This window comes from Pyrus communis, chromosome 17 (genome assembly GCF_041283825.1).
Source record: "Pyrus communis isolate YQ-2024b chromosome 17, ASM4128382v1, whole genome shotgun sequence".
Lineage (NCBI taxonomy): Eukaryota > Viridiplantae > Streptophyta > Magnoliopsida > Rosales > Rosaceae > Pyrus > Pyrus communis.
In genome coordinates this window covers 630,001-748,204 of record NC_142581.1, presented here as the reverse complement: position 1 = coordinate 748,204, position 118,204 = coordinate 630,001, and the positions used below count along the sequence as shown (strand labels likewise).

The following is a 118,204-nucleotide window of genomic DNA, read 5'->3' as shown; positions in this document are numbered from 1 at the left end:
AACTTTCTATGGATTCTTTGTCATCTCATGTTTTTTACATAATATTTTTTTAATGTTAACACAAAAATTAAAATTAAACTGTGAATAGCAGACAATCCATGAAAAGTCTAGACAGACTCCTTAAAATTTCTCTTTTGGAGAAATGATAGATAACTTATTGAGATTGTGGTCCCTCTGCATTCCCTTCATTTCAAAGGGATGAATATCGATGAAATTATTGACTAGGACCAGTTTTAGCGTGAAGTATCTTGTGAATCTCTAAGCGATGGATGGACCGTGTGTGGGAATGTGTAGTGTTTAGAGACCAACTAGCGTCTGGTATAGTGGTAGGTGAAATGTCCGCACACTTCTCCTTTTTACTACATGCTCATGTTTATTGGCGACCCTTGTTTCTTCCTTCATTTATTTAATTTAAAGGGGGTAAATAATAATGGTGTGTCGACGATGTAAATGGGTATGCGGATCACTTCCCCGATGGTAGTTGACTCTACTTGGTTGGAGCATATCTCTAATTTGACTCATGCGGAAATGAAGATGATGTATATTTGTGATGAGTTTGAATTGTTTAATACCTAGACGTCGCTAGTGCATTGAGATGGTGTAACTTTGCGTCTTTCGTATCTCATTGAGTCATCCATGGTTTTGAATCGACTCATGTTGTTACTAAAAGTCGTGAACGTCGCATGGTGTACCTAATTGCTTCTGTTCCAACTTAGTTGTATCTAATTAACTTGTGTTTGGTTTTCTATTTGTTTGCTGGTGTTGGTCAGATGGATGTTTTAGGCAAAGCATTTGGAAGATTTTTATTAAATGGCTATAGCAGTACCCTAATTTTGTTTCAGCCTAGAATTTTGAAGTTCCCTTTGTTCTTGAGCAGGTAGTAGAGAGGATTCCTATTTTGATACCCGACCGTGGTTGGACTCGGATTGTGAAGATGATTTTTACAGTGTGAATGGGGGTAAGAATTTAGTCGAATGCTTCGAGCCATTTTTTCTTGCAACATTACGATTTTCTTTACGTTTTTTCGCTTTGATGAGCTGAAAGTAAAAGTTCATGAGAAAATGGATTGTTGGTTTTGCTTGTGCCACAAGAAACATAAAATGCAGGATTGTTGTTCGCTTTCGTTTTGAACTTTTTGCGACTTTGATGGCCTCCCGTGCAGATTTTACTCCATCTCGCGGCAACACTCCTGTCCATCAGAACTTACCCGCTGGTTCCTCTCTAATCGACAAAACTCCTTTCGAGAACAGAATTCCTGTTTCCATCCCTGGTCCAACTCCAACACCAACAGAAAAGAAGAAGAAACTACATGAACTTTTTTTTCAGGAGAGCTTCAAAGATGATGAAGACGCGGACAATGAAGTAAAACCGCCAACTGCAGTCAAGCTCCCTCCAAAGTTTGTCAAAGGAACGGATTCCGTGTGTAGTAGCGAGAGGACAATAAGTGGAGACGTTCTAACTGAGATTGAGACGAAGAAGCCATTTAGGACCTCGCAGTGCTGCCTTCCGAGCTTAATTTCTTGCCGCAGCTCGAGTCAGAAGAAGAAGACGAGCCTTACCATTGCTGTAGGTGATAAAGCTTGATACTTTTTCCTGAAATCGTAATAGTGTAAATTTGAGAAGTTAAGAACCCGCTCGAGTTGCTAAACTACGAACCTCAATATCTTGTAAAGTACTAGAGATCCTTGCTGCTGCTGTTGAAATTAAGAATTTTGAGGATGGAGGGCATGTAAAGAGTAAGGATGAAAATGTCCTATGCTGTGAGTATTTAACAACACCACTGAAATCTTAGCAGGAAGGTTGTTACTGCATATTTAATTAAAGAGAAAGAGAAAGCCACGTTTATTTTGTCCGTTCATTTTATTTTGAATTTTCAATCTACAATAAAAAAATAATTAAGGTTTTCGAAAATCACTTTCCTGTAGTAAACTAGCCAGAGAAGCGTACATAAGGACGATTTTTCCAAACGTTTAATTTCGGGCCTTGGGGCTTTGCTTGAAAATCAAGGGAGATGACTGAGTACTCATTCTGGACTGAGTACATTTTAGGTTGAATTGTTTCGTTAAGCCTTCCGGTATCTGTTTTGGTTCATTTCATTTTTCTAGATGCAACAAACAAGAAAAACTTACACGGAGCAACTTCATTACATGCAAGCCCTTTCGCTCGTAGATGTCAAGTGGTGAGGGAAATCGAGAAAAAGATTACATGAACATGTGATAGACAAAGCTTTTCTAGATGCAATGAACGAGAAAAACTTACACGAACCAATTATATTTTATGTAAGCCTTTTATTTTTGTAAATATCAATTAAGATCGAGAGATGGATTACGTGAACGTGTGATAGACAAGTTTTTTTTGTTAGCGGAGGAGATGGGCAGGAATCCTTTTTCAAGCCAGTGTGAAAAGTTATATTCTGATTCCTTGGTAGGAGTCTTGAAGATATTTTTGCCACTCGACAAAAAGAAGGTGGAACCTGAAGAAAGTGGTTTAATTACCGGCGTTGATTCTTCTTCACCAATATTGTCAATGTGGAAGCAAGAATTGTGTACCAAAAAAAGCCAACACTCCACAATGATGAAGGCACTAGCTCATTCCTTTTTGCTCATAATTCGCAACTGTTTGCAATTATTCAATTCTTTTTTCAGATGATAGGTTTGTGTTGCTGTTGGAGTTTTGCTGAGGCAATGAGGCATGGGCTCATCGAGGGTGGGGTGTTGGAATGCTCACTGCTCAACATGGTACATTCAACGATGAAAAACATTTATTGACACGTTACACGAATATACTGTTATTATTACTTGACGTCTTATTGGGCAATGTAAGTTACTATTTTCAATTAAAGAGAAAGTCTTGGATTAGACTGCCTCATGCAGCAACTCACTCACAAAGATGTGGGATCTATGGGGTAGCTACTAGTATCAAAATTTGTTATTAAGATGCATGAGATTTATATTCATTAGCAACTACTAGATCTTCAACAATAGAAATGAGTTCACAAACGATATAATTGTGAGTTAAACAAGATAATATTTGAGCTTGAGATATTAGTCCGCAGTCAAGTTGGGTGCTACTCTCTCTCTCTCTTGCCCAAAGCAAAAAAAAATAAATAAATAAATAAATAAAATAAAAAAACCTAACACCCCGTTGTCGCGGACTCCTACTTTTGAGTGGGGTCGGTGGCAACTCCTCTTACTTGCCAAACCTAGCTACTTCTTTCTCATCTCCTTTGCCTCCCTGCATTTCTATTTCATTTTGGCCCTTAATTTCTAGTATTCTTTGAGCTTTTGTCTCCACCTTCCTGAGTTTGTCTCAAATCTAACTTTTATGCCTCTCTCTTCCTTAGATGTTTCTTCCCGTTGGCAGTCTCCACCACCAACCTCTGCTACTTGGTCCATCAGGTGTCTCTCTTCGGTCGTGTACTTTGGTGTTGGGTGGTTGTTAAATGCTATTAGCTTTATTTGGTAGAATTATGGCAACACTTTTGCATTGGTGGATTGCTCACCCTCATTTTATTAATCTAGTTTGTTCATGGGTTCTTCTTTTTGGTGGTGGTGGTGGCGGACTTGGAATGGTGGCACATTTGATGTGATAGAGCATGGAGGCAATAGTCTTCTAAATCTAGTGTTTTATTGTTGTGGGTTTACTCTTATTTTTTTTTAGCTATGCTTGTATTCAAATTGTTTTTGAGTTAATCTTATACTAATTTTTTTAATTAATAAAAGTTATCTAGTTTTAAAAAAAAAAAATAGAACGAAGATAATATTTGATTGCAATTATTGTGATCAAATTATCTTGTTCTATTTTTTTTTTTTCAAAGAAATCCATGCTAATAAGATATAGTATCGAGAATGTATAGCCAACAGCCTTACCCCATGGAATGTGCTGAAAACATATAAAATGTTACACAACCTAGACAGCAACAAACAGCTTGGTGCTTCGGGGAATCTCCCATTTCTTTGACATACGATAACCTAATTAACCTAAGTTGGTCAACTCCAATGCGAACTCGTACTTGTTCTTGGATTGCAGTCGATTCTAAAGTTGCCCAAGCCACATGCACTCACATGAATTCCACGATGAGAACTTTGGTTTGAGTTGCATAACGACAACTCAAATGTATAAATTAGACAATACGTTGGTACTTATCATGTTTCAAGACGCACGATTTGATTGGACCTCCTTGAGATTACAGACAAATTAATCTTCCGGACAATTGCTTGCAGTGTCGGCTTCGTCTTGGGAAAATTTTAATAGGATAGGCTGGCCTCGTATGACAACTCTCACAAATAAATAAGACTATTTACATGGTGAGAGATTTTTTATACAAATAGAATAATAACTCCATTTGATCTAACGTTTGTCCTATACTTTTGAGAGATGGCGGTTATATATGATGTAGTTATTAGACTTCACTTGATTTTAACCAAAAGACCGAGAAACATAAATGTAATTCTTAGACTTCCCTAACATGATCAACCGACATATTGTGAAATTGTGAAGGTAAGTATAATCAGTATTACCTCTTTTATCCATTTATGTTGGAGAAAATTATAAGTAGAGCAGCCTAATCATGTCATATGTACGTCAGCCTTACTTAACTCTATAGTTTCATGCAACTCTATTTCATCTTGCATTTTACGACTTAAGAAAACGACGATACAGATGATGTGATCAAGTTGTCCCACCAAAGACTTTTCTTTAGTCTTAAAATTTGCAGTTTTGGATGGGTCTAGTTAGGTACTCACATGGTCGTAAAGTGGAGCCCCATACTCTGTTTCCCAAAGAAAAAAAAAAAAGGAAACTAATGAAAATGACTTGAAAACTTTGAGTTTTAACGATAATGACAAAATAAATAGTATCAAGATTGATTTTTTAGTGTAAAAATGTGATTTTTCGTTAAAATGAACAATATTAAGATCTTTTCGTTAAAGTTCTCAAGAAAAAAAAATCCTCCATCCTAATCTCCAGTTCAGAGCTCTCAGGTCTTGAAATAGCAACTGCAACATTCCAGCTAAAAATTCTTTATTTGCTTGCAGGGGTGGCTAATCTCAAATGCTATCTCTAAAGCTCAAGAATCAAGTTATCTGAGCCTTTGAAATTTAATTCAACGGCTAAAAACAGAGAAATTAGTAAAAATTTTAAAAAATTATAATAATATTTTACCGTTAGATTAAATTTCAAAGGTCTGAATCACTTGATCTACAGGTTTTGGAGAGAGATTCTGGGAGAGGATCTCTTTTCCGAAAAAGTCAGGTCCAGAAGGGATCCACAATGCCACATCACTGAAAAGATCGTGAAAAGCCCCTCACTTCAAGCCAACAAAATATCTCACTCGTTTTCCCACTCGGTTCTGCATCCCTTTTTCTTCAGCTATACAATGCCCTGAAAGCAGGCAACCAGGTTAAACGAAAGCGGTTTATTTGAATTATGGCAGCAGTCTGGGCGAGCTTTTGCCTCCCAATATTGCTTGCAGCACTTGCACTTTCACTTCATCGAGCGTACGGCTCCGCTTGGGATTCACTATTTGGCCGCAAACAAGATGCTGCGGCCGCCCCGACCGTTGGTATATGCGCGTCGTCGGTGGTTGTGTACGGCTACCCATGCCAGGAGTTTAAAGTAAGACTTGAACTAATTAATTAAGCCAATATTGCAGATAATTAGTGACTTAACTTTAGTTAAATAAAATGGCTGCATTTTTGTTCAGGTGACAACTCAAGATGGCTACATACTGAGTCTGCAAAGGATTCCGGAAGGTCGTGGGAATGGCAGCGGCGGCGGCGGCGGCGGGATTAAGAAGCCACCGGTCTTAATTCAGCATGGTGTCCTTGTGGTAAGTTTTCTCAATACATCCTCATTAATTACACATGATTTTGTCCGGTTTACGGGGATTTTATTTGCTTTAGTTTATGTCAAGAAAGTTTTATTTCAGCATCAAACGTTTTATTATTTTTATTCTACTTATTTCAAGTTAAGCCAGCCTAGTTTAATAAACTAGTCAAGTCAAAAATAATTTAATACAACAAACACATTCTTACGGTACAATCTCTGGCTAATATCTTTTGTCATCACGTATTTACGATCCAAATTTTGCTCCTGTTTACGTTTGACTATGCTGTCTACGTCTTTGATAAAGAATCATTATGGCTTAAAGTTCGCCTTTTCGTTCCACCTTCACAACTTCACATTATGAGAAATGGAATTGGATTCCATCCGGATCTTAGGATCCTCACTTCTTAATCATTTATTATGTATCGTGTAGTTAGAAATTATTTGATTTTTTTTATTTAAAATTAAACATAAATAGTATCTAATAACAATTAACCGTACGATATACGATGAAAGATTATGATATGAGATCTCTAAGCTTCCTACAAAATGGATGCGGAAAGGACTCCTTACCATGCGAAATGTACCAAAAGTTACTTTAGATCGCTTACGGCCAAAAGTCAAAAAGGGCAATTAAGGGAAAATGTAAGACTGGTTAAGGTGTCATGTTATACAGGTAGACTAAGGGAAATTTTTTTATTGTGATGAAAACTCAGATGGTACATCACGTGTTTTAATGTAAGTGATAAAAAAATTTACCTTTTAAGTTGTTAACGTTTTTAACACATAAATTTCATCATTTATATAATGATATGTGGTGTACCACCTCGTATGATGATCACAATGAAATATTTTTCGTAGACTTGACTTAAGTCAGATGGTTAGAAATTTCTGCCAGTCCTTTACTTGCGTTTCGGATAGTTCTTTTTGTCAAACATTTTTGATAATATAAAGTCGTTTAAAATATTGCTTTATCATAAGAAAAAAACTTGTGCGATGTATTGGCACGGTCTGTGCATGTCGCTTATTAACTAGGACGTTTTGGTTGAATGAAGCCCTAAGTTATGCTAAATCTCAGGCCAAAAAAAAAGCCAACAAGGCAATCTCACAAAGGTAGATAGTAGCAGAATGCTAGATTTACGCTCCTGGAAATGGCTCTATCGGAACCAGTCTTAATTACTATCTTTAAGTACGTTTTTAATTAAAAAATAACAATTAACAATAATATAAATATATTAATCTTTCAACCGACACTAAGATAATTAATCACTTGCTAATACGTTCTTTAAAAGAGTAGATGAGATTATTTTCAGTTCTCTGCTTCCGAAGCAGATGAACCTGAAAATTCGGACCATTTAATTCAAAATTTTCTATTCTAGTTAACTTATTTCACTGGTCGCTTTAAACGCAAACTCACGCCTTTTCTCTTTCAGTTGAATGGTCTAGATAACCGGATCGCTCTGCTCTGAAAGCAGAGATCTATCTCATTCCAAAACAGTGAAAGCATAGCAGACTAGAGTGGGTTGAAAGGAAAAGGATCCTTGCCGGATCCTTTTACTGAGGATCCTAGGGATCTTGTGATTGTGACCGTTTGTCGTACATCGTGCGATCAGTTTTCGTTAAGTATTATTTATATTTAATTTTATTTTATTATACATCGTGCGGTTAGTTTTCGTTGAAACTATACATCATGAATTTATTGAGATATTTGCACAAAACTTCCATGTAAGTAATAAGAGAACATGCCACGTAATAAGATTAATGTTTGGCGATACACTCATCGTCAATGGAGTGAGTCAATGACCATAAAATCAAATTTAAACTTAAGAAGGCTCTGAATTCTGATTATCAGATTCTTAACGAGAGAAGAGGATCCTCTCTGGATTCATTTTGTGGAGGTTTTAAGGATTTCCACATCTTAGTCATTTATCATACATCATGCAGTCAATCTCCACATTTTAGTCGTTTATTATACATCATGCAGTCAGTTTTCATTAGATATTATTTGTGTTTAATTTTAAATAAAAAAATTAAATTATTTTTAGCCATACAATACACGATGAATGATTAAGATATAAAATTTTTTAAAATCCCCACAAAATAAATCTAGATGGGATCCTATTCCCGTATCAAGAGGCACAAGGGACCATCATCAGAAGAGAAGCTGTACAAAAAATCATGCACCGCCTCACGCATAATTCCAATGGTGTATATTTCAAGATTTCAATCATTGTTTCTCTCAATATTGACCCTCAACGTCGAGGTTAGGGTGTATCGTATGCACACTTAAAGTTAGACCGATTTTTATTGAACAGTTGACTAAGAAAAATTATGCGAGTTTTAGTACTATAAAAATGTTGTTCTTTTAATGGACACGAGTTGTAAAAACAGCTTATTTGCAAAATAAAGATAAAATCGTGTACAATGTTCTTTTTTTTTTTTTTTTTTTCCGACACTCGCAAAACGGAAAACCTTATTGATTTAGAGTCATCTGTTTGAATTAACTCAAAAACTGTTTGGTATTATACTAAGATCTTTTGAGATAAAATATCAATATTTATTGTCCTAAGTTGGTAAGAATTTGTCGTCTGTTTGAAGTCTTAGCACTCTCGAGTTCGAATCTCTCAACCTAAAACCTAAGATAGTTTACAATAGAATATCCTCTTTATAAAATATAGATTTCTTATTGGTAGGTTTCTATATTGTGTATGTGAATGTAGGATGGAGTCACCTGGCTCCTGAATTCTCCGGACAGGAATCTGCCATTGATTCTGGCAGACAACGGTTTCGACGTGTGGATTGCTAACACAAGAGGGACCAGGTTCAGCCAGCGACATACTTCCATGGATCCCGGCGATCCGGTTCGATTTTATATGCACTTTCTTTTTGAATTCAGGATGAAATATCAAGTTTTTTCTGGATTTTAATGAATTTGTGATTTGTGACAATGGCAGAAATTTTGGAATTGGTCTTGGGATGAATTGGTGGCTTTTGACCTACCAGCAGTGTTTGATTTCGTGTATGGCAAGGCAGGACAGAAGATCAATTATGTTGGCCATTCCCAGGTGAGAATCAATATATTTGTTCTGTATATTAGATTTGGGATTCGTGTCGTGTTGCCCGTGTTCGTGTCGTTTTCGTGTCATACCCGATATCTTAACGGGTCGTGTCGTGTAACACCCGTTAAAATAAACGGGTAAAATGACCCGACCCGAAATCAACCCGATAATATTAACGGGTAATATGACCCGACCCGTTACCTGTTAAGAAAAATATATTTTAAACTAATAAATAATTAAATAAAAAAACATAATACTTTTTTGCGTGAAAAAAAGGTTGCACGCCCAAACTAATAGTTATTATTAACTTTATTAATTTTTTCCTCAAATAAAAAACATTATTTATGAGGATTTGGGTCACTAGAGAAAGGGATTAGATTTATTATTTAGGGCTGCTGGGCATTTGTATTTGGGCAGTGGGCTGGCAGCCTGGGCCCTGGGCTCTCAAAGTCAGTGGGCTGGCTTTGTTAGTGGCTTTTATTTATTTATTTATTATTTTGTTTGAAGTCTTTAATAGTTTTTTAATTAATGTAGAAGTATAAAAAATATAGAAAAAATATATAAACGCTCGTAATAACAAGCTTTACAACTTTCGTGAAGAGCTTAACTTTGAAATTCGCCACTATAATCATATAAATCATAGATTAAAATTTAACCGTTGATTGTTGTTTACATTTACACTTCATTTTTCTCATCAAATTTTGTTTTTTCAGATTTTTTTTTTTTTTTTTAAAACATGATCTATTAGAGGATGCCAAAAGATGAACGGTTTGGATCGTTGATATTATGTTCAGAGTTTTATGGTTAGTGAAAATATTGCTTGATGTTTATAAAGTTTCTACAAACTATATGACATCGACTCATATTTCAATTAACCGTAAATATCGAAACATGATATTAAAGATCTAAACCGCTCATCTTCTTACATCTGCCAGATGATCATGTTTTCAAAAAAGAAAATTTTAAAAATGAAATTCAGTAACAAGAATAAGGCGTAAATGACAATCAACGGTTAAATATAAATTTAAGGTTTATGGATTATAGTGTTGGATTTCGAAGCTGACCCCTTCATGAAAGTTGTAAAGCTTGTCATTATGAGTGATTGTATATTTTTTTTACATTTTTTACACTTCTACAATAATTATTATTAACTTTATTAATTTTTCCCTCAAATAAAAAACATTATTTATGAGGATTTGGGTCACTAGAGAAAGGGATTAGATTTATTATTTAGGGCTGCTGGGCATTTGCATTTGGGCAGTGGGCTGGCAGCCTGGGCCTTGGGCTCTCAAAGTCAGTGGGCTGGCTTTGTTAGTGGCTTTTATTTATTTATTTATTTTTTTTGTTTGAAGTCTTTAATAGTTTTTTAATTAATGTAGAAGTATAAAAAATATAGAAAAAATATATAAATGCTCGTAATAACAAGCTTTACAACTTTCGTGAAGAGCTTAACTTTGAAATTCGCCACTCTAATCATATAAATCATAGATTAAAATTTAACCGTTGATTGTTGTTTACATTTACGCTTCATTTTTCTCATCAAATTTTGTTTTTTCAGATTTTTTTTTTTTGAAAACATGATCTATTAGAGGATGCCAAAAGATGAACGGTTTGGATCGTTGATATTATGTTCAGAGTGTTATGGTTAGTGAAAATATTGCTTGATGTTTATAAAGTTTCTACAAACTATATGACATCGACTCATATTTCAATTAACCGTAAATATCGAAACATGATATTAAAGATCTAAACCGCTCATCTTCTTACATCCGCCAGATGATCATGTTTTCAAAAAAGAAAATTTTAAAAATGAAATTCAGTAACAAGAATAAGGCGTAAATGACAATCAACGGTTAAATATAAATTTAAGGTTTATGGATTATAGTGTTGGATTTCGAAGCTGACCCCTTCATGAAAGTTGTAAAGCTTGTCATTATGAGTGATTGTATATTTTTTTTACATTTTTTACACTTCTACAATAATTATTATTAACTTTATTAATTTTTCCCTCAAATAAAAAACATTATTTATGAGGATTTGGAGGATTTTAAAAATCTAAACGATAATGTAAGTGTAACCATTATATACTGGTAGAGGAATAATGATGAATCACAAGTGTTTATATATTCTTTGACATTTTTCATACTTGTATGTATGTCTTCTTAGTTTATTTTAATTTTGGACAACAACATATTAAATAAAATTTATTATCCTAAACTTTTCAAGGGTATTGACTATTGAGGTGGGCCTGGCTCACGGTTTCCTTCTGGTAGCATGGTTTAAGGCTTTAAGCCTTTTAGGGAAGCATATTTGATTTTATAAGTTGGACTCTCTCTCTCTCTCTCTCCCTAAAATCAAATGTGCATGGTTTTATAAAATCAAATGAAGCAGCATGACTCCTAAGTCCTAACCCTTTGGCCTTTGCTTGACAACCTATGGGTCAGAATTTCCTCCTTCAAGGAAGGAGAGCTCCCATATGATATCCTAGTATTGATAATAAGGAACTCTCATAATAAAAATAAATAATGACAAAATTTTTGTTTTTTTTAACTTATATAGAATAATAATACAAAACTATATATTTAATATAGAATATATTGTACATATAATATATTAATAGGGCTATTGTATTTTATAATAAATCTTTTAGTAATTGAACTTTAAAATTATCAAAATCATTTTTTTCTTAACGGGTCGAAACAGGTTACCCACGTGTTACCCGCGTGTATACCCGTTAACAACCCGTTATTAACGGGTTCTTAACGGGTCACCCGATAATGACCCGATAAGTTATCGTGTTGACCCGAAACCCGTTATTTTCGTGTCGTGTCATCGTGTCGTGTCAGAAACTGCCGGGTCTACTGTATATGCACTTTTGGAGGGCGAACCTTAAAACAGCAAAAATGTTGCTCTTTTATGATCGAAAGATCATGAGTTCGAGTTCTAAAAATAACCTCTTCATTATGTAGATCATCTCCCAACCCTCACAAAATGAGAAGTCTTGTTAGCTTAAGGTCGCCCATATATATGCACCTTTGAGCCAAAAAAAAAATTAAACTCTTGTAAAGACTACTATAACAGTATTTCAAGTTGATCACTCATTATCCATGAGTATGTTGGACCTCATGATAATGTGTGATTGAATGATATTTTCGTCCCAATGGCATCCTAATAAGTTTGAATTGATTTTCGCAAACTCATCTTATACCGGTGCACATTTCTGCTTATTTTTTGATATTGAATAGTTTAATACAAAATTGAATGTGCAGAAATCACTTTCTTTCCATAAATTTACTCATCTTTTTATTTTCAAGACATTCCAACATTTTTTTATAAGAAGAAAAGCTTATGCTCATTTATTTGGCAGGGAACTTTAATTGTATTGGCATCGCTATCAGAAGGGAAACTGGTGGACCAGATGAAATCAGCAGCCTTGCTAAGCCCCATTGCTTATTTGAGCCACATGAACACTGCACTTGGTGTGGCTGCTGCCAAATCCTTTGTTGGTGAGGTACTTCAGTCGTTAATAATTGAGTCAATGATTTCCCATATTAATTCGCTAATACAATGTTTATGTCTAAATACATGTCACTAATTACTTAACTCTTGATTTCCCCAACAGATCACTACGCTTTTCGGTCTTGCGGAGTTCAATCCGAAAGGGTAAGAATGAGAAATTAACTATTCATTTGCGTGTTACATTATGGGCGTATGTATTATACTATACCTTAAGTGCATGGCCGTCATTCATTTATATTAAGCTTTTTAGCCTAAAAGATTCATGAGATTATCATAACTTCTCACTTTAGTCTCTGACATTAAAAATTGATAAAAATTCACGTTCAATTGTCACGTGAATGACTATTTGACCAACTTTTAAGAGTAATTTTTGTTAAACCAACCCCTTCACTTAACGAGGATATTGACATGGTTTTTACGGAATGACCAAAGTGATTTATGGTGGACAAATTCAATGATCACTTCTATCGATTTTCATTATTAGAGAACAAAGTGAGAAATAAGGCTAATCTTAAGAATCATTTTAGCTAAAAGACCGTTATATTATACTCATTAACTGATTGTATCAGGTGACGGTATTCGAGTACTATTGATTTGATATAATTTGAGGTTTGTCCTAATTGCAGGGACCCAGTGGCTCAATTTCTGCAAGTTCTGTGTGCTGATCCAGGGGTTGACTGCTATGACTTATTGCAAGCAGTTACTGGTATAATTAGTCTTTTCCCATTATCTCTATAATTATTATTATTCCAACCTAGCAGCTAGCAGAACTATAACACAATTATGCTAATCACCATCCTAAATTGATCTGATTGAAGGCAAAAACTGCTGTCTCAATTCTTCCACCGTCGATCTCTTCTTGGAGAATGAGCCTCAGTCAACATCCACCAAGAACATGGTGCACTTGGCTCAAAGTAAGTTGTTTTATCCATCAAAAACTGCTTTCTCAATTCTTGAGCGTCACAAGTTGTGTAGATACATGATTGTATACAATCGACGATAAGACATTCTAAATAGTTAAGATTTGTGACATAAATTAAGCGAGATTCTCGAACGTCATAAGTTGTGTAGATATGTAATTGTATCCAATTGACACTAAGATATTTTAATTAGTTATGACTTGTGACGTAAATTAACTTGCAGCTGTACGAGATGGGAAGTTGGCGAAGTACAACTACGGGATACCAGCCTACAACTTGATGCATTATGGCGAATTTAATCCTCCAGTTTACAACCTCTCCAACATCCCCCATGACCTTCCTCTATTCCTCAGCTACGGCGGCCAAGACGCGCTCTCTGATCCTCGCGACGTGGCGCGCTTGCTGGATAGTCTGAAACTTCATGATGTGGGGAAGCTCACTGTACAGTACATAGAGAATTATGCACATGCAGATTTCATCATGGGGTTGAATGCCAAGGACATTGTGTATAATCAAGTCACTGCGTTTTTCAATCAGCAACATTGATATTTCCACTAAGATTGAGGCCCAAGGGTTACCCAATGTACGTGGGTCATGAGCTTAAGTATAACGTATCCAGAAATTTTGAATTAATTTAGTGCATATTTAGCGGAATTTCCCTTAACAACTGTTAATCAAACTAAAGAACAACTCCTCGCAAAACAATTGTCAATGCCAAAGGCAAAAATAATTAGGTGAGATAGCAGTTGAGTTCATGAGTTTTGTTTCTTCTGAAAGGTGCCGCAAGTGAGTTTGAATATTTGTCCGATATTGCTTCTAGAGAGGTTAAAATTGTTTTCTGATAAATGCGTTTGGTGTCATAGAAACGTTCTACAGTTAGATCCTGTCAATTAACTCGATCCAGCAACTATTCAGGTCCAGCACCGACATCAGTAGCATTACCATGAGTTGACTAAGCAAACGTTGTACCAGTAAACCAGATTGCCGCTCCTTAAAGAAAAAAAAGGTGAATTAATTACGGTTGGCAAGGAATCCAGGATGAGAGATTAAAAGCGGCTAGACGGTATAGAAATCACATGTTATTTGGTCTTCTTGAAGCACTTCCAAATATTTTCTCAAGAAACGATTGGATTTTTTTAATAAAAAATTTGACGCATTTCTAATAAAAATGCTTATAAACGAAAGTGGTTTTAATAGAAACCATTTCAAACGAGCCAGGTCATTACTCATGATGACCGTCACAAGCTAGGGAATAGACTTTCTTTCATTTTGTATCTGTCAGCTTCTGACATTTGCGTATAAAAATTTGAGTTCTGACGGTCATGCCTTCTAGTGAATATGATCACCAACATATCTTTGTTTCAATTCCAAGCTTCCTTTATATCCACCGACTAGTTTTGCTTTGCGGACAAACCAAACCCTCTGAACTCTCAACATAATCTCACTTCACAAACCCAGCCCTGTTATGTCTGCAGAATTACACGAATACCTTATCTAGATTGCAGCACTACCTCCTGATTCCTGAGGCAATTTGGTAAATTGGTCTGCCCTCGATCAAATGTCCATCTTATGAAACTCATTAAACGTTACAAATAAACCACCATAGAGAGGTCAAGTGGTTAGGGATGAATTCCAGACTCATATTCTACACGACACGTCTTGGGTTTGATTTATGGCGTTTGTGAATCACACGATAGTGGTCAGGGAAGGCTAAAATGCCTTTGTGAGTCGTTCAGAATTCCAAAGGGGTGGACGTGGCGAAACCACCAGGTGATCCTCTTTTTTAAGAGAAAAAAAAAAATCAAATGTTACAAATAAATGTTGGTTTATAACATATATTAAATAATTAATAATAAACAAATTTTTTCATTGAGTGTATATAAAGTTCCTTAGGCATCGGAAAGCTCAGATGTGGAAGGAGCTAAGAGCAAATTAAGACTACAAAACATTGGATGAGGATGAGGCGTACGAACACGGTTTTTTTGGTGTTGGTTTTTGCAGCTTTGCTCACAAAGGAAACCTTGGCATCACAACATGTTGTTGGGGGCAGCCAAGGCTGGGAGCAATCCACAGATTTGAACTCATGGGCGTCCGGCCAGATATTCAAGGTCAGTGACCAACTTGGTAAGTTACTTGTTACTTCGTCTCTAGACAAGACATCTGTTATATGGTAATAATGGATTCTCAATAAAGTATGGTCAATTCATCGATATCATTTGTCGATTAATAATATTGTCAACCGTACGTATCGACGTGTTATCGATACAAAATCTGTTCTTTAACAATGAACAAACGTCATGCACAAAGTGTTAATATGTTTCTTATAGTACCTCTTCGTCTAAAACTGCTTCTATTACAAATACTTTTGCTCATAAACACTTTATTATAGAAGTACTTTTTTTATAAAAAAAATCACGTTGAAATATCATGAGAAATCCAAGTGCTTTTTTAACAAGAAGTATTTGGAAGTGCTAACGCATATATGGAAAGTGTTCTCGAAAAAAACACTTATATAACCCAAAAGCACTTTCACCTAAGCATAGACAAACTCTTTTGGTCGTTAGAAAATGCTTTTTTAATCCTTCCAACATGAAATTCTAATTACATTAAGCTCAGTGTTATACTGTGATAACCAATATAATTGATCTTTCTTGGCAGTTCTTAAGTGCACCTCGGGGCTGCACAGTGTGGTGGAGCTACCAAACGAGAGCGCCTACAAGAGCTGCGACGCCGGCAGTGCCCTGGACACCAAGTCTAGCGGCAATGATGTGGTGAAACTGACCAAGGCCGGCACACGATATTTTGCTTGCGGCACTTCAGGCCACTGCGACCAAGGCATGAAGATGAAGATAACTACTGTCGACGGAAATGCACCTTCTTCACCGTCATCACCATCGTCATCGACGCTTCTCCTCCTGCTTCGACTTCTGCAGCAGCTTCTTCTTCTTTCCTGCATTCTGCCCCTTCATTGTTTGTGATTGCTGCATTATCTGCCACCCTACGGCTTTCCGTGTTTTAAAACTTTGTTTCGGAGTATCTTGGGCCTATTGGGCCTGCTTATAACTACGATGGACGTATGATTTCATCTTGGATTTTGGAGATAAATTACGGTCAGTGACGGATTTGTTTGTAATTACAGCAAATATTTTATGGTTTTATTTTTCGGTTGATTGAAATTTTAAAGAAGAGCATAATAAAGTGGCTGCGATGGGTTTTATTTTTGGAATCCATATGTACGTAGACATATTTAACCTTCAACTCTACTACAATTTACAACAAGGTTAGTCACAATTAGATATTGAACTTGTCGTTCATGCAAGTTAAATTCAAGTCAATCTCTAATAAATAAAAACAAATACCACTAAACAAAAGACTAATTGCTAGTTTTAAGTTTTCACTTTCAAGTTTTCGTCATGTTTTAATTTTTAAAAATGATACGCATTCAATTATATCTAACAAAATAAACTAAAAAAAAAAAAAAAATTTTATAACAGATTTCAAACGTGCCCTTAATCTATAGTTTTTGACAAAAAATACAAAAAGAAATGAAAAACCAATACCTCCCTTCGCCTATATTGGTTATATAAAGAATGTAGCTCTTACCAATATTAGTTAAAGAAATCCTAGCAACCTTTGCATTTAAATTTTCATGATACGTGTCATTTTAATATATAAAAAATAAGACCTTTTAAGTCCTTTTAAATTATCAACGTCTAATAGGTCTTCAGGTTAATTTAAAAATGCTTGGAGTGTAAGTAAGGTTAGAGTTCAATAATTGCTTTTGTCGAACCCTAAGTCTAATATTCGGGTACTTAGGGAGTAAGGGCTCTTTATATATATATATATATATATATTTTTTTTTTTTTGTTTGCCAAACGATAGATTTTATTAAATTAGCCATCAATATAATTTAAATATATACAATCATACGCGAGTTTAACTATTTTTCACTACTGTAGTGAAATGTCACTTGCAACTCTTTATATTTTTCTTAGGTGTGAGATTTGGTGGATCAAAATTAATGGCTGACAAAAACTCTAACGACGTCACGGTGGAAAGATTCACTAGGGTCAAGACTATATAAATAAACGGCCAGGATCCCTGCTCACACAACGCAAAACTTCAGATGAACGCTTCAAACGAGGGGCCAGTGCGCATAAGACTTTTGACTACTTAAGAGATGTCTACAAAAGCTTGATAATTTAAACTTGATACCTAATTTGTCGGAGAAAAGGAATTTTATCCCCAATAAAAGGGCAACCACGTGCCTATCCAAGACCAGAAAAATAAAAATAATAATTTTCGCAAAATCAGAAAAATTAAATAATATTTTCATTTAATTACAGCAATTGATTCAATATAAATTCAGATTACGGCTACCCAATAAACAAAAATATGAAAGATCTCGTGAGCTAGTGCGGCTCTCTAATAAACAAAAAATGTGAGAGAGATCTCGTGAGTTGGTGAGTTTTCTTAACTGTGGCCATAGATATGATGAAATTTCTCCATAGATTTTTCAGGCTTGAAAGAGGTTCATAATGTGGCTTGCCATCGGTTGTTTGTTTGTTTTTTTTTTTTTTTTTTTAAATATAAAAAAATATTTTCATTTATAAAAAATAATCATAAAAATGAAAATGAAAGCGCGAATCTTGTGCGCCCGGACAAATCGTGACGAAACGGCAGAGTCTCCTCTATCCAGCTGAAACTCTAAACATAATTTTTCACTTAAACTGCAGTGTCGTGTCGTGTCGTTCTTTACCAAAATTCACTGCGAAACCCGAAACCAGAGATCGAGAGCGAGAGAGGGAGTGGAAAACCATGCCGGAGGACGCGACGGCGATTGACTATGTGATGGAGAAAGCCTCTGGTCCCCACTTCTCGGGGCTCCGGCTCGACGGCATCCTCTCCTCTCCGTCGCCTTCCTCGTCTCCGGCCGCCGCCTCCAACCTCGCAGCCGACCCCAACGCCCCCAAGCAGCCATTCGTCATCGGTACTCTCACCCCTTCGCTCTTCGTTTTAATTTCGATTTGCATTTCGTTGATCCGCTGCGATTCAGTCTCCGCTGCAACTGCATTTCAATTTCGTCAATTTCAATTTCAATTTCGTTGGCGTTACGGTGATTGATTAGGTGTTTCGGGAGGTACGGCTTCCGGTAAGACGACGGTGTGCGACATGATCATCCAGCAGCTTCACGATCATCGTGTCGTACTTGTCAATCAGGTTAGGGCTTGGTGAAGCTCCTTCTCGTTGCTTACTTTCTCTGCATGCACGATTTTCTGTTGTTAGTTGATTAAGCTATATAATTAGTATAATTCTTTGATTAGTTTGATTTGGACATTTTGTAGGATTCATTTTATCGAGGTTTGACACCCGAGGAATCGGAACGAGTGCATGAGTATAATTTTGATCACCCTGGTAATCAATTTACTGCTGAAATTCAAATTCACTTTCGCGTTGTTGATTTTAGCTAAGGAATTAGGTTGTGTGCTATGCTATACTGTGCATATCTGACAGTTATGTAGTGACAGATCATGTTTTGTTTGGCTTCTTTTCTATATCTATAGGAACATTATCCATATAGTTTACTAATTATCTATTGGTATGTTTTTTAAGATGCTTTTGACACCGAACAACTCTTGGATTGCGTTCAAAAGCTAAAGAACGGGCAATCTGTCCAAGTTCCGATATATGATTTTAAGATACATAGACGAAGTTCTGATAGTTTCCGGCAGGTACTCAAATCATTTAGGTGTTTTCCTCCCTTTTCTTCGTTACGAGTATATAGCTATTTTTGCATGTAATAGCTTACTTGATTACGCTATACTATTTATTGTTTATTATTAATATTCTTGTTCTTATGTTACTTCTATTAGTGTTTTTATTGCTACCGTTGTTGCTCTTCTCAAGGATAATTTTGATTCGTAATTGTTGTTTCTCTTCCCTTTTTGGGCATTTGGTTTACTGTTTTGTCAGGTGAATGCTTCTGATGTAATAATCCTGGAAGGAATTCTGGTTTTCCATGACCAACGTGTCCGCAATCTAATGAACATTAAGATTTTTGTCGATACAGGTCTTATCTCTTTTGTGTAATTCTTGTCGTTTTCATCTTATTTATTGTCCAATAACGGTTCTTTATGGTCATCACATCTTTTAGATTTCCATAGTTTTGTTCTGCATGGCATGTTAGTTTGAGCGTTACTTGTGGATTTGATATGGAAATTTGAGCGTTTCTTGCGGTCTTGATATGGAGTTTTCCTCTTATTGGCCAGTCTCTGTATGTGTGTGAGGAGGAGGTCTTAACATTTTTTTGGTTATGCTGTCTCTCTCTCTCACTCTCTCTCTCTCTCTTTCAATATTTATCTTACTTTTTACCATATGTTAATAGATGCTGATGTGAGGCTTGCTCGTAGAATAAGACGAGACACAGTTGAGAGGGGCAGAGACATTAACTCTGTTCTTGAAATGGTAAGACCCAATTTGAGCTTGGCTTATTTTTCTTTACAGGAGTTGGGATAATTTTTTTGTAGAGCTGGGTAAGACGAGAGTGGCTTTCTTATAGTTTCCTTAGTAACTCTGCTGAGATTGTATCATTTCCATTCCTAAAATCACACTGAGGCATTTTGTATTGTGCAGTATGCTAAGTTCGTCAAACCTGCTTTTGATGATTTTATTCACCCATCAAAGAAGTATGCTGATGTGATCATTCCCCGTGGGGGTGATAATCATGTTGCCATTGATTTGATTGTGCAACATATTCGCACAAAGCTTGGTCAACATGATCTCTGCAAAATATATCCTAATGTGTACGTTATTCAGTCAACATTTCAGGTATGCAATATGTGTTCGTGTGATTTGTTTTCATATAGACATATTGTTCACCTTCTGTATTTTGCGGGAATTTGGAATTTGGCATTTGGCTTTGATTGTTGATTCCACAACTCATTAGTACAAATGATTTGCCAAATTCAGTTACATGACTCTTGTTTTTAGTTTAGTTGAGTATGGGTCTTGTTTTTATAACTCAGAAGCTTTCTAAACCGCATTTTCTGAGCACGTTTTGTGTTCTTCTCAAGTATTTTAATTTTCAGCTCTGAAAAGCATTACAAATCAGATTTCTTGGTTGACTGAACCAAGTAGTTTGAGCATATAATTTGCATTATGATGGACTTGTAACCTTAAAGCTTTTCCCAACAGTCAGCACTTAGATGACTATTTGCTCACTTTCTTCTCTTTAGTCTTTAATCTAGTTGTTCTCATTTTTTCAGATTAGAGGTATGCATACACTGATTCGAGACCGAGAAATATCGAAGCATGATTTTGTGTTTTATTCAGATCGGCTAATACGTCTGGTAATTTATATTCCATGCCTAATTTAAATTTCATACAGCTACAAGAGTTGTGCTTATATTTTCTTATACTCTGATGTGGCCTCCAGGTTGTGGAGCACGGCCTTGGCCATTTGCCATTCACAGAGAAGCAAGTAGTAACTCCAACAGGTGTGCTGATTACATGTCTACAATTTCATCTTTCCTTACCCATACTAGTTTCATAACTTGATTGTGACATGTTCGGTTCGGCATGGGATAATATTGGATTTCCTTTAGGGGCTAGGGTGTATTTTGAATTTTTTATATATGCTATTTTGAGTAAATGGATAAATCTTGCACAAACATGGATTCATATTTAATTTGCATCATCGGAACTATAGCCTGAAAATGAGGAATATTTTGCATGTCTTTGAAAATTTGCTTCTATTATATACCAGCATCAGTATATACCGGGGTGGATTTCTGCAAGAAACTGTGTGGGGTTTCAATTGTTCGAAGGTGAGCTTTAAATCAGGTAGAAGTTTTCTTTATCCGGCAGTCCTTTGTCTATGCCGACAACCTTTCCTTGTTTATTATGTCAGTGGTGAGAGCATGGAAAATGCATTACGTGCATGCTGCAAAGGAATAAAGATTGGAAAGATTCTGATTCACCGTGATGGAGACAATGGAAAGCAGGTACCTTGTTTTTAAAGGAGAAAATTTGACCAATAGCTATCTCCTTCCTCTCAAACCTTATAAAAATTGTGTATAACCGAGCTATTCCAACTTAAACAGCTTATTTACGAGAAACTTCCAACGGATATTTCAGAACGTCATGTCCTGCTTCTAGATCCAGTCCTTGCTACAGGTAATCCCATTTATCTCTCATAAGCTTGGTTGTACTTCTTTGGTACCTGCATATACGCAGGAAATGCAGTTGGTAGTGTTGCAAGAAAAATTTCGTCTCTAGTTTTTTATTCTCATTGTTATACACAGCAGTGGTAGAAAGATATCATTTGTGTATGTCTAATGCCATTCCCATTGAAAGAGCATGTTGTGAGACAGTGTTCTGTCTGAATATTCAGTTGGTGTGGCATGTTAGCTTCTGCTAGCTTAAAACTGTAGTCGGGTTTTTGTTTATTGTTTAATTTTTGGGGCATGGGAGTCATATAGCCGACCCCACTTAGTGGGAAAAGGCTTTGTTGTCATTGTTGTTGTTTGGGCATGGGAGTCTTTGTTATGTGGTACACTGGAGAATTTGTGTATATAATGAGGCTCAATCAGTCTATTGCTCTTGAAAGTATGGTCAAATCTCACATTGGTCCCGAAGTCATGACACCCCACTTTTCCCCTTGTCCAATGGTTTGTGTCTCACTTTGACACAGAACAATAGTGACAGGAGCAAGGCAGTTCATTGTGACTTCTGGGGACCAATGCGGGATTTGCCCATACTTTTAGGGGCCACTACTCTAAACATTTCAAATTACAAGCAACAGTAAATAGGCATCCATAATTTATCAAATTTACGAGCCATTCTGCTAGAGGTCATTCTTCAAATTTTTGAACTTGCTGGTGACTGAGTAGTAACGCTCAACCTTAATGGCTTGTAGGTAACTCTGCTAACCAGGCAATTGAACTACTCATACAGAAAGGAGTTCCTGAAGCCCATATTATTTTCTTAAACCTTATTTCTGTGAGTTTTTTCTTGATGCTGGTTGATTATGCGTATTTGTGTACAAATAACAACACACATTGACTTAAATACCCTACTATTTTCATCTGCCTTAGGCCCCTGAAGGAATCCATTGTGTTTCCAAACGGTTTCCATCCTTGAAGATTGTGACTTCGGAGATTGATGTTGCGCTGAATGAAGAGTTCCGTGTCATACCAGGACTGGGTGAATTTGGTGATCGATACTTTGGCACCGATGATTAAGTGCATACATATAGATTGGGATCGTATAATATTGGGCTGCGGCCTTGGAATAGATCGTTGTTTCCGAATTTGTTTCCATTTGGAAACCTGCAGGTGTGTATTGGCGTTGTGTCTATAAATGGTTGAATTGTTTCAACTCTCAACCCATGAGCTAACTGATGGTGGAATTTATAAAAATTACTGTGTGATGTTAGTTTCTTGGTCCTCATGCTATTTGTCAATTTTGGAAGTTTATTAAGAAATACAGGAGCTTTTTCTTGCATTTGATTGCGTCTAATAGGTTCTTTGAACGAAGGGACCTATTATTTTTTTTTTTGTTTAATTTGATCGCGTCTAATTGTCTCTTTGAACAAAGGAACCTATTAATTTTTTTTTTCTTAAAATTGTTAAAAATTATCAACTAGTGACTTCCCCTGGGCAATCTGCTCTTTTGGGAACTAGAAAGACTTATAGAGGTATTTCAGTTTTTTCTGGTCACCATCGTGTGACTCATCAATATTAGGAATCAATTTAAGATGTGTTTGTGTGGAAAAATGACCTATTAATTGATAATTTGGGTATTGTCTACTATCATTTGGATATTTCTTTTGGGGGACCGGGAATGCAGCTGTAACAGTATCCCAAGTCAAGTACACACTAACATATTTTTTAATTTTGTTCATATGACAGTGCTTGATTGATTTCGGATATCATCACATTGACAATCCCGTTGTAGGGATTGCCCTTATCAAGAGAATTTGCCTTATTACCAGTTACATACAAGAATATCTCCTTAACACCGTATAGATTGAAATTTCCAATTCCAACTTATAAGTCATTGTCATTGACCCCGCGAAACTTCAGTTCCACAGTGGGAAATCAAAACTTCCAACGCACTGATATTGTACGGAGGTGACAGGTCAGAACCATTGACTTGGAAGTCTCTGCACAATTCTATTATTCGTATCAGAAGGGAGAAAGGATAGGCAGACAAATACGATTGTGATTCCATTTGACCCCTTCTCAATGGATTTCCAACGTGTGCCATGGTCTAAATGTGTGATTCCATTTGACCCCTTCTCAATGGATTTCCAACGTGTGATTCCATTTGAACCCCTTCTCAATGGATTTCCAACGTGTGCCATGGTCTAAATGTGTGATTCCATTTGACCCCTTCTCAATGGATTTCCAATGGATTTCCATCAGCAAGACTCGTTTGGAAATATTTTTAAAATAACTGAAAAAATTTAAAAAAAAATGTTTTTTTTTTGTTTCAAAAGCACTTGAAATGTTACTTGCAAACTGACCCTTATGCAAGCATGTAATGACCAGTTATATGATTTTTGTAGAAAATACTTCACGTGCCTTTTCTAGAATTTTCACTTACATTTTTACTAAGAATTGGTTCTAAAAATATTTTCACTAAAAGCACTTTCTGTCATTTTAAAAGCACTTCCCAACGAGCCCTTATATGATACGTATGTACCATTATCGTTGCATCCGGTGTCAATAAAACAACTTACGTGAACAAAACTTACACATATTTTTATGTATTTGCCACGAAACAAAACGTACCAGTGTAATGCAAATACTTCTAGACATACTAAGGGTCGGGACCACTGACTTGGAAGTCTAGCGACTGTGAAAGGCCAGCCACTGACCATTGGTCGGCTGCCCATTTTCCATGAAGACTCATTCTCCTTAGAAAAAATGACATTGTTATACTTTTTCACACTTTAAATATTGCAGATATCTTGAGACCTGCAAAGCATATCTCATTGCATGCTCACATAAGAAGTATGGTTCCCAGAAGTGCTTCCATCCAACTTTTTTCACTTATTATACTGTCAGGTTTCCTCTTCTTTGAAACCACTAAACTTGGTTTCTGCAGTGCTGATCGTAACGTGGGATGCAAGGAAACTGAGAGGAAAGCCCTTCTTGAGCTCAAAGCTGGTCTCACAGACCCTTCAGGCCGGCTTTCGTCTTGGGTGGGAGAAGATTGCTGCAAATGGAGCGGTGTAGGCTGCAACAACGTAACTGGACGCGTGACCACGCTTAATCTCCGCAACAAATTTTCAGATGGCGAGGATGGAACACTTGACGGTGAGATCAACCCTTCTTTGCTTGTTTTGAAGGATTTGATTCACTTGGATTTGAGCATGAATAACTTTGAAGGTGTTCGAATTCCAAACTTCATCGGATCACTAGAGAAATTGGAATACCTCAATCTCTCTAGTGCATCTTTCGGTGGAGTCATTCCCCAAAGTTTTGGAAACCTTTCGAGATTGCTTTCTCTAGACCTCAGCTATTATCTTTTTGAACCGATAGCGAATAATCTTCGATGGCTTCCAACTCTTTCTTCCTTAAAATACCTAAACCTCGGAGGAGTAGACCTTAGCAAGGCTAAATCACGTTGGCTTCCCACTGTCAATATGCTAACTTCGCTCGTTGAATTGCATTTGCCCTCTTGTGGACTTTCCGTCCTTCCTCTCACCCTTCCTTCCATGAATTTCGCATCCCTTTCGGTTCTCGATCTTTCAAACAACGATTTCAACTCCACATTACCTCCCTGGTTGTTCAATCTGACTAACCTAGTCACCCTTGAAATGCACTCAACCAATCTCCATGGAGCACTTCCAGAAACATTTGGTAGTTTGACATCTCTTCGGATGCTTGATTTGTCAGAAAACTCAAACATTGAAGGACCGTTGCCAAAAAGCTTGGGAATGCTATGCAACTTGCAGACGGTGAATCTTCCCGCCAACAAATTTACTGGCGAGATTACTGATTTCGTTGATAGTTTGTCTGCATGCAGAAACAGCAGCTTAGAGAGGCTGGATTTGGGATATAACAACCTGACAGGAAAACTGCCGGATTCTTTGGGAAATCTTAAAACCTTAAGAATCCTCAAATTGTGGTTTAATTCATTTCAGGGCTCAATACCAAAATCTATTGGCAAGCTGAAATCTTTGGAGGAGTTGTACATTTCAAAAAATCAAATGAGTGGGAGCATCCCTGAAGGTCTTGGGCAGCTTTCGTCGCTGACTGCACTAGATATCTCAGAAAACACATGGGAAGGTTCGATTACAGAAGCTCATTTCATGAAACTTGGAAGCCTTACAGATGTTTCAATAAATAACAATAACCCAAACATTTCCTTAGTTTTCAACATTAGTTCCGATTGGATACCTCCCTTTAAGCTGAGATACTTGAACATTAGGTCATGCCAACTAGGTCCTAAATTTCCTACATGGCTCAGAAATCAGACTGAGCTGGTCACTTTGGTACTCAACAATGCTAGGATTTCGGATACCATACCGGAGTGGTTTTGGCAGTTGGATTTCCAATTAGATAAACTAGATGTCGCTTATAATCAGCTAAGCGGCAGGGTGCCCAACTCATTACGATTTATCAGTCCTGGCACCGTTGATTTGAGTACAAACCGCTTCGAGGGCCCCCTCCCACTCTGGTCATCAAACATTACCATGTTGTATCTTAGAGATAATCTGTTTTCTGGGCCAATTCCTCGTGACATTAGTGAAGTAATGCCCTCTCTGACGGATCTAGACATTTCTCAGAACTCTTTGAATGGAAGCATTCCCCTGTCCATGGGTAATCTAAGCCAATTAACAACCATGGTTATCTCAAATAACCTGTTGTCTGGTGAGATTCCTAACTTTTGGGACAGTATACCATCATTGTACATCCTAGATGTGTCTAATAACAGTCTTTCAGGTTCAATCCCACCATCCTTAACTTCTCTAACTTTACTGAGATTCTTGATACTCTCTAGCAACCACCTTTCGGGCAAACTTCCTTCCATGAAAAACTTCACTGACATGAGGAGTCTTGATCTTGGTGAGAACAATTTCTCTGGAGCTATTCCAGCTTCCATAGGAGAAAGCATGCCCTCTTTGTTGATTTTGCGTCTGAGGCTCAACTGGTTTAGTGGAAGCGTCCCTTCGCAGTTATGTGGTCTTTCCAATCTCCACATATTGGACCTCTCACACAACAATATCTCCGGAAATGTTCCCCGCTGCATAGGTAAGTTACCTGGCTTCAGATCCGATCTCACAAATAAGGATACAGAAGATTATCTTTACCAGGGAAGATTGAAGGTAGTGGCAAAAGGAAGGGTCCTCGAATATTACTCCATCCTTTACCTTGTCAATAGTGTTGATCTCTCGGACAACAACTTGTCAGGAGAGATGCCTGTGGGGCTAACAAACCTTACAAGGTTAGGCACCTTGAATCTGTCCATGAATCATTTGACAGGAAATATCCCAGCGAAGATCGGAGACTTGGAGCGGATAGAAACTCTGGACCTATCGAGCAACAAACTTTCGGGTCCAATTCCACAGAGCATGGTTTCTTTAACATTTTTGAATCATCTCAACTTGTCATACAACAACTTGTCCGGGAAAATCCCAACAAGCAATCAGTTTGAAACCTTCGATGCATCCATTTATGAAGGAAATGCCGGTCTTTGTGGGCATCCATTACCAAATTGCAAAGGCGACGAAGAAACACCTCAGGTTCCAGGTGGAGATGACGAGGATGATGACAGTAAGCTCGATAAGCTGTGGCTCCTACTCAGCATTGTGATAGGATTCTGTTTCGGGTTCTGGGGTGTTTGCGGGACTCTGGTCATCAAGAAGTCTTGGAGATATGCGTATTTCAACTTCGCTGACAAGGTGTATGCATATGTATTAGCCATTCTGAAGAAAAGATCTTAGAAACTGTCAAATGTGAAAGCATATATATGAATGCAAATAAGACCTGAAAATTGGTTGTTGTTCTCATTACTATTTTGGAAATAAAGATGCATGAATATCTTATATGATTCGAGAAATTTTATTCTTCTTTCTTGTGATTATATTCATGCTGCGAACTTTTATTTCTCTGTAAAAAGAAAGTCTAGAGTGTTTTTGCAACATCTGATTGTTTTTGTTTGATGATTTCGTGAGACAATCTACCGATTAATTAAATATTGAAGGCAAACTAGTGACAATTTTAATTATAATTATGTTCTCTTCTAGAAAGATAATAAAGGACAACTATTCTCACCCAATACTCACGCCTAGGCCTGATTTTTGGTTAGATCGGATCGGTATACATGTTTCCAATTCCAATTCCAATCCAAAAAGTTTCGGGAATGCATATCATTTCTAATTTCAGAATCAAAATTTCGAAATTTCATAAACTTATGTCGAATTGGGTATTTTTGGAATCAGATTTGTTTCGGAATTTCAAAATTATGGGACTTATATGCCTTCATCTACTGTTCTCCATCAAGATAAAAAAAATATGTCATCTCCTTGGCTCTCTCTACACAATATAAAATTGTATAGTTCTCAAATTCTCATTTTTTTATGTAATATATTCTATAGGGAGTTGTAATTGACAAAATAGTTACATATTTGAGTACATGTATAATAAATCGAAAGTCAAAAAGTACTATGTAACAAAGTTATGCAAATTTCAGAATTTGAGATCGAATTTAGAATATAAAATACGTTCCAATTCTTATCCAATTTTTTCCGGATTTCAAAATTTTGAACTTGAATCGGGCAGAATTTTTGTAATATTTTGGCTCGAATCGGTCAGATTTGGATATTCCTATCCAAGTTGCACCCCTACTCACGCCACAACCAAAACCCTCGAAACTTGTAAATAAAAAAAACCTCTTCCCACTCATCACTCACGCCAAAACCAAAATTCTCGTTTCATTCAAACAACCCGACTTACTCCCTCCAAACCCTCAAAACCCAAACTCCATATGAAACCATTATTTTGAATATTTACTTGTGTTGTACGTTTGGAGAAATTTTGATTCGAGAAAATTTTCCACATACCAGGACAGGAAAGTTTATTGAAATTTCGGTGTCCATAAGCGGAAAATAAGCAGCAAGTTTCGGTCAGGACTAACAGAGTAAAATAAAAATATGTTCTCTAAACCGGACTTCCACACAAGCTTCCGGCCGTGTCTACCGAACGCAGCTTTTACATTTGACAGCTGACTGCTGCAAACAACTGGTGTTACTTCAATACTTTTACTGTTAATCTCTCTAACATAGAAAAATTCTAAAATTTTAAGCTAGAAGACATGATATGTGTACGTTTAGGGATAGCACTGACTTGGGAAGTCTTTGGACGATCGTACTAGTGTCGATTCTCATAGCATTAAGGATAGCCTCGACGACACGGTTGTTATAGGTGACCCGATTATATGACGAGATTCTTACTTACAACTGGGTATGAATTTCCATAACTCTATGGCACTTACGTGGATATATCTCCTAAGACACGGGAGTAGCTGTCATTAAACGGGGAAGATGTAGAAGTTATTGGCCTTGGTTTTGAGTGGTGAGGTGCACCATTGCCTTGTAAGTCTTTTGTTTTTGTTTTCATCTGCCTTAGGCCCCTGAAGGAATCCATTGTGTTTCCCAACGGTTTCCATCTTTGAAGATTGTGACTTCGGAGATTGATGTTGCGCTGAATGAAGAGTTCCGTGTCATACCAGGACTGGGTGAATTTGGTGATCGATACTTTGGCACCGATGATTAAGTGCATACTTATAGGCCTTGGAATAGATCGTTGTTTCCGAATTTGTTTCCATTTGGAAACCTGCAGGTGTGTTTTGGCGTTGTGTCCAAATTCTATAAATGGTTCGGCTGCTGTATCTTGAATTGTTTCAACTTTCAACCCATGAGCTAACTGATGGCGGAATTTATAAAAATTACTGTGTGATGTTAGTTTCTTGGTCCTTATGCTATTTGTCAATTTTGGAAGTTTATTAAGAAATACAGGAGCTTTTTCTTGCATTTGGTCGCGTCTAATAGGTTCTTTGAACAGAGGGACCCTTTATTTTTATTTTTATTTATTTTTAATTTGATCGCGTCTAATTGTTTCTTTGAATAGAGGGACCTATTAATCTTTTTTTCTTAAAATTGTTAAAAATTATCAACTAGTGACTTCGCCACGGCAATCTACTCTTTCGGGAACTAGAAAGACTCACAGATATATTTTAGTTTTTTCTGGTCATCATCGTGTGACTCATCAATACTAGCAATCAATTCAAGATGTGCCGTGTGGAAAAATGACCTATTAATTGATAATTTGGGTATTGTCTGATATCATTTGGATATTTCTTTTGGGGGACTGGGAATCCAGCTATAACAGTATCCCAAGTCAAGTACATACTAATATACTTTTTAATTTTGTTCATATGACAACGGGATTGCCCTTATCAAGAGAATTTGCCTTATTACCGGTTACATACAAGAATCTCTCCTTGATATCGTATCGATTGAAATTGCCAATTCCAATTATAAGTCGTTGTCATTGACCCCACAAAACTTCAATTCCACAGTGGGAAATCAAAACTTCCAACGCTTCAGAACCATTGACTTGGAAGTCTCTGCACAATTCTACTATTTGTATCAGAAGGGAGAAAAGATGGCCAAACAAGTACGATTGTGACCCCATTTGACCCCTGAAGTGTTACTTGCAAACCGACCCTTATGCGAGCATGTAATGACCAGTTATATGCTTTTTGTAGAAAGCATTTCACGTGCCTTTTCTAGAATTTTCAATCGCATTTTCACTAAGAATTGGTTCTAAAAATATTTTTACTAAAAACATTTTCCATCATTTTAAAATCACTTCTCAACGAGCCCTTATATGATACATATGTACTATTATCGTTGCATCCGACGTCAATAGAACACGTTACGTGAACAAAACTTAAGCATGTTTTTATGTATTTGCCACGAAACGAAACATATAACAGCTTACCCATGTAATGCAAATACCTGTAGACACGCTAAGGGTCGAGACCACTGACTTGGAAGTCTAGCGACTGTGAAGGGCCAGCCACAGACAATCGGTCAGCTGCCCATTTTCCATGAAGACTCAATTCTCCTTAGAAAAAATGACATTGTTATACTTTTTCACACTTTAAATATTGCAAACATCTTGGGACCTGCAAAGCATATCTCATTGCATGCTCACATAAGAAGTATGCTTAGACTGAAGACTACCTAGTTATCACACATAAAAGATAACATCATCAACAATTTTTACTACCTTTTCTTTTTCTTGGGGTCTTCATTCTCTTGTTTATGTCACTTAATTTTTACTACTTTATTGAATGCGAACGCAAATGCAAATGCTAGAAAAAAACAAAAGATTGAAAGGTAGAAAATGACATTGTGAATATTATTTCCCATATATTAGAGAAAAACAATTTGAAGATTGGGAGTTCCCAAAGCTACAAATCAGTATATAAGCTTCTTACATTGGTTTTAGTGTTACCGGTTACAACCGATTCGGTGGAGAGAGCGTTTTCGCCCCTTTGTCTGACAATTCCTGACTTCGCCACTGTTAATGGGCCCTTATTTGATACGTATGTACCATTATCGTTGCATCCGATGTCAACAAAACAAGTTATGTGAACAAAACTTACACATGTTTTCATGTATTTGCCACGAAACGAAATAATAACAGCATACCCATGTAATACAAATACTTCTGAACACATTAATGGTCGGGACCACTGACTTGGAAGTCCAGCCACTCTGAAAGGCCAGCCACAGACCATCGGCCGACTGCCCATTTTCCATGAAGACTCATTCTCCTTAGAAAAAATGACATTGTTATACTTTTTCACACTTTAAATATTGCAGATATCTTGAGACCTGCAAAGCATATCGCATTGCATGCTCACATAAGAAGTATGGTTCCCAGAAGTGCTTCCATCCAACTTTTTTCACTTATTATACTGTTAGGTTTCCTCTTCTTTGAAACCACTAAACTTGGTTTCTGCAGTGCTGATCGTAACGTGGGATGCAAGGAAACTGAGAGGAAAGCCCTTCTCGAGCTCAAAGCCGGTCTCACAGATCCTTCAGGCCAACTTTCGTCTTGGGTGGGAGAAGATTGCTGCAATTGGAGCGGTGTAGACTGCAACAACGTAACTGGAAGCGTGACCACGCTCAATCTCCGCAACGAATTTTCAGATGACGAGGATGGAACATTGCTTGCATTTGGCGGTGAGATCAACCCTTCTTTGCTTTTTTTGAAAGATTTGATTCACTTGGATTTGAGCATGAATAACTTTGAAGGTGTTCGAATTCCAAACTTCATCGGATCACTAGAGAAATTGGAATACCTCAATCTCTCTAGTGCATCTTTCGGTGGAGTCATTCCCAAAAGTTTTGGAAACCTTTCGAGATTGCTTTCTCTAGACCTCAGCTATTATCTTTTTGAACCGATAGCGAATGATCTTCGATGGCTTCCAACTCTTTCTTCCTTAAAGTACCTAAACCTCGGAGGAGTAGACCTTAGCAAGGCTAAATCACATTGGCTTCCCACTGTTAGTATGCTACCTTCACTCGTTGAACTGCATTTTCCCTCTTGTGGACTTTCCGTTCTTCCTCTCACCCTTCCATCCATGAATTTCGCATCCCTTTCGGTTCTCGATCTCTCAAACAATGATTTCAACTCCACATTACCTCCCTGGTTGTTCAATCTGACTAAACTAGTCACCCTTGAAATGCACTCAAACAATCTCTATGGAGCACTTCCAGAAACATTTGGTAGTTTGAAGTCTCTCCATACGCTTGATTTGTCTGAGAATTCAGACATTGAAGGTCAGTTACCACGAAGCTTGGGAACGCTATGCAATTTGTAGGGGCTGAAACTTTCTATCAACAAAATTACTGGTGAGATTACTAATTTTGTTGATAGTTTGTCTTCATGCGCAAATATCAGCTTAGAGAGTTTGGATTTAGGATATAACAGCCTGACAGGAAAACTGCCTGATTCTTTGGGACATCTTAAAAATTTAAGATCTCTCAAATTATGGCACAATTCGTTTCAGGGTTCAGTTCCAATATCCATTGAAAACTTAAAATCTTTGGAGGAGTTTTACATTGCATACAATCAACTGAAGACGATCCCAGAAAGTCTCGGTCAACTCTCATCGCTGGTTGTGCTAGATATCTCTAACAACACATGGGAAGGTATTATTACAGAAGCTCATTTGGCGAAACTTCGAGGCCTAAAAGATTTATCCATAAAAAAGGAATCCTAAAACGTTTCTTTGGTTTTCAACATTAGTCCTGATTGGATACCTCCTTTCAAGTTGAGATACTTGGGAATCCGGTCATGCCAACTCGGTCCCAAATTTCCTACATGGCTCAGAAATCAGACTGAGCTGGTTACTGTGGTACTCAGTAATTGCAAGATTTCCGACACCATACCAGACTGGTTTTTGCAGTTGGGTTTGCAATTGGATGAATTCGATGTTTCTTTCAACCAACTAAGTGGCAGGGTGCCGCGTTCATTAAGATTCAGCTTTCCATCCACTTTTGATTTGAGTTCAAACCGCTTTGAGGGTCCCCTCCAACTCTGGTCATCAAATATTACCATGCTGTATCTTAACGATAATCAATTTTCTGGGCCAATTCCTCGTAAACTTGGTGATGCAATGCCCTCGCTAACAGATCTAGACCTTTCGAGGAACTCTTTGAATGGAAGCATTCCCCTGTCCATAGGCAATCTTTTCCAATTGATGACCATTGTTATCTCGAATAACCAATTATCGGGTGAGATTCCTCATTTTTGGAACAATACACCATCATTGTACATCCTAGATGTGTCAAATAACAGTCTTTCGAGTTTAATCCCAAGTTCCTTAGGTTCTCTCAGTTCACTTAGATTCTTGATACTCTCTAGCAACAACCTTTCGGGCGAACTTCCTTCGTTGAGAAACTGCACTGATATGAGGAGTCTTGATCTTGGTGAGAACAAGTTGTCTGGAGCTATTCCGGCTTCCATAAGAGAAAACATGCTCTCTTTGTTGATTTTACGCTTAAGATTCAACTCGTTTAGTGGAAACATCCCTTCGCAATTATGCGGCCTTTCCAATCTCCACATATTGGACCTCTCCCACAACAATCTTTCCGGAAATATTCCACGCTGCATAGGTAAGTTGACTGGCTTCAGATCGGAATTCACAGATAAAGATACACAAGACTATCTTTACCAGGGAAAATTGAAGGTAGTGGCCAAAGGAAGAGTGCTCGAATATGACTCCATCATTTACCTTGTCAACAGTGTTGATCTCTCGGACAATAACTTGTCAGGAGAGATGCCTGTGGGGCTAACGAGCCTTATAAAGTTGGGCACCTTGAATCTGTCCATGAATCATTTGACAGGAAATATCCCAGCGGAGATCGGAAACTTGGAGTGGATAGAAACTCTTGACCTATCAAGCAACAAACTTTCAGGTCCAATTCCACAGACCATGGTTTCTTTAACATTTTTGAATCATCTCAACTTGTCATACAACAACTTGTCCGGGAAAATCCCAACAAGCAACCAGTTTGAAACCTTCATTGATCCATCCATTTATGAAGGCAATGCCGGTCTCTGTGGGCATCCATTACCAACCGATTGCCAAGGCGACAAAGAAACACCTCCGGTTCCAAGTGCAGATGGGGAGGATGATGACAGTAAGTCTGATAGGCTATGGTTCATCATCAGCGTGGTGATAGGTTTCTGTTTCGGGTTCTGGGGAGTTTTCGGGACTTTGGCTATCAAGAAGTCTTGGAGATATGCCTACTTTTGCTTCGTTGACAAGGTGAAGTATGTTGTGCTTGATTTTTTCTCAGCCATTGCTACTTATCTGCAGAAAAGATCATAGATTTTAGAAGAAGCTGTGAACTGTGAAAGCTTATTTAAGCAAATAAAGATGTTTAATATTTTCCTTTTCCTTTATGAATTTGTAAGGGTGGTTTCAATGTCCTTTATGTTTTGCTTGTAAGTCAAGACACATATTCTACAATATTACTCTACAAATCTCTATTTGTATCTTAAATTATTACAGTGCTTCCACTTTGATCCTTCAATTTTAATTTATTTAAAAGTAACTTTTATTACAAAAGTTGACGACATAACACGTGATCACTTTCTAAAAGATATTTCGATAGCTCGTGTACTTGATAAAAATGCCCTTAATATATTAGAATTTGACCACTTTTGTCTAAGAGTAGGCCTTTATGCTAGAAAACGAACAAAATTAACCAAACCCAAATTTGGTTGATTCAAAGAACGAATCTACACGTTATGGACTAATTTGCTACAAAAAAACGTTTGACGACCAAAATTGAACAACCACTAAAACTCCGGAAAATTTTTGTAATTAGTGGCTTTTCCCGTTTTATTACCGTTGAGATCATCCTACCAAAATCCCTCATCTACATTTGCTTTTTGTCTATTATCCGTTCCCGCCACAGAGCAGCGGGGGAACAACATCCCTCTCTGCTTCCTCTCCGTCCGTCCTCCTCCCCCTCGTCTCATCGCCTGCCACGTGTCTCCATCGCAGTGCGCCCTTGGCCGTCTGCTTCAGCACCACAAGTACCAGCAGCACTACCTTCTCTCTCACTAAGCGCTAGCTCAACTCCGCCGCCGCTAACCTGCGCCCTCCACTGCCCTCACTTCGAATCGTAACTCTCAGCTCAAATCCCTTTTAATTTATTTTCTCATAATAATTGTTTGATTTAATTTGAATTTAATGTATAATCAGGTGCTCCGGGTGTACGCACGAGTCCAATCTCCTCCGTCCGGTCATCGTCGACGAGGCGACGGAGTTCTTCAAGACAGTTGGAGTCTCAGATCTCACTTTTGACAGTTGCAAAATTGGTATTACTTTACTACTTTCGTCCCATAAATTCGTAAAGTTTAGGCCCTTTTTTTTAATTTTTAAATTTAAGTAAAAAGAATGATCTTTCTGGTATTAATTAGGGTTTTGATCCTGCTATTATTTGGGTTTGTTGTTAGTGGGGATGGCGGTCCCAATCCTAATGACTTTATATTTGATCTTTTAATCCTTGGATTAATGTTAAATTTATATTTTTAGTTTAATTTGAATTTTCTTTTCAGTTTTTGCAGCTCATCATCCAAAGAGGTATGAAGTTATTGCTATGTTATTTTTTGAATCAGATTATTATGGAATTTCAAAATTATGGGAGTTATATGACTTCGTCTGCTGTTCAGCCTGTTCTCCATTAAGATAAAAAAAAAAAAAAAAAAGATGTCATCTCCGTGGCTCTCTCTACACAATATAAATTTTCAAAATTACACTGAGAATGAGACCCTGCCCCTCTGCAGCTGCTGCTTTTGTGCGTGAAGAGCACCAGGAAAGAATCAGAAAACCACAAATTCTGAGGAGTAGGAATTCAAAGCCCTGAAAACGACGACTTACAGAGGAGATTTGGTTTCCTATCTTCTCCGATTAGGAGGAAAACCAGAAGATGAGGGCATTAATATTGCAAGGGAAAACACGATCGTCTTTTGCTTTTGATTTTTTTGCCAAAATTAGTAATGTATTTGTTGTGGTATATCAAAACTGCCATTGGACCTAATGAGCCCGGCCCATTAGGTACTACACCCTATTGCTCAATCATGAAAAATGATCCCGACCAAAGATTTGATGATGGCCTTTTATGTGAAAATCATTTTCCCAGTTGCTTCTTACCTTGGAGATGTCACTTTTATGTTTCATTGTACATATTCTTTTGGGTCAACAATCCAAAGGCAATTGGCCCTCTCATCACGTATGATTATCATATTAACTAGTTATAATACATAAAAGATAACATCATCAACAATTTTTACCTTTGTTTATGTCTTTGTGTCTTCATTCTCTTGTTTATGTCTTTGTGTCTTCGTTCTCTTGTTTATGTCACTTAATTTTTATTACTTTATTGAATGCAAATGCTAAAAAAAAAAACAAAAGATTGAAAGGTAGAAAATGACATTGTGAATATTATTTCCCATATATTAGAGAAAAACAATTTGAAGATTGGGAGGTCCCAAAGCTACAAATTAGTATATAAGCTACTTACATTGGTTTTAGTGTTACCGGTTACAACCGATTCGGTGGAGAGAGCGTTTTCACCCCTTTGTCTGACAATTCCTGACTTCGCCACTGCCAATGAGCCCTTATTTGATACGTATGTACCATTATCGTTGCATCCGATGTCAATAAAACAAGTTATGTGAACAAAACTTACACATGTTTTTATGTATTTGCCACGAAATGAAACAATAACAGCATACCCCAAGTAATACAAATACTCCTAGACACACTAAGGGTCGAGTCCATTGACTTGGAAGTCCAGCGACTGTGAAAAGCCAGCCACAGACAATCGGCCGGCTGCCTATTTTCCACGAAGACTCATTCTCCTTAGAAAAAATGACATTGTTATACTTTTTCACACTTTAAATATTGCAGATATCTTGAGACCTGCAAAGCATATCTCATTGCATGCTCACATAAGAAGTATGGTTCCCAGAAGTGCTTCCATCCAACTTTTTTCACTTATTATACTGTCAGGTTTCCTCTTCTTTGAAACCACTAAACTTGGTTTCTGCAGTGCTGATCGTAACGTGGGATGCAAGGAAACTGAGAGGAAAGCCCTTCTCGAGCTCAAAGTCGGTCTCACAGATCCTTCAAGCCGGCTTTCGTCTTGGGTGGGAGAAGATTGCTGCAATTGGAGCGGTGTAGGCTGCAACAACGTAACTGGACGCGTGACCACGCTCAATCTACGCAACGAATTTTCAGATGGTGAGGATGGAACATTGCTTGCATTTGGCGGTGAGATCAACCCTTCTTTGCTTGTTTTGAAAGAATTGATTCACTTGGATTTGAGCATGAATAACTTTGAAGGTGTTCGAATTCCAAACTTTATCGGATCACTAGAGAAATTGGAATACCTTAATCTCTCTAGTGCATCTTTCGGCGGAGTCATTCCCCAAAGTTTTGGAAACCTTTCGAGATTGCTTTCTCTAGACCTCAGCTATTATCATTTTGAACCGATAGCGAATGATCTTCGATGGCTTCCAACTCTTTCTTCCTTAAAGTACCTAAACCTCGGAGGAGTAGACCTAAGCAAGGCTAAACCACGTTGGCTTCCCACTGTCAATATGCTACCTTCGCTCGTTGAATTGCATCTGTCCTCTTGTAGACTTTCCGTTCTTCCTCTCACCCTTCCTTCCATGAATTTTGCATCCCTTTCGGTTCTCGATCTCTCAAACAATGATTTCAACTCCACATTACCTCCCTGGTTGTTCAATCTGACTAAACTAGTCACCCTTGAAATGTACTCAACCAATCTCCACGGAGCACTTCCAGAAACATTTGGTAGTTTGACATCTCTTCGGACGCTTGATTTGTCGGAAAACTCAAACATTGAAGGACCGTTGCCAAGAAGCTTGGGAATGCTGTGCAACTTGCAGACGGTGAATCTTCCCATCAACAAATTTACTGGCAAGATTACTGATTTCATTGATAGTTTGTCTGCATGCACAAACAACAGCTTAGAGAGGCTGGATTTAGGATATAACAGCCTGACTGGAAGACTACCGGATTCTTTGGGAAATCTTAAAACCTTAAGATTCCTCAAATTGTGGTTTAATTCATTTGAGGGCTCAATCCCAAAATCTATTGGCAAGCTGAAATCTTTGGAGGAGTTGTACATTTCAAATAATCAAATGAGTGGGAGCATCCCTGAAGGTCTTGGGCAGCTCTCGTCGCTGACTGCACTAGATATCTCGGAAAACACATGGAAAGGTTCGATTACCGAAGCTCATTTCATGAAACTTGGAAGCCTTACAGATGTTTCAATATATAACAATAACCCAAACATTTCCTTAGTTTTCGACATTAGTTCCGATTGGATACCTCCCTTTAAGCTGAGATACTTGAACATTAGGTCATGCCAACTAGGTCCTAAATTTCCTACATGGCTCAGAAATCAGACTGAGCTGGTCACTCTGGTACTCAACAATGCTAGGATTTCGGATACCATACCGGAGTGGTTTTGGCAGTTGGATTTCCAATTAGATAAACTAGATGTCGCTTATAATCAGCTAAGCGGCAGGGTGCCTAACTCATTACGATTTATCAGTCCTGGCACCGTTGATTTGAGTACAAACCGCTTCGAGGGCCCTCTCCCACTCTGGTCATCAAACATTACCATGTTGTATCTTAGAGATAATCTGTTTTCTGGGCCAATTCCTCGTGACATTAGTGAAGTAATGCCCTCTCTGACGGATCTAGACATTTCTCAGAACTCTTTGAATGGAAGCATTCCCCTGTCTATGGGTAATCTAAGCCAATTATCAACCATGGTTATCTCAAATAACCTGTTGTCTGGTGAGATTCCTAACTTTTGGGACAGTATACCATCATTGTACATCCTAGATGTGTCGAATAACAGTCTTTCAGGTTCAATCCCAACATCCTTAACTTCTCTAACTATACTGAGATTCTTGATACTCTCTAGCAACCACCTTTCAGGCAAACTTCCTTCCATGAAAAACTTCACTGACATGAGGAGTCTTGATCTTGGTGAGAACAATTTCTCTGGAGCTATTCCAGCTTCTATTGGAGAAAGCATGCCCTCTTTGTTGATTTTGCGTCTGAGGCTCAACTGGTTTAGCGGAAGCATCCCTTCACAGTTATGTGGTCTTTCCAATCTCCACATATTGGACCTCTCACACAACAATATCTCCGGAAATGTTCCCCGCTGCATAGGTAACTTAACTGGCTTCAGATCCGATCTCACAAATAAGGATACAGAAGATTATCTTTACCAGGGAAAATTGAAGGTAGTGGCAAAAGGAAGGTTCCTCGAATATAACTCCATCCTTTACCTTTTCAATAGTGTTGATCTCTCAGACAACAACTTGTCAGGAGAGATGCCTGTGGGGCTAACAAGCCTTACAAGGTTAGGCACCTTGAATCTGTCCATGAATCATTTGACAGGAAATATCCCAGCCAAGATCGGAGACTTGGGGCAGATAGAAACTCTGGACCTATCGAGCAACAAACTTTCTGGTCCAATTCCACAGAGCATGGTTTCTTTAACATTTTTGAATCATCTCAACTTGTCGTACAACAACTTGTCCGGGAAAATCCCAACAAGCAACCAGTTTGGAACCTTCATTGAACCATCCATTTATGAAGGCAATGCCGGTCTTTGCGGACATCCATTACCAACCGATTGCCAAGGCGACAAGGAAACACCTCCGGTTCCAAGTGCAGATGGGGAGGATGATGACAGTAAGTCTGATAGGCTATGGTTCATCTTCAGCGTGGTGATAGGTTTCTGTTTCGGGTTCTGGGGAGTTTTCGGGACTTTGGCCGTCAAGAAGTCTTGGAGATATGCCTACTTTTGCTTCGTTGACAAGGTGAAGTATGCTGTGCTTGATTTTTTCTCAGCCATTGCTACTTATCTGCATAAAAGATCATAGATTTTAGAAGAAGCTGTCAACTGTGAAAGCTTATTTAAGCAAATAAAGATGTTTAATATTTTCCTTTTCCTTTATGAATTTGTAAGCGTGGTTTCAATGTCCTTTATGTTTTGTTTGTAAGTCAAGACACATATTCTACAATATTACTCTACAAATCTCTATTTGTATCTTAAATTATTGCGGTGCTTCCACTTTGATCCTTCAATTTTAATTTATTTAAAAGTGACTTTCGTTACAAAAGTTAACAGAATAACACGTGATCATTTTCTAAAAGATATTTTGATAGCTTGTGTACTTGATAAAAATGCCCTTAATATGTTAGAATTTGACCACTTTTGTCTAAGAGTAGGCATTTATGCTAGAAAACGAACAAAATTAACCAAACCCAGATTTGGTTGATTCAAAGAACGAATCCACACGTTATGGACTAATTTGCTACAAAAAAACGTTTGACGACCAAAATTGAACAACCACTAAAACTCCGGGAAAATTTTGTAATTAGCGGCTTTTCCAGTTTTGTTACCGTTGAGATCTTCCTACCAAAATCCTTCATCAACATTGCTTTGTCTATTATCCGTTACCGCCACAGAGCAGCGGCGGAACAACATGCCCCTCTACTTCCTCTCCGTCCGTCCTCCTCCCCCTCGTCTCATCACCTGCAACGCGTCCCCAGTCGCAGTGCGCCCTTAGCCTTACCCGTCTGCTTCAGCACCGCCACAAGTACCAGCTGCACTACCTTCTCTCTCTCACTAAGCGCTAGATCAACTCCGCCGCCACTAACCTGCACCTTCCACTGCCCTCACTTCGAATCGTAACTCTCAGCTGAAATCCCTTTTAATTTATTTTCTCGTATTATTGTTCGATTTAATTTGAATTTAATTTTCTGCTGGGTGTATAATCAGGTGCTCCGGGTGTACGCACGAGTCCAATCTCCACCGTCCTGTTATCGTCGATGAGGCGACGGAGTTCTTCAAGACAGTTGGAGTCTCAGATTTCACTTTTGACAGTCGCAAAATTGGTATTACTTTACTACTTTTCCCCCAATAAATTCGTAAAGTTTAGGCCTTTTTTAAAAAAAAACTTAAGTAAAAAGAATTATCTTTCTGGTATTAATTAGGGTTTTGATCCTGATATTATTTGGGTTTGGTGTTAGTGGGGATGGCGGTCCCAATCCTAATGACTTTATATTTGATCTTTTAATCCTTGGATTAGTGTTAAATTTTATATTTTTAGTTTAATTTGAATTTTCTTTTCTGTTTTTGCAGCTAATCATCCAAAGAGGTATGAAGTTATTGCTATGATATTTTATGAATTAGATTAATTATTCTCTGCTCTCTGATCGTTCCATCTCGTCTTGCTTTACTTTGATTGTCACCATTTCTTCCTCTACCTAACTAGGGATTAATGTTTCAACAGGATTGCAAGGATTTGTTGTCTAGCAAGGCATGGCACTTGGAAAAAGCCCTTGGCTATAATTTTATTCCTGGAACCCTGAGGTGTTTTTCAGTTTCTTTTCTTTTGACTCCCGTCTTGTTACGTTAATTGGATTGAAATTCAGGATTGTTTATTTTTTTGATATATTATGAAGATTCCTTCAAACACTACCTTCGTTCTGGTTCTTATCGAGGCATACTTCTAAAAATATCCAAGCTGTTTGATTCATAGCATATATTATACTTTTAATTTGGTCGTTGTTCATTTCCCATGATTGCGGCATTGAGGTTTTAGCCATGTAAGAAAAATAGAACAGGAAGAAAGAAGAAGAAACGCTTGTAAACAATTCTGAAACTAGGATTTTGCAGTGACTTTCAGTGATGACCGCTTGAAATTTTTTTGGGGTTATTAGAAGAAGACGAGTGGGAGAATCTAGTAGAGAGACTGTAACAAAACCAATTCTTCTGTGTTGTCTGCCCTTTTGTAGAAAGGGATTTTGTTCACCGTCGGCTGAAACATGTGTAAAATGAATAGCTACCAATGAATGAAATTGCACTCTGTTGTATATCTACTTAGCTCCTTTTGAATTGGATGAAAAGAATAAATAATTGAGTAGGAAACTTCAAAAGATAAGAAAGCATTGTCTTCCATCAGGAAAGCTGCTAGTTCGTTGGTTGAGGCAAAGACATTTTCAGTTCCCCTTCTCTCTGCCTGCAGATTTTGCGAGATGTGGAAAGGCATTCAAAATGTTGTAGGCTATTAAATCCTGCCTGGTTAAGATCCCAACCACTGGAGGCACCTACAAATGGAGCAAACGTCGAGGTTAGTGATTTGGCCTTTACAAAAAGTATAGTGTACCATCTTGAATAACTATGCTCAATGGACAGAATAAATATGCTCGTGCGGAAGTAAACTGTAACTCTCGTTAACAAGTGCATGGTGTTTTGTAAAATGAGAATGGTTGATAAACTCACCCGACATGCTTCATAATTTGGCACAACGAGCAAATGGCGAAGTCCCACTTGCCTGAAAAGCACCATAGCTTTTGCCACTGACATGCCTTCCATCACTGTGTATGGTGTTCTATTGGTGAGTGGATGCAGATCTACATACATCTCCATTTCATCACTTTTCACAGCCACCTCCTCGATCTTCCCTTCCCTCTCGGCCAACTCAACCGAGGTAAATTTCTCTCTAACTTCCCACTCCTCTGTTCTTCTTTTCTCTCTTAGGAACCATTTCTTTTTCAGCACCTGAAGAAGGTGAGCTCGAAGAATTAGTCCATGTACTTCTGTTGCCCCAACAGCCAATCCCATTGGTGGCACCACTCCTTCATCTACAACAGGGAAACCATTGTGTGTGGTGTTTCTCAGGACCTCCACAATACGATCCACCTTTTCAATTCCACGGAGTGTTACTACTGGTGGCTTGGCATCAGCGAGCTCACCTACAGTCAGATTTCTCATCCACGGTTCTGGATGTGCCTCCAAGAAAGGCAAACCCTTTAAGTGCAGTATAATCTCATAGATGCTCGGATTGAAACTGTCTCCAACTGTTTTGGCAATTAGAAGGACAAGCATTGTTATGGGTAGTAAGAGGAGATTGTTGGTGAGCTCAAGAAATATGACACATAACGAAACAGTCATCCTCATTGACCCTGCCATTAGGGAAGCTGCACCAAGAACAGCGAAAAGCCCCTGGTCAATGCTCGTATATGATTGCATGGCAATTCCAAGCAGACGCCCATAAGCTGAGCCCATAAGGATGATGGGGAGGAACAGTCCAGACGGCACAGCAATTCCAAAGGTAAACAATCCTAAGATGCAATATAATACAAAGAAGATTAGGAGGGATAAAGGATGATACTCAGCAGAAGTGTTTGTCGAAAAGATGTTTCGAACTGCATCATCATTAGTGGCAAGGAGAAGAGTAGCTAGGTCATTGTATTGGCCATCTGGGCAGTTGAACTTTTTGTAGTTTCCAGATCCTTCATTGGTGGGACAGGCAGACTCCGAAAGAGAGGAGTCACAGGGTGTGCATTCGACAAGGAAAGGGAGACCGTATAGGCATCCAGAAGTAAAGAGTGATACAGTGAGACTGAGGAGGAGCTTGTGAACTTTCCCCTTCCTGCCAGAAGAGTAAATCAAGAAGTAATTAGTATCGAATTGACATCGTGTTGTGTCAGTTTTCGCATTTGGTTTAGGGTTGCTTACTGATTTATGAGGTTGTATAGTCTGAGAATCTTGTGGAGAAGATAGTTGTACAGGCTTCCCAAAACTCCACCAATAATGCCAATTACAGCTACGGGGATGATATCCCACGCATTGTACGTCACAGTAACAGTGCTTACGTCGAACATGATAAGCCCTCCTTTCCCAAAAAGCCCACATTCCCCAGAATTGCATATTTCGATAAAAGCTCTAAGCACCACCACCACAATAGCTGTGCTGAAGAAAGTTCTCCAGAGAAGAGCACTCCTCCACCATGTCGCCACCTCTTCAAGGGCAAACAGTACACCACCCACAGGAGCTCGGAAAGCTGCACATACCCCAGAGGCAGCCCCACAGGTAATGAGATCTCGGCGGTCACGGTCATTATTGAAGTAGCGGAGCCAACGCCATTTAATACGGTAATTGTCAGGTCCCCCTTGACCTAATAACGAAGCAATGCAGCTTCCAATGTGCACAAGAGGTCCTTCTTTTCCAAGATCTAGGCCTGCAGAAACAGCCCCAATGCTTCCGAATATCTGCAGGATGAAAGTTTTTCGTGCCACTTAGCTTAATAAATTATGACATACCTTCCTAAGAGTAATCTGATAGAGAAGAAACAATGTTCGATTTGCAAAAGAAAATCCACCTTGACAATCATTGTTGTCGCACCAAACATATTCGGTGTGTCAACTCCGTTGAGATACGCTTTGATTTCAGGTATACCGGGTCCAGCTGCAGTCGGAGCAAAACACACGCAGAGAACAGAAGCAATTGCGGTCAGTAGAAGATTGGCCCCAGCTATAAAGATGAACCCCATCAGGTACCTACACCACACAATTCCCATATTGTTTATGCAATCACAGGCATTTCAATGGACTATATATGATATCTGGATTGTAGTAGCTGAATACAACATTGAAAGTTCGGGAGAAATACAGAGGAATACAACAAACCTCTCTTTCTCTATGAAACTAACCGCGGCAAGAAGCTTGTAGCCGGCAATATTCTCAACAGCGAGGTTAATGAGGGTGGCAATTATACCAGTTAGGAGTCCAACAAGGCAGGCAAGGATCCATTTCAAAAATATATACTGCAAGACTTGGACTTTGGATCTGCTTCTCCAATCATGCTTAAACAGATCGTTCTCGTTGATCCTGCATCAAACCAACTTCAATTCAATGTGATGAAGATCAACACAATAAGGATTCAGATGTTTCTTTTCGATGAAACTAGAAATGGATCGTTTAAAGTCGTTACTCGTAGTCCAAGCTCTCGATATGGGAGACTTTGGCTCCAACCATAGCCAGTGGAGTGGAAGAAAGTGTTCGGTTTCTCTTGAGGAGTGGTTGCTGGAGAGAAATGCTCTCTGGATCTCTTTCTTCCGCACCGGTTTCTTGCATGGTTTGCGGAATCGCAGCTTCTGCATGGTGGTTCGAGTGTTCCGCCATCGAGCTCGTGGAAGCTGCAGAGTGAGAGAAACAGAAACAGAAAGCTCACAAACTCTCTGTCTGAAGTGGTACAGCTACTCTTATTGGCTACGAATGTTATATTGGCCAGAAGCTGAGAACGACCGGTATCAGGCCATCTATATTATCTTAAGGAAACTAATTAAAAATGTTTGAAAACTGTGATTCTAACGAAAATGACAAAATAAAAGGTAGAGTGAATGGTATCAGGATTGACTTTTTAATGTAAAAATGCGGTTTTTTTGTTAAAGTATACAGTACCGGGAGCTTTTCATTAAAGTTCTCAATAATTAAATATACAAGACACTTGTTCAATTTTTGTACGTACATGCCAACATTGGCAATGTGGGATTGGACGTTTGGAAATGAATGATTTGAGACAATCTCATAAGTTTCTATCAATTGTGTTGTCAATGATAATCCATATGATCATCATCCTCTTGCATGTTGGTTAATGATGAACGCGTATTGCATATTGGCTTCGTAATAGTTTTAGAGTGAAACTTTAACTTAACTTTTAGTATCAGAGCAAGTTGTTTACGTATAAATTTTAACGGCCACATATGCTCTACATCACTCAGTTTGTGTTGTTTATGTGTTTAGTTTGAAAACTACTCTCATATGAGGCGCGTGCTAATAATGAATTGCACGTTGATGGAGATGAGACATTACATATGCTTATGAGATATTAATAATTTTTCGGATTGATATCGACCCTATTGATTTTAAATACATGATAGCTACGCATTACACATGACTTATCTTCTAGGTGAAGTATGATAATTAATTTACATATGTATCATCCATATCCTGATCTGAAACTGCTCGAATCTGCATCCAGTAAGATCGACAAAAAATGTGCGATCCCCATGGGCAGTTTACACGTGTCAAAATATGACCCCCAAGATCGCACAGATAAACGGTAGATTTCAAATGGACCTTTGGGTTGTTTGAAAAGGCAGTTTATACGTTTCAATGATTAGTTTTCCTATTAAAATATGGGATTTGGATTTTGTAGAGTTGGTTGTCGAACCGCATTCGAATTTGGAATTTGGTTTTCTTCATGTTTGAATTCGATGAAAATGGACCGGCAGCAATATTGCGGGATACGCAAGTTGACACGTGTAGTAATCCAACTTTATCCGTCTTCATGAAAAGACGACGGATAAAGTTATGACCAACATTGTATCTTAATTCAATAATTTAAGGTTATGAGGTCGTAAACATATATTTTGAACAATGATGCAACGTTGGCGTCAATATAAAAGTTCTATAGTACATTGCTTTTTTAGGTGCTAGATATTCCGCACAATTTCATATACTGGATTTAGCTACAATACTTATACATAATTAATAGAATCAATATCTCGTCGGTTAGATAGTGATTTCATTAAATACATATATTTATATGAATTATATCTATATATAATGATTGTATTAAATATATAAGTACTGTATTTATATCAAATGACCAATTAAGATCCACAATGGCTCGTCGACGGAGGCCCAATTAGGATTTTGTTCATATAGTGTAATTGCGGTCAAAATTCATCAACTTGTGGCTGTAGTTTAGTGGTAAGAATTCCACGTTGTGGCCGTGGAGACCTGGGCTCGAATCCCAGCAGCCACACAACTAAGTTTTTATTTTTTGTATATAAAATAGTTCAGCCACACCACTAAGTTTTTATTTTTTGTATATAAAATAGTTCAAGTATAAACTCTTCAAGTACGATAGAGAAGTCCACTCAAACCCTAACTTATAATACTCAAGGTTATCCACTTTGCGAGAATCAGAAAAAAAAACATTTATTGTATTCTAATACATAATTACACACACACATATATATATATATATATATGTGTGTGTGTAAAATTCCATCCGAAGTTCAGCATTCTGCTTTTAATAATTGAAGAATGGCAAACCGAATCATCAAGCCCCTTAATCTCCCAAATGTTGGAGAAGGAAAAACAAAAACTTTTAGCCCATTTATTTTTATGTAATGAGCATCATAATATATATGCACACACACACACATACATATATTATACGATGCTGATCACATAATGGTGCATTGGGTATCCAGATCATAAAACGGGTGGACCTGCATTGGCGGAGGAGGCTGCGGAAATCTAATCGCTGGCACAGTTGCCCGTGTACAGTAGTAATTAGGGTAGTGCTGAGGATGATGATGGTAGGGAATCGTTGTTTCATAGCTTCCATTGTGCCCATAATATCCGTAATCATGATTATTATGGTAATAAGCCCCATAATCTTGTCCATTTGTGTAATTAGCAACAGGTTTAGCTTCGTAGAACTGATGCTTATATCCTGAATCAACTCTGAGCAACTCTGCATGCTTCCCTGATTTTCCTAATAACTTGAGAAGCATGTTCGGTTCAATTGTACCCGAAACATATGCAATTCCAGCTTGTGCGTCGATGGTGTAAGACACTCCTTAATTATGATCAAATCAAAAGTAATTAATTAATTAAACTATAGAGAATTCAAGAACAATGAGATTAACAATAATAATTCATAAGAACTATAGGATATATACATATATATATATATATATATATATATATATATATTTTTGTACGTACCCTTGATTTTGCTCAAAACTTTGGTCATGGTCTTATGCCATCCGGGGGTACCGGTATCCAGTTTCAACTCACATCTCTGCAAAATCATAATCCAAAGTTGAAATATAATCGCCTCATTTGGGCAAAATTAATAAAGAAAATGAAATCACATGGAAAATAAACTCAGGGAGATAGCTAGCTAGGGTTTGTTAAACGTCACTAACCATGAAACCAGAATCGGTCGTTTCAACCATGATCAGAAAAGGCACAGATTGACAAGTCTCTGCATAAGAGTACTTGAAAGATTGTGCTGTGTTGTGTCTCGGATCTGCTTCTCGATCGAAAATGGGTTAACCGTAAACTGTATGTTACTTCGTACTCAAGGAAGTTCTTGGAAGTTTTTGCTTCACTTACAACACAAAAGCAATAGTACTCTTGGGTGGTTTATATAGAGGTGGTTTGTTTGGTATTTTTGTAAACAATTAAATGGGTTACTAATAACCAATCAAACAGATTTCAACCGTAATCAAATTATTAAGGTAATTAAGGTTTTACGGTATATATTCTTTCTTCTTATCTTATACTTCACGCCATTCAAGCAGAGGATCTCTCAGAGGACAATATTCCATTTCGAGGACCCTTTTTTCATGAAGAGTGAAAAATCTTTAGGAGATTTCATGGCCAAAAATTCTGTGGACCAAACCATTTTGCTCATGAAAATTAACGTAGTGTTCATATACCTTATCCATAATTTTGAAATTACTTAACGAAAGTAACTTTAAAACTAAAATGAAATTAATTAAAAAATATATATTTATTTTAGTTCCTTACCCAAAAACCTTATTTTAGTTATTTTAAAATTATATTGAACTGTTATATAGCTTATTATGTTGTTTATAATCTTTTATTAGTTCAATGAAAAAATAATTTATTAGATTATATTAATGTTAATAGCTTATAAAATTGATTAGATTTTAGTAGGAAAGTGAATTATTATTTAGTTAACTAATATATAGCAATATGAATAATCAATAATATGTGGTTGAAATGTTTTTTTTCTCCTTTAATTTAAGACATAATTTTAAGGGTCCATACCTGACACACCCCGACCGAGATCAGGGTGTGCTGGCCGTCACACGAAGGTGACGTAGCCATGTGCACGTGCGGAAGCTAGCAAAGTAGTAATATAAAAAGTACGAATAATTAAAAACTAGCATACAAAGTACTAAACAAGTGCTAGCGTAAGTGAAATACAATTTCAGAGCAGGTTTACAGCAGTCCAAAAGAAAAGTTGCGACATAAGTACACCCAAAGGTGACCCTACGCTGGTGAGTATCCGTCAGAAAAGCCGGGAGAATCCTCTGGGAATACCACCGAAACTGCTAATCAACTAGAACCTGGAGGGGCGCAAAACAAAAGCGTGAGTGGGCAAAAACAAAGCTCTTTGAAAACCATTTAGCAAAATACATTCTAACCCCTCGTCGTAAAACCTGTATACTTCCTAGAAAAATAAACATATATACGTATGTATAAATATGCCAAACATGCTCAAGGGTATATCAATCATGCTCAAGATATGCCATGTCAAAGCCTCATAATGAATGCAAGTGCCCAGGTATAAATCACATCAATAGCATAACAACTGGCAGCCGGAGTCACCTAACGTGACCTGTACGGCTGCATATAGAGCTCAAATCTCAAACTCAATAACTGAACAACTGAACCTGCCCACGAGTCGGAACCACCTAGAGTGGTCTGTACGACAGGCCAGGGTGTAACATATATACGCTCTAGTGCTACGATCACGTGAAGACTGTACGAATAATCGCGGGTCACCTACGAGTCGGAACCACCTAATGTGGTCTGTACGACAAGACTGTGCACCTAACTTGGATCCAAGCTGAGCGTGTGGTGCGGGAGGTGAACATCACGTGAAGGACTGTGCCCTACTCTGGGCGGGAACACTAACACCGGGGGTGCAGGTTATGAGCTCTCTAAGCATCTCAAACTACGGCTGAATGTAAACATGAATACCACTTACCTGGCACTTACATGTGCGTCCACAGCACCCAATATGCATATGTATATGTATGCCACTACTAATGCATGCAATGATGCATAAACGATAATAATAAAGTGCATGGCATAACATAAATAACCCTTTTTAAACAATTTCTGGGAATATAAATGTATATAGGTATATACGGAAAACAAAAGCCCACTCACTGGTAAGTGGAAGGGTCGTAGCCCCCCTGCCTCGAGTGCGAACGCTCGTCCTCGGGGTACGTGTCACCTATATGCGAAATAACTATAAAAACGTTAACTTTAAAGCACATAAACAACTTCTCGTAATAACTTCTCATACATTGCTCAAAATGGACAAATGAATATACCAACGTGCTCTACACAACCTCAGGATCACAACCATATTTTTAGAAAAATTTTCCTCCGCCGCACGCGCCGGCCACGCGCAGGCACGTGCGGCGCACACGGACGGCGTCAACTGACGCCGTGAAGAATATTCCGTTATCTCTAACGGATTCCGTCAACGGCGTCAGGAATATTCCGTCAGATTTGACGGAATATTCCGTCACCTTCTCCGGCGACGTCGCCGGCGCCGGAAAACTGGAAAAACTTCAAACTTTGTTTTCTCACTCGTTTCTCAACCATTTTTCATGATTCTTGAACCAAAATGAAGCTTAGGACTAGTAGAATCACGATAGACTACTTTTAAAGCCTAAAAACTACGCGATCATACCTGTCCACACAATCCAAAACCGGCCAACTTCGACCACGGTGATCCCGACGTCCAAATTCGTCAAACGAGCTACTTCGAGGCTCCTTGGGACACCACCAAGCTACCTACGAGCTTAAAATTTCCAAAAACGTGCTAGATTAAGTTTGCATGAATAGTACCCAAAACGGATTACCTCGAATCGACGTGAAAACGATGAAGTTCTTACCTGAAAATGGTATGGCTGCACTCGCACGAGCTTCACGAGTTCGAAGGTGTCCTTAGTTTCCTCGATCTGTGATGATTTGGTGGGTTGTGTGTGTGTCCGTAAGTACACAGTGGGAATGGGAGAAATGGGAACACGGGGAGAGACAGGGAGAAAGACAGAGAAAGAGGGATAGGGATAGTGTGTGTGTGTGTGGCCCAACACATGCCAACACCACACAAACAACCAAACAACATGACGGAAATGAACTAGGGGCAAAAATGTCTTTCCACAAGTGCGTTTTAATAATCCCGGGACGGGATGTCACAATACCAGATTCTATGCATCATTTTTTTCGAATTGAAATTATATGTATCTTAAATATTTTAGATTCTTGTAATGGAAAAATTCGAAAAGGGTCTCCTGTTTTTCAAATTTGAATTTCAGTCCATTGATCATTGAGAAATATGAAAGGCTTGAGGTTAATAATAACGCTTGTATGCCAAAATTTAAGTAAATTATGTAGACTTTACCTAACAATATATATTTTTTTAACAAATAATATTATCTACATGCTAACAATAATATGGTTATTACAAGGCTTTGATCCTGATCATAGAGTCTCTGTATTGGTTAGACTCAGACCCATAACCAGAACCAGAACTGCCATATCTCCAAGTTTGTATTGATTGTCAACAGGCCGTGGAGATGTTTTCACACCTGATCACATTACCAGTACTACTATTACCGGCGGAGTTGGAGAAGTGGTGACGACGGTGTCCCGAATCAGAATGCACCCTGAGCAGCTGTGCATGTTTACTGCTTTTGCAAAACGCGTCAGCCACCGTCTCCACCGCATATGCCATTCCAGCTTCTGCATACATACATTCATTCATTCAAGTCATAAAAAAAATAAACAATATTAGTAAAATTAATTAGATAACAAGCAAGTTTCTTACTATTATCAAGGTTTTAAAAGGGCGGCGGCTAGGCTAGGCTTAGGTGGATTAATCGGATTTAAATAAATTTATTTATATTATATAAATAAATGTCTGCTTATGCTAAAAAAAATACATAATTTCATTGGGATAGGTAAATAGTATGACTGACTTTCCGGAAAATGAGACGAAACCTGCTTTATCAATATGAGAAACATGCACTCAAAAGTACCTCCTAAACCCCCTGCCAAGTGATCGAGTAACTACAAATAGAATGACATATAAATTGTAAAGTATTAGAACGTAATGAAAACACAGAGAAAAAGTATACAATGTGTATTCCTCTAAGCATTCAACAATTTTTTTACAATTTATTGAAAAAATAAAATGTAAAATGAAAATTATCTATTTTCTGTCTAAGTGGAAATTGCGGCCCAAGCGGGTACCAAGGTGGGTCTAGGCAGGCGCCTAAGCAAGTTTAGGCGTCATTTCTTAATTTTCAAATACCTAGACATTAATAGGGGTGGTGGCCAACCGCCTAGCCCTAGGCGGAAATTTTTAGAATAGTCCTATTTATTGAGTTAATAGTTTGACTAAAGTCCATTGGATAAAAAATTTGACTAAACCGAATAACAGTTCGTTTGACACCAAAAAACGAGAAAAGAAAATATAAGGTTAGAATATCGCATCCTAGTTAATTTGGCTAAAATATATATTTTTTTTCTTTCTAAAATTAGCGTTCGAACCTCCCTTATCATAATTTAAGTTGTATTACAAATTAAAAAAAAAAATACCACTTTGCATAGAAAAAAAAAATAAAGATAGAAAGTGAAAATTTTGTGTGTTGAACAATGAACCTAAAATGTAGGGATCGATTTTCCATTCAAGGTCGATATATTAATTATTATGCCCATCTATTCTTAGACCAAGATTTGCAATGGATTCTACGTAATCTTCCCATCACTATCATGATTTACCCTAAACCATCTAATTATTTTCTGATAATTCAAATCACAAATTCGAAAAATCGAGTCATATCATCGAGAGAGAGAGAGAGAGAGAGAGAGAGAGATGAAAAAATTTCTAATAGCTTTTTCACTGGTTCTCCTCCTATGGCTGCTTTTGCATAATTCTTCTAAACCAATTGGAAACACCTACCAAGTATCGCTTCTCAAATCTCAACAGGTATGTTTGTTTTCTTATCAATTAATTTTCTGTTTCATCAATCCGCATTTACGTCCAAAAAGGTGATCTCAAGCCAACAAGACTACCCGTTTTACATTCAAATTAAATATATATATATATATATATATATTTGTTCTTTGCAACGGTCTCGTAGCTGTAGTGATTTCCCCTTCCCAATATTGTTTGTACATAATCCGTGTTTTCCTTTTAGTTGGAGTGTTTTATTTTTGAAGCCGTAAATTTAACGAGTATGTACTACTGGAACTAGGAAAGCAATGAGCTGGTGGAAGTTCTGAGGAGAGCATCGATGCCAGATAGAACAATCATACTGACGATTGTTGAGGAAGCATGGACTGGTTCTGGCTCCATCCTCGATCTCTTCCTCGAGAGCTTTCGGGTTGGCCAAGGGACGAAAGGGCTCTTGAATCACTTGCTCATTGCCACTGTTGGTAAGGGAGCTTTTGAGTACTGCAAGTCCGTGCATCCCCATTGCTTCAAGCTTGCGCCACTACGATTGTCGAAACCTGCTGCTGGAAAGCAAGTTCTCGGTCACGGTCGGGAGGGAATCGACCTGCTACATAGAGTAATTCAATTGGGATACAATCTGATTTTCACAGTAAGCTTTCTTGTTCCTTGTGTGGTGGTGATGGGTTGAAAATAACTGTATCGGGCAGATTTTAACTGAAATCTAACTTTGCTGCAGGAGGCAGATGTTATGTGGTTCAGAAATCCGGTTACAGAATTTGACTCTCAAAAGGAAGTCACAATTCCTTGTGACGTCGATTCGGAAAACGCAGGCGACGAACAGGATAGGGGAATCTTTTTTCTGAAATCAGATGTTATATCACTCGAATTCTTCGAGTACTTGAACTTGGTCGGGATTCTGTACCCGAGTATTCCTCTTGGATCTCCCTGTGAGATTGTAACACGAGAGGAGATTACCAAAATGCTTGGAATGCGAGTGCAGATTATCGACACAGCTTATTTTGGTGGGTTTTGTCAGCCACTTAAGGACTACAGTGAGGTTTATACTATGCAAGCAAACTGCTGTGAAAATATCGAAAGTAAAGTCCACGATCTCAAGCTTGTCCTAGATGATTGGCGCAGTATCACAGGTCGTTCAGCAAATAATAGTTCGGGGCAATCGCCTTCATGGAGAGCCCCAAACAGATGCATTCAATAAGAATTTGCAAATACCTGCTTTGCTGCGTTCAGTTTACTTAACAGAGAATTATCGACGATCAAAATTCTGAACTCTCTTCGCAATAACAATAGTAAAAGGGGAAGCAGGGAACAATCATTACCTAGTATTTCACCTAATGATCAATGTCTTTGTACTGAAACTTTGCCATAACAAAATCAGAGAAGCCTTATGTGCACCTAAAGCAGCCCTAGAAATATAAATACGAAAGAAGGCTAGCATTGAACTTTTTGAAACATTCGAGTGCTCCATAAATGCCTTCATATCGCATACCAAGCACTTCGGAAATATTTTATCCAAGTGTTGTATTCAAAGTACATATGCTTATGTTGTTCATCAAGCTTTCAATAGTTTTAATATTGCAAATTGGACATAGCAGGAGTAAAGAGTGCAACAAAATTAGGTAGACAAAAGCATTGGAAGTTTCACATTAAGTATCCTTATACAGAAGCAAGAATGAAAGTTTTTTACTTGATAAAATTAAGATATAGGATCTGTTTAGATTGGAATCAATCGAAGAACAACTGAACTGAATGCAACTCTTATACAACTTACATGGACCATAGCCTCTCTAAATCAAGCGTAGATATTCCTACAAATCAAAGGCCGGGTAGAATGTGGTCAGTAGGGTATGTCTCCTTGAGGAAGATCCCAGTTATCTCCGTCATCATCGCTCTTCTTGGCTTCAGGGACTTCTGGCTTCTGCTGAAAGGGCCTCGAGAAGGGTCGCCGGCTGATAAAAAACAATAAAAATTGAATTCAATAATCAGATCCAACGGGAAGTACTACCAAAAGAATTCATTCAAGTCCGTGATTTTCAAGTCATAGTTTTACAGATAGAACAACTAGTTCATAGGCATTAGGAATCCCACTCTAATGATGCACTCTAATTACAAAACGAATTTCACATTTTTTTTCTTTTTGGCAAGGTGATACTCTAAACTAGTCTAATCTACGGGAAGAGGAATTCAAACTCGGGTGAATTGGCAGCCACACTGCCTTTGACAACAGCCGAACAATTACAAAAGTATATGCTTTATTTTAATTCACATTCAAGCATTTGGTCTCTTCCACAAGGCTAAAAAGGGTGACCCCTATCCAACAAAGCTCCCTGCTTTGTGAGGGTCGAGGGGGAACGTCTATCTTACGCAGCCATAAGACTACATTGCATAAAGTTCAAATCTTTATCTTTCTCGATTTCAAAGGTTGAACATTCCTTCGTAATTCACATACAATTATGCAACTCAACAACAACGCATAAAGTTCAAATCTTTCCCTACTGAATTCCAAAGGCTGTTCAATTATTCAACTGAACTACAAATTACAATGCATAAACTTCAAATCTTTCTGTGTCTCAATTTCAAATGTCGAACATTTCTATCTTAATTCGCATTCAATTACTTAACCACGCAACCGAAAAATCACAAAACATAAAAATAAACAACTTTACTAATTACTTTGTTTCTCCTAAATCCTCAATTTCTGAAGCAACCAACCAAAGAAACGAAAAGCAACAATTAGGACACGCACCTTCTCTTGTTTCGCTTCGCGGCGTCACGGGTTCGGCGCTTCTTCTCATCCTGCTTGTTCTCAAAGTACCTCCTCCTCTTAACCTCCTGAATAACGCCGGCCTTCATGACCTCCCGCCGAAATCTGCCGAGCAGCCGCTCCTCGGGCTCGTTGTCGTCGACAATCACCTGCACATTGTACGCCGACTTGAAGAATAGGACGTTGGCGTAAGCCAGAGAAGGGCAAATCACAGACTCTATCGACGAAGAAGAAGAAGCAGAGTGGACCCCTTGGGCAGCCAGTGGAACCAGCCGGTCTCTGGGCTTCTGGGTCTGTAAAATGGAGAGCTGGGTCGGTGGGAGTTTGGGTTGCTGTGCCTTTGAGGGGCTGAGGAGGGAGAACAAGTTGCAGAGTGCGGATGAGGCAGCCATGGATGGTGACTTTGGTGATTGGTGTGAAGAGACTTCTCGACCTTTCTGATTTTTGCTATTTATCCCTATCTCCTTTTTCCGGAGGGAAGATAGGATTGGGCCCATTCAGATACAATGTGTTTGATGGACTTCAAATTTGGGCCGTTCGATATAGTCGATCACTTCGGAGTCAGTTAAGAGGCCCAGCTAGATATACTTCTCAAATTACATGGATAAATACTAAATAGAATGAGTTTTTTTTTTTTTTTTTTTTTTTTTTGAGTACATCAATATTTTTACACTAGAAGGAGGGAAGTTCGGTTAAGTCACACAATGAACAACCTAATTTGGTATTGAATTCTTCATCCATGAGATTCGAACATAAGACCTCTCACCTCCAAGTAAAGAGGAATATCACCAAACCGTAGTACTAAGTGACTAAATAGAATGAGTTTTAGGGGTTTATTATTGTTAAGAAGATTCAATTATTTTCTTTGGAAATATATTTGCTGGTCAAATTTGAGTTGTAAGTGAGAGGTCTTAGGTTCGAATCTTGTGGATGGCGAATTTGATACCAAATTAGGCTACCCGTTGTGTAGCTTAGCCAAACTCCCTCCCTCCCTTTAATGTAAAATATATCGTTGTGCTGAAAAAAGAAAAAAAAAAGAATTTTGAATTTATAGCTTGAGATTTACAAACTAATTATAATACAACAGAAATGCTAGTGGAACCATTACATAGTGTGTTTTAACTTTTCAAATTTCCAAAGTTAAATCATTAACATTCTCAAACATCCGCATCGTAAGTTACTTGACAAATATATCAACAGAATATCGCCGTATATATGCAATTGAAGTATTGATGGTATCACTAATATAAGAATACATCGATAATTAATAACATGTTGATATACTAATCAATATTAATTAAGTTGATCGAATCAGTCATATGATCCTACGGTCTGACCAAAATTTATAATGAGGAAATACTTATAGAGGCAAGTTGATATTGATGCTTAGCTTGTCATTTTCTAGTGATTGGCGTGCATGGAGGGATTGTGGAGGCCACGTTAGTAAGTAATTGTGCTCATTCTCACAAAGCACCAGAGTCTGACGGGGTTGCATTTCAAAAAGGCATCCTCAATGTATATGAGTGGTGCTATTTACTCAATGTTTTTTTTACCTTTTATGCACTTTCTGTTTAATTTCTTTCATTTGATCTTTTTTAATTCATTTTATTTGACGATTGAAATTAAAAAATATACGAAAAGTCAAAAGAGGTGTGTGAATAACATCACTCTATATATGTTATATATGTATATATTCTGCTGAGCTCAATGTGTTTTGTGATGCAACAATGCAAGATGCACCAATGATCAAATATCAACTCAAATCCAAGCCAAAGCATTCCCAATTTATCTTTCTATTTACTTTTCAGGGTTTGTGACTTTTATGTAGATTGTGAGAGATGTCTTGGCGTGATTGTCACATTTTACTATAATCTTAACGATCCACTTTATAGATATGTTTACTTACTAAGCATAGATATGCAATGTATAAGTATCATTCACGTTTAATAACACGCAAAAAATAAAATACTAGAAAAATTCCACATTGAGATTATGCACGACATACTTGAAAATCCAAGTATAAGATCACTAAACTAGTGTTGTCTATTGTATGCCTGAACAATTTTATGACTTATTTCATTCTTAAAAAGTAAATATGTTCAAAATATTATCCATATCATTCTTTTATACTATAAAACGTAAATTAATAACACATCATAATATTATTGTCACATTCGATACTTTTGTGTTGTATTTGAAGCAATTCATGCCACGTCCATCCCCAATTCTTGGAGAGATTTTTTAGTGTGACCGGAACACGGGGTGGTACATCACGTGTCGCTATATAAATGGTAGGATATGTGTGCTAAAAATTTAATGACTTAAAAAATAAAATTTTTAACCACTTATATAAAAACACGTAGTGTACCACCCGTGTTTCGGTCACAGTGAAAATTTTATCCAATTCTTGTTAAATACAATACTCTTTTTATTGTTTCATTTTATTAATGTCTTGTGCAGTAGAAGATACATGTTTGCTAAATATATAAAATAATATTTGGTTCTCAAGGATGAGTAGGAGTTTCTACTCAAAATTGTTCATTGCAAATTCATAGAATTTCGTGTTTATAATCCAAATTATTCATATTATAAATCACTCTATATAAAGATCGTCTCTGCAAAACACCAACTAAAACTAAAGTCGTTTAGTCATCATACGGATAAAAACAAATGAATGTTGTAAAAGTATTATGAACCGTCTAAACGACCTTAATTTTAATTCTATTTTTTTTTAATAGATGGTCTTTACAAAGTGATTCATAATATAAATGGTTATGATCATAAGTACAAAGCTCTGTGGTTGGAACACGAAGAATTTTGAGTAAGAATTTCTACTCATCCTGAAATCTACTTAAAAGATGAATTAGTGTGCGTTAATCAAAACTGGTTTACTTTTTCGTACTAAATCAAGGGGCTGAAACCTAGTTAAGTGAGAGAGGATTCTCATCGGATCCTCTTTGTGAGGAGCCCGAAGATCCTTCAATCACATCCGTTCATTGTACATTGTGCGGCCAGTTTTTGTCAGGTACTGTTTATATTTAATTTTAAATAAAAAAATTTACAATGATTTTTAACCATCCAATATACGATGAACGAATGTGATTGGAGGATCATCACAAAGAGGATCCTCCTGATGGTTAAGCTCTTCTCTGCCGCAGCCAATGCCATGCTTTGCTTTTTCTCATAGTTAATTTGGAACTTTAAATGTTAGGAAACCTATGCGATCATGACTCTGAAACTTGATTAGAATACTAATTAGAAAATTATATTAGGGACGATTGGCAAATCCATGACTGACAGACGGGCACTAACCTTAATTTGAATAAAGAGTGGATTAGCAGAAAGAAAAGAACGCTTAAGAGAGAAAACATTAATAATTAGTTAAGAGTAATGCTAGAGAGATTAAATTTCTAGATAAAATTTTGAAAACTAAAAGACATAGAAGTTGATGATTGATTTCATTTTACTTCTTACACACTCCTTGATAATTTCTGTCCGTTGATCTTCTTCAATTCTTCCGATCCGACGGCTGAAAATTAAAAAAGTGTGTGAGAAGTAAAATGGGATGTGTGGATATCATATCCCTTGATTTATTACTTACACGTTGGTAAATATACTTATTCTTATTAGTGACACATTATTTAGTTTGCAAATTTAGTCTCTAAATTTAGTCTCCCTATCATTACCCATTAGATAATATCCAAGTGGACATGCACTTTTACAGAGTCCTTTACCTATAACAGATTTGTCAGTGTGTCAGGAATACGGCTCAATACATTAACTGTTATAATGTAGGTTGTTGGATACTTTACAAAAAAAATTTCAACTACTTGTTTTATGAAACATTATGTACCGAACTGTATTCCCGACACGTTTAAAATTTATCTTTACCTATGAGGCCTGGCATCTGCTCACCAACTGGTGGCCATTAAACTAATCAGATGGGAAATTGGTAATTAGTTTTATCGATGCGATATTCTTGATCGGTACAATCCGACTAGGAAGATGTAATGGTCCTAGAAATAGCTATACTAATTCCAATGTTCTTCATCTGTTGGCTAATTGCAAATCTTAATTATTAATATTTGGTTTTTGAAGTTGTTCATTGATCTCAACCAACTTCTAAGTGGAGTGGTAATTGTCGCTATTTGATTTGAGAAAGTAGTTCAAATTCAAATGAATGCGAGAGCTATACAAACATTTATACATATATATATATATAGGGAATTGTTATTAACACGTCAAAAATCTTATTTGGCACTTCAAATTTTCTATAATTAGAAAGAAAAATACATTTATGAGGAGTGTAAAATGAGATTTTTTTAGTGCTAATAACAGTTCCTCCCTATAATTGAGATTCTATGAACACCATTGATCTGATATAGACAAAAGAGGCGACTGCTTAGAACTCCACATTGAAGAAGTGAGCATAAAATTAGAGATCTCATGCTTAAACCGCATATTTTGATCAAATCTCCACAATATATTCGAATTAAAATCCCTTTTTTGTCTGATAGAGTAAGTATTTAAATATATGAACTTTTGGAATCAAATTTTTTCCTCAAGTAACTACTTCGTATTGGATTGATTAATAAGCGTATCACACACACCACATCAACAACTCACAATTGAAAATGTGGAACAGTTACATAAATATTACTTATGTCCAAATACGAGAATGAGCATTTTTTGTTCTCATCATCCCCCCACAAACGAACATTGGAGTTACATTTTCGTGATCAAGCATCTTCCCATGCTAGCTATGATGAAATTCTCTCTTATATAGAGTTCAAAATTTAAGGCAATCCTTGAAGGTAAAATTGACTTTTTCAATATGATTGTCACAACGCTCTGCCGGATGATACTAACTCACATATTATAACACGCTGATTAATAAGACGCATAGGCATGCATGCCCTTAACATAATAGTATATTCCCAATCTTGAAAAAGAGAAACGACTCCGGCTGGCATTCCTACTCACCCAGTATAGAAAAGCACCATCAACAAATGTCTATCTCTCTCTCTAAGAAATATGCTTCTTCAACTCTTGTTCCACTGATCTCACCATCCATATTCTTCTCTGTGCCTTATGGCCTCCCTCCTTCCATTCTTTCTCTCTCCTCTGATTCTTCTCTCTCCTCCCTTGCTGCTTCAATCTCCTGGTTTTCTTCTACCCCTCACAAAGTTTGAGCCTTAGAGACTCATTCATTGGTACCACTCCTTCCCTACTATTTTATTCTATTTAAATTTTCATTGGCTATCACCTCTCTGCATTTATATCTTCTGTTTTTATGCATCCCAATTTTATTAAGAAGCTTTTTTTTTTGGATATATGTTACTATTTATTTGTTGCTTTCTGTTTATTAATTGGATATTGATCAAAATATTCATCTGGGTTAGTTTGTCATATTAATTACCTCTGCACAAGTAGTGTTTGATCTATTTTTGATGTGGGTAAACAAACCTTCGGGAAGTGATGTTTCCACTCTCGTTTCCTTGTTATGTACTCTTTCATTTATTTTTCTGGTCGTATGATTGAATATATCAAAAGAGAATAAGAGTGAGAAAATCACGAGGAGTAATTTATTTGTTCGGAAGTCAGCTTTGTTTCAAGTAAATTCTTCAGCTTTTTGGCCTCAGAGAATCAGATTCTCCTTAAGAAAATTACTATCAAGACAATTGTTTCTGCTGATCATTTCTTCTGAGTTCTATTGCTTTCTTATTTATTTATGTGTTGATGATGTGATTAGTGCATATGGAAAACTAATTTCTGATGATAATTTTTCGGAATTTGTTCTTCAGTTTTCCGAGATCGCCGAGTATTCAAAGGTTTGAAGGTAGGGTTTCTGATCAATGTCCAGAGAAATATTAATGGAGGGTGCTGAAGAAGATGAAGAAAGCAGGAAGTTATTTAGGGATGAATGTAATAATAATCTTTGTAAGAAGTGGGTGTTTGCTAGTAAGGCTGGAGAAAAGGTTGGAAATCGAGGCCTGAGCCGCCGTGGATTTAAATATTCACGGCAGCTTAGGCTCGAAGTTGATGGTTCTGGTTCCTTAGGAACTGTGCCATGTAAACCGCAGGATGCAGATTATACAATTCCTCCCCTCATTAACGAAGTGGAGGCTTTGATTTTAGCCAGGGTGCCGAGATCAGAGTACCGGAAGTTTTGTACCATAAACAAGCGCTTTTTCGCACTGTTGAAGAGTGGCGAGCTCTACAAGATCAGGGCCGAACTCAGGATCAAAGAGCCTTCTGTGTTTGTGTCGCAATACGGTGAGAATACATGGCGGGAATTTGACAGGCAGTTCAGGTTTTGCAGGAAGCTCCCAATCCTACCGTCTGATTCGTGCTTCATGTCGAGCGATAGGGAGTCTCTTTGCACTGGGACTCATCTGCTGGTATCCGGCAGAGAGATAGAGGGTGTTGTCGTTTGGAGGTATGACATGGAAGCAAACCAATGGGGCAAGGGTCCCGGCATGATCAGTCCAAGGTGTATGTTTGCTTCTGCAACATGTGGTTCCTACGGATATGTGGCCGGTGGGATGGGATTAGCAAGTGATTGGAAAGCCATGGATTCTGCTGAGAGATTCGATCCCAGGACGAAATCATGGGAGCCCCTTCCGAATATGAAGCGAGAAAGGATGAGTTGCTCCGGCTGTTTCTTGGACAACAAGTTTTATGTGATTGGAGGGAAAGATTGGCATGGAAGAGATATTTTCTGTGCTGAAGCCTTTGATGTTGAGAAACACACATGGGAACTCATCCCGGACATGCTAGAAGCTGACTGGACAGCTCTAAGCAACCCGTCTCCGCCTCTTATTGCAGTGGTGGCCAACCAGCTGTACTCTCTTGAAACTTCCACAAATGAGCTCAAGGTGTATCTGAAGCAAAGAAAGGCATGGAAGAAGTTGGGAGTTGTTCCGGTGAGAGCTGATGCTACTTCTGGATGGGGCGTGGCATTTAAGGCGCTCGGGGACAAGCTACTTGTCATCCAATCTTCATCAGATGCAAATGCAGGAGGCCCTGCCCTCATATACACTTGCTGCCCCGATCCATCTGCTGAAGAATTGCAGTGGCAAGCTCTTGAGCACGGCCACAGCCGCCCTACCCGCTTCATTGTTAATTGTTCCGTCATGGCTGCTTGAATATGTTTAACTTACACCCTAAAAGGTGTGACTTCCATATAGCTAGCCTCTTGGTGTGGTGTATAAAAATAAAAACATTGGATCAAACTCTTCTTTGGTGTTAAGGACCTAAGGTAATAGCTATGAATAGCCATCTGACTCTGAAAAAAGGACTACGATTTGACTGGGTTATTCTATTCCACCTCTTAGAAGGCTTGCCGCGAGTACAAGCTAGTGTGTTTGATTTTCCACTTGCTTTTCCAGTGTGTTTGTTGTATTAGTATTAACGTGCGTGAGCCTCCCAAGTCCAAACCTTGAGACATAAAACTCGGGGTTATCAATGGAGCTTTCTGAGTTTTTCGTTTCTTCTATCTCCTGTATAACATGTACATGAGCGTGCCTAGCCACCAAGGACGAGTTCAGGATGACTATTTTGTAGTGTCAGTAACACTTTCCGTACTGCAAATAGGACGATGAACTAATATAAGCCCAGTATTTGCCATTTAACAATTGACAAAGGGTTCAAAGATAATCCAACAACATTCCTACACCTACCATACAAGAATGGTCACCAATTTGTCCGTTCACGGACAAATTGGCGACCACAAAAGTAGCACTAAGGCATCAGTATCACAAAAAAGAACATAGCATCCTATAATGTTTAATTTGCAGCAGAATCCGAGAGTGATGAAAAGCATATTGACTTCGAAGCACAAACAACGAATTAAAACAAGAACCAGAATAAGCTTTTAAAAGGATGATAGATAGACGTGACAAAACACGAAAGCAAACTCTAGAAACCTTCACCTTAGCATTAGCGTAGAGGCAACGGAGAGGCTTTAGAGATAAAGTGAGTTTAAAAATCACAAGATAGAGTGACAGAGAACTAACGTCATCGAGCTTAACTTGCGTAAAACATAAAACCAAACTATTAGCTTCAAAATATGGAATCACCACAAATTTCCACTTGAAATTAGTTATGCTTGAAAGCAAAAAGGCTTACAGTCTCGTCCAGACACTGAAAAGCACAACTGCTGAACAAAAATTCGGTGATAGATTTCTCAACTACAAATAAAAGATATCTGAAAACAGAGATATTCTGGGAAAGATATAGAGTGGATGATCTACGACACAAATGACGACCATAAACTCTTTAAACTACAGATAACAGATCTCAAGAGGAAGCACCGCTCTGCAGTGCTTGACCTTTCCTCGACTTCCTGGGAGCCAACTGAGTATCAGGCTGCAAAAAAGGCGCAATGAGCAGAAAATTCATATTTGACAAACAATTCAGTAGCATCATCCAACAACTATGATGGGAAAGTCGATTGACACTCAATTCCTAGGAAACGATACCAAATTGTGATTCTTTTCAATCTGAATAAGACTTCAGTCAATCAGCTCAAAGTTTGCAGCATCAGCTGCATGCCTTGTTAGTTATTACCAGCACAGATGCATGTCCCAAAAAAATTTTTGGGGTCCTGTTCATTTGTCTATCGTTGACTAACAGAAGGCTTTATTGTTGATGCATAACGGTAAAGACTCAGTCAGCTTTGATATATTTGAAATGTGGAAAGGTTTCAACCAATGACCTACTGTTTCCTTTCAGAGTTAGGGTGTCCATATCTTGTGCCACCAATATATGAGTTCAAATTCAGTATACTAAGAAGCATGACAAGATTTCATTCACAAACGCATTATTGCAGCACGTCAAAATGATAAGATGATAGAAAAAAACCTCAGCTTAAATACTTTTCGAAAAAATTCACCTTCAAGAAACTGACTGCGCAACGCACATATCTAGATGATGCCACACAATGCATATGTTCGATTTATAGGCTGGACTGCACTAATCTCAAATTCTGTTTTCCTTTTAAAATTGACACTTAAGTAATTGGAGAATGAAGCTTTAGATTACCTCTTTCTTTACTGCCTCTTCTTTCTCTGACAAAATCAACTCGATATGGCAGGGAGATGACATATAAGCTGTAAAAAGATATTATTAAAACAATGACCAAATAAAATTTAAGTTCAACCACACAAAAAATGTAATCCCTTCCCACCATCAAAATGGAATAAAAAAAGAGTAGAGAGATAGAAAAGCAAACTCACGATTTATTCTCCCATGAGCACGATATGTGCGGCGTCTCTGTTTCTGAGCCTGGTTGACCTGGATGTGAGAGACGTACAGCGAATCCACATCAAGCCCCTTCACCTACATAACACAAAAACACCTCAGTTTGAATTCAAAGCTAAAATATAAAACATCGAGCAAAGAGGCAAATGCGAGGCCAACAAAGGAGAAGCATTTACCTCAGCATTGCTCTCAGCATTCTTGAGCAAATCAAGAATGAAATTAGCAGACTTAACGGGCCAACGCCCCTGACCATTGGACTGACGGTTCTTCGCCTGCGCAGTTCGGCCAACACCGCGGCAAAAGCGGCGGAAGGGAATGGCTTGCTTGTGGGCTAAAACATCTTCCAAGTACCTTTTGGCCTTTGCCAAATGCATCTTCCTGATGGCATGGGCAGTCTCTCTCGTGTTCTAAAACATATTAACAAATCCAAATTACAGCAATCGAATCGAACCCGTCTACGCATAACACAAGCAAATTTCGCCGCTACTCGTAAGCGAAAATTAATCTCAAATACCAACAAAAAATCCCAGATAAACAGATTTTTTAACCATAAATTCTAAAAACACAGCAAATTTGGAAACCAAAATAAAAAATAAAAAAAAGTACCTTGAAATGAACTCTTAGACCCTCACCCTGGGCCTTGCAGGCTGAGGTAAAATGCATCAAATAATTATTAATAAACCAAAAATTAATACGAATGCGAATAAATTCGGATTTAGAACATACAATTGAGTAAATTAAAAAAAATATTGCTTACACTTGGTAGGATTATTGGGCTCCCTCGAGTACTTCACCTACATAATACAAGTTTGAAAATTTATCAAAATTAATTAATAAAGTCGCAATTTTTACAACAAAAACGAGTATTTTAGAGAGAGATCTACCATTGCAGTTGATCGGCGGCGGAAGGAGGAGTGTGGGCGGTCAGATGTGAATTGGAGCGAAGAGGGAAGAATTCTTAGGGTTTAACAATATAAAGCGCGGACTTGTTAAAACGCCTGGGCTGGGCTTTTGGGGATGTTGGGCTAGGCCCATTTATGTCTATTCGCTCGCCGTCTTTTCAACTTGAGAAGAAAGAGTAGGAGAAGGAAAAAGAGAACGAAATCAAAAGAGCACAGCGTCAATGTTGCTGCAGCTCGCACTCGTCTGGTGTCATCGTTGTCGGGTGGAGGAAAGCAAACCAGCTTTTGCTTTACTCTAAAAGCTCCGGACTGCTTCTGCTTCTGCTTCTATGTAAGTGCTTCTCAATCTCTTCGTTCCCTTAGGTCTCTCTTGATCTCCTTATGAATTTCTCAGTATTCTCGACTGCCAATTCTCGTTCAGAATTTCAAAATCGCTGTAGTTTTGATTTGTTTGTGTCAAAGTCTGTATCTTTTGATTGGTATTTTGCTCCTTTGGTTATGAATTTCGTTACTGTATGCCAACATTTGGGTCTCATTGCCGTTTCTTGAATTAGGGTTTTGTTAAACCAAAAGTTTGCCTCCTGCGAAATTTGTGCATTTCATGGATTTGGGTCATCTTCCTTTTGGTGTGTTGCTCGGAAATGGTTCTTAGAGGTTTGAAATTGAGCGGGTTTCGGTTTCGGTTTCGCGCATGTTCTTTTGCTGGGTTTTAAGATCTTGTGGAAATGGCTTATGGATGTATGGTAATTTTTGTGGGTTTTTGATGTTGGGGCGGATTTTTGAGGTTATGCGTGTGGAGAAGTAATATTTTGCTGGTTTTGGATATTTATCTAGTTAGAGTCAGCTATGTCTATGAACAATAATAATCCACCTAAGAGTCTCGGAGCCTCTTCATCGCCCTTTGGCAATATCGGTATGGGAGGTCAATCTATGTCTGCAAACCCCGCATTTCAACAATCACAAGCCCAAACGCAGATTGGGGCTGGTTACCAAGGTCAGTTTCAGTTCTCCCAAGCACAGGCTATTGCCCAGGCTCAATCAAAAGCCCATGCACATGCCCAAGCTCAAGTGGCTAACGCCCAATTCCAAGCTCAGTTGCAAGCTCAGGCGATGGCCCTTAACCAGAACCAAGCAGTGGGCATTGCAAATTTGGGGTCGTCTTCACCCTCCTTTTCCACACCTGGGAATGGCAGTGCCAAGCGCTACCCCCAAAAACCACCAGTACGCCCTTCTGGTGTTTCTCCCACACACATGATGTCACCTATGAGAACCATGGAACTCAACCCTGCTGCTCGTAAAAAGAAGCAGAAGCTTCCCGATAAACTGCTACAAGACAAAATAGCCACCATTCTGCCTGAATCTGCTCTCTACACCCAGCTTCTCGAGTTTGAGGCTCGTGTTGATGCTGCCCTTGCAAGAAAGAAAGTCGACATCCAAGAGGCCCTTAAAAGCCCGCCTTGCATTCAGAAAACGATGCGGATTTATGTTTTTAACACTTTTGCTAACCAGGTTCGCTCGATTCCACAGAAGCCAAATGCTGATCCCCCTACTTGGACACTTAAAATAGTTGGGAGGATCTTGGAAGATGGGGTTGATCCTGACCAGCCTGGAATGGTCCAGAAATCAAATCCCTTTTATCCAAAGTTCTCATCTTTCTTCAAGAGAGTAACAATTTCTTTGGATCAGAGACTATATCCTGAGAATCATATGATTTTGTGGGAAAATGCTAGATCGCCTGCAATTCATGAGGGCTTCGAGGTGAAGAGAAAAGGTGACAAAGAATTTACTGTGAACATACGGTTGGAAATGAATTATGCGCCTGAGAAGTATAAGCTTTCTCAACCGTTGATGGAAGTTCTTGGTATTGAGGTTGAAACCCGACCTAGGATTATAGCTTCAATCTGGCACTATGTGAAGGCTAGGAAATTGCAGAACCAGCATGACCCTTCTTTCTTTAACTGTGATCCACCACTTCATAAAGTATTTGGGGAAGAAAGGATGAAATTCACCATGGTATCGCAGAAGATATCTCAGCATTTGTTCCCCCCACAACCTATACATTTGGAGCATAAGATAAAGCTTTCAGGAAATAGTCCAGCTGGAACTGCATGTTATGATGTGTTGGTTGACGTTCCTTTTCCAATTCAAAGGGAACTGTCTGCTCTTTTGGCCAACTCCGAGAAGAACAAAGAGATTGATACCTGTGATGAAGCAATATGTGCAGCTATAAGAAAAATCCATGAGCATCGTCGCAGGCGAGCTTTTTTCCTTGGGTTTAGTCAATCTCCTGTAGAATTTATCAATGCACTGATTGAATCTCAAAACAAAGATTTAAAGCTTGTAGCTGGAGTAGCAAGCCGTAGTGCTGAAAAAGAGAGGCGATCAGATTTCTTCCACCAACCATGGTAAACACATCACTTTTTAGCTTAATTGATTTTTCCACTTTTACCTGCATTTCAAGGCTTTACCATCGCTACTTTTATGAAAGTGTGCCGATCATGATTTACTTGATGGCAGCCAAATTATTTGTTTACTTTCATATCCCCTTCTCTTGCTGGTTATGTTTCAATTGCTGTGCTTGATTGTTCCCGATGGAATTCCATTTATTTTGTTGGATGATGCATTAGTTGATTCGCTTTGACATTCAGTTACATATATGGTTTAGGGCGACGACCTACTTATTAAATCTTGTGTTGGTGATTGTAACAGGGTCGAAGATGCTGTTATCCGGTATCTGAATCGTAAGCCAGGTGCAGGAGGTGATGCTGCTCCTGGAGGCATATGATGTGAGGGGACTGTTGAGCTCTTGCCGGGGGTGTGTGCCACTGCCAGCCCCCTTTGTATTCTTATTTGTTAAGCAAATGTAGGAGGATATAGGATTGCCATTTCTAGTGTAGGACGAGGAGGGAGGACAGACGCTACGCTGCTCGCAGATTGTTGAACCATGGCAGAAAATAGAGCTTGTTCTGTTTGTTGTAACCATTAAATTTTGCCATGTACTTGCTGTGCAGTTGAACTGCTGATTTAGGGTTAATGTACAAACATGTTGACACAGTTTTATTTATCATCTATGCTCTCAATTTGTAACGTACAAATGATGTTTTGTCCTTTGGAATCCTCCCCCTCTTCTTTTTCTTGAGACTATATGTTCTTGCAAGCTTTCGTTTATTGGATATTTCTTTTGGAAAATTCTTTCTCAAGCATGCATAAGTCTGTGTGATCATTTCAATCCGCTCGCTCAGACACACCTAGATGACCGCCATGCCTATCACCACCACCACCACCAACTCAGCCCCAATCCTTGGCTTCCACATCAAACCTGTCTCGACAGCCGGCCGGTGAAAAATAATAGCTTCTACATGTTAAAAATACGTATTTTGGCTTCCACGTCAAGCCTGTCTCGATGGCGGCCGGTGAAAAATAATAGCTTCTACATGTTAAAAATAGGTCTAGAATATGTTAATTTTATGTGCATTATTGAAAATATATTTGAAAATAACGTGTATTAAACGTGAAAAGTACTTTCATACATGTATAATACGTGTATTGTATTTAGAGTTTCGAAAAATATGTAAATTAACGAATCATGAAAACATGTAAAGATAGTGAAAATTTATATACAACATGTATTATACTTGCAAGTTACAAAAGTTCAGAGCGGTAATTTGCGAGGAAATTAGCCAAGTATAAAAGTTGATGGCCTATTGACTAAAATGAAAGCTTATGAAGAAAATTAACAATGCTTACAAGTTTGGAAAAAAATCAATAAATACCTCATATGTAAAACACAAATTATCCATAAATTTACTGATCATGCTTACAAGTTACAAGAAATACATCATTCATAAACTCTAACCCGATTGGCAAACGTGTTTCACACGCGACGACGTAGTCGGGGAAAATTTGCGAGGAAAAGGATCCTCGCCAGATCATTTTCTTTAGGATCTGGAAATCCCATGATCATAACCGTTCATCGTATATCGTGCGATCATAAATTATTTTAGATTTTAAATTTTAAATTAAATTTAAATAATATCTAATGAAACGCACAATATACGATAAACCGTAACAATCACGGCCAATATCCTTTTCCAATTTGCGAATACAGAGAATAAAAAGTCAATTGACAAAATAAGTAAGGGCATCTTTGACCTTTCAGGCTCGTTCGATTCCTGCTCTAAATTGTCACTCAGTCACAGTCACAGTCACAGACTGACAGTTGACCAAAGTAAGAGGAAAAGGAAAAATGGCGGGAAAGGAGGAAGCGAAGGGGTGGCAAGGAGCGACCGGCGGCGAACAGGTCTGCTGGAGAAAGCAAGTGGACGATAACCTAAACAGGCTCCATTCTCTTTCCTTCGGAGCCGAGCTCGCCCTCGAGAGGCACGACTTCTCCTCCGCTCAGATCCTCGGCCTTCGTCTCCTCGGCTTCCTCGACTCCCAATCTCACTCTCCGCTCGACCACGCCTTCATCCGCCCCATCCGCCGCGAAACCGTCGCCAAACTCCACGCTGCCCGCCGCGCCCTCATTCCTCTTTCCGATCGGTGCACCTCTCTTTCTCTGTCTGAGCTTGATTTTCATTTGAACCGAAGCTTCGAGCACACTAGAACTTCGCATTTCTTGTGTGCGTTTTAATTTACCTGTTATTGTATTGTTCATTGGTTGAGACGGTGTGAAATTGCTAGAGGTTAAACATTATGTGAATTTCTTGAAGATTTTTGGAGAAGTTAAATTTTGAATTGTGACTCAAATGATCGTGTAATTTTTGCTAAATGCCAATTAGGTTTTGAATTGATCAATCCTACATTGGAATTTGATCAGAAGTAGATTAGTAACTGTAATTTTTCTACACAAGTAGATTCAGATTTTTTACCGTATGCTGTACAGCAAAGTCTTTGAGCAAGCAAAGAAGGCGCCCGGCCATGTTTTCAGCACAAATGGCGATATTGACATTGAGAAGATTAAGCAGTCAAAGTACTTTCAGGCTCTTCTTCAGCAGTCTAATAACGGAAGGCCTGCAAATGATATGGTATCGTTTGCCTTTGATCTCACTTGTTGAAAACATTCCTTAACTTTGTGATTTATTACAATTGGGCTTGGTAACCAACAGTTCTGTCTGCCCTAGGGAGATCGATTGGAGAGGCAGGACAAGTTGACTAGCAAGTTATCGAAACCTATGGCACAAACAAAGTTGACATCGTTGTACAAACACAACTCGATAGTGGAAAGTAATGGCAATTCCAAGGATTCTTGGGCCTGTAGAAGTAACAGTTCCGAGGACTGCATTGTTGTAGAAAAGCTTCACACTTACGAAAACCATAATGGCAATCTTAGCGCCTCATCTTTTCAAAATGTTGAAGAGGAAGGAACTTATGGGAATACCTTTAGGGCTAAACGTGCACACAAGGAATTTGCTAGCCCCATCATTGATACAGCAAAGTCACCATCAGCCAACGAAGATGCTAAAGCTGATGGTTCTGGAAATAGCTTTGTTACTGCTAAAGCCAAATTGGTATCTATCTTATTTCTGACAACCCTTCCTCTTATTACTGTTGTTTACAATAAGGTTTTGTAACCTTTAGTAAATCATTTTGTAGTTAACCTGATCTTACTGGAGGTCCTATTGCCGTTCTTTGAAGATTTTCCTCCTTTTGTTTACACATTTTGGACATGTGGAAATTTTGATGGGTTTGTTTCTTTGTTGGCTAGGAAATGGATGTGAGGCAAAGAAGAGGATTAGCGCCAGCGGGATCACCAAATTCTTGTATCTCCCCTCAAAGCGATAACAATGCTGCTAATAGGGGTTATGGTATGAGATCATATGGCTATTTACGTCGCGGTGCCCGTGGTAATTTTGTTCCCCCTATTAAATCTAATGAGGGAAATGTTGGGAATGTGACTTCACGAGTCGCTGGAAAGTCAGATGATGCATTAGGTGACTCAACTAAGAGATGGTGGGTGGTTCAACTTTGATATTGATTGTGTGAAATATGTATGCGTATCCCAATGTCTTTAATGTTTTCATTTAAGTTTGGAATTGCTCTGTGGTCCTGATGGAGAGCTCCCAGAAAAATTAAGGAACTTGGAACCTCGTCTTCTTGAACATGTTAGTAATGAGATTATGGACAAGGATCCGAATGTTCGATGGAATGATATTGGTAATGTGTGATGCTTTAAACTTTCTCTACATTTACAATTTTTCACACACGTATCTGATTCTGTTCTGATTTTCTCTGTTGTATGGCAATGTTTAGCTGGTTTGGAGCATGCTAAGAAATGTGTAACCGAGATGGTCATATGGCCTCTACTACGTCCTGACATTTTTAAAGGTTGCCGTTCCCCTGGGAAAGGCCTTCTTCTCTTTGGTCCACCAGTAAGTGTTGAATGGTTTTTTTTTTTTTTTTGGTGGGGGGGGTGGGGAAGGGGGGTGGTGGGGTTTGTTGGGGGTCTGATCAATGAGCTATCTTAACCCTTGACCTGGTTTAGGGAACTGGAAAAACAATGATCGGGAAAGCCATAGCTGGAGAAGCAAAAGCAACCTTTTTCTACATATCTGCCAGTTCATTAACAAGCAAATGGGTATGCGGTATTTGTATTTGCTTTTTGTTCTGTGATGGTTCACTGGCATATGTTTTCTGATTTCTTTTTTCTTCTTTCTTCTTTCTTTTCTAAGATGTCTAACTAATTTTTGGAAACTTTTTGGATATATGACAAAAGATAATTATAATCTTTATACTAGGTAATGTTGATTTTACCCATGATTATAGATGCTTGAAATGCTGTTATATTTGAACTATTTAACTGTTGACTGCAGATTGGCGAGGGCGAAAAGCTAGTGCGAGCACTGTTTGGAGTTGCAAGTTGTCGTCAGCCTGCTGTAATTTTTGTTGATGAAATTGATTCACTTCTCTCACAGGTAAGGTTTGCTCTAGCTCTTAACTAAACTTCGAATGAAATAAGCTGTTTTTATGCATGCAATACACTTCTCTCAGGGTGTTGCACTTTGTTTCACTGAATGACCATTTCTATCTCTTATCATATCAATCAAGTTGCCTTCTTTTTGGATGTATTTAGCTGATACTAATTCTACTAATTCTGTATGACTGCAGCGTAAGTCAGAAGGTGAGCATGAATCAAGTAGACGACTCAAAACACAGTTCCTTATTGAGATGGAAGGCTTTGACAGTGGCAGTGAGCAAATTCTTCTTATAGGTGATCGTTGAACCCCCAATCCCTCGTCTCAATCATCTCTAGCTAGAATGCTGTTGAAGAATTTTATCATGTCGAATTTAGAGTTCATTCTTAGTTTCACAAGTTAAATGGGGAAAATTCACTGCATTTTCACAAAATGGATACAATCTTCTAGGAGCAACGAATCGACCCCAAGAACTTGATGAAGCAGCGAGGAGGCGACTTACCAAGAGGCTTTACATTCCCCTGCCTTCATCAGGTACCAAGTTACAACTTGCAACATGTTTAATTTAACTAAAAATGCTCAATTAACGGCTACCCAACTATTACTGTATTGAAGAAGCAAGATCTTGGATCATACGGAATCTCTTAGAAAAAGATGGGCTGTTCAAACTTTCAAGGGAGGACATTGATAGCATATGCAATTTGACCGAAGGTAACCAATGCATACATTTGAGACCCAAATCCATCGTCTTCTCTATCGTACTTCCACTGTCTGTAGCTTCTCGTTTTCTTTCGCAGGGTACTCAGGATCAGACATGAAAAACTTGGTGAAGGATGCCTCAATGGGTCCACTAAGAGAAGCTCTGAAACAAGGCATCGAAATAACAAAGCTGAAAAAAGAGGATATGCGTCCGGTAACTGTTCAGGTTAGAATTTCAAACTCCTCGCAGATCAGTATATTTGTTGTTTACCTTTACATTTTTCACCTGCATAGTAGTTTAAAACATGAGGGCGAGCCTTGGCCAATGGAAATGTTGCTCTTTTGTGACCAAAAGGTCATGGGTTCAAGTCGTGAAAACAGCCTCTTTGCAAAGTAAGGGTAGGGCTGCGCACGATAGACGTTCCCCCAGACCCTTGCAAAAAGAGAGCCTTGTTGGCTTGGGGTCGCCAATTTAGTAGTTAAAAACATGTTTTTGTTTTGTTTGATGCAGGACTTTGAGAGTGCATTGCAAGAAGTGAGGCCTTCTGTTTCGGTGAACGAGCTTGGCACGTATGAGGAATGGAACAAACAATTTGGAAGCTTGTCACTGTAAGAATCTGTCAGTATATTTTCTGAAACAAATTCTAAATAGGTTAAGTAGAAATATGTTGCTACCAACTGAATGAGATTCTCACTTTCCTTAAAAAATAAGAAGTATAAAAATAGAAAGATGAGTATACTATTATATCGATGAAACGAGCACGGTGCTTGGTGCTTGCTGATTGTTTTTATGCTAACTGCTTGATTGACTATTGTTTAAAGAGGAACACGTTTGTTCTCTTCCTTTGTGCAAAAGATCTTGACCTGTGAATTTCTATCCTAATTTTTTTTTTTAATTCAATTTTTTTTTAACAAACGATAACAGTAGTGGTTTAAATTGTTAAACGTTAGAAGAGAGGGACATCGGTGGGGATCAAACTCGCACCAAGTACATAGCTAGGCATTATTGATTTCTATTACTGCAGTAAAGCGTCATCTATTTTTTAAATCTTTCCTCAAAGATCATATCTACCAATAATCATCCACTTTGAACCGTATGACCCTTGGCTTATAGGTTTAGGGTTTCTTTATAAAATCATATCCGCCTATTTTCTTCACTCCAAATGGATGTCTTAGTGGTTTTCGATTTGTCTACTTTTTTGCAACGATAATTTATGAACGATGTTCTAAAAGATAAACAATTCAAATTGTTAAAATACATTACGGAAAGATTCCATATAAATGCGTGTCAAAAATTTTGTAAAAAAAATGGTGTCACATATCCAACCCATGTTATATATTTTAAACTCTTATTGTCTATTTGAGTGGCACATGATTTTTGCACTTAGTAGTTTCCAAAGCTTATTCGCGTTGTCGTTTTTGTTCTTGTGGATTTTTATTGCATTTTTGTTTCTATAGTTTCGTTCCTCAGTTAACTCAGTTGATGTTTTCATCCACATTTGTGAGCATATCTAAAAGAGTAAATTGTAGCAATAGTTCCTCAATTTGAATCAAATTGGAGCAATGATCCCTTAACTAAAAATCTATTATTATTGGTCCATCAACTCATCAAAATATGTAGCTATGGTTATTTTCGTCAACTTCGTTATAATTTTGTCAAAATGAGTTATGTTGGAATGACCATTGCTATAAATGGGTTAAAGTTGATGGATCATTTCTCCAGTTGGATTAAAGTTGAAGGACCAATGGTATTGATTTTTTGTTGAGGATATTGAATTTTTAATTGAGGGACCATAGTTGCACGTTTTGATGAGTTGAGAAATCAATGTTAATGGATTTTTAGTCGATGAACAATTACTCCAATTGAGTTGAAGTTGAGACCATTACTACAATTTATTCTCTAAAATTCAACTTGGAAGGAATTTTGTGTACTAAAACAATGAATTGGTGGCAAAAATGCAAGAGAACAAATTGAGTGCTACTAGATCCATCCTATTATCTTATTTGCCCACCCACCTTATAATTGGACATATTATAAAAAGTTAAAATGTTATTTCTTCACCCACTGTTATTCCTAATATCCTCTAATTTATGTCAAAACTCATTCTATTTTAATTTATCAAAATGTCATCACCCTAACTGCACCACCCCCTCAAAACGTCACCCACCCTCATCAGCAACCAAAACCTTTAACACCTACTTGGTGGCATCTCCTTTGGGAAGAGAGAAAAACGGAAGGAGGAAGTAGAGAGAGAAACGGGAAGGGACGAAGAGAGAAATGACAACGGAGGAAGAGAGAGAAGCACGGGAGAGAGAAAGGACGAAGACCCCCTTTCTTTGTCAGCGATGGTTGATTTGCAATTTTGATGGAAGATAGGTGGACAGCAGTGGGGTGGGGGCTGGGTTATGGAGTGGTGGTGGGTGATCAGGAGTTTTCTCAGTTTAAGAGAGAGATAGAGAGACAGTTGTGGGGAGAGAGAGAAACGGAGTGGGGACAGGGGATAGAACAATGGGATGGATTTATCACCGCTCAACGAATTATATTAACGAAAGTGAAAATGGGTAAATCTATCGGGACAATAGGTGAAATTATGTCCAACGTCTGATGATCGTGATTTACAAACCAAAACGAGACACATGCAGTAGAGTTTTATATTTATTTATGGAACGTGCAGTAGAGTTTACTATATGCATTATGTACATAAATAAATAAACAACATCCTTTTGACAAAAAATAAACAACATCCTTGTGTTACATTTGAGGCATAACCGCATGTTACACGGTCCAATAAATCTTAAATACTCAGAACCATTGACTCCTAATTTTAATATTGTCGGTCCCCTCTCTTGCGGATTAGAACCTTCAACCCACCGGCCATGTGAGCCGTCAGTCGCGGCACGAAAACCGGCTCGCCGGAACCAACCGGCTTGATCTCAAACCGTCTGAGAATCGAAGCCACCACATATTTCATCTGAATAAAAGCCATATCCTTCCCCAGACAAACCCTCGGACCTGCCTGGAAAATAGGCAATTTGTAAGGACATACTTTTTTCAGAGCTGATCTCTCCTTGTCCGGTTCAAGAAACCACCGGTCCGGCTTGAATTCCAACCGGTCCTTCCCCCACAGCGCTTCCATTCTTCCCATCCCGTAGGGAAAATAGGTCACTCTGTCGCCGGCCTGGACGTGGGTCCCGTCGGGCAACAAGTCATCAACTACGGCATGCTTCGAGTCCCAAGCAACCGGTGGATAAAGCCTCATGGTCTCGTAAAGGCATGCCTTCAACAAGCTCAACTCCAACGACTCGAAATCCGACATCTTTTCTCCGGCCGATTCGATCTCTTTCACCACATCTTCCTCCACACCCGGTTGGCGGGAAAGCAACCAGAAGAGCCATGTCATTGCCGCTGAAGTTGTGTCCCTCCCCGCCATGATAAAGCTTATCACCATGTCCCTCGTCACCTCCTCCTCGTGCCCCGCCGTTATTAGCCGAGTTAGAAGGTCTTCGTGAGCTCCGCTATCCCTCTCAGCTTCTTCAATCTCCTTCTTCCTCCTCTCGATTATGTCCTTAAAGTAGGCATGAACTTCTTCAATCGCGACTCTTAGTTTTTGCTCCGAACCAACTCCAAGCCACCTCTTTATCTTCCAAATTATGGACACGGGAGCTGCTCCGCGCCTTGCGCAAATCTCCGACGCCGTGTCAAAAGCCCCTGCGAGCGGCGGATTGGCCAGAGAGGGATCCAAGCAGCACCGCTCACCACCCAAAAACACCTTACAAATCACATTGAAAGCAAATCTCCTTAGCAACTCCTGCAAGTCCACCACTTGGGCCGCCGTCGCCAGCGACTCCATCAGCGGCAGTAGACCCTTTTCCACTTCTTCCTCCAACGTTTTCACCATGTATTCACGCAGAGACTTGGTGCTGAACTCATGACTAGCTAACTTGCGCTGGGTGCGCCAAAGCTCGCCGTCCACATTGAATATACCATATCCCAGAAAATCCCCAAGAATTTCAGTGAAGGGTTTTCCTTTTGGAAAGTTGTTGAAGTTGGTCTTGAGCATGTACTCCACATTATCCGGGTTGGCCGTGACTACTGTCCGCCGTGCGCCGAGGCGGTGGACGACAATGGTGTTGGTGGTTGATTCTGCAAGGAGGTCAGTGTACCAATCCAAGAGGCGGCTGCGGTTGTTGTAGAAGGAAATGAAGCACCCGATGACGGGATAGCTCGCCGGACCTTGGCACGAAAACTCATAGACTCGCCGGAATCTCGAAAGAAAGACGTGCAAAACATAGAGAATCATTGCTAAGAAAACAAAGAATGTAGGATGTGTGAAGAGCGACATGGGTATTCCCATCTCAAACGTGAACTCAATGAACTCGGACTAAGCAAAAACTAGCTTCCAGCAACCGCATGTTTATAAGGGTTTGAATTCGTTAATTTATTTTTATTTTGTTTAATTTTGTTTTCTTCGGTCACAGTGTGAAATGCACATGTTTATATTCAATAATTTTTATGCATGTTAATAATAAAGTGCACAGTCGTCGGTGCAATTCTTGTACTACCAATGATGAAGGAATTATATTATTCCAATTTCTATGTTATTTTACTAAACAAACAATTCTTCAACTAATCATTTGTTCACGGTTTATAACTTTCGAACCAAAAAAATAAATAAATAAAATCCTCTCCCTCATACGGATAATACTTGATGAGGCTCACTGATAAAACGAAAATGATCATCGTCGGATTCTTTTTTTTGAGGATCTTAAAGATTCTGTGATTGTGACCGTTCATCGTATATCGTGCGGTAAAAAATCATTTTAAATTTTAAATTTTAAATTAAATAGAAATAGTACTTAACGAAAACTGACCACACGATATACGATGAACGATCATGATCAAATAATCCCTAAGAAATGGATCCTCACCATATCCCCTTCCACTGATATGTACTTGCCTTATTTATTTTGTCCAATCCTATTTTAACACATGTTTTATTGGTCTAAAAAAATAATGGACATGCTATTAATTTTGGATGGTGCTATCACACATTCATTTTTACTTCCAACACACCTTTTGTTAATTTTTATCATTTGCTTTTCTTCAATTCAATGGATCCAACAGTCGAAAATTGAAAAGAGTGTGCAGGAAGTAAAAAGGGGTGCATGAATAGCACACCCCTTAATTTTTCTTGAGCTTCAAAAAGTAAAGAACATGTGTAATTTTTGTATTGGACCAAATAAAAAAGTGAGTACATATATAGGTAATGCCAGGAAACTAAATTCGGTAGTGCTACGCTTACCACTTATGGAACCATCTCTCTAATAGAGGTAGGGTTCGCCATCTCATGTGAGTCTCATCTCTATTAGAAAGCTAATACAATTATGTGGCAAGATTAGCATTTTTTAACTAAATTTGTTAAACTAAATGATGTGAAAGTTGATGATTTAATTATGGGTAATGCTAAGGAGACCAAAATTCTAAACCAAATGATGTGAATGTTGATATTGATGATTAGATTATTACTTAAGTATTGATTAATGTGCTTATTTCATATTGGTGACACATCATTTAGTTTGTAAATTTGGTTTAACACTTTAGTCTCCCTAGCATTATCCTTGAATTATTACTTAAGTGTTGATAGTGTTGACGTATTTGCTTCTTATTAGTGATACTTATTTAGTTTGTAAATTTAATCTAAAATTTTAACTCCCTAACATTACTGAACATATATGCTCACTAGCAAGTACACTTTATAACTAAGATCAAGTGTTTGATGTAGTTTTTCTGGCGTCCAAACTCACAGATGCAAGATTAACAAACTTGTATTTAATTTGTGTCATAAGATTTTGCATAAGCCTTCCTTTTTTGTAGTCAGATACTAGCACCGAAGACACTTCACACTTAATCCTACTCAAATCAAATCACTAGCTAGTGCTCGATTTACCTCCACTAAGGCCATTATTGAGCCGAATGTGACGTGTTTCTCCACATCCAACAGAGTCAAGGTGCCCGTATTTGTTGAGAATAGTTATTCACACATTTTTGTTAATTTTTTACTATTCATCTTTTCAATTTATTCGATCTAACAGTCAAAAATTAAGAAGAACATGTAAACAATAGCGTATGAGTAACAATTTATGCACTCTTAAGAAGAAATGTTCCAAACTAATAACAAAGTACTACATAGAATTCAAACATATGATAGCATAATATCATTTTAAAAAGACAATAGTTTCTCCATAAGCATATGTAAGTTATTTTCCTGGGAAATGAATCATCTCTGGATCTCTTCCTCCTAATTCATCAAATCAGGAAATCCGTGCCGTTGAAATTTGATCTAACAGTTACAAACATAGGCCCATTTTAAAAGTTATAATAACTTCAGACGTGGAATCAAATTTCACCGATACGAATTACTTGATTTAATGGATTAGGATCCCCTTCCATTTCCCTGGTAGAGGAATTCGGAGAACAAATTACAATGCATATATGTTTTGATTACATCAGACGGCAGATCACCAAAACCGTGTGCACGTTTTTGTGCATTGAAAAAGCAGATTAGCTGCGTAATTGTACATATAAAAACAGCGAAACCAGTTGCATGTCTGCGTCCTGCAGTCAAATCTACATCAGCCTCTCCCCAATAAGACGTGTGTTACTGTCCGGGTCTAAACAGATTCAGACACGTGTCTTTAGATATGGACGGTTCAGATTATATGCTCTCATCCTCCACACATTCGGAATAATCCTTTTGTTTGTTTCCCTTGTAGCCGACAAGACTTTTGAGAGGTCTGGCTGGGTCTCCCTGCTTTCATTCGCTTAGACACTTGTAGTAAAGCTATCGCCTATACGGCCTCTGGTCCATGGATGGAAAGCCACTCGTCTAAGATAAAATCACTTGACGATGAATACGTTTTATATAAGTTTTTTTGAATAAAATCTGGAGTGTAATTATGATACGTCCACTCACTTGTATAGTATGGTATAGTTTGTGACTTACGGCCGACTAAATTTGGGGTGTAACCAGGAAATACACTCTCTCATCATGTGACAAAACGGAATAAAAGAAATACTAATGAAGGGGTACACCTCAGGTTATATCTGTTGAATGATCTCACATTAATAAGAAGAGAGATCTTGCATGAAGTTCTAAATAAGTTTGGACTCTCCATATTACCAATTGTTTTATGGTAGAACCTCAACTTCCTTCATGGTATCAGAACATGTTGTCCCACGTGTAAAGTCAAATGGTCACATGTGCTCCACGTTACTCCGATGTGTTGTCCACGTGTTAGACTTGAAAAATACTTGTTAGGCTTGAAAATTCTCAACACGCCTGCCCTGGCGTGTTGAGAATGATTCTCATATTGATGAGAGGAGGAAACTTGCATGAGCTTATTATATTTCCCATATTGACAATTGATTTTATGGTGGAATCTCAACTTCTTTCATATCCAAGAAGAGCTCTAAGTCTATGTCCATCTATTTAGAGGAGAGCTACTCACATCATACAACTCTTATTAGCACCAAGAAGAGCTATAAGTCTATGTCCATCTATTTAGAGGAGAGCAACTCACATCATACACATCTTATTAGCACCAATAAGCACCAATAAGAGCTCTATATCTATGTCCATCTATTTAAAGGAGAGCAACTCACATCATACATGTCTTATTAGCACCAATAAGAGCTCTAAATCTATGTCCCTCTATTTAAAAGAGAGCAATTCACATCACACACGTTGTATTAGCACACGTGGTTGCAGTATCCATTGAAGTCCAAGATAGCTCATGCAATTTATATAATAATTGGTTCATTTCAGAGCATCTACAATTTTACAGGTTATTAATGGAGTATGATTCTCTCTCCTTCAAATCTCTTTTCTCCCTCCCATCCTCTCTCAACTTCCTCATTTTATTTCTATCTTTATAAAAAAACAAAAAAAACAACACAAAATGTTGAAATGTCTTAATCGTAATCTTTCAAATAAAAGAGAATCATGAGAGAAATTTGCACCGTTGATTAATACGGCAGACAGACCCCGGTGCCATAGAGGAAAGTAAATGACCAAAAGCAGAATGCTGATGTGAGGGAAGAGGACAGGCTTGACAACTGAAAGTGAAGCTGATGGAAATTTGGAATTGATGGTTTGATGGAGAAATGAGCTATTAGTACTAGGATTAGTGCTAGGGGAATGATTAGTGATTGATTAATCAAAAGGATTAGTGATAAACTCATGATATCCCCCTTTGATCTTTAATAATTAACACCGACTCTATGCTTGTCCTGTCGCTGTTCTTGTCCCTTTTTGCCGCTAAGTACATGTAGTTATGTTAAGTAATATTTTGATTAATCAAAGATAATCACACAAACCCCGTAAAGTCTAAACATCAAAAGCTTGCTAAACACATTTTATTACTTCACACGTTGAAAGCCCCAAATCGAGGTAAACCCCGATTCAGTCAGTTAGTTAGTTTCTTCAGTTTGTTGTACCTAGTCTATAAACTTTGAGTGACCAACTCGAACAGTCCGACCAGTGATCAAGCCCATATCGTTGAAATGACATAAATGAATTAAAGGGCAAACATATTTTGGTATCGACATTTATAACTCTATCACCTGGACTAAACTAGTCTATTTCTCGATAGAGTTATAAACAACGAGACAAAACTTTTACAAACGCAACCTTTTAATCCATTTATGTCATCTTCTGGTATGGGCTATTTCAGACGATATGCATCCTTTTACAGAAAATGATTTTCAGGACTAGAGATCAATGGTGCATATGAGCTCCCTAGTTGAGAAAATATTATCATGGTAGAGGTGAGTACAACGGGGTGACTAGATATCAATGGTGCATATGAGCTCACTTGCGCATTCCTCTTCGACGCCAGCGACTGAGATGACACATACCTTCTCCAGAGATGAGCAGAACGGGGTTTGAAAACTAAACCTTCCTTCTTCAGCATAAAACGAGATGGTGCAATGCAATATGTGTTGTGAGTTAGATATTAGTTAAAGTATAAACAGTAGTTTGTTGTCCCACATTGATGAAGTACATATGTAATACCAATTGTAACTCATATACATGCTCCACTTTGGAGATTAATGAATATATAAGAAATTCACAAATATTGTCATATATATTTTTGGTATTTACCATGTTTAGTTTAATATGGCAACAGAGCAGCTTGCTCTTGGTGACCTGTGTGCTTTAATTTTGTGCCCACCTTTGTCGTGATTTCTTTTTAAAAAAAAAAAATAAATATATATATATATATATATATATACAGATTAAAAATAAAATAAAATAAAAAAAAGTGAATAGTGTCATGATACAGTACAATGCTTGCACAGTGCCGCAAACAGTGATCTGCTACAGTGTTGTGAACAGTGATCTGCTACATTGCCGTGAACAGTGTTCTAATAAATTGTTTTCATTCCGCAACGTATCTTTTGTGCCTTTATTGTTCGTGATTTAACTCAATGGCTTAATATAATCATAGTGTTGTTATGCATCTTGGTGGAACAAATATATGGATAATTAACACCGGCCCCACTGATCATGTGACTAGTGACTCTAGAGTGTTTGATGAGTTATGTGACTATGTTCGTGATCCATATATTACTATTACAAATGGAGCACCTTCCCCTGTGAATGGTGAAGACACTATCTTTCTTACTCCGACCTTATCACTGGTCCATGCTTTACTTGTTCTTAATTTTAAGTGCAATCTTTTGTCGGTGGGAAAACTACTTGATACCTTATATTGTTCTGCTCACTTCTACCCTACGTATTGTTATTTTCGAGACGTTCAAACTCAGAAGATAATTGGTCGTGGTAAAAGAATAGTGGGTTTGTACATCTTGACTATAGAGGATACTGTTGTTTCCGGTTCAAATAATCATCAAGTTTTAAGTGCTAAAGTGGATGACAAACATCAAATTTGGTTGTGGCATTGATGATTGAGAAATCCATCATTCAGTTAAATGATTCTAAAGCTACTTTGCCATTTGATTTAATACATTCTGATGTGTGGGGTTCGGTGAAGGTTACTTCTAATGGATTTCGTTGGTTTATTACTATTATTGATGATTGTATTCGATTAACTTGGGTGTTCTTGATGAAAAATAAGAATGATGTTCCTTTGCTTCTTCAAGAATTTTGTGCAATGATGTCTATTCAGTTTCATACCAAAGTTAAGGTCTTCAGGTCTGATAACGGAGGAGAATATGTGAATCACACTTTGGCATGCTTTTTTCGTGATTAGGGTATTATTCACCAGACAACTACTCTGATTACACCCCCAACAATATGGTGTGTTCAAACGGAAGAATCGTCAAATAATGGAGGTTGCTCGCTCTTTGAAGTTGGATAAATGTGTTCTTAATCATTTATGAGGTCATGCTGTTTTGGCTGCTGTGTATTTGATAAATCGTGTTCCAAGTAGGGTTCTTGATTTTCAGACACTGCTTAGTGTGCTACAAAAACATGTTTCTCTTGTTTCTGTATCAAAACTTCCTCCAAAGGTGTTTAGGTGTATTGCGTATGTGCATGTTTATCTCATCAGTGGAGTAAGCTTGATGCATGTGCTCTTCGATGTGTATTTATTGGGTATGCTAACAATCAGAAAGGTTGTAAGTGTTATCATCCTCCGACTCAGAAAACTTATATTACCATGGATGTCACCTTTCACGAGAAAGTTTCGTATTTTGTGAAGTCCTCTTCTAACTTTCTACTTCATGAGGAGAATGGGAGTTAAGTGCAGATTTGAAGAGATGGTATGGATGATGTGTTATAGGCATAGTTGGGGGCATAATCTATTATATTGCGTGATACTGATTAGTCGACTATAGATAGTGATCGGTTACATGTCATTCCTGAAACTATTTCTACTGACGACAGATCAAATGTGCCCAACGAGTTGCCTGTTAGTATGTCTGATGAATTACATTCTGATGATCGGTTGCCTGCTACTTGTATGTCTAACGAGTTGCCTAATGATGGTTCGTCCAATAATGATTCTTCTAATAGTTTGGTATAAGATGGTGACATACATGAGGTAAATTCTGACCATTGTTCTACTTATTAGTTGCCTCCACGAGTTAATCGTGGAAAACCTAAAGTACAATATGAGCCTGATCTGCATGCAAAGGCCAAATATCCTATTAATAATTATATGTCTACTCATCGTTTGTCCAAATCATATGCATCTTACATATGTCAGCTATCTAGTGTATTAATTCCAACAAAATTGCACAATGCTTTGTCTGACCCTAAGTGGGTGAATGCCATGAGAGTTGAGATGGAAACTTTGGAAAAGAATTCTACTTAGGATTTGGTAGAAAGTTGTTGGATGTAGATGAGTGTTCACTATTAAGCACAAAGTAGATGGTTCTATTGACCGGTATAAAGCCAAATTAGTTGCTAAGGGTTATACTCAAACTTATATGGTGGACTATTAGGAGACTTTTGCTCCTATTGCCAAACTTAATAATGTGTGTGTTCTTCTGTCCTTAGTAGCAAACCAGGATTGACCTTTGTTGCAGTTTGATGTTAAGAATGATTTCCTTCATGGTGATCTCAAGAAGGAAGTTTATATAGATCTCCCATCTGGTATCGGAACATCTCTTGGAAAAGGTGTTGTATGCAAGTTGCGAAAGGCTTTGTATGGTTTGAAACAATCTCTTAGAGCGTGATTTGGGAGGTTTACAAGTTCAATGAAGAAGTTTGGGTATGTCCTGAGTCATTCATGTCATACTTTGTTTCTAAACCGACAAAATGGTAAGCTAACTGCATTGATTATTTATGTTGATGACATGATAGTGACTAGTGATTATCATAATGAGATACAACGCCTTCAAAAGTACCTAGCTACTGAACTTTAGATGAAAGAATTGGGTGAATTGAAGTATTTTCTTGGAATCGAGGTTGCACGATCCAAGCATGGTATTTTTCTGGTCTCAACGGAAGTATGTTCTTGATTTGTTAGCTGAAATAGGTATGTTAGATTGCAAACTTGTTGATACTCCAACTGAGCAGAATCATCGTCTGGGCTTATTTTTGGATCAAGTTCCTACTCATAAGGAACGGTATCAAAGGCTTGTGGGGAGATTAATTTATTTGTCTCATGCTCGCCCTAACATTGCTTATGCAGTTAGCGTGGTAAGTCAGTTTATGCACTCACCTAGTGAAGCTCATATGGATGCAGTAATCTATATTTTGAGGTACTTAAAGATGGCTCTTGGCAAAGGCTTGGTTTTCTCCAAGAATGGTCATTTGAATGTCAAAAGGGTATACAAATGCAGATTAGGCAGGTTTTATCACTGATCGGTGATCTACATCTGGATACTTTGTGTTTGTGGGTGGTAATTTATTTACTTGGAGAAGCAAGAAACAAAAAGTGGTGGCTAAGTCAAGTGCTAAAGCTGAGTTTCGTGGTATGTCTCATGGTATATGTGAGTTGTTGTGGTTGAAAAAATTGTTGAGAGATCTTGGATTTAAACCTAAGGGTGCTATGAAACTCCATTGTGATAATAAGGCTGCTATTGAGATTGCTCATAATCTAGTGCAACATGATCGAACAAAACATGTGGAGATTGATTGACATTTCATCAAGGAAAAATTGGATGCTAGAATTATTATATTTCCGTTTATGGGATCTGAAGATCAACTCGCTGATGTACTTACTAAGGCTGTGTCTAATTGTGTGTTTTCCAACTCGCTTGACAAGTTGGGCATGCGTGACATCTTTGCTCTAACTTGAGAGGAAGTGTTGCAAGTTAGATATTAGTTAAAGTGTAAATAGTAATCTGTTGTCCCACATTGATGAAGTGCATATGTAATATCAATCGTAACTCCTATATATACTCCACTTTGAAGATTAATGAATATATAACAAATTCACAAATATTGTCATATATATTTTTGGTATTTACCATGTTTAGTTTAATTATACGAATGCCTACTGGGTGCGCCAAAGCTCACCGAGCACAATTAATGAATATACCCAAAAAATCCTCAAGAATTTCAGTGAAGGATTTGCCTTTTTGAAAGTTGTTGAAGCTGGTCTTGAGCATGTACTCCACATCTTCCGGGTAGACTGTGACTACGTTCCGCGGTGTGCCGAAGCGGGCCACGACGATGGCGTTGGTGGTTGATTCTGCAAGGAGGTCAGTGTACCAATCCAAGATGCGGTTGCGGTTGTTGTGGAAGGAAATGAAGCACCCGATGACGGGATAGCTCGGTGGACCTTGGCACGAAAACTCATAGACTCGCAGGAATCTCGAAAAAAGCACATGCAAAACATAGAGAATCATTGCAAAGAAAACAAAAAAATGTAGGATGCGTGAAGAGTGATATGAATATTCCCCATCTTAGACATGAATTCAATGAACTCAGACTAAGCAAAAAGTAGCTTCCGGCAACCGCAATGTTTTACAAGGGTTTGAATTGGTTAATTATTTATTAATTTATATAGTTTAATTTTGTTTTCTTCGGTCATGGTGTGAAATGCACATATGTATATTCAATTATTTTACGCATCTTAATAATAAAGTGCACAAAATGCTCTCCCTCATTCACCCTCTATAATTAAGACCAAGTGTTTGATGTAGTTTTGTCCAGTGTATGAACTTATGCAAATACAAACAGATACGACATACGAACCAATATAACATATGAACAGAATTGATAGTTCATTAGCTAGCGCCAGATTTACCTCTGCTAAGGCGATATTCAATGTGACGTGTTTCTGCACATTAAAAAGAATCAACCGTCCTAGTAGAGTCTTGAGAAGAAACGTTTTAGATCAATAATACAATGTTATTTAGAATTTAAGAGAATTATTATTGGCATTCCAAAAATCTCATTTTACACTCCAAACTTTCTATATTTGGAAAGAAAAATACACTTGTGAGGAAGGTGGAATGTGATTTTTGAAGTGCCAATAACACTTCCCAAATTTAAACACATAATATTATAATATCATTTTAAAACGATAATAGCGTTTCAAGAGGCATATGCAAGCCATTTCCCTCGTGTAGAAGTTAGGAGCACAAAATATAATTTCTATATGTTTTGATTACATCGGATGGACAGATCACCAAAAGTGTTCACGTTTTGGTGCATTGAAAAATCTGATTAGCCACGTAATTAAAGGTGTCGACAAAGTGCGCACATATATTTATGTACAACGAAAACCAGCCATGCAGGATTTATGTACAGCGAAACCAGCTGCATGCCCGCATGGCTGCATCTTGTAACCAAAACGACACCTGCCTCTCCCCAATAAGACGTGTGTTAATGTGCTCTCATCCTCCATGCATTAGGAATAGAAATCCTGTTTCTCTTGTAGCTGACAAATTTTTTTAAGAGCGTTGGTCTACGGATGGAGAGCCACTCAGACTATAGTGTTTTGGTTCAATATTGTATTGTTACGTTTAAATACGCACATAATAATGCGTTATTATACATAGATTTTATGTGATAGTAACATGTTTCATTTACGTTTTTTGAGCAAAATTTTGGAGTGTAACTATTAATATATCCCCTTATTAGTATGAGACTTGTTATTAGCACTTCAAAAATCTCATTTGGCACTCCAAACTTTCTATAATTAGAAAGAAAAATACACTTGTGAGGAGTGTAGAATGAGATTTTTGGAGTACTAATAACAGTTCCGATTAGTATTTATTTCATCTTTTGGAGTTAACTATTAAAATTTTGGAGTGTAACGTTAATTTTGTGTTGTAACGTGATGACTTATAGTATTGTATATCTTACGTTTTATGACCGAGTAAAATTTGGGGTGTAACCAGGATATACTCTCCCATGACAAGACAAAACGGAATGGTGATGAGGGGTTACACCTCACGATACATCCAAGAAGAGCTCTAAGTTCATCTATTTCGAGAAGAGCAACTCGCATTACACACATGTCGGATTATTAACACATGTAGTCACAATAACAACGTACCAAATCATATAGGTTCTTCTTTTAGAGACCCTATCCATTAAAGTCCAAGATAGGTCGGGCAATTTGTATGGGGCAGTGTTATTCGTATACCCTTTTTACCTCCTACATGCCTTTATTACTTTCCATCTATTGATCTTTTTATATTCATTCGATTCAATGATTGAAAATTGAGAGGGTTTGTGAGAGGTAAAAATGTATGCGGGTAGCACGACCCTTTATATATTAATTGGTTCATTTTAGAGCGAGAAAATTGTAGCAATGATCCCTTAACTCTAATTCCATTAGAGTAATGGTCCCTCAACTAAACATTCATAATCATTGATCCCTTAACTCATCAAAATGTATAACTAGGGTTATTTTCATCAACTCTATCAACATTCTGTCAAAGTGACTTATATTGGAATGACCAAACACAAAGATTCGGAGAAGACATAGATTCAACCTTTTTTTTTTTTTTTTTTTTTTTTTTTTTTAATCCAGACATAGATTCAACTTAAACAATCTTGGTTTAGGTGGTAATACTCTGAAATATACCAATATGGGCATGGCAATGTGTATGATTGGGCCTAGCCCAATATTTCGTTCACCATCATCAATTATCCTGATCAATCAATCAATCAATCAATCAATCAATCAACTTTCCTCCTTCAAGTCACAGAGTGTTCGACGGTGGAGATCTTCTCCGTCTCCGTTTGCCAAAACCATGTCAGTCCCCTACCCTGACCTTAGCTAGGGTTTTCCTTACATTCATGGGGGGGAAAAAAAATTAATGAATGAAATTTTTTAGCAAGCTCAGTTGGGTTTGTATAAGATTTATTTCTTTTGGGGGTTTTTAAATTTGTGTTTTGCAGAGTGTGTGTTAAAAAGATTGGATTTTAATTTGTACTTGTGCATATTTTGTTGGAAAATTAAGGTGGAAATCTGTGAATCGTCCGCCGACGCCGGATGCTGCAGAAAATCAAGAAAAAGAACCCACCCTTCAAGAGCTTATCAACATCGAGGTGTAGTGTTTTATTTTAATTTAATTTAATTTATTGTTACTGTTATTTTTTTGGAACTGTGGGGTTGATTTTACTGAGCTGACTTAAGATTTTTCCGGTTTCTGGTTCGAATTTGCTGCCTGATTTTTACAGTTGATTGAGAGCGGTGAAAAGGAGAGGTTGATGGAGCTTCTGAGGGAAAGGCTGATAGAGTGTGGATGGAAGGATGAAATGAAAGCTCTTTGCAGGTATTTATGGGATCAATTCATCAGTTACACTGTGTGTAGTCAGTAAACAGTAAAGTTTCATTATTTGATGAGTAATTTCGAGGTTGATGCGGGTTAGGAGAGTTGACCTCGCTAGTCTTCCCGCCCTCTTGCACCCAAGTTCGAATTCAATTCACCCTCCCTTTAGACTAGAGTAGTATAGAATATATAATCGTCTTGTCATAGTAACCTGATGGTGTGGGACGATTGGAAATCTTTTAAAATGCGCCCTTACTGGATTTGTGATGCCTCAAAAGTATGACCGTTGTTAAAAATTCAACGAACCAAGTTACGATGTTGATCAATTTAGGCAACACTTGGGAGAAGATTGATTTGAGGTCATGGTGGTATCTAGTCTACAAGACAACTGGTTTTTGCTGATTTCCACATCTTCCTCTTGGAGGTTGCGGCATGGTCCTAGGGCGATGGTTGTGTAAGCTGAATCTTGTCTTTGGGATCACAGCAACCTCGATTGTATGGGAACTGTGGGAACTAAATGGCTGACTAAGATGGCTTCGGTCATGAACTATTTGATAACGTGTACATTGAATCATCCATTACGTTTCTTTATTTCAATATCGTTCTGTGTATTTAACATAATGTTTTCGTACAGCCAACCAAGTGTTCACATATCAAGGTTGCTAATTGAGCATGTTTTAACCCATGTATATCTTTTTCATGTTAGGGCGTTTATAAAGAAAAAGGGGAGGAACAATGTTACAGTTGATGACCTTGTACATGTAATCACCCCAAAGGGCAGAGGTAACTCTTTATGTCGTTCATCGTATTCTTTTGATTGTTTTAGACTCTCAATGTTGTATGAAAGGCCTTGTTTTTCTGTGGAAAACTTGCACTTCTTATTTTACCAATTTTCGTGTGGCATACTGTGTTTGGTGTGCGTAATGCAAAGGTAGTATTGAGAGTACAATAGTTGATGGTGTCTTTGTGGGAGCGGGTAGCATGATGGATGGTGTGGGAGGTTGGACGTCTCTGTAAAAATGTGCTGGTGGTGCCCGTGAGGGATTAAGGATTGTTTAGATGACGGTGTCTTTGAGCATACGTAATGAAGTCGGGTGGGCATGTGGGTCGGACTGATAGTCTTGTATTAAGTAGAATAGGTGGTTTAGGAAGCTACCAGAGCCAGGGAAGGTGGTTTTCCAGCCCTTGCGGTCATGGTGTATCTGTTTTCTTGTGGTGCTGATCATTATGGTCATCAATACCCCTTCACTCTAGGTCGAGCGAGGTATTTTTTTTGGTGTTACTAATACTACACTTATCCTCTGTAGTAAACTTGATTGATTCCTTCACAATCTTATCCTCTGTAAGTGAGACTGAGATTTACTCGGAAAAATGAAATGAAACTGAGCGTACGTATATTTACAATCAAGAAAAGTAGTCTTAGAATTAAAAGAGATTCAAGTTACCTTGATCTCGATTGACCTTGACATACTTTCATCCAATTTCATGTTAACGAGATGTTGATCCCCCGTTTGCCAGTTAGTACTCACTTCTTTGTGTCTTCGAATTAGTTGATCTCACTGTTTAAATTTGCTATACGCAGCCTCCGTCCCCGATTCTGTGAAGGCGGAACTTTTGCAGAGAATTCGGACATTTCTCATGTCAGCAGCTATTTGATGCACCGTGTGGTTCCTGGTTGTGACAATATGATGATGATGATGATGATGATGATGTTGTTCTTGTTCTTGTTCTTGTTGATGATGATGATGATGATGATGATGATGATGATGATGACGATGATGGTGATGATGATGATGATGGTGATGATGATGATGTTGTTGGTGATGATGAAGCAGCTTTTGCTGAATGAAACTCCACTAGTGAACAGCTTGGAGGGTGGAGGGAGGCAACTGTTTTTTTTTAATTTTTAATGGGATTAAAGCGAACGCATGAGAATTGTATCATTTCTGTAAAGATTCTGCAATCTTTTATGTCAGTGATGGAGGAGAGAATGATCCGGATGTGTGGTGCGCTGCAAGTAGCTTTATGGATACTAAATAAATGCTTTGGTACCGGAAATGGGAACGCTTATTAGCAATTTAAAAATCTTATTTTACACTGTAATTTTCTTTCTAATTATAGAAAGTTTGAAGTTTGAAATGAAATTTTTGGAGTGTCAATAACAATTTCTTCAAAAATTAGTTAGTATACATTTTGCATTTGTGCATGTGGAAAGACTAATTTAGTATCAAATTTTTTAGTTCATGTATTTGAAATTAGGATTTGGAATGATTTTTCTTCATCACGTACCCTTTCATGGTAGTAAAGAACCCAAAAAACACCTTATGTTTGATGAATTTCAGCCAGAATAAAATTAATAGCACATCCACTTCGTACTGCGATCTAGTGATATTTTTTTTCATTTGTAAGTGAGAGGTTTTAAGATTCGATTATCGTAAAAGTAATTTGAATTATATTATTATTAGTCCATTATGAGACCAAACTTACCCCACCCTTAAGAGTAGTTAATACAGCGACAACGTCACAGCAGAGTCGTTTCGCTTTTACATCGACCTGACTTTGTGTTTTTCATCATTATCAAAGCTTTCAAATGTTGTACAACTTAAAACAAGCAGCTTCACGAGACACGTTCGCTTATTCAGCAGCGCTCACTCACAGTAACACTGTATAACTGTTACCATACAACTCCAGACGATAAAGAAAAAAGGAAAGAAAAATGAAAAACCAGATTTAACCCCTAAGCTTGCGCTCCATGGAAAATCTGTTGAAAGCACACAAGCTGGAATGCACCATAAAAACCTACTACATCAGCATATTGCTGCCAACATTTAGCTTATGCTGCAGAGCCCGCTTGTTCGCATAGGTCCAATAGATTCAGGGTCTGCAAAATAATCAAAACTCATCAAATGGGTTTACATGAAATCACTACAATTAAACCGAACGGAGTAGAAAATGCAACCAATGGCTTAGCTGCCATGCATACCTCAGGAACTGACAGCTCAAGACGGAACTTGGGACCATCATAGTGGTGCAAGACAGGCCTGAAGGAATCTTCTTCCAAAGCCTTGCAGATTTTTCTCACACGGATCCTTACCTAATAATCGAGTATAACAGAAGGAGAGTCTCCATCAAAAAATTGGATACGTGCAAAATATTGAAAGACCAGAACTTTCAACTTTATCATTTCAAATTTACCTGAGCAGGAAACCTAGATTCGCCTTTACACTTCTTGTCTTCCCAAGCAGTTGGATCAATGTTTGAACCACCAAAGCTCGCTGCCTGCACAAAACCAATTGAAAGAGGAAACAATAAGCTAATATCATAATGACCTATCGTAGTCCACGTCTGTATACTTCCTATACAGCAAAGAATATTGCAGTCAAGTCAAAACATATGAATATAATATGCTTAGTTTGAGAACAAACCTCGAAAATGCCATGCAGCTGGTGTGTTGTATAATTGTAGAGAAACAATGGCAACCCTGGTGTTATTGCCCGAACAGAATCTCTATACCTTGGAGGTAAACCTACCATATAGATATAATGATTGATACACATGAGAATTACTTGGAGTGTCAAAAAAAGGAATAAAAAAATATATAACTCAAAAGCATAATCTGCATTTGTTAACTCGGGAATTAAGTTGCACGGCTAGAGGTATACATACTAAAATCACAACACTATTCCGTCCAATGTATCATACTCCTACTTATAATTTTTATGAGTGCAGATCCCTATGGATACTCGTACTCATAATAAGCACCGGTCCAAACTCAAGGACCCTTTATATGAACTAGTATCTCAGTAAAGATGCATCATGCAGGGAATGCCAGGTAAATGTCAGCTATTTAAACCCGGACCTTCACTTGTAGACAGCAATTTAAGCTTAAAAAAGTGTAAAACGCTAAAACAGACTTTGAAGGGAGCTGAGAATTAGTCAAACTTACCAAATAGTTGTCGCTTCAAATCTTCCTGCATTGTGTCATTGTTACATACAAAGATGTAACCTCCAAGCACCTCATTTCTTGGGAGTGTCTCAGTAGCCGGCAAGGTCTTGAACCTTTTCTCAACTGTATTTGCAGATTCGTTGTTGTTATTGTTGCTGTTGTTGATTTCTTTGTTGTTATACTTGTTACCAGTCATGTTTCCCGCAATGCTTGCATTGTTCTTCTGGTAAACTGCATTCATGTTGTACATACCATTCCTGAAGGAACTTTTGCACATATTCTCATTTACTTTAGAATCCAAGCTCAGCATGTTAAAGTATTGGCTTTCAAACTTGTTATCTTCCTGGAATCCAAATTTATCCCTCGCCCTTTGTTCAACTGGGCCCTTTGAAAGATCAAGGTTATTCATACGCTCGCCCTTTACCCTTGTCTGCTCAGCCAATTTTGAAGCGGCCATTAACCATTTGTTATCTTCTGCAACTTTTGACTGCCCTCGAAGCTCATCACCCAACTGCCAAAAGCTGCTCAAGCTCTCCATCTTGCAAACTCTACCCAGATCAACAGGTCCTGTAAAACAGACGAGAAAAAGATATTAATTGAGAAACTGGAAAGCTAAAAGATCGGGTTGAGAACAGAAAACCGGTTAAACTCAAAACGTTAAAACATATAGAAATACGTATAATAAGGAAATGCTTATCTAAACAAATTGCACAAAGGCAGTAATAACCATCCAAATGCCAAAAGGAACTTTGGTTAAACACCATTGATGGCTGATTCCACAAATTAAGCAAGGATAAGTACACAAAGTTCACAATTGGGTCGCAGCCATATACAGAATATAACCCTATACAAGTCTCTGAATCTGAATCTGCATAACCACAGAATTGGAAAGACTGCACACATTTAACACCACATCGACCCGAAGTTCAGTTTTCTCCAATGAAAATAATTTTATGAAAGAACATTTATTCATGCCTTGTATATTAGGAAAATAAAGTCTTTCCAACAGCTAAGTTCAGAATTTACCCGAATCAGGATAGTTTTAAAAATGGAATGCATTAAAATATTAAATCCTAAAATCACATAAAATTTGGTTTCCTATGTATTACTCATTGGGTTTGCACAAACACAGATCCACTACAAATATGGGATGGGAATCCATTTCTCAGCATTTTTTCCAAAATTGAAACACAATTCTTCTCAAAATTTGAAGAAAAATAAACAAAAAGCTCGAAAATGAAGCTTTTCGAATTTTGCTCTACAGACATCCACGAGAAAAAATTAAGCTATAATAAGAACCCAGAAAACTGAGGTAGTTAAACTATTTTCCAGCTAAAAAGTCAACCAAATTACAGAAAAATAAATAAAATTATTCCAAAGCGTGAAAAAACTGAACTAATCAGCTAACAAAACACAAAAATTCCTAAAATCAACCTATAAACACCAAAATCAAAATCAAAGATCCAGACGCGCATTTGAGATTAAAAGCAAGAAAAATAGCAAAACAAAAGAAATTGAGGAGTACCAGATGCAATTAGCCAAATGTAGCAAGTAATTACCAATTAAACAGAGAGATTAAGCAAATAAAATCTTCCATTATTAGGTTTAAAGAGGAAATGGAGGCTGGCTGGATTGAGAGTGATTTTTCAACTGGTTAGAAGAACCCTAGATTTGGGGATCAGAGGGAAGGCCTTACCTTTTTATCTTTGCCCTGTGAAGCAGGAAACGCGACAGAGGAGGAAGGCAGCTAGATTTTTACCGTTATATATATGTTTCAGGTTACCGAAAGTGCCCTTGGGTGTTTTCTTAATTACATTTCTTGCCAATTGGGATTTTGAATCTACACGAGTCGTGAGCGTCACGATTCATGGGATGTATCGGTTACGTGGAAAGGTTCACATGATTTTTCAAGCTAAAATTACATTTGCATAACATGAAAAAAATGTTAGTATCAATTACTTTATTAAAAATATAACAAAAAAATCAACCGGTTATTTTATCACGACAGTCTACTCTTCTAGAGGTCGGAAAAATTCATATAGGTTTTCAAATTTTCAACCTCACCATCATGTTATTCAGCGCACGAAACGAAACGCAAATACTTATTCACTAAATGGAGAAATAATAGCTTGTAGATACTTGAAGTACAATTATAAGATAGTTAACATATGTGATAAGAGATACATGGATGATGAATTACGACTCTAATATGTGAGTTTAACTCTATAATGTTAAAAAACTAGATGGTTAGAGTATAAAAGGCGCAGTAGCGAATAATGTGACAATCATGTCTAAACGAATTGCAACATGTACTGGCAACACTACATTATTAGGATAAAATGTTACTTAAATTTGATCGATTGTAAAGTTTTTATTCAATATGTGAATTTGCGGAGCTTTTTGAAGTTTTTGGTTCACGTTTTTGGTCAAATTATCAACTAGCTTTTCTCGTAACGATATTTCTCATCCTAAGATCGATAGTAATATAAAGTTCAAAACTCGTATGCTCAAAATATCATCAAACTGTTAACCTAGTGGTACTTCTCGCGCATATATATATGAAAGAGGTTGGAAATTAAAATCAGTAACCCTTAAAATGAGTGAAGCACACAAGTCGGCCGGTATGCTGGACAAATGGCATGTGATGAGTCCAATGAGGCAAAAAAGTGACAAAAGCAGGCGGGGTCAGTGCAGGGCCGTCGTCCTTTGTCGGCACCTCCCTGCTTCCACTTTCACGTCTTTTAAGTACTTAAAAGGAAACATGCTCGTCCAATTTCGAAATTAGATTTCTTCTTTTTGTAGATTGTGGAATTCTTTAATTATATTTGTTCATTATATATTGTATAATTCGAAATTATTGTAATTTTTTTATTATTTAAAATTGAAAATAAATAATATTTTATAAAAACTGACCGTACGATGTATAATAAACGAATATGATTAGAGAATGTCCGGAATCCTCACAAAGAAGATCCGGCGAGGATCCTCTCTCATTTAGATTCTACCACTTTTTGCAATGTTCTGGTTCTATGTGTCGGCAAATACCCATGTCACGTTCTACGACTATAATTATGAATCTGTCCCTTAAATAGTTAAGTGTGTTTGTTATCACATACCAAGTTTTATGTTTAAATCTCTCGCCTTTGATACTGCTTGTACCCAGACCAAAAAAAATAAAAATTAACCACGTGCTCGTAGACCTTAACCATGAACAATCCCCCGTTGTCTGTTGAGCTGCAGACCAAGCTTGCTTAAATATCATAAACTTGTAAGTTGTAACAATCTTTTATATAATGTCTCATAGTTGGTGGGGTTGGTTGCCATGTAACGCGTGAGTATTGTCAAATATTAAGAGTATTTGTCATTGCACATGCTATTTGTGCTACCATCGCTCCTCAATATTGCTTGTAAAAAATAAAAATAAAATAATAATAATGAAAAAGGCTTAAAAACTTTAAGTTTTAACGATAAGGACAAAATAAAAGGTAAAGTAAATAGTACCATGATTGATTTTTTAGTATAAATATGTGATTTTTCATTAAAGTAAACAGTACCGAAAGCTTTTCGTTAAAATTTCTAGAAAACAAAAAAAACCGAAATCAACATTAGATATTATTAAGTCATGCTCACCCAAATCTCTCATGTTTTGGGCCTTTTCTTGGTTCACGAGCGTTGTAAGGGACCGGCCCATCAAATGGTTGATTTTGGGCTGAAGTTCATAATGAACTTGGATTCTGATTGCCCTTTTTGCATTGACGTCAAGAGACAGGAATGCAAATAGAAAACATTGCCTGGGAAAGCCTCACGGCCTGGCGGTCGTTGAAACTTAAAGCTTGTTTAGAAATGCTTTTAAAATGTTTGAAAGTGTTTTTGATAAAAATAGGTCGGAACCCATCCTTAATAAAAATACAAGAAAATTTTAAAGACAAGAACCCTATCGTTGCCTATGTTCATATATATATATCTCCATCCTTCTAATTTATCAAGGGAATTATTATTATCATTCTAAAAATCTTATTCTACACTCCTAATAAGTGTATTTTTCTTTCTAATTATAGAAAGTTTAGAGTACTAAATGAGATTTGTGGAGTGCTAATAACAATTCTCTTTATCAATCCCCTTAATAAAATTGCAAGTAAAACAAAAAAAAAAAAAAATATATATATATATATATAAATAAATAAATAAAAACATATTGTAGTCATAACTTTTAACACGTGGAGCTCAAAAAATATAAAAAAAATGTAAAGAGGTTCAAACCTTTCCGACCGGGCCGTGACACGCAGTCCGGTCCGATTCTCCCTCGCTCAAAAAAGGAGTGGACTCACTTCACTCTACTCCTCTCCTTAAACCCTACTCTCCGTACGGAACACGCAAAAACCCTAGCAAATTTCCATTGCCATGGATTTGCAGCACAGCGACTTTGATCGCATCCTCTTCTTCGAACACGCCGCAAGATCTCTGAAGCCACCTACACTAAGAATCCTATCGATGCCGATGTTCGTATATATCTCCACCTAATTTATCACTCGCCTTCTTCATTTTCCCATCTTTTTTTTAAGCTGATCAATTTGGTGGATTTCGAGTTTTTTTTTTTTTTTTTAAGAAAAGAAGTTAAATTTTGATCTGGGTTTTTTCTATTAATTGCAGAACTTGAAGAAGTGGCCTGGTGATCTGCTAGAGCTTTCCCAGTTTCAGAATGTTTTGGAATCAAGGAAGATGACTCAAGGTGCCAACTTTTTTTTGGATTAATTATTTTAGATGTTGGAATTCTCCATGCAGTAATTTGAAATTTGGAACTGTTTTTTCATTTAGTAATTTGAGAGTTTCGAGTTTGCGAATGCGGGTTTGTGTTTGTTTGCCCAGATGCTATTTCGAAGCTGGAGGAGGCATTGTTGATTAATCCTAGGAAACATGATGCTCTCTTTGTGTCTGGGAAATGCTCAAACTGCTCGCGCATTTTCTGCTCCGGACCAGAATGAAGCAAGGGTTTATTTCGAAAAGGCATCTCAGTGCTTCCAGAAAGCACTAAATGAGGTACTTCCCCTGAAAAATTTCAAAGAGACTGGTATTGTTTTTCAAGTTTTGATGTGTAGTGAGTATTCTGTGTTCTTTTTGCAGGAGTCGGGAAATGATCTGTATCGCAAGTCTTTCGAAGTGGCTGCTAAGATGCACTGCTCTCTAACTTGGTCTCCTTGCTTGGTTTTGTTTCTGAAATTCTGTGTTGGCATCCATTTTGTGGTAGCAAGACGTGCATAGAAATTTCAATTGTTGGTTTCTTGAGAAGTCGGTTGCTCTTGATTATAATATTTCTAGAACTGAAACTGTTTTATCTGTTCTATCAGCTTATGAATGTTAGACTTAAATCACAAAGTTACTAATTACTGTGTTTATAGGGGCCGCAACTGTACTCGGATTTGCGCAATCATGGTTTAGGTCAATTGGGGATGGAGGCTGCTGCTGGAGCCGGACCTTCTACTTCAACTGGTGGGAAGGTGATTTTTCAGTCTCATGGTTCTCTTTTCTGATACCTTTGTTCTTTTATGTTCGTGTTTTATTTACTAAAAGATATTAAGCTTTGCCAACGATTTACAGCAGGGTCCTTGTATCATTTGTTTTTTTATTTATACTTTATCTGTTGACGGATTGTTACTTTGTCTCCCTCTCCCTTGCTCTGCAGACGACAAAGAAAAACAAGAACAGCGATCTCAAGTATGACGTATGTGGTCGGATAATCCTTGCTGTCGGAATTTTTGCTTGGCTCAGATAAGCGAAATCCCATGCGCCTCCTCCTCCGCTTCCGCAATGAGCATAGCAGGAACTGGTCATAACTTTTGGTACTTTAGAAGATAGTTTGGAGATCAATCAAATCATTAATCAGAAGGTGGAGCTAAACCATCCATAACCGTAGCGATGACAGTGTGACTGATAAAATAGTTTAACGATATTGAACATTTATCGAGGGAAATATAGTTGACGATTTCACGGCTAGTTTTTGTGGATGCCGGGTTTGTGTTTGCAGATTCAATTCCTTGGTTTCAAATGCCGATCATGACTACGATTATCTTATGTTGGATCAGTAGACAATTAGCAGAAAGAACTAACATATTCGAAACGTGAAATTCTGCAGAGTCAACAGAAAGTGGTTTCTTCATTACAACAAATCAAGTTCATCAATCTAACAAGTACATTAAAACAAGTTCATGAATCTAACATTTACATCTAAACAAGTTCATGAATCTAACATTTACATCTAAACGAGTTCATGAATCTAACAAGTACATAAAAAAGGTTGTAACTTTAAGATGAAAACATACATCAGGGAAGGAATTTAACAGTGGTTTCTTCACATGAGGTGAAAACTATTTACCCAATTCTTAAAGTGATTGCTCCAAGAAAACCTGCTTCAATGGTAGTCACCATAAGCATGAGGCATGCTCTGAGCAACATTGGAAACATACCCATCAGTGAAAACATCTTCAACCGGCTCTTGCTTTGCCCACGCCCACGCCCACCACCGGAACTTCATTAAGCGCGGGAATGTCTCCAAACTTGACCACGTTGATCATAAACCCTTCTTCAAAAGTGGGCAGCATTGTTCCATCGGGCATCCCCACCAAATCTTGCCACATAAGCAACCTTGGAAGAACATGCTGCCGGAAAATCAGTGAGTATTCGGTGCTGTTCCTCTGGTAAACATATCACCTCGTCAATCGGAGCGAAAATTGTGACCCGGGTCTTCCGATTAAACCCCACCGGCTGCGCATCAATGCGGCAAAGATTGTGTTTGCACCTAAAATGTGCACATTTGGGCCGTTCGGGCTAAATAAGGCATTTGGAGGATTATTGTGCAAGAAGGCTAACTTGGAAGACATTTGGCTGCATCAAGTGGGATGGTTTGATATTAAAATAATGTTTTTCCCTCCCTTTTGTTTGTGTGGTGGAGGTGTGCCAAGAACTTTATTTAATCAAGACAATTGCATGTTTTCTCATTACAAGTGGATTGGAAGATACACAGACATTCTGGCAGATGATACATGGTGAAAAAGGCCAACTTGCTTCTTTTAATTATTAGTTTATTACAAGTGGTGGAGATATGTGATGGAAATGCAAGTTGTCCTTTTTAATATTATTTCACATGCAAGCTGACAGAGGAGTTTCTTTCGGACAAGTTCATTGTTCTTTGCAAAGGGGATTTCTCAAATCTCTATATAAAGAAGCAGAGGCACAAGGATTATGGACACTCAAACAATCAAACAAACAAACAAACATACAACTTGCCTCTCAGTCAAGCAAATACCTAGAAAGCTGCGCTTTGTCTAGACCCTGCACCCTTTTAGCCATAGATTCCCCATAGAAAGACAACTCTTGTCAAGTTTAGAAGCTTTACTACTTTCCCCTAGTTTGGTAGTATCAATTCCCTTTAGGAAACCAACCTTGCTTATATTTCCTGCTTATATTTCCATTTCCTAGTACGCATAAATCTTGCAAACATACAGAGAATGCAAGAGGTTAAATCTTGCCCGACTTTCTTGTGTTTGTACATACATTTTGTAGATCTATTGTTTAATGCATGTTCTATCGTGTTTTAACTCACTTTCAACTGTTTTTTGCTTTAATAGTCATTTATGATCGAATCTGGCTAAGTTAGGAAACTTGAACTCTTGAAGTGTTTTAACTGTAACAAATCAAGTGGTCAAAAGGGCTTTGGACTCCCTTCATCTAAACATATAAAATCACAAGTAAAAGTCATTGGTCACAAGGCAAGAAAAATAACTTAACACAGACTTAGCCTATCTACGACAATCCTTTGTTAAACAAGAAGTTTAAGTAACTTGAGGTGCAAGTAACCACTCAAAACATACTCGTTCTACGTCTGCTATATTGAGATAACAGTGGCACGCCTAAGTCTTTGTTAGTTTTGATTGCGAGCCTTAATGCCTACATTAAAGGCCCTACAAAGGCACCTTTCAAACTACCTATTGACTTATCTTGAAGCACACCAAGCAGCAAGAACTCACCAACACATTCACCTAAAGTGCCAACCTTCTAGGGAGTTGTGTGAGGGGGCCATCCACCTTTTGGCTCAAACAGATTAAGTATCCTTTGGACCTTAGCAAATCGGTGACGAAACCAAAAGATTCGGAACCAGCTAGAGCAGTTCAATCTCCGTGTTGTAATTCATAGCCGTACTCGGAATAGGGCTTGGTGATTGAACACACGAAACAGAGATCGTCAATGGCAGATCCGCTATGGGTTTATGAGGGGCGTCACTGGCCATGAATGACGAATTGAAAAACTCATCTATTGCGTAAACGATCACCAACTCATTGTCCAGAATAGCGTTAAGATTGATACCCACATCGTTGATCGACAAATAACCATGGAAATTTGGGGAGGCGGTGACTGTGGGGGATTAATTGGTGAGTAAAGTCGGGATCTTTGTATTGAGTGAAAGGTACTTGAGGGTGTTGACAAATATTCTTTGTGGGGAGATGTGGTAGAGGAGAAGGGGAAGAGAGGGTTGGCCCAAGCGCATAAAGGCGGTGTCCGGCAGAGCAAAGATGGTGGCAGTGGGGGACTCAAATTCGATGGAGTTGGAGACGAGTTGGAGGGTGAGGGACATGGAGAGGAAGCTGGAGTTCGAGATAACATTGGGGGTGTTCAAGAGGATCGCAGAGGTTGCGAGGGCGGAGGAAGTAAAGAAGGAAATGAGGGCAAGAAAGATCAAGAGAGCGACAGAGGTCGCCATCGGAAAGTATCAAAGCAAAAAGCTTTGGGTTTTGGAATCTTGAGTTTTCAAAAAGAGTTTGTTTGTTAGAATTTTGAGCAAAAAAAAGATGATGAGAGTGTTGAAGGATTCAGTTAAAAACAGTAGGAAATCAATAATGGAGGTGGTTAGTTTGTTTAGGTAGCTAGAGTGACTAAACGCACCGTTTTGGAGTGTTTGCTAAATCTGAAATTAAGCCCAACAACATCTTTGTCAGATGAGGTAAAAACCCTAAATCGAACTTGACAGAAAAGTCTAGTTTAGGTCCAGACATAGACATAGATTCTAAGCCCAATCCTCTTGGCCTTTGTTTACTATTTTTCATTGGCATTTCAGAAGAGTTCGCAAATAAGTTTCTCAAAACTCCATTTATACTTAAAGCGCCGCTTTGAAGAAAAGATTTGGATACAACTGTTATTTCACTAAAGTTGGATTATTGAAATGTTTCTAACTAAAATTTATAGTTATGAAGAAGATTACACTAGTTAAGTATTTTATTTTCTCTTGTTTGGCCTACGTATTCCACGTCGAGAATGTGCTATGAGAATGAAATCGAGACATTCCAAACTATTATAGTTTTCAAGGAGGAGAATCTGAACTCCAATTCAAGGCGGTGGGTGCATAACCCTACAAACTATCTTATACACAAATATATGCATATAATATATCTGAAAATATAGAATACAACATATTTGAGGGTGGTTTCGGTTTCTCCATACTCATCTTCATATCCAAACCTCTCCAAACGTGTGGGTCTCTGTATGTACATGTTCATGCGGCTCGGATGAGTATACTTGTTTGTATTGCTACGCTTATAAACACTTTGTTTTTCCTATTAACAAACATCCCCTTTTTCTTTGCTTTTGTGGTATTGGTACAAAAATTGGTGCTATTTTTACATTGTTTACCGTAGTTGCTTGGGGGTTTCGTAAAGTACTTTCAGTGTTTACTAGAAAGCCTTCTTACACCTTATTATCGAGAGTTTTTACTGATAGTAGTACTTCTGAGGAGGGCTTTAACAGTACTTCTGCTTAGAGAAAATGGGCCTAGTAACGAAAACCAAAAGCCTACAAGATTGACTCATAACAGAAAGGATTACCCCCTATCGTGTTAATAAGAAAAAATAGGGCCTTATTAGTTATTCAAGTAATCAAGGTTAGTAAAGCGGGAAGAAATTAACCAAGCAAAAGATACTGAAATCGATGAAGCAAAGAAAGTCTACCTGAAGAGCGACATCTGTTTTTCACATCACAGTGTCGAGAGACCCATTCTTGATAGAGGAGAGTAGGACATAAAACATGACCATACAAGATATTGAAAGGCTAGAATGGATAGGTAAGAGGCAGACTGATTGCACCTACGGCACATGACTTATTGGCTTAAGAAGCAAGCAAAAAAAAAAGGGATTTTCTTATAGAAGTACTATCAATATTAGTAATGGTGAAGGAAGGTACTCGTGTACATGAATCAAAGTGATTAGAAAAAAAATTGAGCTTTCCAGCAAGCATGGCTTAATTCAATACATTTTTTTTTTTTCTAACTCTCTTGAGTTTTTTTGGCTTATTTATGGATCTCCCTATGCCCAATGTCAACCTAGGCCCTGGGATAGTTGAGGACATGGGGATTGTGAAAGACTTGGTGGACGAGCAAGAGGAGCCCAATTTAAAACGTCTTTGATATGAACTACAATAGTACACCGAAGCGAGCTGGGAATGCCCAATCCTTGCTGTAGATTCACTTGAGGAAGCCGAGAATCTCGTGGGCGAGATCATTTTCGAATTAAGGACCTGCGTGGAAGGAATATTACAACTGTATAATTGTGTGCTTCGCACATAATACCGCAAGGGCATACTGAAGCGTGCATGTAGATTACATATATAGTTGTTCAAGTGTGCATTTACACATTTGATTACGTGTTATTATCGAGTCACGTAAGATTTACCATGACTGTGTCAATTATCAACCAGTTTATATAAGAAATGTAAATTATAGCTCAAATCACACAACCATCCCTAATAGTCTAATATTGTAAACAGTAAATTTAATACAAAGTTAATTGGTAATGACTTCACATTTTGTATTATTTGGGGGGACCATGTTACTCGATAAGAACCAAACATGGTAAAATATTTTGGAAGCAATCAATAAATTTCATTTAATTTGTATAGATTTAGGAGCCAAATGCTTTTTTTTAAGCGCTCCATTTCCAAATCCCAAAACTAGCGCCAAAAAAGATTCCCGCTACAATATTAAAACTTTGAAAAAAAATCCAGCCAAGGCTTCCCTGGCAAGCTTCTTTCCCTTAAGCTCGCTTCTCAAATGACCGTTGTGCCCCTCTCCACGCCACTCCTCAATGTCCTTATCCAGTAGCCGCTAATGCAAAACACAGAAACCGTTGAATTTCCCAAAGTACCGCTTGAATTTCCCAAAGTACCCTCGTTTTCGGTTCATTCTCCCGCAAGCTTCTCGTAAATTTGAAATCTCCCGCTCCCGAAACCCCCAATTTAAAATATTCATAAACCTCCGCCCTCTCTATATATATTCGGTCCAATCCCACCGAATTAATTCAACCCCAAGACGCAGAATTTGAAAATCCCCCAAAATTCTCCGTTCGAATTTCATCTCTGAAGTTCCCAATTCGAATTTCATCACAAAAGATGCCTGCCTTCCCAGAAGAGCCGCTGCTAGCTCCGAACCCGGACCGCTTCTGTATGTTTCCGATCCAGTACCCGGAAATATGGGAAATGTACAAGAAGGCCGAGGCATCCTTCTGGACCGCCGAGGAGGTCGACCTAGGCCAGGACATCCGCCACTGGGAAGCCCTATCCGACGGCGAGAGGCACTTCGTCTCGCACATTCTCGCCTTCTTCGCTGCCTCCGACGGCATCGTCCTTGAAAATCTCGCTGGGAGGTTTATGAAGGAGGTCCAGGTCGCCGAGGCCCGCGCCTTCTACGGGTTCCAGATCGCCATTGAGAACATCCACTCCGAGATGTACAGCCTCCTTCTCGAGACGTACATCAAGGACTCCGACGAGAAGCACCGCCTCTTCCACGCGATCGACACCATCCCCTGCGTCGCGAAGAAGGCCCAGTGGGCCCTGAGATGGATTGACGGCTCCGAGTCTTTCGCGGAGCGAATCGTGGCTTTTGCCTGCGTGGAGGGGATTTTCTTCTCGGGGAGTTTCTGCTCGATATTTTGGCTTAAAAAGCGCGGTTTAATGCCGGGACTGACTTTCTCCAACGAGCTGATCTCGCGAGACGAGGGCTTGCACTGCGACTTCGCGTGTTTGCTGTATTCACTGCTGAGGAAGAAACTGAGCGAGGATCGGGTTAAGTCGATCGTACGGAACGCGGTGGAGATCGAGACGGAGTTCCTGTGCGACGCACTGCCGTGTGCGCTGGTGGGGATGAACGGCGATCTGATGGGCACGTACATCGAGTTCGTGGCGGATCGGCTGCTGGGCTCGTTGGGATACGGCAAGATGTACAATGTCCAGAACCCGTTCGATTGGATGGAGCTGATCAGCCTGCAGGGGAAGACCAACTTCTTTGAGAAGCGCGTCGGCGAGTATCAGAAGGCGTCGGTGATGAACAGCATCAACGGCAACGGTGGCTCCCATGAGTTCAAGATGGACGAGGATTTCTGAATGTCCGATTGATTGATGAATGTCGCCTCCGTAATATCTTTGTGTTTTAGTACAATTTTAAAATTAGATAAGTTTGTTCGTTAATTTCCCGTTGTCATGTTTTCGAAAGAATAAATGGAAGATGAAGCCTTTCTTACCATAATCTCATTTAATTTTTGCCCTAATTTAATATTTGAATTGTGAACAAAACTTATTATTTTTTGAATTGTGTCTTTATATTGAGAAATTTTTTATTATGACGGGAATATAGATGATATGTTATGTGTTTTTATATAAGTGATGAGAAATTGTATTTTTTAAATTATTAATTTTTTATCACACATATTCTAATGACAAGTAGCGTATCATTTTGTGTTCTAGTCGTATTGAAAAATCTTTTTTTTATATCAACCTCATTGTTTGCTCCAAATGGAGTGCAGCTACTCGTTTTTCGTTAACTATGGTAAATTTCTTGCCTTTTGTTCATCGTGACTACATATTGTTCTTAAGTAAATTTATGTGTCATTTTTTTAGGATGCGAACATAAAGTGCTGTTTTTATACTCGGGAACTTTTGTTATCGATGCGAAAATTGTGTAAGTTTAGCCGGTGAGGATTTAGTAAGTAGTAATTTAGTAAGTCTTGTGGTCGTATACGATGCGTTATTGAAGAAAGCCAAAATTCTACCATAAAACCAATTAAAAATATCGGAAGTAATTTAACTTATTTATAAGCACATACAAGATTCATTATCTCATAAATGTGGATTCATTCTCAACGGTTATCTAAGATATTGGGTTGAAAGCCCAAATCTTTCCTTTAAAATGTGGGTAAGCTTCTGGTATTTATGTAATATGTTGCTGTAAGTACTCATCTACAAAATGGCAGGGAGGAGATGGCCTGCGACAAAGCTGAGGTTGGAGCAGATGAATTTACTGAAAGGACGAGAACAATTACAGGAGCAGGTAATATCTATCCTAATATGACAACTATAATTAATGTTAAGGGTTTATGTTTCTAAAGCATCATAAGTAAATTTTATTTAGGAAAACTAATAAAAATGGTTTGAAAATTTTGAATTTTAACAATAAGGACAAAATAAATGATAAAGTGAATAGTAAAGTTTGACTTTTAATGTAAAAATATGGTTTTTTGTTAAAGTGAACAGTACTGCGGACTTTTCGTTAAAACTCCCATTTTATTTTTCAGCAACTTTTGACGCTAAAGTGCACACGCAAATTTCCCATAGATGATCAATCTGCAATCCTCGAGAAGGTATGTAACGTATGTTGGATCAAAAATTTGGAACCTAAATGATCGAATGGTTGGTTTTATCTAACCGGATTAGAGATTAGGATGGTGAATGCGAACGCCTTCTTGAAATTCTAATGTATGGTGTTTTGTTCTTATAGCTACATCAGCAGATGGAACATACCAATTTTGACGGTGCTGCATCGATCTGTTTTGTCATTAGAGCAAATTCAGGAGATTGTTCGAAGGTGGGCATCAACCTTTATTTAATGTTAGATAGAGTGGAATATGTATCAATGATGCAATGCAGTTGTTACTTTGTTTTTGTTTTTCAAACTGCTTGTTAATCACATATAGAATGCATATTATTGAGTAACTTTGTTTTTCTTTCACTCTCATCCCCTCTATTGTGAAAAAAAAAAACGTCTGGAAAGTAAGGTGGAACCGGCTAACAACGTGGATGGTCAAGTCAACCTCATAAAAACACGAATCTCTGTATTTTAGTTTTATCCCACACGTATGAAAACCGTACTAAAGAGACGCCAAATTATAGATACTTAACTTTACCCTTGGAAACCAAATGTGAGTTATGCGCTGCGGCCTTAGAGAAAAAGAAGAAAAAAAAACAAAAAAAAAAAAAAAAAAAAAAAAAAACACAAGAGGAAATGAACCAAAACAAAGGTCCCACCGAGATTTGAACTCGGGTTACTGGATTCAGAGTCCAATGTCCTGACCACTAGACCATGGGACCAAGTTGGTAAAAGTTGGACTTATTAGTTATATAAACCTAGCAAGTTAAGGGCCGTAGCCGTTCATTGGCCGTTCACTTGACAGGTATTTGAATATTAAAGGTAGGTTGAAATCTCAGGTCACACAGATAGCCGAGTTGGTCTAAGCGCCAGATTAAGGTTCTGGTCTGAAAGGGCGTGGTTCAAATCCCACTCTCCACATTTGGTATGTAAATAAGAACAAAAAAATGACAAAAATACTCTCAAGTTAATAAAATGGGCCAAAATGATGTGACAAGAGTAAGGGTATTTTTATTATTTTCACCTTATTTAATGGAGATTTTTTACAGTATGACCAAAATGATTGATGGTGAACAAACTATGCGATCAATTCTACCGCTTTTAAATCTCATGAACCAAATTGAATTGTCATGCCAATCTTGGGAAAGTCTTTCTGTTTTTGTGATTTGAATACTATATAGTTTCTAATAGACTAACCTTCATGCATGCGTTCACGCGTGTGCATGAGACATTTTTTGATTCACAGGGTGTCATGCGCGACTTATACATTTTAAATGTATTTATATGAGTGAATTGATAAAAAGGAAGTCAAATATTTGAAGTAAATGAATAATCTTAGATAATGCTATAAAAAAACCATTCACAAACCAATCAAAACAGCTGAATTCACATAATAAAATCCGTCTTTCAATTTCCATCTACATCCTATTGAATTTGCAGTAATAATAGAAAAAATAATATATAATAAACAACTGATTGAATCACATTATTGTTAGTCCATTGTAAGGCTAAGCCCACCCCTCCCCCTTAGTGTAGATAATATCATTTGTTCAAAAAAAAAAAAAAAAAGAAGCAATCATTTGACAACTAATTTAATCACATTATTATGCGTGTGCGAAAGACTTTTCTTATAACCGGCATTACACGCCTCTTAAGATGATTTGAAAGTGTTTAAAAATAGAGAAAATAATATTTAATGAATAATTAATTGAATCACATTATTGCTAACTTATTGAGACACTAATTTAAAAAAAAAAATGAATAAAAAAATTATACAAAAAGAATTAATTATTAAAAAAATACTGTTAAAATGAAGAAAATACTCATGCATTATTTTGGGTTGCTTTTAATTTTTTTTTGTTTTGGAAGTATTTTTGTCCAAATTTTTTTGATGAAGCTTGTGACCTCAAAATTGGTTGTTGGCTTTATGTAAAGATTATTCACAATTTCAAACCCAACCCTAAATATATATATTTTTTATTCCTACTAAATAATTATTAATAAAAAAAAGGTTAGACCTTATTACCAACTTGTGGTTATTGACAAATGGGTCTTATTAGGCTTAAAATGTCATAGTCTCATGTTTACAAACTAGTCAATTGTCTAATTTGAATACCAATCAATTGATCACATTAAAATTAATCAATTTTGGGTGACACTTGAATATGTGCAAGTTATATACTTAAAACATAAGTGGAGAACGACTTTATACTTGTACTTTAGATAAAATATTAATAAATAAAACATTTAATGTAATTGAGTAGAGCTAACAGCAGGTGCCCGTGTTACAACCTCACTAAAAAAATTTTGTTTATAAGTTAGGGAGGGCATCCAAGATTTTATTTTATTAGTTGGGGAGAGGGTTCCATGGGGACTCATTATCATGATAATATATTTTAAAGGGTAGGATTGTCTCTGAGATTTTGGAAACCTTGTGCAAAATTTATAAAAGGGCATCTCCTTAAGCTAGTATTAAAGAAAATAAAACAATGAATTGATGTTAGAAAACAATCACTTAAATCAAAATAAACTTTAGCATTCACTGATTGCAAGTTTACAAATGTCATTAATTTTAAATAAAAAAAGCTACAAACATAACCTTCACTAGATAATCAAAATCAATTCAATCTTAAACAACCAAACATGAAAAAAAAAACTTCAAAACTCTAACTTTAAAGTTCACTTGAATATATAACCTTATTATATAATAAAATTGGAAAAACTATCGTTTTTAGGTTGTTATTATTGACAATCAGAATATCTCATTGTACTAGAATTTTTTATATTGAGTGATGCTAGGAATACTAAATTTGTAGACAAAATTTTGTAAATTAAATGACATGTATGTTGATAATTGGATTATTACTTAAGCATTGATAAATGAGATCATTTCCTATTAGTGACTTATCATTTAGTTCACAAATTTAGTCTCCTTAGACCATCTCCAATGGTTGGGCTAAAAGCCAAATTTTTTAGCCCGGAAAATTTAACTTTTAGCACAGAAACAGCTTTTCTACTCGAACCATTGTAGCCTAAAATTTTAGCCCGAGATTATTAAAGAATGAAATTAGGTTATTTTTTTTGTTAAATTAATTTTTTTAAAAAAAATAAATATGCAGACTATCGTAAATTAATTTTATGAACATTTTAATCTAAAAAAATTTAAATTCCGATAAATATTGGGTAGAGTCCTCTCCGATTTCTGGGCTAAATTTTGGGGGGAATTTGGCATTGGTTTAGCATTTAGCATTTAGCACAAAATTTCCCCTTGGGTTGGAGTGGGTTTGGGGGGAAATTTTGGAGGGTAATTTGGCTTTTAGCCCACCATTGGAGTTGGTCTTAGCATTACCCTTTCATATTTAGAAAGGAAAAAAAATTTACTCTATAAGAAATGCACAATGAGATTTTAAAGTACTAATAAAAATAATTTTTTAAATATATAACATTATCACATAACATTAGATGACAAAAATTTTGGGGGCCCCTTCAAATTTGGGGCCCTGTGCAACTGCATATTTGGCTCCCCCTCAATGCCTCCTCTATTAAAGGGTGGTGCTCACACATCTCTTTTTTCTAATACACCCTTAATTTTCTGTCATTGAATTAAATGAATTGAAGAAGATCAAAGAACATAAATTAATGTGAGTGTGTGAGAGGTAAAAAATGGTGTGTGAATAACACTACCCTTGCGTTGACTAATACAAAATTGTACAACTAACTTAAGCATCCATCTACAACACATCTTGATTGAAAAATGTCCCCTGCATTATTATGTAATATTTTATGAACTTACTTTGCATATTGCACCTCCAACTGCATGTATTTTATTTTGTTGTTCCACAGTTGCACTCTACATGATTTAATTTTTTTTTGTTGTCGTTCCAATCAAAACAAGTATTTAAGTCGACAAGACCTTAAGCACTCTCAACATATCAATCCAGAAGATTTTGTTTATTAGTTGTTGAGGGGGATCCATAAGTTGAGAAGACCGTAAGCACTTTTAACATATCAATCCAAATTCAAGTGCTTTGATTTGCAAAGCAAAAATACCACAAAGTCGTATGATGAAATTGATCACAGCTTCTCTGGATCAAATTATGTTTCTAATTGACGAAACGCCCTATTTTCCATTTTTCACTTCTCTCCTTGTCTGCATCCTGGTGATTTTTTGGAAGCGATCCAGAGCCGGAGGCCTAAAGTCACCCCCTGGGCCATGGAAGCTGCCGGTTATTGGAAACTTGCATCAGATGGTCGGTCCGTTGCCACACCACACACTGGGAGACTTAGCCAAGAAGCATGGACCCGTCATGTACCTTAAACTGGGTCAATTAGACGCCGTGATTATTTCATCTGCCAAAGCTGCCCGGGAGGTGTTGAAGACACATGAGCTTGCATTTGCGCAGAGGCCTATTGTTTTGGCGGCAGAGGTTATGTCTTTTGGTCAAGCAGGTATTTTCTTTGCTCGTTATGGAGATTTATGGAGATCGCTGAGAAAGATTTGTATGTTCGAGCTTCTGAGCGCCAAACGTGTGCAGTCGTTCGGATCCGTAAGAGAAGAAGAGGTATGGAACCTTGTTGAGACCATTGGCTTAATGTCTCACAAGGGACTTGCCATCAATTTTAGTGACAGGTGCTGCAGCTTCACAAATGACGTAGTGTCAAAGGCAGCATTTGGGAAAAAATGCAAAGACCAAAAGGAGTTCCTTTCGCTACTAAACGAATCAATCAAACTCGCTAGTGGGTTTGATATTCCTGATTTGTTTCCTTCACTCAGTTTTCTTGGGTACGTTACTGGGTCGATCACTGCTATGAAAGACATGAAAAGAAAGATCGGTACGATTCTCGAAAATATCATTAACGATCATAAAATCAAAAGATCCAAAAAGGACTTGATGATCAGTAGTGCTAGTACCACTACAGCAGGCAATAACAAAGCAGAGGAGGAGGAGGAGGAGGAGGAAGATTTTGTTGACGTACTTCTTGAACTTAAAGGATCCAACAAGGTGGAGTATAATTTCACAACCAATCAGATCAAAGATATCATTATGGTGAGTAATGTAGGCTTGCTTTGTTATACTGCGGACATTTTATATTCGTCTACTCATCACCTTACAAAAATAAATGAAGGGGTTTTATCACAGATGGTTGCTTATGTTTTCGAAACTCATGATTTAGATCCCGCACATTGAAACTCAATTATTGTCATGCTGCACATTTTGCCCCACACATCAATGTCGTCCTTACGGTCTAACTCAGTAAAAAAAAATTGTTATGTGCAGGACATCTTCTCTGCAGGAAGCGAGACTTCAGCTACTACCTTAGAATGGGCAATGTCAGAGTTGATGAGAAACCCAAGAATCATGAAGAGGGCTCAAGCTGAAGTGAGACAGTCAGTCCTCCAATTGGAAGGAAAGAAAAGCAAAGTTATTGAAGAAAGAGATGTTCAAAAAATGGACTACTTGAAATCGGTGGTGAAAGAAACTCTGAGGTTACACTCTCCAGCCCCTTTGCTCCCAAGAGAAGCAAGGGACACGGTTCAAATTGGCGGATTCGAAGTACAAGTTAAATCAAAAGTAATTATTAATGAATGGGCAATAGGAAGAGACCCGGAGATATGGGGGGCAGATGCTGAGTGTTTTAAGCCAGAGAGGTTTCATGGCTCTTCTGTTGACTTTAAGGGTTTTGACTTTGAGTTCACTCCATTTGGGGCCGGCAGAAGAATGTGTCCAGGCATGTCATTTGGTGTTACCATGATTGAACTTGCTCTTGCTGAGTTGCTTTACCGCTTCGATTGGAAACTGGCGAATGGGATGAATCCAGACGAACTTGACATGACGGAGAGCTTTGGACTGACCTGTAGGAAAAAGGATGCGTTGTACCTAATTGCCACCCCACATTTGACTTTGCTCGGCAAGTCAGAGTGACTTAGCGTTTTGTTACCATGAACGGCCAACAAAACCAGCACCATTCTGGCCTGTCTGGTATCAACTGTTCATTCACTTTTGTATTCCGTCTTTTGTAGGCTAAAACACTTTTGCAGCCCCATCAGTCTTTACAATGTCCCACTTTCGTTCCCATATTTTCGAGTGCAATGATTTTCATCCCTGCAGTTTGCAGATTGTTTAAATCTAAGGCTTTAGTGCGCTCTTCCGGTCTTTTCATTTAGTACTTGCGTAATAAGGCATGATTAATGTATAATATGTATCCCTAAGATGTAGCATGGTTAATGTATAATATGTATCCCTAAGATGTAAACTTGTTATTCAGATCAATAATATATGTACTTGTGTGTGTTCCTTTGATGAACACTACTTAGTACGTTGATAATACATACAAATCCCTTGCTAATATATGCCAGTACTTGTCTTTGCAATATTCAAAATGTCTGAAGCTACAAAATGCCCCTCCCTATTACTACTCTACTGCTACTCTTCTTGCTCTTCTTCTTCTTCTTCTTCCAAAATTTGTTGTCCACAACGATTTCCTGAGACGATGAACAAGACATGACTTGCTTTGAGTACGATCGGGGTTGGCGCTGGGAACCAGAGGCTAAAGCCGGCTCGGCCTCAAGATTTTACACATTAACAATATTAAAGTTATTGGATCGCGATCGTACTCAATCGTAACTGAATTTGCTAATTATTCGGTGTGTTAGGCAGACAAATAGAAAATAATCACGCTAAAGTTTAGTACTCCTTTAAAAATAATTTAAAGATTCTGTGTATCCTGTTAATAGATAATATATTTGAATTATTCAAAATACGTACTGAATTTGGACTAATTATTCATAATATATATGAATAAATATTCATCAATAAGTTTGGGATGATATTAATACTCTAGGGCGGCCGCCAGTCGAACGATTTGGATTGGTTTCACTCTCGAATCCCATCAAATCAATCAACTGTTAAACGGTTTAGTCTTGTTTGATTTTAGTTCATATGAGACATTATATTTATATCTCCACTTGTGTCATATGGAAATTTACGTTTTAATTTTTTTTAACTGAATTTGATATGAAAAAAAAATTTGGGTATGACAGATTAATCAAGTGAATGATTAGACACTTTTAAAAAGAACATGCTCAAGTTTACGGTGAGACTTCTCTACTCAAATTTACCTCCTTTATTAGAATGATTAATTAATAATTCGGTAATGCTAAGGAGACTATCTATTTAAATTATATTTTGCAAAATAGATGACGTAGTTGTTGATGATTGAATTATTACTTCAATGTTAATTAATATGATTATTTTCTATTAATGATCGTCATAAAATTTGCAAAATTGGTTATAAAATTGGTTAGCCTAGAATTGCTCTTAATTATTATCACTTGAAGAGTTATTAAAAAAAGAAAAAAAAGGGGTCTACAAATCAATTATTTAAATATAAACCCGGAAAAAGGAAACCCAATGGCCCAATAGACTAGTTCAGAAAACTCAAGGGAGGAAGCTAGAATTTCCCAATTCATACATAATTCTGTCGCCACAGACATTTTTCCTTGACGATTCGAATTGCCGCAAGAAAGGAGCTAGGAGCACTAGCAATATTCGTCGTCGAGATTTCCGGTCACCAGGTTGCCGAGGCTGACTTCAGATACAACAGCGTGGCACCAAGGTACGAGGTAACACACACCCACACACACACACACATTGTGTGTGTTTATATAAAGATGTGCGATTATATAAATTAAGAATTGCAAGTAGCTTTGGTGATGGTAAGGGGAGGGGAAGCCGGAAGAGTTCGAAACTATTATAATAATTTAGAGAAGTTGAGAGTTTCGAATCATGACGCAAGAGTGGAAATTCATTATCATATCGACTAGAATATTACACTCATCCATACATTGACATTTGACGCTCATAAACTAAATTTGGTAAGCAAAGAAATAGAAAAATGAGTAAGCTTAGCTAACTAATTTGTGCTACGTTCTAATCACATATTAAAGAATGGTTAATTTGATGCTAATTTCTGATCATATATTAGTTAATGACCCAAAAAATGTGAGGGAATCACTCATCAATGCAACTTAACTTAAGCAATCAAGTGACCAGACCACCTCGATCCGAAAAGGTCATTGTGATGGTCTTACTCATATGTTTACACTGGAATTGGATCCCATCTTATCCAAATTGTGGAGATCCTAGAGATCCTCATATCTTAGTTATTCATCGTGTATCGTGTCGTGTATCGTGCAGACAAAAATTATTTGACTTTCTTTATTTAAAATTAAACACAAATAATACTTGATGAAAACTGGCCGCACGATATACGATAAACGGCTAAGACGTGGGGAATCCCTAGGATCCCCACAAAATGAATCCGGAGAGGATCCTCTTCCGTTTACACTAATAAGCTGAATTGTCTAATTCTGAGTGCCGATTGATTGCGGTGTCGGATAGCTTAAGGGTTTCAAGTAGCTTTGATGGTGTACTCCAGATATATATAGGCCAAGATTTGTAAGGAGCTTCGATGACAGTCTCATTCATCCATTCGCCCATAAACTGAATTTCCTAATTCAGAATCTGTGTTTGAATTAGTTGGGAATCGATAATACTATACTCTTAACAGTAACCAATTTTCTACTTGGTATGTTGAGAATCCTTTTAGATGTACTCTCTTGCAACTTGCATCCGGGAATTATGGTTTTGTTATCTGCAACACCTTTCTGTTGGCATTTCTTAGCTCACCCCACTCGTACTTGCAAGTCGGTTCTGCATCAGTTATATCACAAGCTTCTGCAAACTCCAACATCATAGTACATGGTGCTGTGCCAAAAGCAGCTATTGCCCAAATGTAGATTGTATGCCGACAGCAATTTATATCAGGTCTGGCAATGGTGGTCGCTATACCATTTAGCATTACAGCAGTCAGCAGGCAAGATGCAACCCAAAACCCATGGCACCTACCTACTCCTACTCCACTTGATTGGTAAGTGAAGCTTTGAATTTCCTTCTCCTTTTCCCCAACAACATATTCATCGATCATGATTCCAACCAATGTTGTTTCTAGTTCCTGTTTATGAATAGTCAGTTTATGTAGATAATAGATTTAGACTACATGTGACAACTAGACATTCGTGTGGAAGTGCTTCCTTGGTAACATATGAAAAAAATACTTGAAATGTTTTTGAAATTTTAAAATATTTTATCTAAAACCGATTTCAGTAATTTTAAAAGCGTTGCCACACAAGCTCTAGTTCAAAATTTATACCTCCACTTAATCAACATGAAAGCCCAATAAAAAAAGAAAGGAAACTTGTCGTCTTTTTTATATATATTTTATAACAGCACATGAATGCACGTGAAAGCGTTTTTTGGTCTTTTTCATTGAGGTCAAGTGCGGAGAATCTCTTCTACCAAGACTACTGGATGAAGTAATTCGAGTTTTTAAAATTTCATTAAACGACCTATTTGTTTTGATCTCTTAAAAATTATAATAATTTTTGACCGTTAGATGAAATTTCAAATATCCGGATCACTTGATTCGGTGATCTTGGTGAAAAAGATCTGGTCGTTAAGTGCGGAATAAACCAAATGGTAACTACTTGAAAGAAGTCATCAATAAAGAGGTGTGCAATCTATCCCTTTTTGTTGTTCGGTGCCATAACAGAATTGAAAGGGAAGGGCGACGCTGTGGGTTGATTGAATGGTTTCACAAACGATTGAAAAGATTTTTGCTAGAACCAGAGGGGAAAATAATATCAGATAAAACCCATTTTATACATTATTATTGACAAAGTAAAAACCAACTCTAAAAATATATATTTTCACTGTTACTGAATTATATTAACAAAAAATGTTAAGGCTTATTACCGAACTTGTGGTTATGGACAAACAAGTCAACCGTCCGATTTGAATACCAATCGACTGATGACATTAAAATTGATCAATTATTGGGTGACACTTGATATGTGCAAGTTATATATTTAATTTGTGTGTTACAATGTAAGTGGAGTCAGACTTCAGTCTTGTACTTTAGATAAAATATTCATGAATAAAACACTTCAAAATAATTGAGTAGAGTTAAAAACGAGTGGCAGTTTTACAACCTCACTCAAAAGATATTTTTATTTGTTGGGGAGGGGGTTTCATAATTTGTATCTCTTTCGACATTGGGAGTCAGTATCATGTTGATAATGTATTCTAAATGATGATGTTATCCATACACCTATTTCTATGTCTCACAAACCTTCTTAATTTATGATTGTGAGATCGAATGAATTGAAGAAAAGAAAAAAAATTATCATAAACGTGTAGCAAGTAAAAAGGAATGCGCTGATATCTTATGAACTTGCTTCGCACATTTGCAAATAGAAAATTGTACAGTCTAACTTAAGCATCCAGTTAGAACACATGCATCTTGTTTGAAAAATGTATCCTGCATTATTGTGGAATATTTTATGAACTTGCTTTGCACGTTGCACTCCAAATGCATTTATTTGATGAGAGTTTTGACGTAAAATCCGAGGAATTGTTCACTTTAACGAAAAACCATATTTTTATATTAAAAAATCAATCTTAGTATTATTCACTTTACCTTTTATTTTGTCGTTAAAACTCAAAGTTTTCAAAACTTTTTTATTAATTTTCCTTTATTTTATTTTGTTGTTCCACAGTTGCACTCCGCATGATTTTATTATTATTATTATTATTATTAATTTTTTTTTTCCAATAAAAAACAAGTATTTAAGATGAGAAGATCTTAGCACTTTCATTATATCGATCCAAATTTAAGAGCTTTGATTTGCAATTAAATACCCCAAAGTCTTATGATGAAAGTGATCACAGCTTATCTGGATCAAATAATGTTTCTAATTGTTGAAACGCCCTATTGTTATTTCAATTCTCTCCTTGTCTGGATCCTGGTGATTTTTTGGAAGCGATCCGAAGTCACCCCTCAGGGCCATGGAAGCTGCCGATTATTGGAAACTTGCATTAAATGGTCAGTCCACTGCCACACCACACATTGAGAGACTTGGCCAAGAAACATGGACCCATCATGCACCTTAAACTGGGTCAATTAGAGGCCGTGATTATTTCATCTGCCGAAGCTGCCCGGGAGGTGTTGAAGACACATGAGCTTGCATTGGCGCAGAGGCCTATTGTTTTGGCAGCAGAGGTTATGTCTTTTGATCAAGGAGTTATTATCTTTGCTCCTTATGGAGATTTATGGAGATCGCTGAGAAAGATTTGCATTTTCGAGCTACTAAGCGCCAAACGTGTG

The 118,204-nt window shown here is 37.7% G+C and overlaps 20 protein-coding genes, 1 long non-coding RNA gene, 2 other non-coding genes and 3 pseudogenes across 32 annotated transcripts in view; 18 read left to right on the top strand and 8 right to left on the bottom strand.

Annotated features, from left to right (window-relative positions):
- Window positions 1-1,858, top strand: part of LOC137749247 (uncharacterized protein At3g27210-like) — a 3,106-nt gene extending 1,248 nt beyond the window's left edge. Inside the window, exons 2-3 of the mRNA XM_068489350.2 lie at window positions 878-958; window positions 1,163-1,858. Of these exons, the coding sequence (XP_068345451.2) occupies window positions 878-958; window positions 1,163-1,584 (503 nt within the window). The 3' untranslated portion in view covers window positions 1,585-1,858. The remainder of the gene's footprint in view (window positions 1-877; window positions 959-1,162) is intronic.
- A 3,502-nt stretch (window positions 1,859-5,360) lies between these two features.
- Window positions 5,361-13,978, top strand: LOC137708721 (triacylglycerol lipase 2). Its single transcript, XM_068447854.2, has 9 exons — window positions 5,361-5,616; window positions 5,705-5,830; window positions 8,547-8,687; window positions 8,781-8,891; window positions 12,253-12,396; window positions 12,508-12,548; window positions 13,031-13,110; window positions 13,223-13,318; window positions 13,548-13,978. Exons 1-9 carry the CDS (start codon window positions 5,428-5,430, stop codon window positions 13,868-13,870), a joined length of 1,251 nt encoding a protein of 416 aa, XP_068303955.2. The 5' UTR covers window positions 5,361-5,427; the 3' UTR covers window positions 13,871-13,978.
- A 1,243-nt stretch (window positions 13,979-15,221) lies between these two features.
- LOC137749480 (basic blue protein-like) lies at window positions 15,222-16,473 on the top strand (annotated as a pseudogene). The gene is made up of 2 exons (XR_015958297.1): window positions 15,222-15,448; window positions 15,983-16,473. The product of XR_015958297.1 is annotated as a basic blue protein-like (transcript).
- Window positions 16,474-17,942: 1,469 nt separating this feature from the next.
- On the top strand, window positions 17,943-22,759 carry LOC137707868 (uridine/cytidine kinase UKL1, chloroplastic). The gene is made up of 14 exons (XM_068446799.2): window positions 17,943-18,314; window positions 18,453-18,544; window positions 18,670-18,739; window positions 18,938-19,056; window positions 19,298-19,394; window positions 19,710-19,789; window positions 19,958-20,152; window positions 20,590-20,673; window positions 20,760-20,820; window positions 21,090-21,150; window positions 21,234-21,327; window positions 21,427-21,499; window positions 22,242-22,324; window positions 22,420-22,759. The coding sequence occupies exons 1-14, from the start codon at window positions 18,143-18,145 to the stop codon at window positions 22,564-22,566; spliced, it is 1,428 nt and encodes a 475-aa protein (XP_068302900.1). The 5' UTR covers window positions 17,943-18,142; the 3' UTR covers window positions 22,567-22,759.
- A 1,545-nt stretch (window positions 22,760-24,304) lies between these two features.
- On the top strand, window positions 24,305-27,397 carry LOC148689191 (receptor-like protein EIX1). Its single transcript, XM_088688816.1, has one exon. It carries the CDS (start codon window positions 24,345-24,347, stop codon window positions 27,279-27,281), a length of 2,937 nt encoding a protein of 978 aa, XP_088544942.1. The 5' UTR covers window positions 24,305-24,344; the 3' UTR covers window positions 27,282-27,397.
- Window positions 27,398-31,282: 3,885 nt separating this feature from the next.
- On the top strand, window positions 31,283-35,688 carry LOC137709306 (receptor-like protein EIX1). The gene is made up of 2 exons (XM_088689408.1): window positions 31,283-35,054; window positions 35,135-35,688. Exon 1 carries the CDS (start codon window positions 31,283-31,285, stop codon window positions 32,234-32,236), a length of 954 nt encoding a protein of 317 aa, XP_088545534.1. The 3' UTR covers window positions 32,237-35,054; window positions 35,135-35,688.
- LOC148689189 (receptor-like protein EIX2) lies at window positions 32,975-41,468 on the top strand. Of its 5 annotated transcripts, none has more exons than XM_088689406.1 (4): window positions 32,975-35,054; window positions 35,135-35,250; window positions 41,133-41,148; window positions 41,284-41,468. In XM_088689406.1, exon 1 carries the CDS (start codon window positions 32,975-32,977, stop codon window positions 34,250-34,252), a length of 1,278 nt encoding a protein of 425 aa, XP_088545532.1. In that variant the 3' UTR covers window positions 34,253-35,054; window positions 35,135-35,250; window positions 41,133-41,148; window positions 41,284-41,468. The 5 variants fall into 5 exon arrangements, with proteins under 5 accessions (XP_088545532.1, XP_088545530.1, XP_088545531.1 ...); XM_088689404.1 differs by lacking the exons at window positions 41,133-41,148; window positions 41,284-41,468 and adding exons at window positions 35,491-35,515; window positions 35,719-36,073; XM_088689405.1 differs by lacking the exons at window positions 41,133-41,148; window positions 41,284-41,468 and adding an exon at window positions 35,719-36,073.
- Window positions 36,881-40,054, top strand: LOC148689190 (receptor-like protein EIX1). Its single transcript, XM_088689401.1, has one exon. It carries the CDS (start codon window positions 36,895-36,897, stop codon window positions 39,865-39,867), a length of 2,973 nt encoding a protein of 990 aa, XP_088545527.1. The 5' UTR covers window positions 36,881-36,894; the 3' UTR covers window positions 39,868-40,054.
- Window positions 41,469-41,737: 269 nt separating the features above from the next.
- Window positions 41,738-44,959, bottom strand: LOC137708511 (chloride channel protein CLC-b). Its single transcript, XM_068447606.2, has 6 exons — window positions 44,769-44,959; window positions 44,465-44,665; window positions 44,158-44,335; window positions 43,515-44,047; window positions 42,276-43,428; window positions 41,738-42,100 (listed from the first exon to the last, which is right to left on the bottom strand). Exons 1-6 carry the CDS (start codon window positions 44,957-44,959, stop codon window positions 41,993-41,995), a joined length of 2,364 nt encoding a protein of 787 aa, XP_068303707.2. The 3' UTR covers window positions 41,738-41,992.
- LOC148689188 (uncharacterized) lies at window positions 44,196-45,379 on the top strand. The gene is made up of 2 exons (XR_015958588.1): window positions 44,196-44,331; window positions 44,412-45,379. It is a non-coding gene; the product is annotated as an uncharacterized LOC148689188 (long non-coding RNA).
- A 1,156-nt stretch (window positions 45,380-46,535) lies between these two features.
- On the top strand, window positions 46,536-46,607 carry TRNAH-GUG (transfer RNA histidin (anticodon GUG)). Its single transcript has one exon. It is a non-coding gene; the product is annotated as a tRNA-His (tRNA).
- A 427-nt stretch (window positions 46,608-47,034) lies between these two features.
- On the bottom strand, window positions 47,035-47,814 carry LOC148689187 (uncharacterized). Its single transcript, XM_088689407.1, has 3 exons — window positions 47,785-47,814; window positions 47,582-47,657; window positions 47,035-47,432 (listed from the first exon to the last, which is right to left on the bottom strand). The coding sequence occupies exons 1-3, from the start codon at window positions 47,812-47,814 to the stop codon at window positions 47,035-47,037; spliced, it is 504 nt and encodes a 167-aa protein (XP_088545533.1).
- Window positions 47,815-52,485: 4,671 nt separating this feature from the next.
- Window positions 52,486-54,059, top strand: LOC137709307 (Nucleotide-diphospho-sugar transferase family protein). Its single transcript, XM_088688552.1, has 3 exons — window positions 52,486-52,622; window positions 52,891-53,238; window positions 53,326-54,059. Exons 1-3 carry the CDS (start codon window positions 52,509-52,511, stop codon window positions 53,803-53,805), a joined length of 942 nt encoding a protein of 313 aa, XP_088544678.1. The 5' UTR covers window positions 52,486-52,508; the 3' UTR covers window positions 53,806-54,059.
- Window positions 54,060-54,227: 168 nt separating this feature from the next.
- On the bottom strand, window positions 54,228-55,813 carry LOC137707835 (small ribosomal subunit protein bS21c). The gene is made up of 2 exons (XM_068446759.2): window positions 55,354-55,813; window positions 54,228-54,556 (listed from the first exon to the last, which is right to left on the bottom strand). The coding sequence occupies exons 1-2, from the start codon at window positions 55,761-55,763 to the stop codon at window positions 54,445-54,447; spliced, it is 522 nt and encodes a 173-aa protein (XP_068302860.2). The 5' UTR covers window positions 55,764-55,813; the 3' UTR covers window positions 54,228-54,444.
- A 4,533-nt stretch (window positions 55,814-60,346) lies between these two features.
- Window positions 60,347-62,929, top strand: LOC137707465 (F-box/kelch-repeat protein At3g27150). Its single transcript, XM_068446341.2, has 2 exons — window positions 60,347-60,584; window positions 61,176-62,929. Exon 2 carries the CDS (start codon window positions 61,227-61,229, stop codon window positions 62,517-62,519), a length of 1,293 nt encoding a protein of 430 aa, XP_068302442.2. The 5' UTR covers window positions 60,347-60,584; window positions 61,176-61,226; the 3' UTR covers window positions 62,520-62,929.
- Window positions 62,930-63,429: 500 nt separating this feature from the next.
- LOC137707466 (large ribosomal subunit protein uL22y) lies at window positions 63,430-65,692 on the bottom strand. Its single transcript, XM_068446342.2, has 7 exons — window positions 65,520-65,692; window positions 65,393-65,429; window positions 65,242-65,282; window positions 64,812-65,042; window positions 64,611-64,713; window positions 64,417-64,484; window positions 63,430-63,741 (listed from the first exon to the last, which is right to left on the bottom strand). The coding sequence occupies exons 1-7, from the start codon at window positions 65,520-65,522 to the stop codon at window positions 63,673-63,675; spliced, it is 552 nt and encodes a 183-aa protein (XP_068302443.1). The 5' UTR covers window positions 65,523-65,692; the 3' UTR covers window positions 63,430-63,672.
- LOC137707448 (SWI/SNF complex component SNF12 homolog) lies at window positions 65,636-68,632 on the top strand. 2 transcript variants are annotated; one of them, XM_088688866.1, is made up of 3 exons: window positions 65,636-65,868; window positions 66,372-67,942; window positions 68,247-68,632. In XM_088688866.1, exons 2-3 carry the CDS (start codon window positions 66,384-66,386, stop codon window positions 68,320-68,322), a joined length of 1,635 nt encoding a protein of 544 aa, XP_088544992.1. In that variant the 5' UTR covers window positions 65,636-65,868; window positions 66,372-66,383; the 3' UTR covers window positions 68,323-68,632. The 2 variants fall into 2 exon arrangements, with proteins under 2 accessions (XP_088544992.1, XP_068302421.2); XM_068446320.2 differs by having other exon boundaries at window positions 66,092-67,942.
- A 1,044-nt stretch (window positions 68,633-69,676) lies between these two features.
- LOC137749198 (ATPase family AAA domain-containing protein FIGL1) lies at window positions 69,677-74,005 on the top strand. Its single transcript, XM_068489312.2, has 13 exons — window positions 69,677-70,079; window positions 70,423-70,564; window positions 70,661-71,047; window positions 71,245-71,489; window positions 71,566-71,693; window positions 71,790-71,908; window positions 72,022-72,114; window positions 72,350-72,451; window positions 72,645-72,747; window positions 72,902-72,985; window positions 73,067-73,162; window positions 73,249-73,376; window positions 73,662-74,005. Exons 1-13 carry the CDS (start codon window positions 69,784-69,786, stop codon window positions 73,761-73,763), a joined length of 2,025 nt encoding a protein of 674 aa, XP_068345413.2. The 5' UTR covers window positions 69,677-69,783; the 3' UTR covers window positions 73,764-74,005.
- Window positions 74,006-75,825: 1,820 nt separating this feature from the next.
- On the bottom strand, window positions 75,826-77,711 carry LOC137749212 (cytochrome P450 94B3). The gene has a single exon (XM_068489324.2). It carries the CDS (start codon window positions 77,503-77,505, stop codon window positions 75,976-75,978), a length of 1,530 nt encoding a protein of 509 aa, XP_068345425.2. The 5' UTR covers window positions 77,506-77,711; the 3' UTR covers window positions 75,826-75,975.
- A 10,934-nt stretch (window positions 77,712-88,645) lies between these two features.
- LOC137707831 (transcription and mRNA export factor ENY2) lies at window positions 88,646-91,460 on the top strand. Its single transcript, XM_068446755.2, has 5 exons — window positions 88,646-88,837; window positions 89,046-89,133; window positions 89,266-89,360; window positions 90,064-90,140; window positions 90,940-91,460. The coding sequence occupies exons 1-5, from the start codon at window positions 88,671-88,673 to the stop codon at window positions 91,011-91,013; spliced, it is 501 nt and encodes a 166-aa protein (XP_068302856.2). The 5' UTR covers window positions 88,646-88,670; the 3' UTR covers window positions 91,014-91,460.
- Window positions 91,461-91,898: 438 nt separating this feature from the next.
- Window positions 91,899-95,057, bottom strand: LOC137707829 (B2 protein). 3 transcript variants are annotated; one of them, XM_068446753.2, is made up of 6 exons: window positions 95,000-95,057; window positions 93,304-93,870; window positions 92,783-92,883; window positions 92,553-92,636; window positions 92,341-92,451; window positions 91,899-92,238 (listed from the first exon to the last, which is right to left on the bottom strand). In XM_068446753.2, the coding sequence occupies exons 2-6, from the start codon at window positions 93,839-93,841 to the stop codon at window positions 92,191-92,193; spliced, it is 882 nt and encodes a 293-aa protein (XP_068302854.1). In that variant the 5' UTR covers window positions 93,842-93,870; window positions 95,000-95,057; the 3' UTR covers window positions 91,899-92,190. The 3 variants fall into 3 exon arrangements, with proteins under 3 accessions (XP_068302854.1, XP_088545547.1, XP_068302855.1); XM_088689421.1 differs by having other exon boundaries at window positions 94,829-95,016; XM_068446754.2 differs by having other exon boundaries at window positions 94,863-95,005.
- A 2,531-nt stretch (window positions 95,058-97,588) lies between these two features.
- Window positions 97,589-99,261, top strand: LOC137749295 (mitochondrial import receptor subunit TOM20-like; annotated as a pseudogene). The gene is made up of 6 exons (XR_015958747.1): window positions 97,589-97,802; window positions 97,954-98,032; window positions 98,170-98,340; window positions 98,425-98,470; window positions 98,698-98,798; window positions 98,984-99,261. The product of XR_015958747.1 is annotated as a mitochondrial import receptor subunit TOM20-like (transcript).
- A 521-nt stretch (window positions 99,262-99,782) lies between these two features.
- LOC148689186 (putative fasciclin-like arabinogalactan protein 20) lies at window positions 99,783-102,055 on the bottom strand (annotated as a pseudogene).
- Window positions 102,056-104,622: 2,567 nt separating this feature from the next.
- Window positions 104,623-105,856, top strand: LOC137708727 (ribonucleoside-diphosphate reductase small chain). The gene has a single exon (XM_068447871.2). It carries the CDS (start codon window positions 104,731-104,733, stop codon window positions 105,718-105,720), a length of 990 nt encoding a protein of 329 aa, XP_068303972.1. The 5' UTR covers window positions 104,623-104,730; the 3' UTR covers window positions 105,721-105,856.
- A 1,772-nt stretch (window positions 105,857-107,628) lies between these two features.
- Window positions 107,629-107,700, bottom strand: TRNAQ-CUG (transfer RNA glutamine (anticodon CUG)). The gene has a single exon. It is a non-coding gene; the product is annotated as a tRNA-Gln (tRNA).
- A 3,165-nt stretch (window positions 107,701-110,865) lies between these two features.
- LOC137749411 (melianol synthase CYP71BQ5-like) lies at window positions 110,866-113,284 on the top strand. The gene is made up of 2 exons (XM_068489506.2): window positions 110,866-112,026; window positions 112,258-113,284. Exons 1-2 carry the CDS (start codon window positions 111,040-111,042, stop codon window positions 112,900-112,902), a joined length of 1,632 nt encoding a protein of 543 aa, XP_068345607.2. The 5' UTR covers window positions 110,866-111,039; the 3' UTR covers window positions 112,903-113,284.
- Window positions 113,285-118,204: the final 4,920 nt, after the last annotated feature.

Excerpts from the sequence above, each read along its gene's own strand:
- LOC137749198 (XM_068489312.2), top strand. The coding sequence starts at position 69,784 with ATGGCGGGAAAGGAGGAAGCGAAGGGGTGGCAAGGAGCGACCGGCGGC. Across the intron at positions 71,048-71,244 it reads TTACTGCTAAAGCCAAATTG|GAAATGGATGTGAGGCAAAG; the intron begins GTATCTATCTTA and ends TTTGTTGGCTAG. Across the intron at positions 71,909-72,021 it reads TTCTTCTCTTTGGTCCACCA|GGAACTGGAAAAACAATGAT; the intron begins GTAAGTGTTGAA and ends GACCTGGTTTAG.
- LOC137707465 (XM_068446341.2), top strand. The coding sequence starts at position 61,227 with ATGTCCAGAGAAATATTAATGGAGGGTGCTGAAGAAGATGAAGAAAGC.
- LOC148689189 (XM_088689406.1), top strand. The coding sequence starts at position 32,975 with ATGCTGTATCTTAACGATAATCAATTTTCTGGGCCAATTCCTCGTAAA.
- LOC137707835 (XM_068446759.2), bottom strand. The coding sequence starts at position 55,763 with ATGGCTGCCTCATCCGCACTCTGCAACTTGTTCTCCCTCCTCAGCCCC. Across the intron at positions 54,557-55,353 it reads GCGAAGCGAAACAAGAGAAG|CCGGCGACCCTTCTCGAGGC; the intron begins GTGCGTGTCCTA and ends GTTTTTTATCAG.
- LOC137709307 (XM_088688552.1), top strand. The coding sequence starts at position 52,509 with ATGAAAAAATTTCTAATAGCTTTTTCACTGGTTCTCCTCCTATGGCTG. Across the intron at positions 52,623-52,890 it reads CGCTTCTCAAATCTCAACAG|GAAAGCAATGAGCTGGTGGA; the intron begins GTATGTTTGTTT and ends TACTGGAACTAG. Across the intron at positions 53,239-53,325 it reads GATACAATCTGATTTTCACA|GAGGCAGATGTTATGTGGTT; the intron begins GTAAGCTTTCTT and ends ACTTTGCTGCAG.
- LOC137709306 (XM_088689408.1), top strand. The coding sequence starts at position 31,283 with ATGGTTCCCAGAAGTGCTTCCATCCAACTTTTTTCACTTATTATACTG.
- LOC137708511 (XM_068447606.2), bottom strand. The coding sequence starts at position 44,959 with ATGGCGGAACACTCGAACCACCATGCAGAAGCTGCGATTCCGCAAACC. Across the intron at positions 43,429-43,514 it reads CTATACAACCTCATAAATCA|GAAGGGGAAAGTTCACAAGC; the intron begins GTAAGCAACCCT and ends CTCTTCTGGCAG. Across the intron at positions 42,101-42,275 it reads CAAATTATGAAGCATGTCGG|GTGCCTCCAGTGGTTGGGAT; the intron begins GTGAGTTTATCA and ends CTCCATTTGTAG.
- LOC137707868 (XM_068446799.2), top strand. The coding sequence starts at position 18,143 with ATGCCGGAGGACGCGACGGCGATTGACTATGTGATGGAGAAAGCCTCT. Across the intron at positions 21,151-21,233 it reads GGGGTTTCAATTGTTCGAAG|TGGTGAGAGCATGGAAAATG; the intron begins GTGAGCTTTAAA and ends TTATTATGTCAG. Across the intron at positions 21,500-22,241 it reads AGATCCAGTCCTTGCTACAG|GTAACTCTGCTAACCAGGCA; the intron begins GTAATCCCATTT and ends AATGGCTTGTAG.
- LOC137708721 (XM_068447854.2), top strand. The coding sequence starts at position 5,428 with ATGGCAGCAGTCTGGGCGAGCTTTTGCCTCCCAATATTGCTTGCAGCA. Across the intron at positions 8,892-12,252 it reads ATTATGTTGGCCATTCCCAG|GGAACTTTAATTGTATTGGC; the intron begins GTGAGAATCAAT and ends TTTATTTGGCAG. Across the intron at positions 12,549-13,030 it reads GCGGAGTTCAATCCGAAAGG|GGACCCAGTGGCTCAATTTC; the intron begins GTAAGAATGAGA and ends TCCTAATTGCAG.
- LOC137707466 (XM_068446342.2), bottom strand. Across the intron at positions 65,283-65,392 it reads GCCCAATAATCCTACCAAGT|CCTGCAAGGCCCAGGGTGAG; the intron begins GTAAGCAATATT and ends ATTTTACCTCAG. Across the intron at positions 64,714-64,811 it reads ATGCTGAGAGCAATGCTGAG|GTGAAGGGGCTTGATGTGGA; the intron begins GTAAATGCTTCT and ends TGTGTTATGTAG.
- LOC148689191 (XM_088688816.1), top strand. The coding sequence starts at position 24,345 with ATGGTTCCCAGAAGTGCTTCCATCCAACTTTTTTCACTTATTATACTG.
- LOC137708727 (XM_068447871.2), top strand. The coding sequence starts at position 104,731 with ATGCCTGCCTTCCCAGAAGAGCCGCTGCTAGCTCCGAACCCGGACCGC.
- LOC137707448 (XM_088688866.1), top strand. The coding sequence starts at position 66,384 with ATGTCTATGAACAATAATAATCCACCTAAGAGTCTCGGAGCCTCTTCA. Across the intron at positions 67,943-68,246 it reads GATTTCTTCCACCAACCATG|GGTCGAAGATGCTGTTATCC; the intron begins GTAAACACATCA and ends TGATTGTAACAG.
- LOC137707831 (XM_068446755.2), top strand. The coding sequence starts at position 88,671 with ATGGGCATGGCAATGTGTATGATTGGGCCTAGCCCAATATTTCGTTCA. Across the intron at positions 88,838-89,045 it reads TCTCCGTTTGCCAAAACCAT|GTGGAAATCTGTGAATCGTC; the intron begins GTCAGTCCCCTA and ends TGGAAAATTAAG. Across the intron at positions 89,361-90,063 it reads GAAATGAAAGCTCTTTGCAG|GGCGTTTATAAAGAAAAAGG; the intron begins GTATTTATGGGA and ends TTTTCATGTTAG.
- LOC137707829 (XM_068446753.2), bottom strand. The coding sequence starts at position 93,841 with ATGGAGAGCTTGAGCAGCTTTTGGCAGTTGGGTGATGAGCTTCGAGGG. Across the intron at positions 92,637-92,782 it reads AGCTGCATGGCATTTTCGAG|GCAGCGAGCTTTGGTGGTTC; the intron begins GTTTGTTCTCAA and ends GGTTTTGTGCAG. Across the intron at positions 92,452-92,552 it reads AATCTAGGTTTCCTGCTCAG|GTAAGGATCCGTGTGAGAAA; the intron begins GTAAATTTGAAA and ends CTCGATTATTAG.
- LOC137749212 (XM_068489324.2), bottom strand. The coding sequence starts at position 77,505 with ATGGGAATACCCATGTCGCTCTTCACACATCCTACATTCTTTGTTTTC.
- LOC137749411 (XM_068489506.2), top strand. The coding sequence starts at position 111,040 with ATGATGAAATTGATCACAGCTTCTCTGGATCAAATTATGTTTCTAATT. Across the intron at positions 112,027-112,257 it reads AGATCAAAGATATCATTATG|GACATCTTCTCTGCAGGAAG; the intron begins GTGAGTAATGTA and ends TGTTATGTGCAG.
- LOC148689190 (XM_088689401.1), top strand. The coding sequence starts at position 36,895 with ATGGTTCCCAGAAGTGCTTCCATCCAACTTTTTTCACTTATTATACTG.
- LOC148689187 (XM_088689407.1), bottom strand. The coding sequence starts at position 47,814 with ATGGTTGAAACGACCGATTCTGGTTTCATG. Across the intron at positions 47,658-47,784 it reads CGACCGATTCTGGTTTCATG|AGATGTGAGTTGAAACTGGA; the intron begins GTTAGTGACGTT and ends ATGATTTTGCAG. Across the intron at positions 47,433-47,581 it reads AGTTTTGAGCAAAATCAAGG|GAGTGTCTTACACCATCGAC; the intron begins GTACGTACAAAA and ends ATCATAATTAAG.